The 126319-nt window shown below is 54.6% G+C and overlaps 3 protein-coding genes and 1 non-coding gene across 38 annotated transcripts; 3 read left to right on the top strand and 1 right to left on the bottom strand.

The window, feature by feature from the left end:
* The first annotated feature begins 18065 nt into the window (after positions 1-18065).
* Positions 18066-58146, top strand: HMGXB4 (HMG-box containing 4). Of its 33 annotated transcripts, none has more exons than XM_070052829.2 (13): positions 18066-18122; positions 18644-19922; positions 22705-22803; positions 23427-23575; positions 24059-24221; positions 24330-24444; positions 25006-25961; positions 45981-46062; positions 47006-47070; positions 48825-48930; positions 49392-49558; positions 55576-55698; positions 55827-58146. In XM_070052829.2, exons 7-13 carry the CDS (start codon positions 25074-25076, stop codon positions 55935-55937), a joined length of 1542 nt encoding a protein of 513 aa, XP_069908930.1. In that variant the 5' UTR covers positions 18066-18122; positions 18644-19922; positions 22705-22803; positions 23427-23575; positions 24059-24221; positions 24330-24444; positions 25006-25073; the 3' UTR covers positions 55938-58146. The 33 variants fall into 33 exon arrangements, with proteins under 33 accessions (XP_069908930.1, XP_069908924.1, XP_069908920.1 ...); XM_070052823.2 differs by having other exon boundaries at positions 24146-24221; positions 24723-25961; XM_070052819.2 differs by having other exon boundaries at positions 24146-24221.
* A 2086-nt stretch (positions 58147-60232) lies between these two features.
* TOM1 (target of myb1 membrane trafficking protein) lies at positions 60233-94688 on the top strand. 2 transcript variants are annotated; one of them, XM_017342114.4, is made up of 16 exons: positions 60233-60392; positions 73295-73379; positions 75652-75730; positions 76601-76750; positions 77022-77156; positions 77232-77378; positions 79804-79920; positions 81906-82039; positions 83411-83444; positions 83777-83870; positions 84375-84495; positions 89230-89305; positions 91489-91542; positions 92754-92813; positions 93768-93807; positions 93890-94688. In XM_017342114.4, exons 1-16 carry the CDS (start codon positions 60341-60343, stop codon positions 94042-94044), a joined length of 1533 nt encoding a protein of 510 aa, XP_017197603.3. In that variant the 5' UTR covers positions 60233-60340; the 3' UTR covers positions 94045-94688. The 2 variants fall into 2 exon arrangements, with proteins under 2 accessions (XP_017197603.3, XP_017197604.3); XM_017342115.4 differs by lacking the exon at positions 91489-91542.
* Positions 94689-112968: 18280 nt separating this feature from the next.
* Positions 112969-113071, bottom strand: LOC127491193 (U6 spliceosomal RNA). Its single transcript, XR_007919787.2, has one exon. It is a non-coding gene; the product is annotated as a U6 spliceosomal RNA (small nuclear RNA).
* Positions 113072-118495: 5424 nt separating this feature from the next.
* HMOX1 (heme oxygenase 1) lies at positions 118496-124055 on the top strand. Of its 2 annotated transcripts, XM_070051491.2 has the most exons (5): positions 118496-118571; positions 118611-118664; positions 119615-119735; positions 121692-122183; positions 123250-124055. In XM_070051491.2, the coding sequence occupies exons 2-5, from the start codon at positions 118642-118644 to the stop codon at positions 123478-123480; spliced, it is 867 nt and encodes a 288-aa protein (XP_069907592.1). In that variant the 5' UTR covers positions 118496-118571; positions 118611-118641; the 3' UTR covers positions 123481-124055. The 2 variants fall into 2 exon arrangements, with proteins under 2 accessions (XP_069907592.1, XP_069907590.1); XM_070051489.2 differs by having other exon boundaries at positions 118496-118664.
* Positions 124056-126319: the final 2264 nt, after the last annotated feature.

Consider the following 126319-nt stretch of genomic DNA (forward strand, 5'->3'; position numbering starts at 1 on the left):
TTTGAGGAGTGAACTAGCGAGTGGAATCTCTTTCTCTCTCCCTTTCTCTGTATATCTCTGTGTATGTGTTTCACTCTGCCTTTCAAAAAACAAAAGGTTGCTTTGGATTGAAGTGTGCCAACACCCTCCCTTCATCCTTCCAACATGGTGGTGGTTGGGGAAGCGCCTCTGGGAGACAAGGAGGCATCACGAGGTCATGAGAGGGGTGTCCTCAGGGTGAGAGCCCTCAGGACGAGATCAGGGCCCTTGTAGGAAGCAGAGGAGAAGCAGAGGGCCTGCTCACAGGCTCTGCTAGGCAAGGACCCAGCAGGGAGTGCAGGCAAAGGGTCATCCCAGACCCATCAAGGTTGGCAGCCTGGCCTCAGCCTCCGGCCTCCAGAATGGGAGACATCAGTACATCGGTGTGTGTCAGCTCAGCTGCCCAGTGTCAGGTATTTGGTGGGGACGGCCCCAGCAGACACCACACAGGAGCTGTGCGGGATGTTCAGACATGGGATTTTTGCTATTGGCCCCAAACTGGACATAAACCCCCAAACTGGGGGCCATGGCACTGAATACTCTCCTTCTAAAGAGAGCAGGGACACAGGCACACGGATGAGCTAAGAAAGGACAGACGCACATTTCAGGCATGGAAAGCCAAGACACTGTGGCAAAAAATGTCCTACATGAAGGATCTCTGTGGGTGAGACCCCAGCAGAGAGAAGGGGCCATTAAAGTAGGAGGTACTCTTCTCTAAAGGGAGGAGAGAACTTCCACTTTCCTTATGGCCCTGTCTAAATACTGACGGAGTTTGTGGACTGAAAAGGCTTCCATAGCCTTGGCAGCTGGTGTCAAGAGCCCCAGGTGGTCACTGACTTCATACATAAGTGTTAATTGTTAAATCAACGACAGGAGTCACTGTGCACTAACTCCCCATGCAGGACCTCTGTCCTCAAGGAGTTGTATTATGGGAGTTAACTGTAAAACTTGTTCTCAGTTTTGTGTCTGTGAGTATGTGTGCAAACTGTTAAAATCTTTACTTAGTACAGAGATGGTCTTCTCTGTACAAAGTTAATTGAAAATGAATCTCAATGGAGAATGGGACTGGGAAGGGGAGAGGGAGGAGAAGGGGTGGGAGTGGGGGTGGGAGGGTGGGCCTGGTAGGAAGAATCACTATATTCCTAAAGTTGTACTTATGACATTTGTATTCCTTAAATAAAAGGTTTTTTTAAAAAAAAGAAGAAAAGAAAGAAAGAAGAGACAGACACTCCTCCATCCCCACCCCTCACCGCTCCCCGGGCTCCTCCAGCCTGCACTGGCAACAGCCCCAGAGGAATTCCAGGGGGTTCCTTGGAGAAGGGGGAGAGGATCGCTGGGCAGCGGGGAGAAGCTGCAGCTTTTCCCTTCCTGCCGCTCAGCCCCGGCCCTCACCCAGCCCAACTGCGAGAAAACTGACACTGATGAGGGTCGTGTCTTAGTTTGGGTTCCCCCAGAAGGAGACGTGAGACAAGGATTTGAGGACAAGAGACTTCCTTGAGAAACGACCAGGAAACTCTAGGAGGGGAGTGAGAAAGGGAGAAAGAAGGGGAAAAAAAAAGGTGTGGTTGCTGAGCGAGTGGCCACTGTGGAGAAGGGGGATTCATCCCACCAGGGAGCTAGAAGCTGGCAAAGAACATGACTCTTGGTCAGGCCACTGGAGAGGCAAGGGGGCCGCGGTGTTTACGCACCAAGGCTAGCTGGTCGACCTTGACAGCTGGTGCTGCGGCCCTGATTCTCCAGCACTTCTGGCTACCACTATGGTGGACAGGGGTCTGGAGCTCCAAGCTGGCCCACAGGCTGAAGAAGGCCGTCCGTCACCAGCTGGCCACCATAGACACCTGCCAGACCACACAGAGCAAAGAGGGCAGAGGAGGGAGGGTGCCAGCCTGCAGGGATGTATGGGGCAAGCTCAGACAGGAGACGGCAAAGGAGCCAACGGTGCCATGGAAGGAAAATCGGAAGCAGTGTGCAGGAGGTGGCGGGGGGCTGCTGGGTAAGTCCTTGACTTCTGGGCTGATGAGGCCTGGAGGAGGGATGCGCAGAGGAGGATCAGGGAGAACCAGAGCCGCTCCCTGTTGGTGCTTGAGAATGAATAGCCAAGCCCTCTCGCTCTCCCTCCGTCCACCACAGGGCTGTCCCTGGCTCCTCAGCGGGAAGCACAGGGCTTCCAGCCGAAAGGTGTCAGCAGAGCCCTGGGCGTGGGAAGGCATGGTCCGCGGTCAGCACAGAAAGAGAGAAATGGAAGGAAGCACAGTGGCAGGTGGCTGGGTGCAGAGGGGAGAGGACCGAGAGGGGTCCCAGAGTACACGTCCCCCTGGAGGGAGCCCTAGGGATGAACTCTAGCGCGATGCACCCCTCCCCCGTTGAAAGTGGGGAAACTGGCCGGCGCTGTGGCTCTCTAGGCTAATCCTCCGCCTTGCGGCACCGGCACACCGGGTTCTAGTCCCGGTCGGGGCACCGGATTCTGTCCCGGTTGCCCCTCTTCCAGGCCAGCTCTCTGCTGTGGCCAGGGAGTGCAGTGGAGGATGGCCCAAGTGCTTGGGCCCTGCACCCCATGGGAGACCAGGAGAAGTACCTGGCTCCTGTCATCGGATCAGTGCGGTGCGCCGGCCGCTGTGCACCGGCCGCGGCGGCCATTGGTTGGTGAACCAACGGCAAAAGGAAGACCTTTCTCTCTGTCTCTCTCTCTCACTGTCCACTCTGCCTGTCAAAAAAAAAAAAGTGGGGAAACTGAGTTCCAAAGACAAGGGGTGTTACTGACCCCCCCTTACGTCATCCACTCGCACACTTGCTGACAGCTTACTGCGTTGTGCACAGCACAGGGCCAGAACCAAACAGAGCAGAGCCCCCACTCTCCTGCTGGAAATCAACACCACCCGGCACCATCGCTGTCCCCGGCTCCCAACCATGAGAACCAAAGCATTCACATCCGAAGGGATCAAACAAACCAGGGGAACCCAAAGCTAGTTCCAGAAGCCCTCTGGTGGAAAACAATGCAGTTATGACTGCAAGATGGCCTGCAGAAGAAACAAATCCCATGCAAATGAGAGGCCAGAAACTTCAGCCTCTAACTTCCAAGACAATTCCTTCCCTGACCACACCTACATGGAGAGCAAAAGGGACTTCTGAGCTGGTCCCACAGCACCCTCTAGTGGTCCAAGACGAAGGCGTCAACGAGTGTGGCTGGCACCTGTAACACACCCACCAGGCACCATAAGGCCAGCGGAGAGATACAGCCATCATCTTCCCAGAACATTCCTCATCAACTTATAAAATCCCGTCCCATCCAACCCCAGAGTTAGGTAATGACTGGTAAGCCTCAGAGCTCAGCGTCCAGGTGTGCACGTGGTTTGATCTGGAACAAGTCACTTGGCTCTATAAGGTTAAATAAACACCTGCTCTCCAGAGTATGGATGCAAACAATAATGAAGATGACCCGCCCAGCGGTGCTGCATACAAAGGGCACTTCGGTGGGTAAGTTATTTTGTTAAGAGAATTTGTTGACTTTGACAACTTTTGCTACTTCCGGATCAACACTTCTGCAGAAATCATCTCACCAGTGCACTCAGGCTGGACCACCCAAGGGCCATCACTCCTGCAGGCTGGGGGCGGGGCGTGTCTGTCTCACGTGTGGCTCTGCAGGCCCCCAAATAGTGACGGGGGAACACGCATCTCCGTGTTCCCCCAGCGCCTCCCTGGCTCATGGCATCCCAGGCTTCAGAACAAGTCACTGCACACATCAGTGAGTGACTACGATGGGTCCAGATGCAGATGTGAGAAGGATGGGGCTAGACGGACATTTCCTTTCTTTTTTCCTGCCAACTTAATGTTGTGACATAATTTCAGATTTCCAGTAAAGTTGTAACAATGATGCAAAGAATTTTCCCAAACCCCCAAATGCCCACATTTACATGTGACTCATTATCAGTCTCTCCTCTCTCCATACAAACACTCCTCGACTTGCGATGGGGCTACACTTCTCAAAAAAGCCATCATAACTTGAAAACTCCCTGACTCAAAAAATACATTGTAGGCACCTTAGCAACCAAACATCCTAGCCTAGCAACAGGACAAGCTGCTGGGTCTCAGCTGTTTCCTCTCTGACCACTGAGCTGCCTGGCAGGTGCGCTCACTCCACTGCCCAGCATCAGAAGAAAGGATAGGGGTGTTTCAAATACTCTCTAGCTCCCTGATTGATGCTTGTTTCGTTCTCCATGTAAGTGAGATTAGGTAGTGTCTGCTCATCATCTGGGTCTGCTCTATCTCCCTTAGCGTAATGTCCTACAGGTTCACCCATGTTGTCACAAACGTCGGCGTCGCCTTCTTTTCTGAAGGCTGACCAATGTTCCATTACATACAGACACCACGGTTGCTCTCTCCATCCATTTGTCAGGGGACACTCAACGCTCAGCTTCTTGCCGTGTCCTGGCTATCTGCACAATGCTGCAATGAACGTGGGAGAGCAGATGGCCCCGTGAGTGCTGGTTTCATTCCCTTTGGGCATGCTCCCGGCCACAGAATGGATGGATCATAGGGCAGACCTATTTTTTATTTTTTTGAGGACTCTCCAAGCCCTTTTCTATAATGACTGTACCAATTTATATTCCCATCAGCAGTGTACAGGATTCTCTTTTCTCCAACTTGCTGTCTTTTGTATTTTTTGTAAAAGCCATTGTAATAGGTGTGCGGTGACAGATCCCTGTGGAGTTGATGGCATTCCCCTTCCCCCGATGATTACCGATACTGTGACACTTCTTGAACCTTGTTAGCCATCTGTATGTTGTCTTTCGAAAAACATCTGTTCCAGTCCTTTTCTACTTTTTTTAATCAGAGTAGGTGATTTTGCTTGTTAGTTATTGCAATCAAATTGTGTGAGTTCCTTACATTCTTGGGATATTAACCCAATACTTGGGAAAGAAAAGCCAAGTTGGGGGAATCACATCTGCTGATTTCAGATTATATTACACAGCTATAGTCATGAAAACAGGGTGGTACCAGCATTGAAGAAAAGATTATACATACACCAGTGGAACCAGATAGAGAGCCCAGAAATAAACCCAAGCATAGACACTCAACCAGTCTTTGAAAAGACCACTAAGGATACGTAATGAGAAAAGGAAAGTCTCTTCTTCGGTAAACAGTGTTGGGAAAAGTGTGTATCCATAAATAACGCAATGACACTGGATCCGTCTCTGACACAAAACTCAGCTCAAAATGCAGTAAAGACCTGAATGTGAAATCTGAAACTACGAAACCCTCAGAATAAAACCTAAGAGGGAAATGTTTTAGGCATCACCCTTGGCAAGATGGTTTGGATATCATACCAAAAGCTTAGATAAATAAAGCAAAAAATAAACAAGTAGGATTCTAGCCAACTAAAAATCTCTGAACAGCAAAGGAAACAAAAGGAAAAGCAGCCTGCCAACAGGGAGATAGTTGCAAATTTTACATTGCAGAGTTTTACAAGCTCCTTATGTATTCCAAATCCTAGTCCTTCCTCAGATACATGTGGTGTGTCACTATTTTCTCTCACTGTGTAGACTGTCTTGTCATCCTCTTAACAGAACAATAATTATTAACAATAATGATCAATGATTAATATATTGTCACACATTGGCTATGTTTTGTATTCTATAAATAAAATGATTATTATAATAATTGGTAAAATTATTAATTATGATGAAGTCCAATTGATCAGGATTTTTTATGGATCATATTTTTTTGTCCAGTGTAAAAGCTCTCTGTCTAGCCCTAGAGCCTAAAGATTTTCTCCAATGTTTCATAGATTTGCATTTTACATTTAAGTGCAAGATTCATCTTGAGTTAATTTTTATATAAGATGTAAGACTTAACCGAAGATTTTGTTATTGTTTTTTGTTCTACTGCTTTGACAGCACCAAATGAGACATCATGAGTGTCTAAATCCTGCCACATGGGGAGCCCACCTTCTCTTCACTAAGCTGCTTTTCCACCTTATAAGAACCAGAAGGAAGCATGCGTGTGAGGGAAGTTCCAGGGTCTGTAGTGTATTCCACTGATGGATGTGTGTCTCCCTCTACCAAAATCACAGTCTTGATTGCTGTAGCTGTGTGAATAAGTCTTGAAATCACATAAACTAATTCCCCTACTGTACTCTCCCTTTAAAAATTATCTTACTACTCTCATTTGTTTGGCTTTCTGTATAAATCATATAATAATCTACTCTACAACTACAAGAAAATATTGCTGATACTTTCATAGGCATTGCATTAAGCCTACATATCCTTTGGGGAGAATTGATGCCTACAATATTTAATCTTTCAATTGATGAAACCATGTCTTTCCATTTATTTATATAATTTTCAGTCCTTTCGCCAGCATTTTGTAGCATTCAGCATACAATCCCTATACATGGGTTGGTAGATTGGCACCTGTGTATTGCTTCCCTTTTTTGGATGATTGTAAATGATATCCTATTTTTAATTTTTCTATCTACAAGTTTCTTGCTATTAGGTAGAAATATTTTTGATTTTTATATATTTCTATTGCATCCTCTGATACTGCTAGACTCCCTCATGAGAAGGATATGTTTTTGTAAATACCTTGGGTTTTCTAGATAAACAGGCACGTATTGCAATGGGGAATTTTATTTCTTCTTTTTTTTTTTTCTTTTTTTTTTTTTACCTGTATGACTTTCATTTCCTTTTCTTCCCTTATTGCAGTGGCTGGGTTATCCAGCGCTGTGTTTAATAAGAATTATGAGGCAGCGGCCGGCGCCGCGGCTCACTAGGCTAATCCTCCGCCTAGCGGCGCCGGCACACCGGGTTCTAGTCCCGGTTGGGGCGCCGGATTCTGTCCCGGTTGCCCCTCTTCCAGGCCAGCCCTCTGCTGTGGCCAGGGAGTGCAGTGGAGGATGGCCCAGGTGCTTGGGCCCTGCACCCCATAGGAGACCAGGAAAAGCACCTGGCTCCTGGCTCCTGCCATCGGATCAGCGCGGTGCGCCGGCCGCAGCGCGCCGGCCACGGCGGCCATTGGAGGGTGAACCAACGGCAAAGGAAGACCTTTCTCTCTGTCTCTCTCTCTCACTGTCCACTCTGCCTGTCAAAAAAAAAAAAAAAAAAAAAAAAAAAAAAAAAAAAAAACAATAAGAATTATGAGGCAGGAATCTTCGCCTCTCCTGCTATGGGGGGGGGGGGGGTGTGCATTCCATCTTTCACCAGTATGCTGGCTTCAGGTTCCTGTGCATGCTCCTTGTGAAGCTGAGAGCGGTGCCCCCTCCCTGGTCTCTCTGGGCACTGTGGTCATGAATGGGCGTTGACTTTTGCCAAATGCTTCCTCGGCATTGGCTGATGCGGTCCTGTGGGTTTTCTTCTTGAGCTTATTTCCATGGTGGGTTATGTTCTGTGATTTTCAATAGGGAAGCAAGCTTAGAGTCCTGGAATAACTGTAGTTCCCTCACATGCCACTGAATTCTCTTTGCTAATATTTTATGAAGGGTGTTTATGCCCATGCTGGTGAGAGACGTTAATCCGTAGTTTGCTCTTGTTGTTCTGATGGGGGAATCTTTCCAAATTGATATCTTATCTTTCTTAATACCTCCAACTAGAGCCTCTCCAGACACATAACAAATTAATGTGAATTTATTTTGGTGCAAAATAGCTGGAGATCCATGCATAGTTTTTTCATAGTATACATTTTCCACGAACTTTTCAAAGAACCCTCATATATGTTCCATGGGCACTTTTAAAAATTTATATTCTGCTGTTGCTGCCTGCAATGTTTGATAAATGTCAGGGGCATTAAGTTCTTCTTTGCCTTGCTTTCTACCTATGTGTCTTATCAACTGTTGACAGGGATCACGAAGTCTCCAACTACCACTTGGATTTGTTCATTTCTCCTTTCAGTTCCATTAGTTTTAGCTTTTTTTTTTTAAAGAAAGAACTCAATTTCAGTGTTGATTTTTTTTAAAAGATTTATTTATTTACTTGAAAGTCAGAGTTACACAGAGAGAGAAGGAGAGGGAGAGGGAGAGGGAGAGGGAGAGAGAGAGAGAGAGAGAGAGAGAGAGAGGTCTTCCATCCACTGGTTTACTCCCCAGTTGGCCACAACAGCCGGAGCTGTGCTGATCCGAAGCCAGGAGCCAGGAGACTTCTCTGGGTCTCTGGGTCTGGATGCAGGGGCCCAAGGACTTGGGCCATGTTCTACTGCTTTCCCAGGCCACAGTAGAGAGCTGGACTGGAAGTGGAGCAGCTGGGACTCGAACCAGCTCCCATATGGGATGCTAGCACTACAGGCGGTGGCTTTACCCACTATGCCACAGCGCCAGCCCCAAGTTCCATTAGTGTTTACTTCACATGTTTTGCAACTCTATTAACTGGTGCTTGTTCATCTAGGTTTGCTGTACATCCTGGTGGATTGCCCCCTTTGTCATTACATGATATCTCAGTCTGTGGCCGGCGACTGTATTTACTCTGACATTTACTTTGACATTAGTAGAGTCACTCCTACTTTTCTTTGATTATGTCTTGCATTATATCTTTCTATCCCTTTAATTTCGATCTGCCTAAATTAAATTTGAAGTGAGATTCTTGTAGACAGCATATAATTGGGTAATATTTTTAATATACTCTGTTCATCATACTTTTAATTGATATATTTAACCATTTACATTTAATGGAATTATTGAGATATTAGAACTTAAGTGTGCCATTTTGCTTTCTGTTTTCTGTTCACTATGTTTTTCACTCCTCTGTCTTCTTTGCCTGCCTTCTTTGAGGGCATTGAACAGTCCCTGTAATTTGTTTATGACCTATTCATAGCATTTTTAGTGCATCTCTTTCTATAGCTTTACTAGAGGTTGCTCTACATATTATGCTACATACACATGACTCATTGGTCTACTGATGTTATCATTTAACCAGTTTAGGTGAAATATGGAAAACTTACCTGTACTTACATTTAGAATTACATCACAGTGTTACAATATTTACTGGTGAAATATACCTTAGAAGACTCAGGAGAAGTCAAACCAATTTACTTAGCCACATCTTTGCTTATTATGCTCATTTCTTTCTGATGGACCAAGAACCCTGCATCTATTAAGTTCTTCAGAGAATTTCCCTTATCCTTTCTCTTAGGCTAGGTCTGTTGTAGCAAATTCTGTTTCCCTTTGTCTGAGAATGTCTTGATTTCTCCATATTTTCTGCAGGATATTGTATTAGCCAAAGCGCTCCAGGAAAACAGAAACAACAGGACATAGAGCTAGCTGTATGAGATGATGTTTATTGTGGGAAGTGACTCACGGGACTATGGAGACCCAGCTGCCCCAGCCACAAGTTGGAGACACAGCAAAGCTGGAGCTGTGATTCACCTGGAGCCTGGGGACCTGAGAGCTAGAGAGCCAATGGAGTGACTCCCAGGTCTGGACCACAGGCCCAGGAAGTGACGGTGAGGCCACTGATATTGCAGGTTCCAGAGCCTGTGAGGGCCAAGAGCTCCACCGTCGGAAGGCAGTAGAAAGTGCTGTCCCAGCTGAAGACAAAAATCTGCTCTTCCTCTGCCTTTTTGTTCCATTCAGGCCCTCAGCAAAGTGGCCAATGCCCGCCCACCTTGATAAGGACAGATCTTCCGTTGGTCCGCCGAGTCAGAGGCTAATCTCTTCAGAAAACCGTCTCCCAGCCATACCCAAATATACTGCTCTACCAGCTGCGAAGCATCCGTAACCCCAGTCAAGCTGACACATGTAAGCAACCATCACAGATACGTGCACTGGGTATGGAAATCTGGATTGACAAATTCTTGTTCTTTAAACACTTGTCAAACATTGCTCCGCTCTCTTCCAGCCTCCGTGGCTTCTGATGGGAAATGCACTCTCATTCTAATTGTTTTTCTTGTGTAGCTAAGATGTCATTTTTCCCTAACTGCTCTCAAGAGTTTTATTTGTATTTTGCTTTCAAAGCTTTGATTATGATGTGTCTTGTCATGCATTTCTTTGCGTTTACCCGCACTGGGATTTATTCTTGTTGACTCTATAGGTTTGCATCTTTTACCAGACTTGGGGATTTCAGCCATTATTGCTTCACGCACTTTTCCACCCTTTTCTTCCACTCCTTCTGGAACCTTCGTGGCACAAATGTGGGAGCTTTTCCTCTGTCTCCACAGTACCCTGAGACTGCACTCGCTTGCCTCTCAGCAGCGGAGCTCATCCACTGGGTTTTTATTTTGGTGATTGTGTTTTCCTGTTCAAAATTTCCAGTCAAGCATTTGGCCTAGAGGTTAAGGTGCCCACATCCCATATCAGAGATGGGGTTCAATTCCTGCCTCGGGTTCCCGACTCCAGCTTCCTGATTCCAACCGCGTCAGCACAGACTGGGGTTCATCTGGGGCACTGGTGGCTCAGGTGATTGGGTTGCTGCCACCCGTGCTAAACATAGATTGAGTTCCCAGCTGCAGCCCTGACACAGCCCCAGCCGTTGTGAGCATTTGAGGAGCTAACAATGGATGGGAGAGGTATGTGGCTGTGTGCACCTGCCTCCCAAATAAATAATTTTTTAAAGAATTTTTCAGGGGTTGGCCTTGTGGCATAGTGGGTTAAACCACAGCCTGCAATGCCAGCATCCCACTTGAGTACCAGTTCGAGTCCTGGCTGCTCCACTCCTTATCTAGCTCCCTGCTAATGCACCTGGGAAGGTAGCAGAAGATGGTCCAAGTCCTTGGTCCCTGGCACCCCTACAGGAGATCCGGCTAGAGTTTGAGGTTCCCAACTTCAACCTGGTCGAGCCCTGGCCATTGCAGCCTTTCAGGGAGTGAACCAGCAGATGGAAGATCTCACCCTGTCTCTTTCTCTCTCTCTCTCTCTCTCTCTCTCTCTCTCTCTCTCTCTCATTCTCCCTGTCTCTGTCTCTAACTCTGGCTTTCAAATACATAAATAAACTTTTTTTAATGAAAAATCCAATTAGTTATTTTTGTCTTTTGCTTCTTTGCTGAGACTCAATACGTTTCATTTGCTTAAAGCACGTTCATGATGGCTCACTGGAACATTTTCATGATGACTGTTTTACGACCTCTGTCAGACAATCACATCCACTCTGTCGACTCGCTGTTGGCATCTGTTGCTGGTCTTTTCTCTCCCTGATTGGGATCTTCCTGGTGCGATGAGCGACTTTTATTAAGCCTGGACTTAATTGAGACTCTGAGTCTTATTTAAGCCTTCTGCTTCCTTGCCTATTTCTGCCCCCACTCCTGCAAAGGAAGGCAGGTGCTACCTCCTACCTGCCAACCAAGGTTAGAAATCCTGGCGGCCACCACTGACACCAGAGGGGGCGTTCCTCACCACTGCTGCCTGGCCCTGTTAGGACTCCATTCTTCTCTTCCTAGGTGGGAGATGTAGGGGTGCCTCACACCACCCCCCGCAGGGTCTCTGTTCACACCAGGGTATGGAATGATCCATTACTGCTCCCCACCTGGTCTCTGTTCACACCAGGGTGTAGGGTGGCCTCTTCACTGCTGGGTGGGGTGAAGGCTTCCACTCTCTATTAGATCTGCCAGCCAAGAGGGGTATCTCCTTACCGGGGTCTCATAGCTGAGGGTGGGTAAAAGTCTAGGCTCCCCACTGACACTGTGGCTTGGTAGGGGCCATGGTTGGTTACCAGTCAAGAGGATAGAAGTTCCAACTCCCTCCTCAATCTTGTCTGATACCACCTGGGGTCTGGGAGGGGGTGCAGGGAGGGTAGAGTTGAGATACCGGGCAGGGGTGGAAGTCAGGGCTCCACACTCACTTAGGGGCACGCGCAGTGTGGGCTACACATTTCTCTGTGGTGCATGACTGGAGTCGAGCAATTATTTTCTAAAAGCCCTCTATCTTGCTAGATCATCACTTCTTTGGCCCTTTGGCTGCCAAGAGCATGTTTGTGTTGAGTTTCTCTGCCTGCCCTGTTGTTTCTTCCACCTCTCCAGCACCTGGTCTAGCACATCTCAGGAGAAAAGAAATTGCAGGGGATTTATCACCACCTTTTGCTTTGGGTCCTAAGCTCCCTGGTTGGTCCACCTTCCACTGTTTTGTTATTTAAAATACAGGACTTTTCACTTTACTCAGCAAAAGGAATAGGAAAAAGGAAGCCTCCTCCACCTGCCCAGAGCACGTGACTTCTTGAATTTCTTTTGCATCTTTTGTGGCTCTGCCTAATGTGCTGTGTGCTCCTACCTTCTTGGAGACACGGAATATGGTCAGAGTGACTGTCTTGGAAGTCCTTGTCTGCTAACTGCATCACCTGGGGCTTTTCCAGGTCTGTCTGGAGTGACTGTCTTTTCTCTTCAATCCATGTCATGCTTGTCTGTTCCTTTATATGGTGACTTTCACTGGATCCCAGATGCTACGAGTTTCACCTTCTTGGGCACCGGACATCTTGTATTCATTCGTATGGATAAGCTCGAGGTTTTGTTTTTGTTTTGTTCTTCCCTGTGACACAGACCTCAAGACAGTTTGATCCTTCAAGATTTGTTTGCAAGCTTTGTTACGTGGGCTCAGAGCTGCCTTTTCCCTAAGCTGATTCCCCTAAGAGCTCCACCAGATGTCCCTTTGGCTGGTGGAAATCCAAACCGCTCCCAAGCCTGCATGAGCTGGAGGACTGTTTTCCTAACCCTTCTGGGCGGTTCCTTCCCAGCCTTAGGCAGCCTCATTGCTCACAGGTGCCGATCAGCACTCAGTAAGGACTCAAGAGGGACTCTCTGAAGTGCTGCAGGGCTGTCTCCCCCTGGGACGCATCCTCCTCTTCCATACTCTGCCTGGGAACCCCAGTGACTGTGGTCTCCCCAGCCCCCAGCTCCACCTCCTCAACTCTGGGACATCACTGGGTTCCACCTGGGTTAGCCCTCTCCAACCGGAATCCAGAAACTCTGCAGGAGGTAAAGGCGAGAAAGCTGTAGGACAACACCTACTTTTTGACGCATCTGGAAATCACTTCCCTGCACTGCCTGTGCGCCCTGGGATGTCCAATGTATGGAAAACATTGTTTCATATGCCTTGTTTGTTTCCATTCCATTGTTTCAAGCAGCAGGAGAAATCTGCTCCCTGTTATTCCAACGTGGCTAAAAGTAGAGCCTCCTAAAGACACAGTTTTAAGTGAGAAAAACAAAGTTATTATCAAAAAATATTTATGGTTCTAATCCAATTATAACAGCTTTTTAAAATGGTACCTGTATAGTGCAATATAATACAGTACCATGCATTATTCATGGATAATAATAGTAACACACGCAGTACCTTCCCAGCGCTAGGCACTACTGTAAGTGCTTTGCTTGCTGTATTTCCTTTTTGGGGAGAGACAAAATTGGAACGCAAAGACAAATTTGTTTTCAAGCTTTGTCAGATGGGCTCAGAGATGCCTTTCTCCTAAGCTGATTTTCTCCCCACTACTAAGTGCTCAAGGTCAAGGTCACACAGCTAAACAGTGGCAAGATTGGACTTTAGCCCAGGGAGTCCAGATCCTGAGTCTACACCCTTAACCACCATGCTCCTAGGTGATTAGAACGTGGGTGGGTGGGACACACACCAATTTCAAATCCTCTGAGAAGAGAGGAAGGAAAAGAGCTATTGATGCGGGGGACGGAAACGGGGCTTCAGCTGTGTTCACCTAAAGTGTGCTCATGCCTCCCTCCTAAAAAACAGCCTGAAGCCATCACAGGAGAAGGAGGTTAACATTCATTCTGTCAGAGGAAGCCATCACAGGAGAAGGAGGTTAACATTCGTTCTGTCGGAGAGAGGAGCTTATGGACTTTCGTTCTTTAAAATATGAGTGTCTTATAACATCAAAACAGCATCCCATGGATAGAAGAGAGAGAAGAGATGAAGAATCGCAGCAAGGTATGACACCACAAGCTTCACGGTAACCTTGATGTTTGCACAGCAAAACATCAAGTGGAATTCGTGTTGCTCTGATGAGGGGTTCTCTTCAACCCCACGTCTGATCCTTCTTGGTGCCTCACTCCAGATCCAGCTCACACATGTTAATACAAGTTAGCAGGAGTGTATTTTGGAGCAAAATAAGTTGAGGTCTGGGCACAGATTTTTCATCGTAACACTTTCCATGAACTTTTGGAAGATCCTTCACCTTCATCCTTCTGTGACGTTTATTTCACTTAGCACACTGTCATCCAGGTTCCTCCATTTTCATCATAAACACCAGATTTTCCTTCTTATAAACCTAATTAGTCTCCCACTGTATGTATTATGTATATTTTCTTTATCCATTCCTCTCTCCATGTTGATTTATATCCTAAAGAATAAATAGGGGTTTTCTAGCCGCAGTCTTGGCAAAAGTGGTGGACCACAGGGGACAGGTCAGACAAGGAAACTGTGTCCCATGGCATGGACAACTGATGAGGCACCCCATGCCGAGAGAATAGAAGACGGTGTGGGTGTCAAGAGCTGGGTCTCAAGAGTTGCACAGAATCCAGGCTGGAAGGGAATATGGCACACCTGATAGGCTCACTTGCTGTTACCATACACCAGAAGGTTGTACTGGGGTCACAGGCATCAGGGAACAGCCCCATCCCCAGGGAATGCCCAACGTTCACACATCCCAGAGGCCATCACCAGCATTCTCATTCACAAAGTAACCAACCCCCCTCCATCTCAAGCTACCCAGGAGCCTTCTCATTTCTCTGCAAACTTCAAGAATACAAAGACATGCCAGAGAATAGTCTTCCATCCAGGCCCCCAGGAGGGAGTAGAACCCACTCAAGGAGCTGTGATCTCCTGGTTCCCATCATCCACCGGCTTCCAGCTGAACACTGCTCCAAAGTAGCCCTCATCAGAGAAGCCTGCCTGGGCTGCTATTTTAAAGAAAAATCCCCTCCCGTCCTTACCCAATCTGGGACTCTCGGGTCCTCCTCCACCCCCACCCCTAGCATTATCTTATCTTTCTCCACCTCTGACCATCACCTACCAGAGTATCTATTTATTTTTCTGCCCTTTAATCCAACTGGAATGTAAGCACCAGAGGGTCAAGGACTCTGGATTTTGTTCACTGTTCTACCACCAATGGCTAGAACAGGGCCTGACACTTGCTGTGTTTCCAACAAGTCTTTGTTCAATGAATGAAAGCATGTACAGTGACCCAAGACAAGCCAGCAGGTTACTGGAGTTTAAGATGAGCAAGAACTTCATAAAGTGCCATCCTCACGTAGGACAAAAGAAGAAATATTACAACAGGACTCATGAGGCATCAGGTCCACGCTGGTGGTACCTTGGGTGGTCAGGGCAGCTACTGTTTCATCCATCACCCTCGGACAGCCACCCTGGCGCTCCCTGGGTCTACTCCAGCATACTTTTGGGGGTGAGAGGGTGACCTCACTTCTCCAGTTAGCACACCTATATCTTTGTTCGTAGAGATGACTTTGTTTGGACACATGATCCAATGGCAGCAATACGAGTCAGCCTCACGACTTTTGCCAAAGCAGAAGTAAAAAGTAAGACCACTCCTGCCCACCCTCTCCACCCCACCAGGCGCACTGCTAGCAGCTAAGATGACGGTTCCTGGGGCTGGTGGAGTCATTACCTGATTCTGAGAATAAAGCCAGTAGCGGGAGATCAAGTGGCCAGCCAGAGTCCTTCCCGGGATCCATGCCTAAAGGTGCTGGACATTTCATTAATGCAAATCAACACATTCCCCTTCACTGATGAACTATTTTGCACGAGGTTTCTGTCTCTGACAACTGAAAACACCCTGACCAGCAGGTTTGAGGTATAGAACAAATAAGGAAACACGTTCCTACAGCTCTTAAACACCTCAAAGCAAAGACCAGCTTCAGGCGATGCCATCTAGAAATGCAATCTAACACCTTTTGGTGAAACCCATTGCCTGTCACCTTGGCACATAGGACAGAGGCCCAGAAGAAGGATATTAGCTATTTATTTTTACTTTTTATTTGTTTATTTATTTATCTTGGGAGGCAGAGAGACAGAGAGAGCTCCCATCCCCTGGATCACTCCCCAAATGCCCACAACAGCCCCCATCCCTAGGAGCCAGGAACTCAGTGTAGATATCCCACGTGGGTGGCAGAGCCATGCCACATCAGCTGGAAGCTGGAACTGTGAGGAGCCAGCATTGGAACCCGGCTACTCTCCCGCGGCACGTGGGCACCCCAGGTGGCGTCTTCACCACGGTGCCAAACTCCTGGGCCACTCACTTCATTTATTTATTTTTTGTTTGAATTTACATTTTGGGAATACGCTCAGCAACCCTGTCTCAGGTACCTTAACATCTCAGCATCTCGCCACTGTAGGAGCAACGATGAAACAGAATTTAACCTCTCTGCAAAGAAGGAAAGAGCAGGTGATGTGGCTAAAGGAGCCCTGAACCAGGAGTCTGGGAATCTGGCTTCGCATCGTGAGCACTCACTAGCACATCATCCTGCCTCTCTTGGTCTCCTGACTACACCGATCTCAAGCACCCACAGCAGTGTGGAACAGAAAGCCCACTAACACAGGGTCCTCTTTCTCCGCAGGGGTCCAGGCCCCCAGAAAAATACACATGTGCACAAACACACGATTCTGCATGGAGTTTAGAAGTGTAGGAGTGGGCCGGCGCCGCGGCTCACTAGGCTAATCCTCCGCCTAGCGGCGCCGGCACACCGGGTTCTAGCCCCAGTCGGGGTGCCGGATTCTGTCCCGGTTGCCCCTCTTCCAGGCCAGCTCTCTGCTGTGGCCAGGGAGTGCAGTGGAGGATGGCCCAGGTGCTTGGGCCCTGCACCCCATGGGAGACCAGGAAAAGCACCTGGCTCCTGGCTCCTGCCATCAGATCAGCGCGGTGCGCTGGCCGCAGCGCGCCGGCCGCGGCAGCCATTGGAGGGTGAACCAACGGCAAAGGAAGACCTTTCTCTCTGTCTCTCTCTCACTGTCCACTCTGCCTGTCAAAAAAAAAAAAAAGAAGAAGAAGAAGTGTAGGAGCTGATCTGTATCTCTAACCTCCCTCCTCTACAGTAACCAGGACATCATTTTCTGTTCTGTGACAGGGAGCTTACTCTCACTTGCAGTCCATTTTACTACACCGAGCTGTGCAAGCAACATCAGCCCTTCTCCATCTTGAACCAAGTTCTGCACACCATCATTTCTACCCACTGGCCCAACTTCCCCACAGCAAATTGGGGAAGTCCAGCTCTCTCCTGTATATAACTCTTCATCTCACTCAAGATCGAGTCTAACTTTTTTTTTTTAAGAATTATTTTATTTATTTGAAAGACAGGGTAACAGAGAGAGTAGAGCCAGAGAGAGGTTCTCCATTCTGCTGGGTCACTCCCCAAATGACCGCAAAGGCCAGAGCTGAGCTGATCTGAAGCCAGGAGCCAGGAGCTTCTTCCAGGTCTCCCACATGGGCGCAGGAGCCCAGGAACTTGGGCCATCTTCTACTGCTTTCCCAGTCTATAGCAGAGAGCTGGATAGGAAGTGGAGCAGCGGGACTCAACCGGCAGCGCCCATATGGGATGCCAGTGCTGCAGGCTGGGGCTTTATAGGAAGGAACGTGGGTGATTAGCAATGCAAATTGCTATTTCCACAGTGCTCTGTTACAAAGATAGGTCCACTTCACTCCAGGTATGCCAAACATGCAAATACAGATGCTAAAACTCCAAACAGGCACCAGGACTATTAATCTGCATGGATCAGGGCTTGCAAAGGGGGGTTACCGCTGCATTAAAATATCTTGAAAGAAACCGCATAGGCCTTTGGGAAAAGCACTGCATTAAGTATCAGAGCAGTATCCTGCCTCCCATTCCAACTACCTGGGCGTTGCTAGAAAAGTCACTCAACCTCTCTGAGCCTGTTTGTCCTGCACAACGCGACAGAACCGATCTCACGGGGATGCACTGAAGACCAAACGGTATAATATTCGTAATTCCAGCCCTAGCCTGGCACAGGGCAAATTCTCAGTGAAGACCAGCTTCGAGCTCTGCGAGCTCAGAGTTTCATTCGATGCGCTCGGCGCTCTGTCTCGAGCGGGATTCCCCCGGAGCCGGAGTCTGCGCTCTGGGCTCGACTGAGGCTCCCTGGCTGCTCGCGCTTTTCTCTCCTTGTCCAAGATGGCGGTGGTCGGCGGCGCTGAGGCGGGATCCGAGCGAGCCCAGTGAAGGTAGCGGCGAACGGAGCCCCCACGAGGGCGGGCCGGGCGCCCACCCCGAGGACACAGCGGCCCCGCCCTGTCGCCACCCGCCGCCCTGGGCCCGCGACACCGCCGCGGGGGCGCCCCAGGCCCGCCGAGGCCTAGCCCAAGGGCCGAGCCGGGGACTGGAGTAGCGGCCGCGGCCGCCCCCGGGAAGGGGCTGGAGCGGGCCGAAGGAGGAGGGCGGGCGGGAGCTGTTCAAACGGGGAAGGCGGGAAAGCTGCGGGGCCGGGAGGGGGCGTGCGGCCGCCCCGGGGGCTGCGGGCCGGGGCCGCCCCTCCCCCTGCGCGGGCCGTCTCCGCCCTCGGGGGCGCCGGGAGGCCGCCGGGGCCGCGGGAGCCCGCGCCGGGGCCGGCTGCGGCGCGGGAGCGGGCGGCGGGGGTCCCCGGGGCTGTCAGGTGGACGGGGCCCCGCGGCCGGGGCGGCGGGAGGGCTGGGTCCTCGGCTGGCAGGAGAGGATGCGAGGCGCTTTCTTCTTTTCCTCTTCGCAGAGCTTTGTTGAACTAGCTGTCGCTGCAAAACCTGCCGGGAGAGTCCCGTTGGTTTGCCGTGGGGCCCGCAAAAACAGTGGTCCCGGGGGCTGTTGGTCTAAATCACCGGGTATTGCGTGTGTCCCGTGCGTGCGCCCGCTACGATCGCGCCTCCGTAGGGGGAGTCTCCTCCACACAGGCCCATTTTCCCTCCACAACTACTTGTAGATTCACTGCAAAAAAAAATTTTTTTTTTTTTACTATCATGCAAAAGAAAAAGATCTGCCTCCCTCCTTTCTGTTGGCTGAGTTGGTGGCTCATAGCAGAATAAGTTAAAAAAAAAAAAAAAAAGCTGACTCGAGATCGGACCCAGAGCCTGTTGATCGGAGGAGGCTTGTCAGAATTTGCATTGCTGGTGTGTGGTCAGCGTGCGGTGACCGCCATGGGAGGATTCAGTGCCCATCCCAGGCTGCCGCCATCCCTGCAGCTTCCAGAGCTGGCAGGGGCTGTGAGTGCTGCATAGGTAGGTCCCTGGACAAGGCGGGAGCCCAGAATTCAGAGTCGACGTGTTGGGACCTTGGAGGAAACATGAAAAGCAGAAGACGTCACCTGCTCGGATCCTAGGAGTGGCAGCAGCAAAACTTCAGAAACTGGCAAGAGCTGGAAGTGGGTCTGCCTCCACCGTCTGAGGAGAGAGCCTGGGAGTAGGGGCGAGGCGCCCTCACCCTGGACAGGACCGCTTCCTGGGGTTTCACTGGCTGCCGCTGTACATGGCTTCCTTGAATCGTCTTTGTCAATGCTCATTTATACTCTGGGATGAAGATGGTTAGAGATGCCTGGGGCTCGTATCACCTCAGAACTCACCTCCAAAGCGTCTCCAGTATTTGTGGCTTGAGTTTCCGGGATAAAGAACACTACATCTGATGATTTTCCCTTTTCCCTCGTTCCCTTGGCCATGCTGAAAGCCCGTGCCTGGATGTAGCCTGTATTATCTACAAGTGGAAGAGCGCCCTGGCTGCCCTTGTTCATATCCTAAAGAAAAGTCCCAGGAGAGCGGTTTAGTCATGAGCACATTTCACCAGTGTGCATGTTTTTGGTTTTTTCTTATCATGGCTTGTGTCTTCCATAAGCAATATTAAAGAAGGAACTTATGTTGTCATTTCTTAGCACACCGAGACAAGCAAAATTGTACAATTCATCCCCTCATTGAAGTTGACAGCATGGAAATTTATAAGCTCCAAAAGTACGGAATTCAGGAGAATGGATTTTAATACCTGTTTTACATTTGCCAACATTTAATGTAATTATGACCTCTTTTCTAATGTGGAAATCAAACCTAGTATTTTTCTTTTTCATAAATTCTCGCAATCTGCTCCCTATCCCTGAACACTGATTTTTATCATGAATAATACTCGAGACCTGGAAGGAACGTGAGGGGTTCATCTGATCTTACGTAAATGTTGCCTAACTCTGCCTTTCTTTCCTCCTGTTGCATGAGACTTCCTTATCTGGTATCATCTCTCTTCTGTGAGTCAACAACCAAACCTAATCTCTGAGCTGCAACACTACCTTGATCTTAAAGAACCTGGAGATGCAGGGCCCATCAGTCTGCCAAAGCTCTGAGTGGTAGAGTCCATCACATTTGGTTTTTCAAGCTCTTGGCTACCCCAGCTCTTGGTGAATTGGACTTCTTGTCAGGCCCCATTCATTCTTCCCTACAGCTTACCTAATCCTATAATTTATAAGAAGTTCTTTGGTGGTACTAAGTTTAAACAGCAGGCCTAATTCCAATATACAGTGCCAGTTGTGTGGGCCTCTGCCTCATTTTCCAAGACGGCCGGTGATGGCACCACGAGTGCTTTCCCATATCTAATATGTCGGTGGATCTCTCATTCTGTCCTTAGAGGCACCCACTGCTGTGGTCAGATGGCTCAGCTCTGATGTATGTTACTTTAGGTTTCTCCAGAGGGACAGCCTACTTATAAATCTCAGGGCCTGCCCCTGCTCAGCTTCAGAACTGCATTTTGTTGATGACAGATTGATGTCATTGCATATTTCAGAATTTCTTTGCCATTATTTCTCAAACATTCTTCACCAGACTTTCACTTAGCATAAAAAGCATTTAATTGAAGGCCTCAAGTGTGGTAGTTCTTGGCATCATCAGCCCGTGAAAACTAATGTGATCTATTTAATAAACTCACTATTTGAGTGCCACCAAGAGGATGTGCTGTTTTCAGATAAAAGGGGCAATTCCCTGTGACCCTCCCTCTCCCCTGCCTTCACCCCTCTGGAGTCAGGGCAACTGGGGTGGGAAGGAGAGGATAATGGTTTCCACTGAAGAAAGTTTCATACATAAATGCTGACTGTGAAAAGCTGGCAGCATTATATATCTTGTCTCCTCACGTTTTCACGTGGGACCTGGCCTACTGTCCCCTTCATTTCCTGGGGAAAGGCCCGTGGTTCTGCAGTTTCCCTTTAGAGTAACCCAGTTATTTTAGTTTCTTCATTCCAACTACTCTTACCTTGAGCACATCCACTCTTTAAAAAAAAAAAAAAAAGATTTTTTATTTATTTGAAAGTCAGAGTTACACAGAGGAGAGGCAGAGAGAGAGAGAGAGGTCTTCCATCTGCTGATTCACTCCCCAGATAGCTGCAGTGGCTGGAGCTGCACCAATCCAAAGCCAGGAGCCAGGAGCTTCTGGGTCTCCTATGTGGGCACAGGAGCGCAGGGACTTGGGCCATCTTCCGCTGCTTTCCAGGCCATAGCAGAGAGCTAGATCGGAAGTGGAGCAGCCAGGTCTCGAACCAGAGCCCATATGAGATGCCAGCGCCCCAGGCCAGGGCGTTAATCCACTTCATCACAGCACCGGCCGCAAATGCATGCTTGATTTCACTTCTCAGGGAGGGGGAGAAGTGCTTTTTTATGTTTTAATGTAACTGTGACTATGAAAGTTTCCTTTGTTGATCGGATTCAGTTTTCACAGAAGTGGCATGTTTCAGTATTGCCCACAGCTCTCTGAAGGGAGTTGTAATGTGTCATTAAAGTGGCCTTCAATATTTCTAAATCCCATTATTATAATAAAGGAAAATTAAAATTTAAACAAATGACCTGGCAACTCAACTGTTAAGCCTTTGACTAACTGGAGAACACTTTAAAAATTTCCTGCAGGTTTTTCCTGCAGGGCTTGTGACATTGCTTGTCCTTAAGTATTTGAAAAGCTTCACCTTTCGGTGTGTATGGTAATGTCATCTTCCATGTCCAAATGGGCCTTTAGACTGGAATGCCAAGACAAGTTTTGAAAGTTAAGTCTGCTATTGAGAACGTCTACAGAATTGTAGCGCTTCTAATTCATGGAAAATCTTAATAGTCATGAAAATGTCATCACCAGTGAACAAATGATAATCCTCCCTAATTTCCCCTAGCCTTTAAGAAAGGCTTGTTGCTGTTGAAAGCTGCTGTATGGCCAAGTAGTGTAAGAAGTGGACCTACTTTTGCAGTGTATGAATTTGAGCAAATTCATAGAGCCTACCAAAGTGCACAGAAAAATATTTAAAAAAAAATACTGTGCTCTTATGAGCTTTAATATCCCTATCCTGCTACCATCTTTTCTGTTTAAATTGCAATACAATGGATTTTACCATTTCACCTGTCCAGTGGGTAGGGTTTTGTGGTCTTCAAGTATCTGTCTTTCTCTGCATCTTGCTTTATCTGTGCATTTTGCAGCCATGATTGAATCTTTCCCTCTGACTTAATGTCAGTTTTTACCCTGTCTTGGTGTTGTCAGTCCTGTTGGCAATTCATAAAGTCTCAGTAATTTTGGAAGTCTTTTTAATATAGGAGGTATTTCATATACTTCCCCAAATGACAGCCTTAAATCAGGAATCCAGTCTAATTAAGCCCAGCACACTTCCTGCAGTTTCGAGCCCGGTATGTTCACAGAGAGAACGAGGAGGTGACGAGACACTCCCTGATTCCTTGCCGCCCTCCCAGGCAGCCCTGGATCTCTGCACATTCCGTCTGGAAGGTTGCTTCTCCACAGTGATTGCGCATTACAGGAAGGTTTTCCTTCTTTGTTTCTCAGACCTGGTCCTGTAGACGGGAAGGCGCCTGGACACAGTGACACATTCTCAAAGGCCCTGCAGGACCGCCATGGCTTATGATGACTCCGTGAAGAAAGAAGGTATGACCCCTTAACCTGAGAAGCATTCCAAAGCGGGTGTCCTCTTCAGTCCCTGCAGCCCGTGGATCTAGAGCCTGCCGAGTGACAGTCCAGAGCACTGTTAGGACACTCGGCCTCCACGTCATCCCCAACCGGGCCCAAGGAAACGAAAACCAAGGCAGGGCTTCCAGCCGCAGAGTCTGAATCCGAGTCTCAGTTCACTGGGGCGAGCCCCTGCAGCACTCTTGGTCCTTGCCAGCTCCAGTGTGCAGGAGTCTGGGATAGGAATCACACGCTGGACTCCCGCAGCGCAGCGCAGCACAGCACATGAATCCTTACCCTGTCAGCCTTACCTCTGCAGTCTGTCCACCTGCCATGTCGTAGCTGAGAACCCAGGTCTGAGGGTGCACCGGGGCCTTTGCGTGGCATGGAAGTGTTGTATCTTCAGGTTTGGTTCTTGGGTTTGCAGCCAGGTCATCAAGAAATACTGTTTGTCCACCGGGTCTAGCCCTGCGTTCCAGGGGACTCTGTGTGACATTCTTTTCATATGAAAATAAAGGGACCATTGCATCACAAGCGTGGTAACTTGCTGGCTACTTATTTGACTCTCTGTTTCCTTTCCCACATGAACCTGTGCCTCTCAGATTGCTTCGATGGTGACCACAGCTTTGAGGACATAGGACTCGCAGCCGGCCGAAGCCAACGAGAAAAGAAACGCTCTTACAAAGACTTCTTAAGGGAAGAGGAGGAAATCGCTGCTCAGGTCAGGAATTCTTCCAAGAAGAAGTTAAAGGTAGGTGCTAAACATGGACTTAGGGGAGCTTTAAACTACTTCTTGACCATATTTCCTAATATTGGAAGAGGGAAGTGTCTTTTGAAAACTTTAGAAAAGAAAAATAAAGAGGCCGGCGCTGTGGCTCACTTGGTTAACCCTCTGCCTGTGGCGCCAGCTTCCCATGTGGGTGCCGGGTTCTAGTCCCGGTTGCTCCTCTTCCAGTCCAGCTCTCTGCTGTGGCCCAGGAAGGCAGTGGAGGATGGCCCAAGTGCTTGGGCCCCTGCACCTGCATGGGAGACCGGGAGGAGGCACCTGGCTCCTGGCTTTGGATCGGTGCAGCGCCAGCCATGGCAGCCATTTGGGGGGTGAACCATGGAAGGAAGACCTTTCTCTCTGTCTCTCTCTCTCATTGCATAACTCTACCTGTCAAATAAATTTTAAAAAAGAAAAGAAAAAGAATGTTCACGCCTATTATTATTTCCTGTATTTTTTTCCCCAAAGTCAAAGATCATTCAAGGACAAGAGTAGTTCCAAACTGTGCTTGCCTCCTCGTCTTCCCAGTGGTCAGCTCTTCCTCCTTCCTTTCAGGACAGCGAACTCTACTTCTTGGGGACGGACACGCACAAGAAGAAGAGGAAGCACTCTGATGACTACTACTATGGAGGTAAGGATGGGGAAGGGCAGCAGGTGGGATGCGCACATCACCGGTTCTTGGAGTCGGGGTAGGGGATGAGGGATCCAGATGTTGCTGACTCAGTGGCCTATTTAACAGGACAGTGGTTCTTGTTCTGAGTGCCGATAAACCAGTGTGAAGGAGGAGAGAGGTGGAGGGCTGGTATTTTGGAGGATTCAGCATAGAAGAACAGTCTTCATTTGTGATACACCAGGTACCAGGTCCCTTCTCCCCCCAATCATCCACTTATCTTGTGCCCATTGTTATCTAGCATCCCTTTTGTCATTTGTAGTCCTTGGACCCTCTGGCCTGCACCTGGGGTCACCTCTCAACCAGTGTGTATCCACTCACAAAACCACTTTTCTTAGCTATGGTATAAGCATAGCTGACAAGACTAACCTTTTACCAGAGTGGGTTTGTCCTGAACGCAGAAACAGATACTATACTCTGCCTGTAACCTAATCTAAATTGTAACTACCCTTAATCCCACAGCTGTAGTCCAACTTCTGGCTATGTTCTCATTGGTTTCTCGTGAAGACTCAGTGAAGACAAACGACTTTAGTGGCAAGAACTGTCTCCAGGGTCAGAGGCAGACTCTACCAAGCCAAGAAGCACCTGGGCCTCATCTCTGAATGTTAGGAATCAGTTAAGGGGTCTCCCGCAAATCATTCTGTTAGCCTCTTCTGCGTGTTAGCTGGCTGCTTTTGGTGAAAGAGGACGCTTGTTAGAAGTTGCTTCCTGTCATATTGACAGCACTTCTCTTGATTATTTCCAGACATTCCGTCTTTGGAATCGTCACAGAAGAAAAAGAAAAAGTCCAGCCCGCAGTCTGCCGATAGCGCCATGGACCTGCTGAAAGCTATAACTTCCCCACTGGCGGCAGGCTCCAAGCCCTCCAAAAAGTCAGGGGAGAAATCTTCCAGCTCTTCCAGTCACTCGGAGAGCAAAAAGGAACACCATAGGAAGAAATTCAGTGGGAGCAGTGGGGAGCTGTCCCTGGAAGATGGGGGCTCCCACAAACCCAAAAAGATGAAGCCCCTCTATGTGAACACAGAGACACTGACCCTTCGAGAGCCTGACGGTCTGAAGATGAAACTCATCCTCTCACCAAAGGAGAAGGGAAGCAGCTCAGTTGACGAGGAGTCTTTTCAGTACCCCTCTCAACACGCAACTGTGAAAAAACCCTCTAAGAAGTCAGCTCGGGACGAGCAAGGTGCTTTACTCCTGGGACACGAGTTACAGAGTTTTCTGAAGACGGCCCGGAAGAAGCACAAGTCCTCCTCGGACCCGCATTCATCTCCCGGCCCGGAAGGCTGTGGCTCGGATGCCTCCCAGTTCCCAGAATCCCACAGTGCTAATCTGGATCTTTCGGGGCTTGAACCTATTCTGGTAGAATCAGACTCCTCCTCTGGTGGGGAGCTAGAGGCCGGGGAGTTGGTGATAGATGATTCTTACCGGGAAGTCAAGAAGAAAAAGAAGTCCAAGAAGAGCAAAAAGAAGAAGGACAAGGAGAAGCACAGGGAGAAGCGTCACTCCAAGTCCAGGAGGAGCTCGGGACTCCCGGCTGCCGTGGTGGGCGAGGTCCCTGTGGCGCCTGGCCCTCCTCCCAGCACCCCGTACCCCGCAGCTGCTGCCACACCCCCACCACTTCCTGGCCTCCACACGGACGGGCATAGTGAGAAAAAAAAGAAAAGAGAAGAGAAGGAGAGAGAAAGGGAGAGAGGAGAAAAGGTAAAACGTTTTACAGCGTGCTGGGCGGCCAGGGTAAGGCAGGTCCTCCTGGGTGGTGAGAGGCCGAGGGGAAGCGCGGGCGTGTCGCAGGGTCGGGAGAACCTGTCGGAAGGATAAAGGGCGTGAAGCAGTGCCATGGCACAGAAGCAGGAGCAGTCCTGAGTACTCATGGGTCGTGATGGAGTTAATCTCCCATCGTGCTGTGCGTGGCTGTAGGAATGGTTCTAGAATCCATCAAAGGCATTTCAGTTTCCAGTTTTCTTTCCCGTCCAGAACTGTCTCGCCATGGCAGTTGAGAGGTGGGAAAAGGTATTCTTTTAGTTCATTTTGAAAAATAGGTGGGCAAAATTAGAATGAGCTAATGGCTTTCCACTAACTGATGTTGGCTACTTTCTAGTACTCTTTTTAATGCTAAATGTGTTCTTTCACCATTTGAGCGCTACTGTGTGCCAAGGTCAGTGTTACAGATGGTGCCAAAAGATGGAAAGATGAACAGGATGTAGGGAGATAGGAATAATAACTCAATCACCTCCTTTTGATTTCTTTCTCAAAACTCGAGAAACTTTCTAACAGTTGTTCCTTGGGCCTCATGATTGTGTTCTTTAGGTTTCCTTTAAAGCAAATTACACTTTTTGTCCCTGTTATCAGAATGACATTTTTGTAGAAATTTTTAAACTCAGAATAGCAGAAAAGAATCACAATTTTGCAACCTAAAGACAGCTATTCTCTCCCTCTGTTTATAGTTCTACAAAATGAAGTTTGAGGTAGATCTGAAAGAAAAGCTACTAAGGAGAAGAAAATCAAATGTATTAAGAACATGAGAATGGGAATTCTGTTTCCATCTGTGAGGTGCAAGTTATTTTTCCCATTACACAAGGTGTCTGAGGCAAAAATCAATGTGAACTTAAAGACCTGGACATTTAAATATTAAGAGTGTATTCACTTGTTTATTTGAACATTTCTTCATGATGGTATATGTTCTATGTAAAACTCTTTATCCTAAGACTGTCATCCTGGTCATTATATAATAATGCCATGAAGTCATCACACAGCACTGACCGTGAGAGGACAGGTGGTCAGGGAACACACGAGGAGGAAGGACGTGAGTGGAAGAGAACATGTGGAGCAGAAGGATGTCTGGGAAGTGGCGTAGAAAAGTGGCTGAACCCTGGTCCTGTGTTTCCAGGTGGCGTAGAAAAGTGGCTGAACCCTGGTCCAGTGTTTCCAGCCACCTGGTGAATGCTCTGTTTGGGTGCCTCGGGCACTTCAAACCTTTGTGTCACAAATTGAGCTCATCATCAGGGCCCCAAACCCACATCTGTTCCTCAGTCTCTTTCTCTACTCCCCCAAATTCGATACTGTATGCTCTTTTTCTCAGCATTTTATTATGGGATTTTTCAAACAAAAAGAAGGTTTGAAAAAGGAGTCTAAGTTATTATTTTATTGTTCGCTTGGTCATATTTCTATCCATCCATGAGTTCATATGACTTTTTTTTTTAAGATTTATTTATTTATTCTAAAGACAGAGTTGCAGAGACAGAGAGAGAGAGAGGAGTCTTCCATCCTCTGGTTCACACCCCAGATGGCCACAGTGGCCGGAGCTGAGCAAATCCAAAGCCAGGAGCCAGGAGATTCTTCTGGTCTCCACACGGGTGCAGGGGCCCAAGGACTTGGGCCATCTTCCACTGCTTTCCCAGGCCACAGCAGAGAGCTAGATTGGAAGAGGAGCAGCTGGGACTCGAACCAGCACCCGAATGAGATGCCAGCACTGCAGGTGGTGGCTTTATCTGCTACACCACAGCACCGGCCCCTCATATGACTTTTTTAAAAATGTGTTTCAAAATAAGTTACACTTACTTCACCCCTAAACACTTTAACTTACATGTCATTAACTGGAGTTTAATATTTGTTTTCAGGAATTATTTAAATAAAATTTACATATAGTGAAATGCATAGATACTAAGTGTATCATTTGATAAGTTAGGTTTTTTGTTTTGTTTTGTTTTGTTTTTAACTTGAGAGTCTGAGAAAGAGCTCCAAACCACTTCAGTTTCCATATGCCCACAACAGCCAGGGGTCTGAAGCCAGGAGCCAGAGATTCAAAGTAAGTTTCCCATGTTGGTGGCAAGAACCCAAGTACTCAAGTGATCACTGGTGCTTACCAGAGTCTGCACTGGCAGGAAGTTGGGTTAGGAGCTAGAAACCCAGTATACTGATGTGGGATGTGGGATGCAGGGTCTTAACCCCTAGGCTAAATGCCATTGCCCCATTTGATGAGTGCCTGTGTGACCAAACCTTTGTCGTGATACAGACATCAGGGTGGGTGTTTGGCATAGCAGAGGAGACATGGGCCCTGGATGACGAACAGTTAGTGACACAAGGCTTAGAGATAGCCAAGGCATCCAAACAAATACTCACCAGGCAGCTGGAAATACAGGACCAGGGTTCAGTTAATTGTTTGCAGTACTTCCACTGTGACATCTGCATTGTGGATTTGAGTGCCTGCTCTGCTCTGGATCCCAGCTTCCTACTGAGGTACACCTTGGGAAGCAGCAGGGGACGATTCAGGTACTCGGGCCCCTGCCACCCACTGCCACCCACGTGGGAGATTGGAATTGAATTCCTCTCCTGGCTTGTGCTTGGCCCAGCCCCAGCTATCGTGGCCGTTTGTGGCATGAACCAGTGGATGAGAGAGATCTCTCTCTATCTTTCTCTCTCTCTCAGATAAGATAAATAAATAAAAATTATATGTAAAAAAAAAGATAATGATATTACCATGATCCAGAAAGCTCTCTCATAATACTTTCCAGTCAAATCCCTCCCCTAGAACCATCCAGTATTCAATGTTTTTTCCAGCCACTGCCACTATCTTGGTCCTCATTCCTCCATAGACATAATGTCGTAAATGGCTTCCTTTCCATGTCTTCCATCATGCAATTAATCTTACGTGTTGATTCCTGAATGATTTAAGTACCACTTTGAGGGTGACAGCCCTCTTCACCACCTCCAGAGGTCCTTACTGCCTCTATGTTATTAGACAGTATGCTCTAAGGGAACTGGGTCCCTGCTGCTTAACCCAATGATCTGGCCAGTTGTAGTTAGTCAGTAAGTACTTGTTGGTTGAGTAAATATCAAGATCCGAGCCATGGCCAGGTATTCATAATTGTCTGAATTTAGCCCCAGACCTCCCCTTTCAGCTCCACCTCATATGCTTCTGCTTTGTTTGCAGACTGTGTGTAAACCAAACTTGCTCCTCTCATCATTACCACCCTTCCCTTGCTTAATCTTTGTAGTGGACCTCCCCTTCTCACACACTCTTACCTGTGCTTTATGACTGGACCAAGGGGCTGGTGCTGTGGCTTAGGTTAAACCTCATCCTGTAGTCCTGGCATCCCGGATGGGTGCCAGTTCAAGTCCCAGTTGCTCTACTTCGATGCAGCCCCCTGCTAATGCACCTGGGAAAGCAATGGAAGGTTCCCCAAGTCCCTGGGCCCATTAACCCATGTGGGAGACCCAGAAGAAGCTCCTGGCATCAACCTGGCACAGCCCTAGCTGTTGCAGTCATTTGGGGGAATAAACCAGTGGATGGGAGATCTCTGTCTCTCTCTCTCTTTTTAAATTTTTATTTATTTTTATAATTTTTTTTTTAATTTGAAAGAGTTACATAGAGAGCTTCCATCCACTGGTTCACTCCCCAAATGGCAGAGCTGGGAGCCAGAAGCTTCTTCCGGGTCTCTCATGTGGATGCAGGGGCCCAAACACTTAGGCCAACTTATGTTGCTTTCCCAGATTTATTAGCAGGGAGCTGGATCAGAAATGGAGCAGCCAGACTGAAACCGGTGCCCATATGGGATGCTGGCCTTACAGGCAGTGGTTCTATCTGCTATACCACAGCACCAGCGCCTGTAGAGAATCTTGAATGCCAAGATAAGGGACTTTGTAGTGGGCACTTTGAGTTTATGAGCAAGGTTTCAGTATAATTTAAATAATAAAAATAAGGGACTTGGTAGTGGGTACTTTGTGGTTTATAAGTAAGGCTTCAATGCAGTCCAAGTAATAATTTAAGAATAAAATGAGGGGCCGGCACTGTGGCGCAGCAGGTTAAAGCCCTGGCCTGAAGTGCCTGCATCCCATATGGGCACCGGTTATAGTCCCTGCTGCTCTACTTCTAATCCAGCTCTCTGCTATGGCCTGGGAAAGCAGTAGAAGATGGCCCAAGTCCCTGGGCCCCTGCACCCACATGGGAGACCCGGAAGAAGCTCCTGGCTCCTGGCTTCAGATTGGTGCAGCTCTGGCCGCTGTTGCCATCTGGGGAGTGAACCAGTGGGTGGAAGACCTCTCTCTCTGTCTCTACCTCTCTCTGCATCTCTATCTTAAATAAATGTTAAATAAAATAAATCTTTAAAAAAATAAAATAAAATGATAGAGGTGTACAAGGTGAATTAGAGTGAGGAGAGACTCATTTGACAAACTACTCAGGAAGTCAGTAATAGAAGCCTAAAATAAAGCTGAAGAGACCGATTCAGGAAAAACTGAAAGAAAAACAGACTTTTGGCAACTGGCTTCCACGTGGGAAGCCAAAGTGAGTATAGGGATGTCCCTTACTGTGTTGAAAGAGGGTACCTTAGGGACAGCATCATTTTTTTTTATATGATTTATTTTATTTATTTGGAAGAGTTACAGAGAGAGGGAGAGACAGAGAGAGAGGTCTTCCATTCACTGGTTCCCCAGATGGCTGCAACGGCTGGAGCTGCACCCATCTGAAACCAGGAGCCAGGAGCTTCTTCCAGGTCCCCACATGGGTGCAGGGACACAAGGACTTGGGCTATCTTCTACTGCTTTCCCAGGCCAGAGCAGCTGGGACTAGAACCGGTGCCCATATGGGATGCTGGCACTGCAGGTAGCAGCTTTACCTGCTATGCCACCATGCTGGCCCCCATACTTTTGAATTTAAGCATTTTTGGGTTTTTTGTTTGTTTGTTTGTTTGTTTTTGGCTTGTTTTGTTTTTGACAGGCAGAGTTAGACAGAGAGAGAGAGAAAGGTCTTCCTTCTGTTGGTTCACCCCCACAAATGGCCGCTACGGCCAGCGCGCTGCAGCCAGCGCACCGCGCCAATCCAAAGCCAGGAGCCAGGTGCTTCCTTCTGGTCTCCCCTGCAGGTGCAGGGCCCAAGCACTTGGGCCATCCTCCACTGCATTCCCAGGCCACAGCAGAGAGCTGGAATGGAACAGGAGCAACTGGGACAGAATCCGGCGCCCCAACCGGGACTAGAACCCGGGGTGCTGGCGCCACAGGCAGAGGACTAGCCAAGTGAGCCACGGTGCCCGCCTAATTTAAGCATATTTTATTCAGCAAATATTTTTGTTGCATATACTGTGGGGGCTTTCGTTTGGTTTTGGTTTGTTTTGAAAGGCAGAGTCAGAGAGCCCTCCATCTGCTGGCTCCCTCCCCCAGTGGCTGAAATGGCCAGGACTGGGCCAGGCCAGAGCCAAGAGCCTGGAACTTCATCTGGGTCTCCCACATGGGTGGCAGGGGCCCAAGCACTTGGACTATCTGATGCTTTCCCAGGTGCATTAGCAGGGAGCTGGATCAGAAGTGGAGTAGATGGGACTGGAACCAGTATCCCTATGGAATGTGGCTGTCGCAGGTAGCAGCTTAACCCTCTGTGTGTGCCACAGCGCCAGCCCCTATGTTATGTTTTGTACACCTGACCCTGGGAATAAACATTTCCTATGAAGCTTTAAAGAAACAACTTTCCCTCGGTTTTGTTTCAGTATTTAAAAGAACTGCCTAAAAATCAGGACAGAATCTACTTGGAGATAGCAAGGAATACTCTGGGTGTAGTGTTCCCTCCCCCAGCTGTGAGCAGAGACTGGGGAACCAACATGTAGATAGGAGCCAAGGTAGGAAATATGAGCACAACTCACAACTCAGAGAAGTAGAGGAGGTGAGAAGAACCGCTGGTTTGGGAAAAGAAGGTAAGTTAGATTTAATTCTGAAGTGTGAGCACCAGGTATTCAGCATAGCTAAGTGGTAGAGAGTACAGACTGTGGAGCCAGACCACCTAGATCCAAATCCTGCCTCTTCACTACCACAGTTATGTGATGTTGGACAAGTTGCATAATATCTCTCTGTTGAGGATGATAACAGGGTCATTGAGGATTAAGAAGGGTCAAAGTGTTTAGGGCTTCAGTGTGCCTAGGCTCTCTGAGAGCCTCATCAACTCACCAGGCACTACTAGATATTTTAGCTTTAAACTTTCAAGAGAAACAGTAGTACTTGACATTTGTCAAATATCTCATGAGCTGTTGGCTCAGTACTAATCAACGTATAATGTTGCATCCCTTTAGATGGTGCTGTGTCTTTGTTAAGTTGGGTCGCCTGATTGCTGTGATTAAAAAAGCGAGCATGGCGTGAAGACCCACATGGGCACTGCAGTGAGCCAAGGAAGTTTGGGCACTCTTGTCTTTGCACAGTGCTGAGCTCGTTAGTGAGCTTTTGGTAGTATTAACTGTCATAGTCATCATCTCCGTGGGAATTTCCAGAGAACAATTGGAACTAGGATTAAAAATTTAAAGCTAGGTGTTCCTGAGTATGGGTGTGGGAACATATAAGGAAATTGAGCCCAGAATCTTGGAGAACACTTATTTGGGCACTATTAGATAAGATGGGGCAGAGTTGTGTTGGAAGGGAAACACGGAAAGTGGCAGGCTGGCAAGCCCAGGTGTTCAAGTGCAGTGGGGAAGAATGGAGCCCTGTCACTTGACAGGGATGGGAGGAGGGGCCTGACGTGGAAGTGAGTGCAGCAGGAGTGCACTCTGGGAAATTTTGATAGACACGAAGAGGGGAAATTGGACTACCTCCTTGCCGAAAGGTAGCCTTTAGGTGTTAAGTTGTGTCTTCGGGGTGGTTTTTGGTTTCTGTGGGCTAGTTTTGGTCCTGCTTTCTAAAGAAGAGTATAGAAATCATATGTAGCATCTTGATAGTTTCCCACCCATAGCTCATCCCATTGGAGTGGAAGGTTTTTGATTCTATAGAAGAACAGGATATGGTTACATTTCAAACATACCTTTTGGTTTTATTAAATCAATGAAAACCCATTTACTGTCACTCAAAATACTACCCTGTGATGTTGCCACTTTGGTGGCATACCTCCATTATCTGTAGGTTTCCTGAATGGGCACATTTTCTCTGAGTAAGCTAACCTGGGCCAGGTAGCCCCGTGCCTGACACACTCAAGCACTGTTTGTTGATCTACTGATAAATTAAATTCTGAGATACAACTAGACTTGTGATTTTATTACAGAAGTTTTCCTTCTAGCAAAAGTGAGTGGTAAAAATCAGTAGTTACCCTCTGGTTGAATGTGTGTTTTGTGCCAGGCTCTCTCAGGCATGTTACAGACAGTATGGTCTTGATTGCTAGGAACCATTGGTCCCATTTGACAGAGGAAGAAGCTGAGAAGAAGAGGCAGAGCCAGAGTTTTAGTATGCATTCCACTAGCCACACGCTTGTTATCCTTCCACTGTGCCATGTGCCTTTCCAGACCTTCAAGACATAGCTACTCAGTGCTTTAATGTACCTTCAGCAAAGCCAACAGTAGATTCTAAGTCAAGGAAAACCAATATGGTGCTGCCTGTGTCTGAGGTTTATCCTGTGGTGAAATAGATTTTTTACTTTTTAATGTAAAAGACAGTGTCATGAAGTAGTCAGAAGCTTGACTTGAATTCAACAAACTTGGAACTTTAATCTAGTGCTCCACTTACTAGCTTTGTTCTCTTTAAGATTGCTCCCTCACTTCTCTGCTAATTTGTAGCAAGGGGTTGTTTAGATTAAATTAGGTGATACATGTAACATGTGTCTCGCAGGGAATGGCCCAGTAAATGTTAGCTGATACTAGGATTGCTGTTGCTTGTAATTTACATTCTCAGCATAAAATATACTTGAAAACATCTTTTAAAGCCTTTTTCCAGCCACTCCTTTGAGATGTTTGACTAAGCTAGGAGATTATGCTTTTATGCATGTAATACCCTACCTTTAATAGAAGCATAGCACCCACCTTTAGGGAACCAAACTCTGCAGTTATCTCACAGATTTGGGAAAAAAATTAAGAACCAGGGGCTGGTGCTATGGCATAGCGGGTAAAACCACTACCTGCAGTGTCAGCATCCTATATGGGCACCGGTTTGAGTCCTGGCTGCTCCACTTCCATCCAACTCCTTGCTAATGCACCTGGGAAAGCAGTAGAAGATGGTTCAAGTCCTTGGGTCCCTGCACCCACGTGGGAGACCCAGAAGAAACTCCTGGCTCCTGGCTTCAGATTGGCCCAGCTCCGGCCGTTGCTGCCATTTGGGAGGGGAACCAGTGGCTGGAAGACTTCTCTCTCCCTAACTCTGCCTTTCAAATAAATAAATAAAATTTTAAAGATTTATTTATTTATTTGAAAGGCAGGGTTACAGAGAGGCAGAGGCAGGAGCTTCTTCCGGTCTCCGACGCGGGTTCAGGGGCCCAAGCACTTGGGCCATCTTCCACTGCTTTCCCAGGCATAAGCAGAGAGCTAAGTCAGAAGAGGAGCAGCCAGGACAAGAACCGGTGCCCATGTGGGATGCGGCACCGCAGGCAGAGGCCTAGCCTACTGCCCCACAGCATTGGCCCCTGCTCTGCACTTCCCTGTGCTTGGCACTTGCCAGGTGCTAAGAGGATGAAGAGGAGTAACGTACAGTGTCTGCTCTCAAAGAGCGTTCAGTGTGTTGAACCGCAGGAAAGCCTGGGAATGACAGGGTTCCTGGGACAGGTATCATCTGATCCAGATCTCAAGGCCACACCAGTGTTCTCAGTGGAAGAGAGCAATAGGCCTTTCCTCAGAGGACGAGCACGCCATGTGAAGACGCGACACGAGAGAGCACCCTGAACTCAGTGTTCTGAAGTGCGCCGCAGAGGTCGCAGGTCACCATCCTGAGAGCAGGAGGAGGACCTGCTGCCAGAGCCGCCTCCTGGAAGGCAGAAGCACGCTAGACCACTGAGTGTGGCGCTTCCTTCAGGTGTCTCACACCCCCTGCATTCTCTGTGCTTTACCATGGGATAGTATCTCATTTCACAGAAGTGAAGCAGCCTGCCCAGGACACACCTGCGAGTGGCAAAGCAGGGATTTAAGCCGCTGCTTCTCTGCTGCAGGACCGTGCCCTTTCTGCCATATACAAAGTATTTAAATTACAATCAGTGATGTATCATGACAGATAGTGGATGTGTAGAGTACAGGCTAGAAAGATTCCATTCAAAATGGTTTAAAAAAGCTTTAGTATGGAAACCTTACCCATCTGGTAGCCTTTTCTTTAGCCAGTTCACATTTGAGCATCTTAATCAAAAAGAGCGTCAGGGGGCAGGCGCTGTGGTATGGCAGGTGAAGCCGCTGCCTGCAGTGCCAGCATCCCCTGTGAGCGCCGATTCAAGTCCCAGCTGCTCCACTTCTGATCCAGCTCTCTGCTGTGGCCTGGAAAAGCAGTGGAGGATGGCCCAAGTGCTTGGGTCTCTGCACCCTCATGGGAAGACCCAGAGGAGGCTCCTGGCTCCTGGCTTCAGATGGATGCAGCTCTGGCCATTGTGGCCAGTTAGGGAGTGAACCAGCAGATGGAAGACCTCTCTCTCTCTGCCTCTCCTTCTCTCTCTCTGTAACTCTTTCAAAATAAATAAATAAATCCTAAAAAAAAAAAAAGCATCAGGTAGTCTAATGCTTAGGTCTCAGCCCCAAAGGCAGCCTGCCTGTGCCCTGCTGGCCCTGCACTGCCTGAGTTTACTATTGTGGGTCTTGCTTTCCTCTGGCTACCTCGGCAGCAATGATGGAACTTACCTCCTAGGATAGTTACAAGATTATGGCTCTTAGAACAATGTTTCCTACGTGATGTTAACATCATGTATCATAGGGGTGCAATTATTAGCAATTTATATTGGGAAAATTGAAAGGACTGGGTTTCTGTCATTAGCCCAAGAAAACCAAATTTTATTTTCAAGATTCATAAATGTATTGGTCCTTAACCCCTGAATGTTTTATCCTTTTAAACAGGATCTTGAACCAGAGTTAGGAAGAGGGATTTTCATGAGATTGCCAGAGTTTTGTTACCCAAACAGCTGAATAGGACTGCTTTATAAAGAACATTAAGAAGGAACATTGAAAACATCTTGATTTTGTGACATAGCTCATGAAGCATTTAAGAGGAGATTCTGGCTGTAAAGTTACATCCTGAGTCACATTTATTAAGTGGAATGATTGAGGGCGGTGATTTGCTACTAACACGTATCCGAGTTTTCAGAATATTAATGCTTGATTAAGTTAAAGCAGACTCTGTGTATTCCAGGTGTGATTCCCTGGCTGTCCTGTGTGTTTTCTTGCTTAGAAAGTATACGGTGGAATAACTGGAATTATTGGAAATGATTGAAATTATTGGAAATCTCCACTCTTTGTATATATCTCTACTAATTTAGAAAAACGATGTGTACCCTGGAAAATTTTTAACCCTTAGGTTTAAAATCTGAACTTTAGGTCCACAGACCACAGGCTGACGTTGTATCTTCCACAGTGGTTAGAGTCTAAGGTCAGCACATAAAGTGAAGATAGTTTCCCCAGAAAATGTCCTAGAAGGGCTCCTGTTGCAGGCTGACACGGTCTCTGTCCAGCAGGATGTCCCTCCAGGGCTACATTTTCTTTCTCTTCACGCCAAATGAGGGAAATCATTGACATGTAATCAGGAACCATACTTTTCTTAAAGAATTGTAACTGCAGATGTCAGAATCACACTGAGTGAGTTGTCCACATGGAGAGAGACACACAGAAACTATTTGGGGAAAGCAAATTTAGATATCATGTCACATTACCCCAAGGTGTGGGTCCTTAGAGTGGGATAAATGGCAGGTGGAATCACCCAGAATAATCCAAATATAAAATACACTTTAACTGTGTGTGTGTGTGTGTGTGTGTGTGTGTGTAATGCTGCTCCATTGTATCTTGGGCACAATAAAGGATCTGTAAAGAAGTATCTTGAGACATCCTAGGATGTAGAGCTGCTACTAAGTTAATAAAGGAGAATTAGCACCCCGCACTCTCTTCTACAGCAGCTCTAACAGATCTTGCTTTACCAAAAGAATGTTAAAACTGCTCAAAGGACCTTTACCATTTAAATGAAAAATTTTAGCGTGAGTGCTTGCTGGTATTTTCTTTGATATGGAAAGTTTCAGTCAGGGCCAGCATTGTGGTGTAAAAGGTTAAGCTGCCACCTGCCTTGCCGGTATCCTATATGGGTGCGGGCTGCTGCACCTCCATTGCAGCTCCCTGCTAATGCACCTGGGAAAATGGCCCAAGTCCTTGGGTCTCTGTACCCACATGGGACCCAGATGAAGCCCCTGATTCCTGGCTTCAGCTTGGCCCAGCCCCAGCTGTTGCAGCCATTTAGGGAGTGAACCAGTGGATGGAGGATCTCAGTCTCTCTTTCAGTACCTGCTTCTCTCTCTGTCTTTCAAATAAGATAAATGTAAAAGAAAAGCAAAAGTTTTATTCTACCCTTTGCCATAATTTCTATTTTTTTTATTTATTTATTTATTTATTTTTTGACAGGCAGAGTGGACAGTGAGAGAGAGAAACAGAGAGATAGGTCTTCCTTTGCCGTTGGTTCACCCTCCAATGGCCGCCGCGGCCGGCATGCTGCAACCGGCGCACCGCACCGATCCGATGGCAGGAGCCAGGTACTTATCCTGGTCTCCCATGGGGTGCAGGGCCCAAGTACTTGGGCCATCCTCCACTGCACTCCCGGGCCACAGCAGAGAGCTGGCCTGGAAGAGGGGCAACTGGGACAGAATCCGGTGCCCCGACCGGGACTAGAACCTGGTGTGCCGGCACCGCAAGGCAGAGATAATTTCTATTTTTAAAAAAATTTAGTATTGGCTTTTGGGGTGCCACAACTTCTGTTTTAAGAAGTACAGAGTAGAAAAGAGCTCATTAGTTTTTCATTGTGGAGTAACAAATTGTCACAAACTTAGTTGTTTAAAACAGCATCCATTTATTATTTCACAGTTCTGTAAGGCTCACCCAGGTTCTCTGCTCAGGGTCTACTTTAATGTGGTTTCTCTTACATCTGAAATTTTTGGGAGAGAAACTTTAAGGCTTTATTTTTAGAGCAGTTTTAGATACACAGCAAACTTCAGAGAAAAATACAGACATTTCCCATATCCCCTCCCCCCGCCATCCCATGCACGGGTGGCCTGTCCCACTATCAGTATCCACCACCAGAGTGTAGGCTGTTACAGCTGATGAACCTGCACTGACACATCACATCTTCAAAGTCCACAGTTCACTCCAGGGCTCGGTCCTGGTGTTGAGCATTCTGTGGGTTTAGACAAGGTTTACTGATCTGTGTCTCCTGTTAGAGTGTCACTTCCCTTAGCAACCACTGGTCTTTCTTCTTCTGCCACAGTTTCACCTTTTCCAGAATCCTGTGTGGTGGAATCATGTCACACATAGCCTTTCAGATTGGCTCTCACGAACAATGTGTACTTCAGTTTCCTCCATGTCTTTTCATGACCTGATACCTCTGTTTTCCTTTAGCGCTAAATACTATTTTATTACTGGATGTACCACACTTTGTCCATTCAGTGACTGCAGGACATCTGGGTTGCGTTCGTTCTGGCAGTTGTGAGTAAAGCTGCCGTAAACATCCTTGTGTGGGTTTTTGTGTGGGCACAAGTTTCAGCTTCTTTGAGTAGATACCAGGGTGCACAACTGACACCTTACATGGTAAGAGTTGGTTTGGTTTTACAAGAAATCACCATGGGGCCGGCGCTGTGGCGCACTAGGTTAATCCTCCACCTGTGGCGCCAGCATCCCACATGGGCACCGGGTTCTGGTCCCGGTTGCTCCTCTTCCAGGCCAGCTCTCTGCTGTGGCCCAGGAGTGCAGTGGAGGATGGCCCAAGTGCTTGGGCCCTGCACCTGCATGGGAGACCAGGAGAAGCACCTGGCTCCTGGCTTCGGATCAGCGCAGCACGCCAGCCGCAGCAGCCATTTGTGGGGTGAACCAATGGAAGGAAGACCTTTCTCTCTGTCTCTCTCTCACTATCTAACTCTACCTGTCAAATAAATAAATAAAAATCTTTAAAAAAGAAAAAAGAAACCACCAAGTGGCTGTGCCGTTCTGCATTCCCACTAGCAGCAACAGAGTCCCTGTTGCTGCATGTCCTCGCCAGCATTTGGTGGTGTCAGTGTTCTGGATTTTGGCCATTCTGATAGGTGTACACTGGTATCTTAATGTTGTTTTGATTCGCATTTCTCTGATGACATACAATGATGTGGAATGTCTTTTCTTGTTTGTTTATCATCTGTATGTCCACGATCAGCTGTCTTTCAAGGTCTTTGGTCCAGCTTTTCATTGGGTTGTTTCTTTTCTTACCGTTATTCTAAGCTCTTTGAATATTTTGGATAACAATGCTTTATCACATATATCTATAGAAAATATTTTCTCCTAGTCTGTGTATTGTCTCTTTACCCATCTAACAGTGTCTTTCACAGAGAAGAAGTTTTAATTTTTGTTTTGATTGTTTGTTTTTTGAATTTGGGAGGGAGTTGAGAATTGATGCCATTGGTTGTCTTTCTTTTTTATTTATTGGAAAGGCAAAATTTCAGGGGGTTGGGGAGAGACACAGAGAGGGAGAGAATTTTCAATTCTCTAGTTCACTTTACAAATGGCTACAACAGCCAGGGCCAGGCCAGGTGAAGCCAGGAGTCAGGAGCTCCATCTGGGTCTCCCATGTGGGTGGCAGGGGCCCAAGCACTTTCCACTCCTTTTCCCAGACACATTAGCAGGAAAGCTGGATAGAAAGTGGAGCTGCTAGGACTCAAACCATTGCTCTTGACCTACAGGGTTCACAGGCAGTGGCTTAACCTGCTGCGCCACAGTTCTGGTCCCAGAAGTTTTTAACTTTTTTTTTCCTAAAGATTTATTTATTTATTTATTTGAAAGGCAGAGTTACAGAGAGGCAGAGGCAGAAGTAGAAAGAGGTCTTCCATCCGATGGTTCACTCCCCAGATGGCCGCAATGGCCGAAGCTGTGCTGATCCGGAGCCAGGAGCTTCTTCCAGGTCTCCCACGTGGGTGGAGGGGCCCAAGCACTTGGGCCATCTTCTACTGCTTTCCCAGGCCATAGCAGAGAGCTGGATAGGAAGTGGAGCAGCTGGGACTTGAACCGGTGCCCACATGGGATGCTGGCACTGCAGGCGGTGGCTTTACCAGCTCAGTGCCAGCCCAGGGAAGTTTTCAACTTTCATAAAGTCTAGTTTATCATTTTTTCCTGTGATGGATCGTGCCTAAGGTGTCATCCAAAAAATGATCATTGGACTGGGTGTTGGACCTAACAGTGAAGATGCTCACTAGGATGCCTGCATCCCATATCAGGGTGCCTGGATTCAAGTCCTGGCTCTGCTCCTGACTCCAGCCTCCTACTAATGTGCACCCTGGGAAGCAGCAGTGATGGCTCAAGCAATTGGGTCCCTGCCACCCACATGGGAATTCAATTCCCAAGTCCCGGCTTCAGGCTTCAGCCCATCCCAACCCAGCTGTTACAGGCATTTAGAGAGTAAACCAATGAACGGGAGCCTTCTGTGTCTCTCTATCTCAATCTCTTGAGCTCTCTGATCATTAAAAAAAAAAAAAAAAAAAGTAATTACCAAACCCTAGGTCATCTAGCTTTTTCTCCTGAGTTATCTTCTGGGAGTTTTAATAACTTTGTGTTCTGTTTAGGTTTCTGATTCATTTTGGATCAGTTTTTGTGCTGGGTGTAAGGTCTGTGACTAGATTTTTTTTTCCGCATGTGGATGTCTAGTTGTTTTAGTGTCATTCGTTGAAAAGACTGTGTTGCTTTTGCTCCTTTGTCAGAGGTAGTTGACTGTTTATGTGAGTGTGTTTTTAGGCTCTCTATCCTGTTCCATTTTTTCTTTTGCTAATACCACACTCTCTTGGTTACTGTAGCTTTGTAGTAAGTGCAGAAGTAGGGTAGTGCCAGTCCTCCACCTTGTTACCTCTTCAGTACCATGTTGGTTCTTCTGGGTCTTTTGCCTGTCCAAATATACTTTAGAATAGATTTATTGGTATCTAAAAAATAACTTTTACTGAACTTCTTGTCTCTTTTTAAAAAAGATTTATTTATTTGAATGGCTGAATGACAGAGGGGGAAACAGAAAAGGATCTTCCATCCACTGGTTCACTCCCCAAATGGCTGCAGTGGGTGGGACCAGTCCAGGCTGAAGGCAAGAGCCTGGAACTCCATCTGGGTTTCCCACATGGGTGGCTAGAACCCAAGTGATTGGGCCATCATCTGCTGCTTTCCCAGCTGCGTTAGCTGGGAGGTGGATCAAAACTGGCCATCTGAGGGGATGCTGACAGCAGCTCACCTGCTATAGCACAGTGCCAGCCCTGCTTCTTGTCTCACCTTTTGATTAATTCAACATCTGCAAAGTCCCCTTTGCCATCTAATACAATCCTGGGACTGATAACTCATCATGGTCACCAGGCTTGCCCACAGTTAAGGGGAGAGCAACTCAAAGGACGTGTTCCCAGGGACCAGAAATCTTGGCGGCCGTCTTGAACTTTGCCGACCACTAAAATAACATCATTTGTACTGCCAGACACAATTTGATTAATTTCTACCCTCCTGTTAAGTGGTCTTACCCCAGTCTAACTTGGAGTGAAACTAAGCTTCCCAGAAGTGTGGCAGTTGTAATTAGTATGATCAGGGTTCTAACCCAGCTCTGTTGCTCTCCAAAGGCCAGGCGCTTCCATTCTGCCACATTGTTTCCGACAGGTAGGCCACTTCTCTGCCTTCCAATCTTTACTTTTCTCTAGCAGCTGTCTTGGCTGCAGGCTGGCATCCCCTGCCCAGCACTCCTGCAGCAGCTTCCTGGGTGGTCTTCCACTAGACTGCTCTCTGCAGCCCTAAAGAGCAGTTCTCCCTGTGTAACTTCCCACTGAGAATGCTGTTCCTTCCACAGTCTGGCTCTAAAGTTATACGGGGCCTATGTTTATGGGTCCTGCCTGCTTCTCTAACATCATCTCTTACCTCTCTTCTTCTTCATCCCCTGTGCCTCTAATACCCTTCACCTCTCTCCATCTGCCTGCTCCTCCCCACCTTTCAGGTGGAGATTCGTCGTCACTTCCTCCCTGATAGGGTGAGGCACTCCTGTTATCTGTTGCCGTGGCACCCAGTACTTTCCCTGTAATAGCAGTGCATTTTATCATGATGTATTGATCTGCCATATCTGTGAGATCACAGGTCTGACTCAGCTGTGTTCCCACTGTCTGCCGTAGTGGACAGTCAGTGGATACTTGTTAACAGACGAATGCCAGAGCACTTTATTTAGTAAGGGGCTTTTTTTTTTTTTTCTGTTACCCTTGAAATCTTTCCTTCTTTTTAGTCTCTACTGTTCCTTCTTGGCCACTGAAATATTTTTAGTATAAAATGTTAGAAAAGCTATCTGCTTCTCGTGTGTTTTATCCAGTATCAAATAATCAGTATATGGGTTAGTTGGGACAAAATGGTGGCCCTTTAAACTTTGAATTTATGTGTTTTCTACTATTTTATGTTCTCCCAAAAAAATAAGATCTTCATAGTTACTTATAATACCACCACCCAGTAAAGTTACTCAGCTAATGCTGGTTTATTTCCTATACATTTGAATAAAGTCCTTTGTAAGAGTTATAAGGGGCCCCTTTCTTCATTGTGTGAGTTTGGAACTGCTATATTGGCCAAGAAGTATTAATAATTTTATACACGTCATTTTAATTTTATGTTTTCAGCTGTAGACAGCTTTGTGGAATAGGGACCATTAACCTTTGACTATATTGTGTTTGCGAAAACATTGTTAAAATGCCTTCCTTGCAAGTTTTATGATGTGGCTAGATGAACTGTGAAAGCTGTCAAGCACATATTCTTTCTAATGCTGTCGATCGATTCTGCAGTTGGGAAAAACTGGACGATGTATAGACTTCCACACGTTTTTCTTTCTTTCTTTCCTTCTTTCCTTCTTTCCTTCTTTCTTTCTTTCTTTCTTTCTTTCCTTCTTTCCTTCTTTCTTTCTTTCTTTCTTTCTTTCTTTCTTTCTTTCTTTCTTTCTTTTTTTTTAGACAGGCAGAGTGGATAGTGAGAGAGAGAGAGAGAGAGAGAGAGAGAGAAAGGTCTTCCTTTTGCCGTTGGTTCGCCCTCCAATGGCCGCCGCGGCTGGCGTGCTGCGGCCGGCGCACCGCGCAGATCCGATGGCAGGAGCCAGGAGCCAGGTGCTTTTCCTGGTCTCCCATGGGGTGCAGGGCCCAAGCACTTGGGCCATCCTCCACTGCACTCCCTGGCCACAGCAGAGGGCTGGCCTGGAAGAGGGGCAACCGGGACAGAATCCGGCACCCTGACCGGGACTAGAACCCGGTGTGCCGGCGCCGCTAGGCGGAGGATTAGCCTAGTGAGCCGCAGCGCCGGCCCTCACACGTTATTCTTTCATTGTGTACTCTAGTAAATGCCAGGCATATAGATAAGCCATTTTAAAAAGACTAATATTAAATTTTGAAGGTATATTTTTAATAAGCATGCCACAGTTTTTCAAATAAGTGCCATCTCGTTCAAAACATTTACCTTGGAAGCTGTACAGGAATGTTTCCATTCCTCAAAATGATTTTAGAATTCCATTTGGAGTAAAAGAGCCATCACTGAATTCTTTCATTGTCACCAGTCCCTGGAAGGTAGCTGACAGAAACAACGGTCAGAACTAGGCAGAGAAACAAAGTGCACAATAAGCTTCTTTAAAACAAGGTGCAACTCTGAAGGTAGGTGGCAGGACTGTGTTCCTTGGTGTGGTTTTGTTCAAAAAATCTGACTCAAGGCAAGCAAAAGTTCCTGGGAGTGGTTAAAGTCCCGTGGATTCCTATCATTGTAACAAAACCCGAGCGGAGATGGGAACTAACTGGTCATCACTGCTTACAGATGAGCGTGTGAGGAAAGTGGCACTGACAACATCTCTGATTAAAGAGCAGTAACCTTTTCTGAAGATTAAGTAATAGCTTTATCTGTAAGGACATTTTGTCTCTTTGGCTCTTAATGCCTTGCTCTGGGAGTCAAGACTTTGTGGAAGTCAGGGTTGTAGTCATTGTGGTATTGCAAGTCGCTTAGTGGTGGGACTCTTGACAACTCCCTATTTCTCTTAGTTTATTTTTTCTCATCCTCAAAATGAGAAATTTGGGCAGATAATGTCTAATGCCCCCTTCTAGGTAGCAAAACTTAACTTTTTTCCCTCGATCTATGGATAGTTACAAATTAGAATGTATGGTAATATAATCTTTTATCAGATAGATGGATGGTAATATAATCTTTTATCAGATAGATAGATGGTAATATAATCTTTTATAAGATAGGTAGATAGATCCTAATATAATCTTTTATCAGATAGATATCTTTTATCAGATAAATAGTAATATCTTTTATCAGCTAGATAGTTATCTTTTATCAGATAGATAGATCAATTGATTGATCGATCCCCTTTTGGACTGGCTTTTAAGTAGATTTGATTTTGTTTCTCAAAAATCGAGCATTGCTTTTGGCATTGTCATAATACAGTGAAAAGCATGGCCTCAAGTAATATAAACCTGTTTGTTGAAGTGAAAGTAGTTCATCTGACATTGATTGTCTAAGAATTGTCTTCAGTTATTCATTTACTTCTCAGCTTTAACCAGAAGAATGCGAATAGTAAAGTAATGATAATCTACAAGTGATAATAAAAATAGAAACAGGGAAATTATAAAACTAGAAATGAAAATTCCAGAAACAAAAGGACATGGATTTGGTTCTTGGGTGTCTGGCTCTAAATTTTTAAAAAAAAATATTTATTTATTTGAAAGGCAGAGGTACAGAGATGGAAAGGCAGAGAGAGAGATTGTCCCTCCATTGGTTCATTCCCCAAATGGCCACAACGGCCAGGACTGGGCCAGGCCGAAACCAAGAGCCTGAAGCTTTATCCGGCTCTCCCATGTGAGTGCAGGGGCCCAAGCACTTGGACCATCTTCTGCTGCTCTCCCAGGCACGTTAGCAGGGAGCTGGACCAGAAGTGGAGTAGCTGGGACCCCAACCAATACCCATATCGATTTTGGCACTGCAGACAGCAGCTTAACCCATTGTACCACAGCGCCAGTCCCGGGCCCTAAATTTTAAAAGGAAATTAAGTTATTCTGGTTTTCAAAGATGAACAAAATAGACACTTCAGAATATGTGGATTCTCTTAGCACTTAGTTCTTTTTAAATATATATATAATATATATAAATATATATATTATAAATATATATATAAATATATATTATATATATATATGTTGTTTATCTGTTTGAAAGAGAAAGATCTTTCATCTGGGTCTCCCTCATGAATGCAGGGGCCCAGACACTTGGGCCATCTTCTGCTGCTTTTCCCAGGCCATTAGGGAGCTGGATCAGAAGTGGAGCAGCCAGGATATGAACCGGCACCCATATAGGATGCCAACATCACAGGTGGTGGCTTTACTTGCTACACCACAATGTAATGCTGGCCCTGTGAATGAGTGGATAGAAGAGCTCGCTCGCTCTCGCTCTCCCCCTCCCTCCTTCCTTCCCTCCCTCCCTCCTTCTCTCTCTGTAACTCTGACTTCCAAATAAATAAATAAAAATCTTTTAAAAGTGAATAAATTTATAATGTGGGGTTGCCTATAGAAGAATGAATAGCTGCTGTAACCTGAGAATTTTAAAAATAATTTAGCACATGACTTTTACTTGATAAAAGTGAAAGTAGGATTCATTTCTGAGTTATAAGTAGCATGAAGGAAAAATTACCCTCTTTAGAAAAGATGGTTAGTAGTTTGGAACTCTTTCCTGGATGAAAAAAAGTTTAGGTATGCTTTCTGTTTTGTCACCATGGATTGAGGATTACTAAGCTTGGGTTCTAATCATGTCTTGCCCTGTTCTGTCTCCTCTGTGGCACTAGCCAAAAAAGAAGAACATGTCGGCCTACCAGGTGTTCTGTAAAGAGTATCGTGTAACCATTGTGGCTGACCACCCAGGTATAGGTAAGAACGTTTCTGATCTTCAGTTTTCTACTCTGCGTTCATCTTTCTGAAGCAGTGCAGTTGCAGTCAGCAGGCGATTTTTTCCCACAGTGTTGTAGAACAAATCTCCTTTCTTTGCTCAGTTCTGCGAATCCTTTTGGATTTTCCCTTAGCTCACCATTCATGACAGAGATGAGCTGTCCGTACATGCTAAGTGAGAAACTGTAACATTCAGTGTTACAGAGCACGGTGCATTTATAAATGCACATCAATATACATTCCCAAGAACCTATAGCTGACTGTTACAGCTGCCCTTGGGTGTGCAGGTACAGTGAGATGTCTTGTATCTTATTATTTGTCTCTGTCTCCCTTTAGAAGTTAGATGAGAAAAACATTACACCAAAGACCCTGGACAAGTCACTTAACCTCTACAGCTCTCATTTGCCCAGTGTGTGAAGCAGCTGCTCTACCCACTGCACAAGGTTGCCATGGGGCACACATACGAATGTGCTTTGTAAAGTGTAAAATCGGGACTTGAATGGCAAGGGAGTGCTCCACATGGCTTCTGAGGGGCTGTCACAAGGTTCTTTGATTCTGGTTGCTCAGAAAGTTAGTAAAAACCTAGTGTCCTTTGTCAAATTCTTTATAGAATATTGTCATTAACCTAAGTTGGCAGACTTTATGTTGTGGAATCAAATAAAAAGAAAGATGCTTAAGGAAGAATCCCCTAGAGACCACAGATGGGAGGCTTGGAGCCCACCTCGTGACCACCAAAACATTCCCTTTGCAATAGAGAAAAATCAGACAAGAAGTGAGGGAGTTGGCTTTCATTTTCTGAAAGAAGCTTGTGATGTGTAAATCTGTTCTTCAAAACCCTTTTGCTAATTGTTGCTCCCATGAATCTTCTGTTTTGTTGATAGTAGTTAACCCTTTCTGTGTCGGGCTTTTTATTCTTTCATGCCAGATTTTGGGGAACTTAGTAAAAAACTGGCTGAGGTGTGGAAGCAACTGCCAGAAAAGGACAAACTGGTAAGTGCACTCTACACACAACTGTGTTCCCATTGTTTTTTGCCTTCCAACATGTTCAATTTCCCATAGACCATGCAGCCAGACGATGCTAAAAACAGTGAAAAAAATTACAAATCACTGGAAAGTGGTTTAGCAGAGGGCATTAACACCACTGCTGTCTGTCTACTCTCAGCGAGGATTTGGCTATAGGTAGGCCGTCTGTGCTAACTTTGTCTCATCTTTTTTCCAAAAAAGTGACTTTTGAGCCAAAATATGCCCTGACTTGGGCGATGATTAAAGTGTTAAAGAGTCTGGGATCACAGTCCCTGCAGACATGGACTCTTCGGCCCTGGTCTGAGAACCAGGGAACACGTGTGGATGCGCTCACTGGCCAGGTCGTGTGCCCACTGCCAAGAAGCTGAGACGGCAGTGGCAGATCCTCACAGCCGGGGCCTGTGGGGAGCAATCCGGACTAGACTAAGTTACTCGAATTAGGACTTATTCTATGCATCTGCTCTCCCACAACATGGCGTTGGGAGAGAAGTAAACAGCTTCCGCACAGCTGCCTCCAGTTCAACTAATAAACTGTAGGACTTGCTCCTGATTGGAGAGCAGCGTACTCGGCGTGTGGGCAGCCGAGTTGGGATTGGCGGAGGAGGACTATAGAGGAGGAGAGAGACGGCATGCACCAGGAACATCTATGGGGAACATCTAGCTGAAGGAACACCCGTGCAGCCCCCGAGAAAGCCGGCCGGCGGTGTGCCGCTCCCCTGCGGAAGTGGGGAATGTGGCCAGGGGGAACTGCCCTTCCACGGAGGTGGAAGGGATAGTAGCCAACCCGGGAAGAACCAGCAGCAAACCCGGGGAGGGCCGAGCAGACAGAAAGAACAGCGCAGGGTCCTGTGTTGCTCCTCCACGAAGAGGGGGAGCGACAGGGGCCCTCACAGTCGCTTCGCAGTTGGGTGGTAGGAGGTAGTGTCAGAGTTGCTGTCTTGCCTTAAGACGCAGTTCATGGCCGGCGCCGCAGCTCAATAGGCTAATCCTCCACCCTGCAGCGCTGGCACACTGGGTTCTAGTCCCGGTCAGGGTACCGGTTCTAGTCCCAGCTGCTCCTCTTCCCGGCCAGCTCTCTGCTGTGGCCCAGGAAGGCAGTGGAGGATGGCCCAAGTGCTTGGGCCCTGCACCTGCATGGGAGACCAGGAGGCAGCACCTGGCTCCTGGCTTCAGATCAGCATGTTGCGCCGGCCGCAGCGCGCTGGCAGCGTCGGCCATTGGAGGGTGAACCAACGGCAAAGGAAGACCTTTCTCTCTGTCTCTCTCTCTCACTGTCCACTCTGCCTGTCAAAAAAAAAAAAAAAATGCAGTTCATCTAATAGAAACAACCGTGTCTCACCCAGAACGTTGATCAATGGTTTCTGTTTTCTGTGTCATCGCTGTCCTGCCACTGGCGTTGCCAATCAGGAGGTCAGAGGAAAGAAGGCAACACAGGGACAGTCTACTGGGCCAGATAGCGGCTAGATGACTTCACATTTCAGTGATCTGAAAGTCAGAACTGAGACTTGGCCATCAGCCCTGAGGAATGTTCCTCGTCCCCTGCTCAGAAATTAATACAGTCAACTGTCTGAAGCTGACCCAGGGACCCGCGGCTTAGCAGTTAGCATGGACCCCTCTCTGCCCTCTCCGCGGTCCCCTCTCCTCGTCACTGTGTCCTCCCACGACTGCCTTCCTTTTGCTCCTTTGTCCTCCTTGCCTATTGAGCACTAATGTGGTTACAGATTTGGAAGCAGAAAGCTCAGTATCTGCAGCACAAGCAGAACAAAGCGGAAGCTACAACTGTGAAGAGGAAAGCGTCCGGCTCCGAAGGGTCCGTGAAAGTGAAAGGTGACGACCACACTGCCCTGCTGCTCTGAGTTCTTTCTGTGGGGCGCTGTGCGGTTTGCTTCCTTGGTAGGAAACTGGGAAAGCAGCTGCCCTTAGCAGCAGACCTTGGTACCCAGGTATTATTACCAAAGTTACAGTCTGCAAAGAATGATGTTCAGATTGAGAATGTGAAGCAGGGGTCAGCACACTTCTTATAAAAGTTCAGAGAGTAAATATTACAGGCCTTGTGTGCCATTTGCTTTCTTTGTCATATATTCTTCTTTGTTTTCTCTACAACCATTTAAAAATGTAGAACTATTCTTAGCTAGCAGGCCCCACAAAAAGAGGTCATGGGCTAGATTTACCCCCAGGCTGTCGTTTGCTAATGCCTGGTATAGTTCATGAAAGGGAAAAGCACAAAGAACATCTCTGTGGTGCTCAAGACTGTGGGCACGTTTCTCAACCTCCCCCTCTGTTCTCAGCTGCTTCTTCAGGAGCACTGTCGCCCCAGAAGTCCCCGCCCACCGCCATGCTGCTACCAGCCTCGCCAGCCAAAGCCCCTGAGACCCAGCCCATTGACGTCGCTGCTCACCTGCAGCTCCTGGGCGAGTCCCTCAGCCTCATTGGCCACCGCCTGCAGGAGACAGAGGTGGGTACAGCAGTGAGCGCCGTGGCTGCTTGCCTGTGTAATGGGATCCATTCACTCATTTCACACCCTTACATTGAGCAGCTGTGTTGTGCTAAGTGTTGCCAGGACCGAGGCTACAGTGGGAAAGACAGCATGGCACTAGAAACATCTTGAGATTTGGGTTCGACTTCCGGGCTCTCAGACTTTACACTACACCATCCTGTTGAAACCGTGCCACAAAAAGAAAGTAGAATGCCCTGTAGCTAATTTTTTAAATTTATTTTAAAGGTTTATTTTTTTTATTTGAAAGGCAGAGTTACAAAGAGAGATCTTCCATCCGCTGGTTCACTCTCCAGATGGCCACCACGGCCAGAGCTGCACCAATCCGAAGCCAGGAGCCAGGAGCTTCTTCTGGGTCTCCCACATGGGTGTAGGAGTCCATGTACCGGCCATGCTCTGCCACTTTCCAAGGTGCATTAGCAAGGAGCTGGATTGGAGTGGAGCAGACGGAGCTCAAACTGGCGCACACATGGGATGCCAGCATCCCAGGAGGCGGCCCTCCCTTTTTTTTTTTTTTAAATGCAATGTCAGGGGCCCATACTGTGGCATAGCTGGTAAAGCTGCTGCCTGCAGTGCCAGGCGGCAAATTTTAGTTCTAATAAGACATTTCAGCAAAGAAATCAGTCTAAGCTACTGAAGCCATTTTTAGGCTAAGAAATCAGTGTGGGAATATAAAACTAATCACTTGCTTCTCTTTGGAAGTTGAATTACTCACGAAATGCAATTTAAAAGGCCACAAAAGAGGAACATGTGTCTAAGTACTTTGGCTAGTTTCTGAAAACCCAGCAGGTGTCAGAAGAACTTGTGTATTTTTTTATGGGCCCAGATAACTAAATGAATAAAGATAGTTTCAGAATGAAGTATTCGGTGATGCTTAGTTATTTTTCACGTTTAATCATTCCTACCTTTCCTAAAAGTGAAAAGCAAAAATGGTTTATTTTAAACTCTTTCATATTCCAGATTTTCAGAGATATTTCTGTTTGCTTTTGCAGATATGTGTTAGGTGCCTGGGCATTATTCTAAAAACATGGGGAATAGAAACCTGAGTAGCACAGACAGTATTCTTGTCATGAGGAACAGCGTAATTGAAACAATAGAATATGTACATAATTAACAAACTGGAACAAGCCAGGTTCTGCGAGCAGTTGTTAAGAAAGAGTCGCACACATGTAGTCCAGTAGTCCCTCATTAGCTCTGGGATTACCTTCCAAGACTTCCAGTGGATCCCAGAAACCACAGATAGTGTGCAACACCATATACCAGCTCAGGGTAAAGGATCATGTCCCAGGCAGGACAGAAAGAGCATCAATTGTTTACTTCCGGAATTTTCCATGTAATACTTTTGGACTGAGGTTGATTGTGGGTAACTGAACCTATAGAAAGGGAACCCATGGAGAGAGAGAGAGAGCTTTGCAGCTTCTCCAGTCTGCTTACCGTAACACTCTCACTGAGATAGAATTTGCGTAAGTTCCCCCTTGAAAATGCAGGATTGGTGGGTTTTAGTATACTCACAGCACTGTGGACCCACCGCTACTGTCTCAATTCCCAAACACTCTCATCGCCCCTAAAGAAACCTCTTATACTTTAGTAGTCATTGCCTGTTACCCTCTAGTCCATGGCTTCCAAGAAGGCAGTCATTGCATAGGGCTTCACAGTATTGCAATTCCCATGTACCATTTACTTACTATTACTTACTTACAGTTTTCTTTAAATAGCTCTATGCCTTTACAGTGATATCACATGGGTGATATTCCAACTCTTTTCTAATGCACATCCTAATAGGTATATAACTATCAGAATCATTCATGTTCACCTATAAGCCACACCTTAAGGAACATGGATCTATACAGCCCACTCATTTAATGAAAGTAAGTGAGGAAAACAAATTTGCACAGCTGTTGAGTGGCGGCTTCTCATCTTGCCACCCTTCCCAAGTGTAGCAGTTGGCATGATACTGGAGGACACTGAGTTGGGGAGTCAGGAGAGGCCTGGTGAGAGGGAGGTGGCATTCACACCGCACCCTAGAGGGATCCTAGAACTGCGTCCTGGGAAATGTTGGAGAGGGACGCCCCACGCCAAGAAAGCAGCGTGCATTTGGTTCTCAGCCGCGCTGTTTCCTGCAGAGAAAGATGACAGGAAGCCCAGGAGTGCTCTAGACTCTCACCCAACTTACCCACACCTCGGAGCTGTTTGAGACATTGGGAAGGCCTGTGTCCCATGTCAGAGCACCGGGATTTGATGCCCGGCTCTGCTCCTGCTCCAGCTTCCTGCCCTGTGCACCCTGGGAGGCAGTGGTGATGGCTCAGTGGCTGAGTCTCTGCCACCCATCTAAGAGCCCTGCATTGAGTTTCTGGCTCCAAATTTCAGCCTGGCCTGTCCCTGTCTGTTTTGGGCATTTGGGGAGGGAACCAACAGATAGGGTTGCTCACGCTTCCTCTCCCTTCCTCTCTCTCTCTGTCACTCTGCCTCTCAAGTATCTTATTTTAAAAATGAACCATAGGTTTCATCATTTTAGCAGTAAAACTCGAACATGGAATGCACACAGTAGAAAATGAAGATAAGAACCCAAGTTACAGAGATTCTTCATGGACATTTTGCAGTGTTAATATTTTGCCATTCAAACACCATAAGGATTTTTTGGTTGGGGAGGGATGTAATCAGAGCTGTCCTTTGGTTTTCTCTAAGAATGTCTTCTATCTATCTATCTATCTATCTATATATATATAAAGATTTATTTATTTATTTGAAAGAGTTGCATAGAGAGAGGAGAGGCAGAAAGAGAGAGGTCTTCCATCCGATGGTTCACTCCCCAATTGCCACAATGACCGGAGCTGCACCAATCCAAAGCCAGGAGCCAGGAGCTTCTTCCAGGTCTCCCAGGCAGGTGCAGGGGCCCAAGGACTTGGGCCATCTTCTACTGCTTTCCCAGGCCACAGCAGAGAGCTGGATCAGAAGAGGAGTAGCTGGGACTAGAACCAGCGCCCATATGGGATGCCGACACTTCAGGCCATGGCATTAACCCAGTGTGCCACAGCGCCGGCCCCAAGAATGTCTTCTATTTAAATTGGGCTAAGGCCAATGCTGTGGCGTAGTGGGTTAAGCCTCTGCCTGTGGCACCTGCATCCCATATGGGTGCTGGTTTGAGTCCTGGCTGCTGGCCTGGGAAAGCAGTAGAAGGTGGCCCAAGTGCTTGGGCCCTTGCACCCATGTGGGAGACCCAGAAGAAGCTCCTGGCTCCTGGCTTCAGACCGGCCCAGCTCTACAGCCATTTGGGGAGCGAACAGTGGATGGAAGACCTTTCTCTCTGTCTCTCCTCTCTGCCTGTGTCTCGACCTCTCATATAAATAAGTAAAATCTTTAGTAAAATAAAATAGATAAATTGGGAGTGGAAAGAGTCTAGAACTGGCGAGAGATTATAACAATAATCTGCTGTAGACCTGACAGATTTTTTTTAATTCACAAATGCTTGTTGAAAGCTTACTCAGTTTCACCTGAGTAAATTCAAGTTTCCCCAGGGCCTCCCCTGGTGACAGTATGCAGAACATCATTACCAAGAGGATGCAAGGAGGCGTCAGATATGCACCTGCCCTTAGGGAACTTAGAATCTACCACAGAGCCAGACAGAAAATGTTAGCTGCAGTGGACTATAAGGAAAAAGTAATAGAATATATTACTAATAGCTACTGGATACGTACAGTGCGTTTTATGGGTTATTTCATGTAATTTACATGCAGCTCTCTGAGACAGAATTTTTTCCCCCAATTTTACAAAAGTAAAAACTAAAGACTAAGGGCCAGCTCCGTGACGTAGTAGGTAAAGCCTCCACCTGCAGCACCAGCATCCCATATGTGTGCTGGTTCGAGTCCCGGCTGCTCCACTTTTAATCCTACTCCCTGCTGATAGCCTGGGAAAGCTGTGGAAGACGGCCCAAGTGCTTGGACCCCTGTGCCCATGTGGCAGACCTGGGAGAGGATCTTGGCTCCTGGTTTCGGATCAGTCCAGCTCCGGCCATTGCAGGCATCTGGGGAGTGAACCAGTGGATGGAAGACCTCTCTCGCTCTCACTCTCACTCTACCTCTCTCTGTAACTCTGTCTTTCAAATAAATAAAATAAATCTTTAAAAAAAAAAAAAAAGCTAGCGACTCAGAGAAGTTGTCACTTGCTCTAAAGTTCAGCCCCTGGGTGTTGAAACAGAGACTTGAATTTGCAGTGTGGCCTCCAGGTCCGTGTTCTTAGCCACGTGCTGAAGACAGTGGAAAGGAGGGAAGACAGTGGGAAGGAGGATGGGGGCGAAGGAGCCGAGGCTGGCCAAGGCTGGCCAAGGCTTTGAGACCGGGCAGCCGTGTTAATGTGGAGACGCAGATTCGGAGGAGCAGAGGTTCAGAGGGGAAGGTTCTTCCTCTTGGTGGCGTGTTGAGACCTGGAGAAGACACCCAGCAGGCAGCCAGAACTGCGGCATTAAGAGACGAAGTTGTTAGTACAGGCGTCACCACGACACCATCCAGACACGATTATCTCAGCCCTACCCATGCTACAGATGCTACTAGTGCTGTTTCACAGGTGCAGCCGAATCAGCAGCTTTCCCAGGCGCAGAAACTAAGTGACGCCAGGAGCTGGGCCTGGACAGGCTCTCCAGGCGTGATTTTTTTTTTTTTTTTTTGAAGATTTATCTATTTGAAAATCAGAGTTACGGAGAAGGGAGGCAGAGAGAGAGAGATCTTCCATCCACTGGCTCACCCCCTAAATGGCCACAACAGCCAGGGCTGGGCCAGGCCAAAGCCAAGAGCTAGGAGCTTCATCCAGGTCTCCCATGTGAGTACAGAGGCCAAAGCACTTGGGCTATCTTCTGCTATTTTCCCAGGCACATAAGCAGGGAGCTGGATCAGAAGTAGAGCAGCCGGGACTCGAACCGGTGCCCATACTGGATGCTGGCATCGCAGGTGGTGGCTTTATGCTGCGCTGCAGTGCCAGTCCCAGAGCTCATTCTTTTAAGGACTCTGCTGTGCTGCCTCCTAGGGTGACTCCTTGCAGTGCCTGTAGTTAAAGCGGGTTGTGCAAGCGCTGGGCAGGGCTATGTGCAGAATGCAGATTTCTTTCTCTCATCTCTTTTAATCACAAATGTACAGACAATTTGAACTACATAGGAGGTTAAATTTTTTAAATGAACCCAGTTCTCTTCTTTTTGGGAGTAAAAACCTCAGCCCAGCAAAATGGTGTCTTCAGCTGTCAAAAACCACATAGTGGGAAAGTCCTTGTGTGTTTATACTAATGTGAATGCGAGGGCTGGCGCTGTGGTGTAGCAGGTGGGGCTGCTGCCTGCAGGCTGGCATCCCATGGGCGCCGGTTTAGGTCCCGGCTGCTCTGCTTCCAACCCAGCTCTCTGCTGTGGCCTGCGGCAGCAGTGGAAGATGGCCAAGTGCTTGGGCTCCTGTACCCATGTGGGAAAGCTGGAGGAGGCTCCTGGCTTTGTATCAGCCCGGCTCCAGCCGTTGGCGGCCATTTCAGAAGTGAACTAGCGGATGGAAGACCTCTATCTCTCTGCTGCCTCTGCCTCTCTGTAACTCTGCCTTTCAAATCAAAAAAAAAAAAAAATCTGGATGCGAAGGGTTGTGGAATTCTCAGAGCCGTTACACTTGAGCTCTGCCTGTCTCAGGTGTTCGTCACGGGTGAACGTTTGCACGTGGGACCTCGCAGCAGCCCCCTTCAGTAGGAATGGCACAGGCATTTTTCACTGTTGTGTTAAGGAAGGAGCAGTTAGTGACTTCCTCAAAGACAGGTAGGAAGCAAGATAGATTGGAACACAAAGGAGTGTATCATCTAAGTTTCCTTTTTGAACAGTGTAGAGTAGTCTAAGTAGAGACCCTCCGTTTGTGCTGGAACTTTCCGGATTAGAACTGCGCAGGAGTCACAGAACCAGGTAAGGCGGTCGACCAGAACAGAGCGAGCATTGGGTTCGAGTCAGCCTCCTCTCCTTCCAGGGCATGGTGGCTGTGTCTGGTAGCTTGTCAGTGCTTCTGGATTCCATCATCTGCGCGCTGGGCCCCTTGGCGTGTCTGACCACACAACTGCCTGAACTGAATGGCTGTCCCAAACAGGTCTTGGTGAGTTTTCCCTGTTTTCCTTGGATTTGAAGGGCAGACTCCTTGGCACAGGGTGCCTCCTTCCTCCGTCAGCCCCAGGGACCCGTGTCGATCCTGTTTTATTAAATGCATGCTGTTTCCCAAAGCAGTGCTTTGAAGAGAAGCAGTCTCGCCCTGGGGTCCTGCAACTCCTGCAGCTCCTGTTTGCTCTTCTACCAGAGACAGTGCAGGGATTTTCTGCTGTTTGTTACTGGGATTAATGAGAGAAGTCAGCAGAAAAGCTCCTAGCATAACAGACAACAGGATGCCATCTTCATTCGCATCTGTTTTCTCTAACTCCACCTCTTCCTTCTCATCTCCTTCCCCTGAACAAAGTACCGTGTCTCAGGAAACCAAGACCAACTGAACCGTTTTTCCTTGTTTTGCAGTCAAACACACTAGACAACATTGCTTACATCATGCCTGGACTGTGACAGCAAAGCATCCTGGGACAGAAACCTTGTCCTATCCCCTTGCTGGTTTGTGTATATATAACTGTTCCAGACCCCTCCGCTGGCCTCTGGGTGTAGGTTTTAAATTTTTATATATCTATACACACATATATATATAATGTACAATATATACATAGGACTGTAACTATGTTGCTTTTAATAATTTGATGAAATGACAAAGGTTTAGCCAAGAGGAAACTTTGGCTTGAATGTGGGCTTGGGATTCTTTTTTCTCCTATGGTGGACAAATCTGCCTTAAAAATCAGTGTAACCTGGGGGCTGGGGGCTTGTCTGGGTGCCAAGTGCATCTCTTTACGGACAGCTAAAATTTTCTTTCCAAGCTCAGCTACACCTCCAGACTCATCACTGACCATTTGCCTTACCTGTCTTACAGTTAGAAATGTGATAGAAAAGATTATGGGAGGAGGCCAATTGACTGAAAGTACAAAACCTTTCAACCTGAAGTGACCTAGGTGGGAGGTGACAAAACCATTCCCATTGTAGTTCTTAAGATGGCTTGGGTGAACTGAGTAGGGGTTCATTCCAGTTCCTACAATACAGGCGTCCATGTCTCCAATCTTATTGTAATCATTGGTACCATTGGTGGCCTCAGCAGAGGCCGCAGAGTGAATTTGAGCCCTGGCAGCAAAAACTACCTTAGAAAGGACAAAGCTGCTGGTGCCACCAGTTGAGCCTGCGCGTGCTCTGAGCTGACCCAGAGTGTCTGGTGTGCACAGCTGAGAGCTGGTGTGTCTCGTTGGCAGCAGTAGGTTGGCCACAAAGTCCTTGCAAGGTCTGCTCTGCCCAGTAGTTGTGGAAGGTAAACCTTGCCCGGCGTGATTCCTGGGCCCCTCTTACTCGTCCCGCTCTTGGGCAGATGCGGTCTGTTCTGCATTCCACATGGAAGTGAACTGCAAAAAAGTCTTCTCATGTGGGTTTATTTATATACGTGTGTGAATGTGTGTTTTAATTATGTGTATTTAACTCTTTAAAATCTCTTAGACCTTAATTTATCCTGTAAATTTCTGTGTTGTATATATAATTTAATAACAAAGCCTCCACCAGCAACAGCATGTGGAAGACACAAATTTATCTTTTCTCCCTTTCTTCCTCCCCCGATCTGTTCCAAAACTCCCAAGTCGTCTACATTTTAAGGTATTGTACCTCAAAAAGGAATCATTATGTGGGGATTCTGATTCTTTATGAAGAACTTCATGGCCTCCAATAATGTCAGGAAAGTGGAACAAAAAGGCCTGTGACCGTGCCCAGCTGCCCTGCCCTCCAAGACCAGGCTGGGGCTTCCTAGTGGCTGAGAGAGAGCTGAGCACTGCCTCCGAGACCCAGCGGGAGGTCACCGTGCTTCCCTCTGGCCTGGAGGGAGTTCCGCGGCGTCCAGGTGAACCTGCGGTGCGGTGCAGCCAGCCTGCCGCCTCCTCCCCACAGTGGTTCGCCAGGCTGTGCTTCTTGAGAGTGTTCTGTCTGCTGAATTCCTCTCTCGCCCACAGCACATTGTGAATCAATGCGGGAGGCAGAAAGAGAGACAGGGATGTTTAAGAACCAAAATCAAGGACAGAGTCAGCTGGAGCGCAGGTGTCAGGGCCGCAGTACCGGGTCAGGTTCCTGTTTGACACAAGGTGATGGGGCAAGGAGTGGGGCTGGAAGAAACCAGTCCTGCCGCTGTCCTTTGTGTGCGTTGATGAAATCCTGGGGAGGACCTGCTTTTTGTTTGTTTTCCTTTGAAACCCAGCCCTATTGTATTTGTATTTAAAATTTGTACACATTTGTATAATAATCTGTACCTTGTGGTATTTGGTACTACTAGAGGAAAATCTTTGGATTCAGACCTTCTTGCAGTTTTTATATCATTGTTTTATTTTGTTTTTTTAAATAAATTCTAGTGGTTTGATCCAAATCCCATTACGGTTGTATAAAGAAATAAGATTTTGTACTTATATTATTAAAAACCACATTTTTAATATTTGTAGTCCAGTCTCGACTATCTTTCCTAATCATGTTAATCATGTCTGCTACAAAGTTATAAAACCAGTTTTCACATTTCATGCTACTGTAATTTTCTTAAATAAATAAACCTAGAGCAGAGGTCAAGTTCCCAATCTCAGCCATTTTCCTAACACCTAACTCTGTTTTATATTGATTTTTTTAAAAATATGTATTTGCTTATTTGAAAGGCAGAGTTACAGAGAGAGAGGGAGAGACACAGAGATCTTCCATCTGCTGGTTCATTCCGCAGCTGGCCACAACAGCCAGGGCTGGGCCAGACCGAGGCCAGGGACCGGGAGCTTCCCGGGCCCAAGGACTTGGGCCATCTTCCTCTGCTTTCCCAGGTGCATCCAGGGAGCTGGGTCGGCAGTGGAGCAGCGGGGACTCCAGCCAGTGCCCACGGGGATGCTGGTGTTGCAGGCGGCAGCTCAGCCTGTTAGACCAACGCACCAGCCTCTCTGTATGGGTTTTCTGTTGTAGAAACTTTCATTATCTTTTGCAAACTGCAAATCCAGTGAATTTAGTATTTAATTCTATCAGCAAGTGAGACTGTACGTTGTGGTGTTAGCCTGAATAAAGATGACACTTGGGGCCGGCGCTGTGGCACAGCGGGTAAAGCCAACACCTGCAACACCAGCGTCCCATCTGGGCACCGGTTCAAGACGCGGTTGCTGTAATTCCAATCCAGCTCCCTGCTAATACACTCGGAAATCAACAGAGGATGGCCCAAGTGCTTGGCCCCCTGCACCTACGTGGAAGACTTGGAAGAAGCTCCTGGGTTTGGATCTGCCCAGCTCCAGCTGTTGTGGCCATTTGGAGAGAGAGCTGTGTGTCTGTCTCTCTGTAATTCTGCCTTTCAAATAAATAAACCAGTCCTCCCCCAAAATAAAACAAAGATGTGAGTGCTGTGTAAGGGTGGCACCTGAACGCTGTGGTCCATTCCACGCTATGCAGTACTGCCCTGGCTCAGTTAGCGATGCCGGACAAGCCATGTGAGCGGCCTGACAGGCTTCCGGAGTGCCCTCTGTAAAAGTGTCCGTGTCACTGCCCTGGCTCCAGGCCGCCAGCCAGCCAGCCTGACGTGCACGTTTCATCATATGGACCTGGGTTAGATGGAGATTTGACCGGTTTTCCAAGTTCAGATTTAAGCATCGCATCAGGATCAGTGGCCCAAGCGCCCAGGACAGCGTCGGGAATCCACAGACGGCGTCTGTAAGGTGCAGGTGGCGTCTCGCACGTGGTACACAGCCAGGGACACGAAAAGATACTGGATCACAAGGCTAGGCAAGGCCTTCGAGATTCCTAACTTGGAGGCCACCCTGTGCTACAGGGACCCCAGTAATAATGAGGTTACAAGCAAAACTGAACCCACTGCCTTTTTTTCTTCAGAAAGTCTTGTGGCTTTCATCAAATTCCCAGAGGAGCCTGTGACCTAAAAAAAAAAAAAAAAAAGTGCCAAGTCCTTGATCTAATTCCAGGACCCAGAGGAAATGCAGCTGGCTGTTTGGATCTCACAGATGAACGGCAGAGCTGGGTACCACGCGCCCTGCCCGCGACTGCATCTGTGAGCTCGCAGCCGTGCTGGGCGGTAGCCAGCCGACGCCCTGGACTCTCAGTCTCCAGGGGACACACACCCCTGCCCCTGGACTCCTCCTGGAGGTCCGCGGATTGGGGCTACAAGAGCAGGGACGCCTCGACATCAAACGGGAAGTCAGGGCAGGGAGGCAACAGGCACGCAGGGTGCGTGTGCGGTCGCCGCAAGGTCCCAGGGTCCACGGGCTAAGACGCCAGGAGCGACACTGAGCGCCTGACCTATGTAACCACACCCAGGTCCTGTCCCCGACGTGCAGACCTGCCGGCCACGCCCCCAAACCTTAATTGACAGCCGGGGGCGTGGCCTAAAGGCCCGGGCTTCCAAGCCCCGCCCCCGGCCCGCCGGAGAGCGAGGCGCCAGGCGGATCGGAGTCAGAGGCCACGAGGTCAGCGCCCTCCGCCGCGGGGCGTCGGCCTCTCGCGAGTCGGGGCGGGGCCTGAAGCCGAGCGCCGGCTCCCTTGGCCCCGCCCCCACGGCCCCGCCCCGCGGGCGGTCCGGCGCGTCACGTGACAGATTGGCGGCGCTGGCGGTTGCTGTCAGCTGATTCCGCGGGTTGGTAGCAGCGGCTGCCGCGGCGATGGACTTTCTCCTGGGGAACCCGTTCAGCTCTCCGGTGGGACAGCGCATCGGTGAGCTCATGGAGCCCCGCACGGCCCCGCCCCAGCGCGCCGCACCCGGCCTCGGTCCCCCGGGAGCCTTCAGGTCTCCAGTCACCGACTCCCGGAGGCTGGCGTGTCGCTCCCCCGAGCCGGCCCCGCCTACTCTCCCGCCCACCTCTGATTGACGGGAACGTGGGCCTTTAGGAGTCCTCGGCTTGTGATGGATGCTTACGGCAGCCAATAGATGACTAGGGAGGGCGGGTCCTGGCGGAGGTTCAGCCAATGTGCGGCTGCCGGGGTCCCGGGTCGAGGGAGAAAGTTTTCGGGGTTAAAGGGACTGCGTGGTGGTGCAGTGGTTGGGTCGCCGTCGATCTTCCCCGCGTTTCCCACCGCGTCTTCCTCGGCCAGGGTCCCCGCCGCCAGGCTTCTGGACCCGGACACCTGAGAAGGGCTAGACGTCCCTGCTCCCAGGACCGCGTAGACCCGGGCTTTGGCGTCTGGGGGCGACCTGCGGGAGGCGGTACCGGGCGCCCCACTCCCCCCGGGGCCCCGAGCGCTTGCAGGCCGGGGTCGTAGACCCAGCTCTCAGCGGTGTGTGCCGCGGCTCCTCTCACCGGCCAGCACCAGCTGGACCCGAGAGCCGAAGCGACCTCGGAAGCCACGCGTCGCGGCCAGGGCTTTGGGGCCGCCGAGCCCGGACTCCCGCTGCTTTACAGCCCTGGTGACCGGAGCCTTATCTATCGCGCTGTGACGCAGCGGCCGGCCCGAGGTCGCCTCGCCGGTAACGAGGGCACTGAGGCCTGTGTCCGTGGGCTCCAAGTTGAGATTCGCGAACCAGCACCCAGAACACGGCCTGGCGCAAGGCCTGCGCTGTATGACAGCAAGCCCCGCCAGGTGGGGGGCGCCGGGCAGCCGGCAGGGGCCGACCCCGGGGCTTGTCCGAGGAAGCCTCCAAGCGCTGTGAGAGGCTCTGCTGGTCCTTTTGATGGCTTTCAGCCTTCAGGCCGGAGTGGGGAAATTGGATCTTTTAGATAAGACATTGTTTTCCGTGCTCACTGTCTTGGAAGCCGGCTCCTGTCTCCTCCGCCCAGGCTGGAATGGCCATCGCAGCCCTTTGTGGCTCTCTAGTGGTTTGGTTTTGTTTATTTGTTTGTTTCTCTCCAAAGCAAGGGTTCTGGCAGTGTGGGGTGCACACGGGCCTGGGTGGGGGGCGTGGTCTCAGAGGCCCAGCGCCTGGCTTCCCGCAGCTCAGAGGGCCAGTACGCACGCCCCACCCCACCGTGAGTCATTGTTTTGGAGCTGAAAAGCTCAAGCAGCTCCGGTCTCACTCCTGGGCCCCTACCGGGGAGTGTCTGACCTGGGAGGGCACGGGTGGAACCCACCCCAGGGTCCCCAGGGTCTGCATTCGGGAGGCCACATCTTGGAAAACTCAGTTCTAGCCCAGCTCAGCTCCCTCCCTTCCCATGAGAGTAGCCCCCCCCCCCATGATAGCAGAGCTGAGACCCCCCACGAGCCGCTAGAATTTCACCCAAAACTGCAGAGGCTCTCCAGCCCAGTGAAATGGACACACACCACCGAGGTCACGCCCTCTGTGTTCTATGTGCCTCTTTTAGAAAGAGACGGGGTGCTGCTCATCAGCTGTGAGGATGGATGACCTGGTAGGATCTACTTGTGTTTCTGGAAGCCAGGCTCATCCTGCAAAGTGCAGGGCATCGACACCTCCTCCCTGAAGCCCTCCCGGATCCTGTCAGACCCGCCGTTGCTTTCTTGCTCTCCCAAGCGCCCAGCTCCCTGGGCCACTGGCTTCCTCCCCTGGAGAATGTTGTAGGCTGGTCCCCACAGAGTGCCTGGCACAGTGCTGTTGGCAGTAAACGTTCGCTCTTGCTGTCATCAGCCTCGTCACTTTTGTTTCCACCATCAGCACCCTGAGCCACTGCCGTGCCTGTGTGTCTCCCCGTGCCCACCGAACGGCACTTCCAGAGAGCGGGAGCTGCGCCGTGGGTATGGACGCTCAGTCCCTAGCGTGGGGCCTGGCGGGGGAGGAAGCTGGCGTTTCTGAGCCAGGGCCGGGCCCCCGACGCTGTGCTGACACCCGGGGTGTTGTCCGCAGGTTTTACTGTTTTCCCCGTTGCCCCGGAAGTCAGCCTGAGGCAGAGAGCACTGGGCACCCGGGGTCTCTCCACTGTTCAGGGTCTTCCCTTGGCGCCCTCAGCACGCTGCCCCGGGTGCCCAGTGCTCCTGTGGGGTGGGCAGCCCCCCACCCCTCCAAGATCACGGCTGGGGGCCACGCCCTCTGTGCCCCTGCTGTGGCCACAGCCCTGCTCTGCAGGAGTTCAGACCTTCGCCGGGTCTTCTCCAGGGCTGTGTTTAACGGACAGATGTCAGAAGTCAGCCATGTCTGGCGCTTTGAGTCCGAGCCCCAGCGGATGGGTGAACGTGAGCTGCAGACCACAGGGACAGCCCGTGTGGGCTGCCCGGCAGATGGAGGGTGGGGATGGTGGCTGGCTGTGCCCGGACAAGAGCTCAGCACCTCTTGACTGAACGCTGAGATGGAAGAGGCGGGGAGGAGAGGCAGGGACAGCCGTCCTCGGATCACGGGGGCCCAGCCAGGGGAGCCACAGAAAGGACTCCTGGGAGACCACCTCGGGCCCTGGGGGGCCGGCGTGGGAGCCATGGGCTGGAAGCTGACGTGGACCCTCACGCATGGTCGTGGCAGGGTCACCAGGCTGCTCCTGGGTCACACTGCCTCTCCCCCCATCTCCTATCCAAGACAGGGGGCGCCCCAGTCCCCCTGGGTGGGGAAGAAGGCCGCGATGGCCGGGAGGGATCCGACAGCAGGGAGGAGAGAGGTGACTGCACCAGGCTCCGGGAGCGCAGATGTGGCGGGAGGAAGAGCCGGGGCGGCTGAGGAAGACGCCGCCTGAGTAGTGAGCTCCCTGACAGCAGTGGGAAGGCAGCGGCCGGAGGGGGAGGCCATGAAGGGGACCCCCGCACTGGCCCGGATCAGACTCCTCGCACCCAGCTCTGCCCTGGTAGCGCAGAGCCGGGCGGATGGGTGTGGCTCTGCGCCCCCAGAGCTGCACTTAGGCGGGCCCTGAGATTTGAATTTCGCGTGATTTCCACATTTGACTTTTGTCCCAAGCCTCTGACAGCGTGAAGACCATCCCCAGGCCGCAGACCTCCAGAAACAGGCTGAATCGGGCACGTGGGCTCGTCGGGTGGGCGCTGCGGGGTCAGAGCGGGGCGGAGGCGGGGCGGAGGCCGTGTGCCTCAGAGAGGGGCCCAGGGCCCTGGGGAGCGAGTGCAGGAGCCAGATGGGTGCCCAGGTGTCCATCTCGAGGGTGAGGGGGTTGTGTGGACAGAGGGCTTCGCGTCGGCCGTGTGCCCAGCAGGAAGGCCCGGGGCCAGCGCGAGGAGGACCACGGGGTCCTCACCCACTTGGGCCCCAGGAGCAGGCAGCTCAACCTCTGGTCTCCAGGCGCCTCACCTGACAGAGGCTAATAGCAGCGCCCCCTCTGGTGGGTTGCGGGGCTGCTGCGGTGTGGGCGCCTGGCCCAGGGCCCGCCATGGGGGGGAAGGTGTCCTCTCGGGGCCACTGCATGAGCGGGTAGCGGCCGAGCTAAGGTGCCAGGCCAGGGCACTGAGTGCCGGGCAGCCTCTGTGTGAGTCTGTGTCCCTGGCGAGGGAGCAGTCACAGGTCAGGTTTCAGGCCGGGGGGAGCCCGGTGTCACTTGGGGATTAGGGCCTTTGGATCAGGATCCTGAATAGGTTTTGTTCCTTCAATGAGCTCAAAGAAATAAGAGTCAAGTCCCGGAATTCCAGTCTCTTGGTTTTAGGAAAAAAAAAAAATACAAAACCCCTCTGTTGTCTTCTCACTGGCTTGGGGCAGGAGTCAGGACAAGTTAACTCTTTCTGTCCTTGCCAGGGAGGTCCGATGGGGCGGGTGCTCTCGGAAGGCCTCCGTGGTGTGGGCGCCCGCCCCGCCCCCCTCCTGCCACCTTCGCCGCTGTCCCGTGGTGTTTGTATCCAGCCGGCTCACCTGCTGTAAGCTGGCCCACCGTGTATAACGCGAGCTGAGGAATCACGGCTTCCGTGGGCTGCTTCGGGCTTTGCTCCGGCTGCGCGTGAAGATACAGACGGAACTCTGCCTGTGAGTCAGTCCCCTAGCAGCTCCTGGTGGCCCATTTGGATCTCTTGGATGCAAGCAGCTTGGAACTTAGCCTGGGCGCGGGTTCAGGTGCCGGCTGCATCCCTCCTTGCTGGGTACCCCCCCTCTGGGGTCGGGGTGAAAGCCCTGAGGAGGGGCCTGGGCTCTGCTCCCATGGAGAGAGGAAGGGAAGGGCCAGCGGAGGGAGGAAGCAGCCAGACTGCGTGGCCTAGAGTCACGGAGAATTTAGACAGAGGCGCTCGCAGTTTGATTCGGGCTTGTTTGTGCGAGTGCAGGGTAAACCCTGCGGCGGTTAGCTGAGTGGCCGCTGGACTGGGCCGCAGTCCCCAAGTATTTGGTCAAGCAGCGTGCTGAATGTCTCTGATTTAAATCAGTCGACTCCAGCAAAGCAGTGTGGGTGGGCCTCACCCAAGCAGTTGAAGACCTGACTAGAAAAAGACCAGCCTCCCAAGAAGTCGCTGTCCTTGAACGGCTGGAGCCGTAGCCAGCCTGCCCTATGGGCTTTGTACTTGCCAGGCCTCTACAGTCTCCTGAGCCAATCCTTAAAATAAACCTCCATCGCATGCTCGCTCGCTCTCGCTCTCGCTCTTTTCTTTTGGTCCTGTTTCTCTGGGGAACTCTGACTGAGAGAAGTCCCTCTCCCTCGCCGCTGCTAGCTTGTCAGTAATATCTTTCATACTCACAAGTGGGAGGACATCGTGGTAGGGGCAGGCATTTGGCACAGTGGCTAAGTTGCTGCTTGGGACACCTGCGTCCCCTATCAGAGCGCCTGGCTTCCAATCCCGGCTCCCCCGACTCCAGCTTTCTGCTAATGCACCCTGGGAGGCGGCTGGGAGACCCGGGTGTTTTCCAGGCTTCTGGCTTTGGGCCAGCCCAGCCCCAGCTGTTGGAGCATTTGCGGGGTGAACTGGTAGATGGAAGAGCTCTCGCTCGCTCGCTCGCTCGCTCTCTCTCTCTCTCTCTCTCTGCCTTTCACATAAATACAAATTATTTGAAAAATGCCATCTACACCTCTGACTTCAGAGCCCTGCTGCCTCTCACTGGGCGGGGCGGGGCGGGGCGGGGCAGCCCTCCCGCACCCCACTCACGGGGTCTTCAGCGAGGGGCCAGAGTTTCCTCCATCACTTTCAAGTCGTGGGTTGCAGAAGTAATGCCCTCCCTAAGGTATTTTAGGGCTGCGCTTGTGGCCTGTGGTTAAAAATGACAGGGGAGAGCAGCCAGGGCTTTAAGGAAGGGCGGCTCCGCTGCTTGGGAAGCTGCTGGCACTTCCCATGCCAGGGCTGGGAAGAGTTGTGCACTCGGCAAACAGGCGTCAAGACAAGCCGCTGGCTGCCGCTTCCGGTGTAGAGCCTAACGATTGTTCCAAGTTTCTAGCTATTTATTTTGAGACTCAAAGAAAGAGACAGAAACTGACAGGTTGAGAGAGAGTTCCTGTCTGCTGGTTCCCTCTCCCGTACTCAGACTGGCCAGGGCAGGGCTGGGCTGAAGCAGAAGCCAGGAGGCTGGGAGCCCTACCCAGGTCTCTCGCGTAGGCGGCAGGCGCCTCCCCGGGTGCAGCTGGCAAGGAGCTAGTCCGAGGAGGGAAGCCGGGACCGGAACCCAGGCCCTGCCATGTGGTCGTGCCTATCTTAGCTGACATCTTAACCACTGGAATTTCTGAGCAGGCCTTTCATGGTTGATATTTTTGTGGAGGATGACGTTAGTTCTGTCCCGGGTGGCTACCACGTGCTTGAAGACACGCGCTCTTGTCTCCTCACACAGCCCTGGCCCGCGAGAGCGCAATGGTCCCCATTCTGTAGAGGAGGAACTGGAGCACAGAGAGGCCAAGGAGCTTGCCCAGCGTCACACAGCTGCGGGGTACTTGGGGCAGGGGCAGGCCTCGAGCTGGGTGCATAGCCGAGTGTTCGTATCCCACACTCCTAACTCACCCCCCGCTGCCCATCAGAATTGAAGGGATCTTCACTGTCTGTCCAGAGTGAGCTTGTGGGGGGTGGCTTTTTCCATAGTCCTGCCTCCCGCCCCCATGGATATCAGCTTCGTCCTGATGCTCTGCCCGTGTCCCTGTGAGCAGGAGCTGCCCTGCACACCTCCTCCTGGGTCTCCGGGGCCAGGAGCAACTCCCAGGGCCTGGTGGGGACTGGAGGAGCCAGTGGCGAGGGCCTCTCCTAGTGGCAAGCTGTCGGAGGGGGCTCCCTGCAGCGGAACAGAGCAGAAGCCTGTGCAAACTCCCGTGTATCCAGAGAGACGCAGCGTGCGTGAGGGCAGCTATGCACAGTGAGGGGCGTCCCACGCTGCATCTCCAGGTGGCTCAGCTGGCCTGTGGCCCCAGGGGAGGTCCGAGCAGCCGAGGCCCTCGTGGACAGGTCGAAGGTGCTGAGGTCGCTGGGCGGGGACAGGGAGGCAGATCCCGGAGGGACACGGCGCTCTGTAAAAATGTCCCGGGACTGTCCGCTGGGAGAAAGAAAGCTGTCCGTGTGGCAGCTCCGACCGGATCGCGAGTGGCAGGGGTGACAGTGGGTCACGGAAACCCAAGTGTTACAAAGCTTGACTGTGCTGGTGACGGTGGCCTCGTCCCCCATTCAGTCATTCCACAAACAGGTAGTACAGGTTTATCACGGGCCAGCTCCGCTCTGCTGGAGAGAACTGGGTAGCTCCTGGGCCATAACTTCTACCCGTGAGGAGCTCACAGCCTGATGGGAGAGAGAGAGAGGCGTGGAAACAAAGGAATCGGGAGAGTTATGCGCAGAGCTTATACTGTGGTCCACACAGAGTGCTCTGGGGCCCTGAGCAGAAGGAGCAGCCGTGGGACCGAGGACAGGCTCCAGGAGCACACCTGACCTTGGAGCGAGGCCTGGGGGCAGGCATTCAGGTGGGAGGAGGACAGCTGGACAGCTGTTGGGTCTGGCCTTTGTCATCCTGAGCCCAGCAGCCCCTCGGGGAAGCCGGGGCAGCTGGTGCTCTGGGCACACAGTGGAGAGGTCATCGGGGCTGCCTTTGGCTGCAGAAAACAAAACCCCACCAGCAGTGGCTGGAGCTGCTGCCACGTGCGCTGTAGTCACTAGAAGTCTGGGGCCAGGGTGCTGTGGTGCAGCGGGTAAAGCCGCCACCTGCAACACCAGCACCCCACATGGGCGCCAGTCCAAGTCCTGGCTGCGCCACTTCTCAACTAGCTCCTGCTAATGCGCCTGGAAACACAGTGGAAGATGGCACCCACACGGGACACCCAGATAGAGTTCCTGGCTCACGGCTTTGGCCTGGCCCAGCCCCATCCATTGCAGCCACGGAGGGGCGTGAACCAGCAGATGGAAGACCTCCCCCCCCCCGCCGCCCCCGCAGTCTGGAGGCTCAGCTGTTGTCCCACGAAACTCTGATGACTCCCTCCGCTCTTCCCCGCCCTAGGCAGGTGGAGTCACCCTTGGGGGGAGGGGGTGCAGAGCAGAGTGGAGCGCCCAGGTTTAGGGGCGCCCAGGCTGGCTTTGCATCCCAGGCCTGGGGTGAGTCACTGACCTCTGGGTGGGGGGGTAGTGACGCCACAGGAGGCGCACCCCGCTTTGCACGCGGGCCAACCCTGTGCTGTGCGTGCCAGCTGTGTTGTCATGGTGCGGGGTGACGCTAGCCAAGGGGAGGGACCACGCAGGTCCTGAGCTCAACCCAGCCAGCTGGGCCAGGACTGCCTCAGCCCGGTCTCTTTTGTCTCGGTTCTTTCACCTCTAGTGGCAGCCGGGGCCTCCCACTGTCCAGGGCAGCTCCTGCGGGCTGGGTCGAGCCTGTTGGAGAGGCTCATCATGCTGTGATGGTCGAGAATCTGACCTCTACTCTGCAGCCTGCAAACTGTGGCCCCGGGCAAGTGACCGACTTCTCTGTGCCCCTCGACTTTTCCCACCTCTGTCCCCTGGGCTGTGTTGAGGGGGCCCTGAGAGTGAGAAGTGTTTCAGGCCCGGTGCACACGGAGTGTCGGGCAGCACGTGTGTGAACCGGGACCTGGCTGAATGAAGGCTGGCTTTCCAGGCTGAGCCCAGAGCCATGAAGAACGAGGCCCCTGGGGCTAGCGCTGTGAGGGTTAGGCTGCCACCTGCAGCGCCGGCATCCCATACGGGCACTGGTTCAAGTCCCGGCTGCTCCACTTCTGACCCGCTCCCCGCCAATGTGCCTGGGAAAGCAGCAGAAGATGGCCCAAGTGCTTGGACCGCTGCAGCCATGTGGGAGACCTGGATGAAGCTCCTGGCTCCTGGCTTTGGCCTGGCTCGGCCCTGGCTGTTGCAGCCATTTGAGGAGTGAACCAGCAGATGGAAGACTCTCTCTGTCTCTGTCTATCTCTCTGTCTCTCCCCTCTGTCACTCTGCCTTTCAAATAAATAAAAATAAATCTTCAAAAAATGGAAAAGCTCGGGTTCTGTACCCTTGGGCAGTGGGGCTCCTGGGTAATGTTTTTACAGAACAGAGCAGTTCTTGGTTTATCCCAGGGTCGCTGAGAACCGTGCTGACATGGGGATGTGTGGGGAGGAGGGAGAAGCCAGCATGGCAGCGGGGGGTCTGTGTGGCCTGCACCCGTGGAACTGCCCATGGCTGCCCCGAGCACCCACAGAAATGGCCACCTGCAGAGCTGCAGTGGGAGCAGGGCTGCCCCCGGACCATGAGGGCGGCTGTCTGGCATGGGGTCCAAAGCCAGGCCCGAGAAGAGGCAGGCTGGGACCAGGGCCTGACTGGCAGGAGCATGGTGAGGGGTGACAGTCCTTGGTGAGCACTCCTCTCTAGGCCCCAGTCGCCATGGTCTCCCGCGTGGGTGCAGGGCCCCAAGGACTTGGGCCATCTTCTACTGCTTTCCCAGGCCACAGCAGAGAGCTGCTGGATCGGAAGTGGAGCAGCCAGGACTCGAACCGGCGCCCATATGGGATGCTGGCACTGCAGACTGCGGCTTTACCTGCTAAGCCACAGCGCCAGCCCCCCTTTTCAACTCTTGACACTGTCTCCCAAGGGAAGAGGGGTAACCCTCATATTGGGGAGTACCAGGGGGCATCAGGGGATCTGTGGGGGACACAGCAGCCCCAGGTGTCCGGAAGGGACACCTCTGGGTCCGCGCAGCGCGAGCAGGCATCAGCTGCCTTCCCAGCCTCGCCGCCGTGTGGCCTTCTCAAGCTCTGCCTCCTTTCTTCATTGGTTGGGTGAGGCAATGCTGTGAATCTCCTCCCTTCTAGAACAGCCAGCGTTGCTTGGGAGCTGAATGGTGGCGGGGGGGGGGGGGGGGGCACGTAGGCCAGGCGGAGGATGAGGGAGTCTCAGGTTGGGGGCATGGGAGGGACCTGGTCCCTTTCGCGTTCCAGAGCATCCTGTCAGGGCCAGCGCAGGGCTCGGGGGCAGTGAAGTCAGAGGCAGCGTGGAGGACAAGGCAGTGGTGGGCAGAGGCTGCTGGGGGCTGCGGCAGTGGCAGAGGGGACATCAAGAATGGCTCTCGTGGGGCCGGCATTCTGGTATATTGAGTTAAGCTGCCACCTGCAACACCAGCATCCCATATGAGCATGAGTTCGAATCCCAGCTGCTCCACTTCCGATCCAGCTTCCTGCTGGTGCACCTGAGAAAGTAGTGGAAGATGGCCAGAGTCCTTGGGCCCCTGCACTCACGTGGGAGACCCAGAAGAAGCTCCTGGCTCCTGCCTGGCCCAGCCCCAGCCTTTGCAGCCATTTGGGGAGTGAAGCAGCAGATGAAAGGTATCTGTTTCCCAAATACCTCTCTCTCCCTCCCTCTCTCTCTCTCTCTCTCTCTCTCTCTCTCTCTTTCACTCTGCCTTTCAAATAGATAAATCAGAGAGAGAAGCCATGGCTACAATGGGAGAGCTTCAGGCACTGGCTTTGCATTTCACAAGGCGGCATTTACTGTAGGCTGAGTCGGGGTGTCCACGCCCTTCTGTCCGTGTGACAGGGTTGGCTGGCTGTGGCCTCTGAAGCAGGAGCAGGTTCTGCACGTCTGTGTGCTCAGCCCCACCCCCACCTCCTCTCAGAGGACTGCTCGCCCAGCTGGCCCTGGTTCACCCCGTCCGTCCAGGTGACTCAGCCTGTGGCTGCTCAAGACACAGAGAAGCCACACTCAGTAAACATCATTGAGGGGAAGGAGAGTGTGTCTTTGAACGCTTCCTTTTTTTTTTTTTTTAATTTATTTATTTTTGACAGGCAGAGTTAGAGAGAGAGAGAGAGACAGAGAGAAAGGTCTTCCCTCCGTTGGTTCACCCCCGAAATGGCCGCTACGGCCGGCACGCTGCACTGATCCGAAGCCAGGAGCCAGGTGCTTCTCCTGGTCTCCCATGGGGTGCAGGGCCCAAGCACTTGGGCCATCCTCCACTGCACTCCCGGGCCACAGCAGAGAGCTGGCCTGGAAGAGGAGCAACCGGGACAGAATCCGGCGCCCCGACCGGGACTAGAACCTGGGGTGCCGGCGCCACAGGCAGAGGATTAGCCAAGTGAGCCGCGGCGCTGGCCGAACCCTTCACTTTTTAAAATGATTCACCTGAAAGGCAGAGTTACAGAGAGAGAGAAAGAGATCCTCTGTCTGCTGGTTCACTCCCCAAATGTATGCAAAGGCCGGGACTGGGCCAGGCAGAGGCCAGGAGCCAGGAGCTCCATCCGGATCTCCCACGTGGGAGGCAGGGCCCCACTTGGGCCGTCTTCTGCTGCCTTCCCAGGTGCGTTAACAGGAAGCTGCATCGGAAGCGGGGCAGCGGACTCAACCAGCACTCCTATGGGATGCGGTGTCTCAGACAATGGCTTAACCCGCAGGGCCACATGCTGGCCCCTGTCTTTGAGCCTTTGTTCCTCTTGTCCCCCAGGCCGTAATCCAGGGAGACTGACCAGCCCGTCTGCCTCAGCCACCCTGGCATCCCTGTGGCTTCCAGGACCTGAGGGCAGAACTGGGGTCAGGCCAGTTCGTGGCCAGCGGCTCGGGTGCCACAGTTTTAGAGCTGGCTATGCGGGCTCAGCCTGGCCCCATATTCCCTCAGGATGGGCTCGCCTGCCCAGGCACACGGAGACTGCCCTCCTCTGTCCTCCAGCAGCCCAGGTTGAGGACCTGCTTTATCCTCTGGGGACCCTAGGGCGGCATGGTCTTGTCCACCGCTGCATCCCGTGCCTGGAGCAGGCCTGTGGTGAGTGAGGGTGCAGGAAAGGCATGGTGCTTCTCTTAAAGAACGTTGGTGAAGGCGTCGGCTTCTGTCTGCTCCCTGGCCCATCACAGGCTGATGCCCTGGGCGCCTCTCACACCGGAGCTCACGAAAGGCGGCCAGCCCAGTGCTCGTCCCCCAGCGGCTCCCCAGCAGATGGCCACGCGCACGGCTTATGTATTTGACAGGCAGAGTGACAGAGAAAGAGAGAGCGAGAGATGAGAGAGGTCTTCCATCCACTGGTTCACTCCCCAAATGGCTGGGCCAGTCTGAAGCCAGGAGCCAGGAGCTTCTTCTGGGTCTCCCACGTGGGTGCAGGGGCCCAAGCACTTGGGCCATCCTCCACTGCTTTCCCAGGCACATCAGCAGGGAGCTGGATTGTAAGTGGAGCAGCCAGGATTTGAACTGACGTCCAGACGGGATGCTGATGCTGCAGGGAGCTGCTTTACCTGCTGTGACATAGCCGTGACCCCCTGGCTGGGAACTCTGACCCTAAAGAGTCGCCGGGACATGAGTATTGTGCAGCTGGTGGGAGACATTTTCCTCAGCCGCTCTCAGGGCCAGCTGGAGTCCTGGAGCTGGGGTTGGGGGGCACTCACGCCCACGTCTGCACTCATCAGCTGAGGGTGGGGATGGGCGTGGTGGGCAGAGGGCAGCGCCCCCATGACTGAAGGTGGCAGCAGGAAGGGCTGGGAGTGTCCCGGAGGCCACAGCAGGAGGTGACACATAGTAGGGAGTGCCGGACACGTAGTAGGCCCACAGCAGCAGCCCTGTGGCTGTATAAGGCGCACAGAATCCTTTGGTGTGGCCGTGCCAAGGCAGCCACAGGCAATACTGGAAATAGGGTATGTCTGTTGCAGGCTGACTTTTAAGTTGATCGTTGTGCGTGGCCCGCGGGTGGTGTTACAGATGTCCTCGTGGCCCGTGGCAGCATAAAGGCTCCCACCCCACTCCACCCCCCATAGAGAATGGTTTGCGTGTCTCCTGTGACTTGCATCTACAAAGAAAGAATTGCCACCCCGTGTTATGCAAACTGTGGGCTGCTGTCTCTTGGTGGGGTGGGGGCATTCAATTCCCTGGAGAAGCTCGGCCTCAACCCCAATCCGTGGATGGAAACCGACTCAAATGGCCTGGGGAAGGGCGGGTTGCCTGCTGGGGATGGAGCCTTTGCCTCTGGGTAGTGACTGTCCCTAGAACACAGCAGAGGACGCTGGTACAGCAGGTGCCCTGGCGAGTGGGGGAAGGGCAGGGCAGAGGTTGGTTTACCCTCTGCTGTGCAACTCAGAAACACTGAAGTCAAAGGGATCACCTGACACACAGCGAGGAGCAGCCACCACGTTGTCGGCTGGGTCCTGTCCCCACTCACCCACTTCCGGGGAGGATGAGCCTCCACTTTCTTGGCTCTGGAAGGACAGGGTCACCCCCAGCCTCCCATGGCTGCTTCGGGAATCAGGAATCAGGGAGCAAATGGGAGAGTGTGTGTGAGAGGCACATCGTAGGAACACAGGGGTGTCCACTGCCTGCCCTCCCCTCCCCCCTCCACGCCTCGCTACTCCACTGTGGAGTTGACTCACCCAGGCCCAGACAGCCCTTTGTGACTGTGGTTTCTTGTCCTCAGAGAAAGCTACCGATGGCTCCCTGCAGAGCGAGGACTGGGCCCTCAACATGGAGATATGTGACATCATCAACGAGACCGAGGAAGGGTAAGGCACTCAAAGGCGGGGTAAAGGCGGGGTGGGGCCCAGACGGGGTTGGCGTAGACTCACCCTGGGCCCCTTGCCACAGAGCCCCTGCCCCACCCCTCACTGCTCTGACCATGACCACAGGCCAACCTCTCCGTGGCCCTAGATGCCGGCAAGGGCTACAGAGTTCCTCTGGGCCCCAGGTCCCCGAGCCCTACCTGGCAGGAATGAGCATTTCAGACATTCTGCAACCACGATTCGGGTCCAGAGGTGTGAAGTTCAAGGTCATGGCAGGTGTGCAGTGTGCCCCTGGGTGGCGCCACCGTGTGCAGCCCCTCTAAGCAGCAGCCTGTGTGCAGCCGCTCCCTCAGACAAGCAGAGGCAGAGACTCTGGCCCTGGGAGGTGGCGCCGGGTGTGCTTCTGCACTCTGGGCAGGAACCACATCAGGGACTCCCTCCTGCTGTCTGTGGGCAAGAACGGACTCCATCTCCCTACGGTTTGAAACCAGGGGGCCGCAGGAGGCATGAACGTGAAGCAGGATGGAAAGGCCGGTCGTGCGGGCGTCTCTGGTGCGGGTCAGGACGTTGTCCAGCTCAGAGCCGGGGAGTCAAGGCTTGTAACGCGGAGGGAGGTCTGGGGGCGTGGCTTCAGATCTCTGACCCCGTGTCACTGACCTGTTGTGACCGTGGACAAGTCACTTCGCCTCTCTGAAGCTCTGTGAGGCCCTTCCACCTGCAGCCCAGGTCCCTGGTGGGAGCTGAAAGGGGATGTGTGGTGGTCATCGTCTCAGCACAGCTGGGGGCGGGGGGCGGCACTGCCAGAGCAAGTGCTGCTGGTAAGTGAGGGTCAACGATCGGCAAGGACCTGTTCCCACGCCATACCTCACTGGGATAACCCACTTCCCCGCCCCACCCGTCCCTCTCAGGCAGGTGGGGGCACAGGCAGAAGAGGGCCAAGGCTGGTAGGCGCCTTCCAGCGCTTTCCTCAGCCGCTCTCGGGGCCGGCCCTGGAGCTGGGGTTGGGGGCACTCACACCCATGTCTGCACTCATCAGCTGAGGGTGGGGATGGGCGTGGTGGGCAGAGGGCAGCGCCCCCACAATGAAGGTGGCAGCAGGAAGGAGGCCACAGCAGGAGGTGACACATAGTAGGGAGTGCCGGACACGTGGCAGGCCCACAGCAGCAGCCCCCGGGCCAGGCCTGGCTCCGCGGGGAGTGTGGCCCTTTCCTCCAGGGCCCTCTGCAAGAAGTGGGAATGCATCCCCATAGAACACCAAGACGCCCCCAGGCCGGCGGTCAGGCCAAGAGCAGAAAGCTACTCCAGAGTGCACTGGGCTAGAAACTTCTCTCATGCTCTGGGCCCGGCTGCCGCCCGCCTGGAGCAGCATCCCCTGCCCTGCCCTGGCTCTCTGGCAGCCCTGACCAGGCGCATGGCTCTGACCCCGCTGCGGGATCCACTCCTGCCTGGGGCCGGGCCGGCCTCCAGACACCCCTGACTTAGCCGGTGGCAGCAGAAGCAGGACGGCCCCCTCGGCCACTCATCTGCCCGGGGACGTGCAGCCCGTGCTCCTGCCACAGGCGGGCGCCACAGGGGAGGTGTCCAAGGGGGCTGCCCGCCCGGAGGCTCCACATACACGGCCGTGCCCACCGCCGTACACCCCAGGGATGCTGGGAACCTGGGGCAGCGCCGCGGAGGGTGGGTTTCAGCTGGGCCCCAGGCTGTGGGCGTGGGCGTGAGAAGCCTTTGTGGTGAGGGTGAGGGTGTGAGCAAAGGCCGTTAGGCAGGCGAGCGTCCCTGGTCATACCTGTGCAGGGTGGGGGTAGAGGTGGCGGTGGAGTTATGGAAGGGACAGAGAGCAGGTGGCCTCTCACTGCCCTTACATGAATCCACCTTCCCTCCCCTCCCCCCACGCAGTCCAAGGCACTAAGCTCCTCCCGCCCCAGGGCCTCCGCCCCTGCTCTTGCCCTCCCCCACTGTTCCATCACCTCACATGGGATCCGCCACTGCAGAGGTCTCCCCCAGCCCCTCCTCCCCCAGCCCCTGGGTCTCCCCAGAACACGAGATCCCTGGAAGTGGCGTGCTTGGTGCTGTTCGTGTCCCCATACCTAGTGTGCTGCCCTGAACATGGGGGAGCTTAAGCCAAGTGGAGGCCAGGCAGGTGGGCGGACAGAGCACGGGAGGACAGGCCAGCGGGGCCAGCGCAGCCCGGCAGGGCCTCCCGCGCTCAGGCTAGCAGCCCTGCGCTGGGCTGGGAGGCTCCGCCCCAAGCCATCCGTCCTTCCGTCCTTCCCAGCCCCAAGGATGCCTTCCGAGCAGTGAAGAAGAGAATCGTGGGCAATAAGAACTTCCACGAGGTGATGCTGGCTCTCACGGTGAGTGCCCCATCCGTCTGTCCATCTGTCCGTTCATCCTGAGCCAGGACCTCAGGCCTGGGGGTCTCCTGCCCACCTGGGGCTGGGAAGGAAATGTCCACAGGCAAAGCTGTCTCCTGTGAGCAGTGCAGGTGCACGCGGATGGCGGGAGAGTTCTGCGGCGGGGGCACTGAGGCCACTGGGGCACATGCCCATGACGTAACAGTCTGGTACACCAGGCTTCCTGGGACACAAAGCCAGGCAGGCCACCCTGGGTGCTGCTCGGCTCCTGGACACCATGGAAGTGAACATGAAACAAATGCCAGTGGCTGAGAACAGCCTTGCCCACAGCCCCGAAGCAGTCCAGGGTGCCGAGCTAGCCGGGCGTGCCCGGCAGCCTGGCTTCAGGATGGGCCTGGCGGGGCGGGGCGAGGGGAGCGCTCTGTCCCCGTGGCTCTGCCTGCAGGGAACAGCCCCAGCAGCTCCTGCCGGGAAGTGGGGGCAGAGATTGGAGAAGGACTTTAGCCTGCTTGTCCTCAGGCCTCAGTGTCGCCAGGTGACAGACAGCTCAGGTGCCCTTTGATTTCCTCCTGGAGAGCCACCGTGTCTTGACCGTGTTCAGCTGGGAGGGGCATCAGGATGCTGCTGACACCAGTGCATTCCAGGCAGCAGCCCCCTCCACCCCGCCCCTCCGCAGCCACACCCAGAAAGGAAGCCCCCACGTCCCAGCGTTGTCCCCAGTTCTGCACGTTGTAGGACCTCGTTATAGGAAGTCCCACCTCCTCCGCTCGGCCTTCCTGTGGCACGGGGTAGGAGCTGGGAGAGTGCAGGGCCTGGGCCCCCCGCCCCGCCACGGTCTGGGGCGCTCAGTGGCACCCTGCGACCCTCCAGGTCCTGGAAACCTGCGTCAAGAACTGCGGGCACCGCTTCCACGTGCTGGTGGCCAGCCAGGACTTCGTGGAGGGCGTGCTGGTGCGCACCATCCTGCCCAAGAACAACCCCCCCACCATCGTGCACGACAAGGTGCTCAACCTCATCCAAGTGAGTGCCAGCGCGAGGGGGCGGGGCGGGGAGGCAGCCAGGGAGGGAGGCGCCCCTGCCACGTGTCTGCCCCAGGCTGTCGTTCTCACCTTTGGGCAGCCCAGCCGTTAGCCGATGTGCGTGGGGAGAGGCCTTGCTGTGGAGTGGGCTGGGCAAAGGTGGGACCAGCGTGTCCGGGAGGAAAGTTCTCGTGCCAGGTGCCAGGGCAGGCAGGCTGGCAGGGGAGAAAGCGAGCAGTGGTTACTGGCCGTGTCCCCTTGTCCCCTCTCAGTCCTGGGCTGACGCGTTCCGCAGCTCGCCCGATTTGACAGGTGTTGTCACCGTGTACGAGGACCTGCGCAGGAAGGGCCTGGAGTTTCCCATGACCGACCTGGACATGCTGTCGCCCATCCACACGCCGCAGAGGGTGAGCAGCCAGCCCGCGGGGCTCTGACCCTGACCTTGCCCGGAGGCCTCGCTGACGCTGCTTCTCACCCTCTAGACCGTGTTCAACTCCGAGTCGCCATCAGGACAGAGTTCTGCCAGCTCTGATGCCGGTCAGCGAGGGGACTCGAGCCAGCACATGGCCACTCTGCACACCCTGGCTGAACTCCCCGGCGACTCACCCATAGTGCCCACCCCCGAGCAGGTGAGCACACTGGGCTGAGGCAGGTACCAGCGAGGGCCCCCGGCAGCATGCACCTGTCTACTCCATCCTCACTGCAGCCCATCTCAGAGACCGGGCTCGGGGGGTCAGTGCACTTGCCCAGGGCACGCAGCTCACCAGAGACAGCCGGGGTTCAAGCTCAACTCCCACGACTCCGGGCAGGCCCTGTCCCGCACCACAGCTGTGCCCGGGGGTAGCCCCACTGCAGCCAGAGCAGTTCCACTGCGTCTGTGTGGCTGCTTCTGTGCTCAGCGAGGCTTTCCCTTAACCTGGGGTCTGGCTGAATCAGCCAACACCTGCGTACGAAATCAACACGCCACGTTGCCCCGAGATGCTGCCCACAGATCCCCAACAGGAAGGTTGAGGCTTAGGGGGCAGGTTTTCCCAGGGCTCTGCAATGAGCTTCGAAAGGTTACCCACCCCTGAGCGGGCCACACACGGGCACGGGTGGGCTGTGCCCCGGTGTCTTCCTCCTGAGCTGAGCGTGTCGAAGCTGCACCTCCTGTGACCCGTGTGGCTGCTGGGCTGTGGGTGGAGGCTGTGCTGTGGGTGCCCACTTCTGAGGTGGGCCTACTGCTCAGGTGCTGGACGTGCTGGCGACAAGGACACAGACAGGAGGGAAGTTTCTTTCTTTTTTTTTTTAAGATTGATTTATTTGAAAGGCAGAGTTACAGAGAGGTGGGGCGGGGGAGGTCTTCCATCTGCTGGTTCACTCCACCGATGGCCGTAACGGCCAGAGCTGTGCCGACATGAAGCCAGGAGCCAGGAGCTTCTTCCAGGTCTCTCACGTGGGTGCAGGGGCCCAAGGACTTGGGCCATCTTCTACGGCTTTTCCAGGCCATAGCAGAGAGCTGGATCTGAAGTAGGGCAGCTGGGACTCGAACCAGCACCCATGTGGGATGCCAGCGCTGCAGGTGGCAGCTTTACCAGCTACGACTCCCATGGAGTGCAGAAACTTAGACTTCTTCACAGCCTGCCTGTGTTTGAAGAGAGACTTGTGGTAGTTACAAAGTCACACACACACACACACACACACACACCCGCAGAGTTACAGATGACTAGAAAATGTTACTAACTGGACAGAAGAATTGCAGGCGCATAAAGAAAAATTGCATCATCTAATCTGGTCACAATCTTAACCAGTTTGCCTCAGATCCAGCGTCTGTGTGGATTAGGACTCTGTTTGCTCCTAGCCCTAGGTTCTTGTCAATCGAGTAGTCTTTGTTTCATTTCACAGTTCCCTGGGGTCCCCTGGGACGTGGCAGGACGGTGGGGCACACAGTGACGTCACTCCCAGGCACCTGTGTTAATTCAGTCCCCTCTGAGCTGGACGGGCAGTGTTGGTGACCGGTAGTTTCCCACTCACTCACTAAGTAGGCCAAGTGCATCCGGCGCTTTGCCGGTTTAGAAGCTGTTGGGGTGCCGCCGTGGGTGTTCCGCCTGTCCCTACACTCCCACCGCTCCGTCTCTGAAAGCCGGGCTGGTGGGGTAAGGTATTGGGATAACGCCGGGCTGGTGGGGTAAGGTATTGGGATAACGCCGGGCTGGTGGGGTAAGGTATTGGGATAACGCCATCTACCTGGCAAAGGTTCCACTGCCAGTCCACGGACGTGCTGACCGCTCTTGCTCATGTGTAGCGCTAACTGCTGCACACTTAACTGGGTGAGCCGTATAAGGTGGCTCCAGTTCCTGTGCCACGCACACTCTGGAATCGCCTTGGCCATCCAGCTGAGAGCATGCCAGCACTTCCCAAAACGCAGGAGGGCTCTTCAGCAGGTTCATGGGAAATGCTTGTTATGGAAAGAAAAAAACAAAACAAAACCTCCCCTCTGCCAGAAGTCAGAGCCCTTGGAACCCTTTGGTCATTGAAAGCCCGCTAACGTTCCTTGGAGCAAGTGTTTAGTCCGAGCTTCCGGCTCAAGGTGGGCTGCAGGGCTAAGAACCATCCTGGGATGAGCCTGAGACACAAGAACAGCCTCCCAGGCCTCCCAGGAGGAGAGGGAGGGTGAGACTCCAGCCCCACACCCCGCCCCATCCTCCAGAGGGAGCAGGCCAGGGCTGTCATAGCGAGGGGCGGGGCCGCGGCCTCCCTGCTCCTCTTGGGAGGAGCCGCCCTGCAGGGCCTCGTTAGCCGCGTCAGGCCCAGGAGGCCTCCGTGCCCCTCTCCACTTGCTTCCTTACAGCCGTTCCCTGCGCCAGGCTCCCTGGTGTGGAGATGGTAACGGTGGGTAGTGCCTCTGTGAGGGGGTTGGAGGTGGGTGGGGAGCCGAGCCCACCACGCACCTCTGAGGGCAGAGCTGCCCAGAGAGAGTGCCAGCCCCTGGGCTGAGGGCGCCAGGCCGTGTGGCTGTGAGCGACAGGGACTGCAGACCCAGCCGCCCTCAGCACGGCCCGCGCTGCGTTCCAGATCGGGAAGCTGCGCAGCGAGCTGGAGATGGTGAGCGGGAACGTGAGGGTGATGTCGGAGATGCTGACGGAGCTGGTGCCCACCCAGGCAGAGCCCGCAGACCTGGAGCTGCTGCAGGTGAGCGGAGGCCTCTCCCCAGCACGCGCACGCGCACGCGCACGCCGGGGCCCAGCTGCCGGCTTCCCAGCCCCCACGGCGATGTTCATGGGCAGTTCTGAGCCCCTTGGTCGTGACGGGAGACCGGGGCCTGGAATCCAGATCTTGGCTGTCCCGCTTTCTGGTCTGGACAACGCAGCCCCTCTTGCCTCAGTTTCCTCAACTGTAAGATTGCGCTGCCAGCCCTCGTGGTGGGAGTGAAGAAAGGCTTTGCATGCGGAACGCCCGGCCCCGAGCCTGGCGCGGGGTGAGCTCCCGGGAGATGGTCCTGCGAGAAGGCTGGGAGGGGAGGGCTCACCTCGCAGAAGCGGGGCCGGCAGGCGTCAGGGCAGGGCCGGCTTTGAGATGGACACGTGGCCGGCTTTGGGCAGCCGAGCCGGGCAGGGAGTGTTGGTTCCTGCTCCTGTGTGTGTCACACGATGGTCCGAGGGCCCCCTCCCCACTGTGGGGATGGCAGAGGTGTAGGGGTGGAAGGTGGAGGAAGGGTGGTTACTGGAGCAGAAGGGGTCACCCGGCGGGGGGGGGGGACCAGTGCATCGAGAAATCAGGGCACCCCCAAAGCCCAGGAGCCCCCAACAAGGGGCCAGAGAGCTGAGCCTGCTCACCACATCTCCTGGGCAGGATGGTCTCTGTGTGTCGCTGGCTTGCTCTGGGGTCCTGGGGTCCTGACATTGTGGGAGGCTGGGGACAGGAGGGGGTCGTGGGGTGCAGTGAGGCAGTCCCCGAAAGCTGAGTGAGGACTTCAGGGAAGAATGGCGCGATTGCAGCGAGCCCCGGGCCACGGCCGTCAGGGATGCACGATTTCGGGGACTGAGAAGGCAGAGTTGACAGGCGACAACTGCCAGTCCCCACCAGGTTGGGGAGTGCTGTGGCTGGGACGTGGCAGAGCTGGGATTCCCACCCGGAGCCCTGGCTCCAAGGGCTGTCCTGCACTTGAAAGGGGCCGGCAAGGAAGTGCAAACAACCACAAGTGGTCAGGGAGGAAGGAAGGGGAGGCCCTGCCCTGCCCCGCCCTGTGCAGAAGGCAGGCCTCCCTGAGGATGCTGGGTAACGGAGCTGCAGGAACCACAGTGAGCAGTCCTGCTGACAGGTAACCAGGGGAAAGACACTCAGTCCAGAAAATCGGAATCCCCTGGCTCTCAATAAATGTCCTTTTTTTTTTTTTTAAAGTCATCAGCGACATGGTGACTAATGTGTGTGGGATCGTGGGACAGAAATGGACATGGAAGAGGAACTGGTGGCACGCAGATACGGTCTGCAGCTTGGTCAGCAGAACTGTGCCGGGGGGCCAGGAACTCCGTCTGTGTCTCTCACGTGGGTGGCAGGACCCTAGTCACTTAAGCCATGACCGCCGCCTCCCAGGGTCTGCAATAGCAGGAAGCTGGAGGCAGGAATCCATTGCAGGCCCTCTTACCCGACTCAGGACGCAGGCACCTCACCCACAAGCCCAAATGCCCCCATCATGGTTTTGACAAATGCCAGCCTGGGTGAAGGGTGTACGGGAACTCTCTGTACCATCTCTGAGTCGAAAATTATCCCACAGGACAAATGTCATCAAAAAAGGAAACAGTAGTAAGGCACAGCTTTGAAGCTGGGGTTTGTGGGCAGTAGTTGGTTTTCTGTGCTTTGGATCCAAAACACCGCAGGGCAGCAGAAAAGCTGCAGACGGCTCAGCCAGCCCACCTCGGAGTCTCAGCATCTTCAGCTTGCGAAGACAGGGGCAGGGGCACAACCCTGAGGTCTGTACACAGCCAGCAGCGCCGTTTAACGAGTATTCGATTTTAGTGTAGACCCCTTGGACGGGAAATTCCAGTTCATGCCTGCCAAACCCCAGAAGCTGTGCCAATGGGACCTCGAAGTCCAGCTTGGGAGCCTCTCCCTCCGCCTGGAGCCTGGGCTGCCACAAGTGCGCATGGCCGTGGTCGGCTCACTTCCCTCCTCCGCAGGAGCTGAACCGCACATGCCGGGCCATGCAGCAGCGGGTCCTGGAGCTCATCCCCCGGATCTCCAACGAGCAGCTGACGGAGGAGCTGCTGATCGTCAACGACAACCTCAACAACGTGTTCCTGCGCCACGAACGGTAGCCCCGCCCCGGCCCCGCCCCACCCCCAGCCTGGGTCTCCTTTGCAGAGTCCGCCCTGGGACAGCAGCAGGTGGTGGCCTAGAGCGGGGCCCCGCAGCCAGGCCGGCCGTGCTGTTCTTGCAGGCACCGCACCTCCTGGCCGTGGGCCCCCAGGAAAGTCACCTGACTGCTTCGTGACCGCCAGCCGCCAGAGCCCCACAGGGATCAGTGAGGAGCACAGTGGGTAGTGGTCGGAACCCAGTCGGAGGCGGTTAGAGCCGTGATGCCTCGGCACAAGCAGGCAGCACAGGCCCCCGGCCGCTCAGTGGTCCCGGGTGCAGACACACCTGCCCCATGTCCCCAGGGAGCCGTTATCAGTGAGTGGGTCACCTCCAAACACTTGTCCACCGGGTGTCTTCCTGTCCCCAAGACCCTCGCCAGCTGGCTGGGCTGTGTTGTGCTCACCTGTTGGGAGAGGGAAGGTGGCCCCTCCGGGGCACTCCCAGAAGCATCACGTCCAACAGGGAGAGCTGCCTCCCCGGAGCCCTCGGCTGCTGGGCCTGTAAACAGCGCGCCCAAGGCCGCTGAGGGTCCAGGAAACAATGCTGTCTGCTGCGTGATGCCGCTCGTCTCTGGCATCTTCATCCCTCAGCAGACGCCACTGCGCGGTTCTAAGTCCCAGTGTGGGGCCCCTGCTCGGCTCACCTGCCCGGCCGCTCCTGCTCCTTGGCTCAGCAGAAGGAAAGGGCCCCCTCCCTGCCCTGCCAGGGTGTGGCTGTGTCTGGGGCAGCTGGTCCCCCAACACCCACAGCCATCAGCCGCACCCGTGCAGTGCTTCCCATGGGCTCTGTCTTCACTTGCTCCTCATCACAGCTGGGAGGCGGCTGACGGGACACTAACGTCACAAGTGATGTGACACACCCATGCACAGAGCCGCACCTTGAGCAAACCCAGATTCTCAGCCCAGCTCCCCAGCCCCCTGGCCCTTAAGTGGCTCCACACAGTAGGGTCTTCTGTGCAGCACTCAGGGAGCCACACACTCACACTCACTCACACACACGCACAGATGGGCACACACCGCTGTACCGTGTGCCAAGCACTCCTATTTTCTGTTCTGCTGTATTGCCATTGGCGTCACACTCACCGTGATTAGGGCTGTAGAACAATCTAAACTGGGACACTTTGCAAGTACCAGAGGGACACTGTGCGTAAGTCCTGGGAACAGCGGGCGCCGGCTGGATCTGTCCAGAGTAGAGCCGGATGTTGCATCACCCTGACCGTGACCCCCAACCCTGATGCTGAGACCCTCAATTGGGGAGCTGTGCCGGGGCCGTCCTGGGGGACCCGTTTCCGTCTGTCCCGCTGACTCGGGTCTTTCCTGTCTCGTAGATTTGAGCGGTTCCGAACAGGCCAGACTGCCAAGGTAAAGGCCCTTTTCCGTGCCTGGGTGATGGCAGGTGAGCAGGAGCAGGAGGGCGCTCCCCGCCTCCCTCCCCGGCATCCTCCGCAGGCTGGGGCTGCCTGAGGAAGCAGAGGGGCTGTTCTCACGGGCGCGCCACTGCCCCTTGTGGGCCAGTAAGGCTGCGCCACCAGCTCACAGCCAAGGGTCTTTCCAACCTCCCTGGGGCCCAGCTGAGCTGGAAGTGGGGGAGGGAAACCTCCTGCCCCCAGCCACAGCCACGGGGGACTAAGCCGTGGGGAAGAAAGCCCGCGGGAGGGAGAGGGGGAGGATGACGGGGCGCCTCCCTCCCCCAGGCCCCCAGCGAGGCTGAGCCAGCCGCAGACCTGATCGACATGGGCCCCGAGCCTGCAGCCACCAGCAGCCTGTCATCGCAGCTGGCGGGAATGAGTGAGTGCGGTGTGCAGGGCGCCTGCCGAGGTGGGATGGTGGGGCTGTGGGCGCCCTGCTGCTCCCCACCTGCAGCGGAACATCTGTTAGCGTGCTCCTGACAGATGTAAGCGATACTCGCCCCTGTTGCCCAGGTTGGCTTCAGGTACTGCCTGCCGGCCTCGTGCTGAGCCCTGGGGGTCCTTAGGACCCCATCTTGAGTGGGCTGCCACACTAACAGCATGCCTTTTGAGAAGTCCCTCCCTCTAGCGACAGTGGGCGGCCTTGTCCCTGTTCCCTACTCACAAGAGCCCAGGAGGGAGTGACTGTGTCTCCCCCTTAGAGATGCGTGAGGGAGAGGAAGAGGAGGGTGGCCTGGGCCCCTGGCCAGCAGACGTCCTGCCCCCTCCGTGCCCTCTCTGGCCTGCCTCCTGGCCTGTGTGCTCCTGCAGCACCAGGCCCGGGCTTGGCAGGAGGATACAGGAACAGCGGACAGATCCTTCACGCGGCCTTTCTGCCCCACAGACCTGGGCTCCAGCAGTGTGCGGGCGGGCCTGCAGTCTCTGGAGGCCTCGGGCCGGCTGGAGGACGAGTTTGACATGTTTGCACTGACCCGGGGCAGCTCGCTGGCTGACCAACGGAAAGAGTGAGTGGCGCGTCCCGTCCTGTCCCCTGTAGAAGTGGGTGGCTCGCGGTCAGGGGAGAGCCTCTCCTGGGGTCCCTGAGCCTGGGTGGATGGTGGATGTCCTCCTAGGGGGAGGACAAGCACGCAGCCCCCTGAGTCAGTTCAGTGTGGCCAAGAACCTGGGATAGGCAGGGAAGGGAGACCCGCATGTGGCGAGCCCACTCAGTGCCAGAACCTTCGAGAATCTGGTCAGAAGGGGACTGAGACACAGAGCCTGGGTTACTTGTCGCAGTCAGGCAGCTAATGTTGATAGCACCAGCTTGGGAGCCCAGGGCTGTGTGATTCTTAACTGCCTCCAACCCTGCCCCCGCCCCTGCACTGTCCACCACAGACAAGCCCACAGAACAGGGTCCTGGTAAACCCTCAGCGACTCCCAAGACCTGGTATTCTGTTGTCCTGTGATACCCTCAGTTTCCTGAGAAGCCCCCCTCGGGAGTGAGCACTCGGCATCAGAGCCAGGCTCTGCCCTTCCCCGTGGACAGAGGTGCTCAGTGGCCGAGGCCTTGGCCCGTGTGTCCATCAGGGTCCGGCCTCTTGCCTCAACCTCCCAGGGAGTGGCTCCACTTGAGCTTGCTGGGGAAATGGTTTGCCTTATGTTTTTTGCTTTTATTTTTTATATTTTTGAGATTTATTTATTTATTTGAGAGGCAGAGTTACAGAGAAAGGGAGAGACAGAGGTCTTCCATCCGCTGGTTCACTCCCCAAATGGCTGCAATGGCTGGAGCTGGGCTGATCCGAAGCCAGGAGCCAGGAGCCAGGAGCTTCTTCTGGATCTCCCACATAGATGCAGGGGACAAGATCTTGGGCCATCTTCCACCGCTTTCCCAGGCCATAGCAGAGAGCTGGATCGGAAGTGGAGTAGCTGGGACTCCATCCACTGTGTCCATATGGGATGCCGGTGCCATAGGAAGAGGCTTAACCTACTATACCACAGCACCAGTCCCTTTAATTTTATTTTTAAAGATTGATTGGAAGGGCTGGTGCTGTGGCTTAACAGGTAAGGTAAAGCACCTCCTGTAGTGCTGGCATTCCATATGGGCCCTGGCCTCTCTACTTCCGATCCAGCTCTCTGCTGTGACCTGGGAAAGCAGTAGAAGATGGCCCAAGTGCTTGGGCTCCTGCACCCACGTGGGAGACCTGGAAGAAGCTCCCGGCTCCTGGCTTTGGCCTGGTTTCGGATTGACCCAGCTCTGGCCATTGCAGCCACTTTGGGAGTGAACCAGTTATGGAAGACCTCTCTCTCTGCCTCTGCCTTTCTGTAACTCTGCCTTTCAAATAAAAAAAAAAATTTTTAGGCCGGCGCCGCGGCTCACTAGGCTAATCCTCCGCCTTGCGGCGCCGGCACACCGGGTTCTAGTCCCGGTCGGGGCGCCGGATTCTGTCCCGGTTGCCCCTCTTCCACGCCAGCCCTCTGCTGTGGCCAGGGAGTGTAGTGGAGGATGGCCCAGGTGCTTGGGCCCTGCACCCCATGGGAGACCAGGAAAAGCACCTGGATCCTGGCTCCTGCCATCGGATCAGCGCGGTGCGCCGGCCGCAGCGCGCTGTCCGCGGCGGCCATTGGAGGGTGAACCAACGGCAAAAGGAAGACCTTTCTCTCTGTCTCTCTCTCTCACTGTCCACTCTGCCTGTCAAAAAAAAAAATAATAAAAAATAAAAAATAAAAAAAAAATTTTTAAAAAGATTGATTTGAAAGAGTGACAAAGAGAAAAGGAGAGACAGACAGTTCTTCAAATCTTCCATCTGCTGGTTCACTGCCCAGATGACCTCAACAGCCAGCTCTGGACCCAGCTGAAGCCAAGAGCCATCCTGGTTTCTCACACGGCTGGCAGGGACCCAAGAACTTGGGCCATCTTCGGCCACTTTCCCAGCTGCGTTAGCAGGGAGCTAGGTCCAAAGTGCAGCAGCCAGAATGCAAATCAGCACCCACATGGGATCCAAACCGTGGGATCCAAACTTGAATCCAGCATCCCAAACTGTGGCTTAGCCCACCGTGCCACAACACCCACCCTAGGCTCCGTGTTTTACAGCCCTTTGCTTATGCCCCCCAAGGCTGAGCTGTGCGCAGCCAGGGTTCTTACAGCCAAAGAAAGCTCTGGCTTAGGGATCCTCCCCACTGAGCCCACTTGGCTCTTCGTGGTCATTCGGTGTCTTTGGGAAGTCACCTGTTGATGGCCTCTGTGATCCACAAGTGCAGGTCAAAGCTGGCGAGTTGCCGCCGGCCTGGCTCTGTGAGGTGTCTCTGCCATACTGTGGATCGTCACAAGCCTGGGCTGGAAGCCGATCTGCCCTTGGTCTGTTCTCCAAGCCCAGGTGCTCTGGGACCCGCAGCAGCCCGGGGAGGCCATGGAGTTAGGGACGCCGCAGAGGCCGCTGTGTGGATGGAAGCTAATGAGCCTGGTGGGACATGCCACCAGGAGCGCGCCCTGTGCACAACCCCAGCGGGAAGCAGCACCAGCCGCCCTGGGGAGCGCCGGGACCTAGCCTGGCTCGCCAGCCTGGCTGAGCTTTGCTGTCTCACCATCCCTCCTCGGGGGAGCAGGCCTGGGGAAGGGGGCCAACTCGCCTGGAGCCTGTCTCCCAGGGCCTGCAGTCTCCTGGGGAATGCGGCGTGTGCACGGACCACTGCTGTGCGGTGCTGGGCACCGGGCAGCACACAGAGGAGGGCACACAGCTCTGCAGAGGGCACTCAGGACTGGGCAAGGCAGGGCTGGTAAAGATGCCACTGCAGCACCAGAAGCCACACATGTGGCGGGTGGGAGACACGGGCCGTGGCTCCCCGCAGGCGTGGGTGGACAGAGCAGAGAGGCCGCCAAGAGGGAGGCAGGGCTGGCCAAGCCAAGGCAGGTGGATTTTAGCCTGGCCAGCATTATGTAGAAAGGCTCGTGTTACCAAACTGCGCTTGGCTGGGCACAAAGCGCCATCCCTCACACCGTTCTGAGGCCGGGGGCTCTGGCAGGCCTGCCCCTAGGGACGAGTCCAGGAGGTGCAGGTGAGTGCCTTAGCGACAGCTGCCTCTTCCTTTGTCCTGCTGGCCGGGCCACCCTTCTGCTCCTGGACCTTCCAGCTTGGGCCACTGGCTGGCCCTCTCGCGTCTGCCAGGGATCACCCCTGCCCTCCCCTCGGCTGGCCTGACTCCCAGCATCCCTCCGGCCTGCAGCCAGCTGTGCTGCCAAGGCTCACAAGGAAGCCAGTTCCTCTCAGCCCCCGTTTCTGCTCCAGCTCTGACCACAGCCAGCCTCTGCCCAGGCCCTCCCACTGAGCTGCCAGCCAGGGCAGCAGGGCCACCAGATGAGCCCCATCCTCGCCGTGGTGGGGGCCTCAGCCAGGCCTCCCGAGCGGCGAGCCTGCCCTTCCTCACCGCTGCCCAGCTGGGCCTGGGACCGCACGCTGCCTCCCTGGAGGCCCTTAGACAGGGTCGCACACACCTGCCCAGCAGCCTCCCGGCACCTTCTGAGGAGTGGCCACCTCCAGGAGAGAAAGCTGGGCCCTGCCCCGCTGCAGCCATGGGCCCCGGGGACGGATGGAGAGACCTGGGGGCTGGGGCGGGTGAGGAGAGCACGGCAGAGGTGCAGAGCGACTGGAAGAACCATCAGTCTCTGCCCTTCACGCGGGGCCTGGCCTGTCCACACTGGGACAGCCCCGTGGCGGCCTCCCTGCAGCCACTTCTGCACGCCTGACAGGAACCACAGGAATGGACTGGCAAAGGCTCACCCTCTGCCCCCTGACTGCCTCCCTGTGGAGGGAGCAGACCACTGCGCTCCTGGGATGGGAGTGGCTGCCTGGGAACCAGGGGTCGCGTTCAAGCACACTGGCCTTGCAGGGGTTAAGTGTGATGTCTCCCAGGTCCTGGGGTTCAGCAGAGGCAGGGAAACCCTTGCCCCTTGGGACCAAGATCCTGCGCTCACGGCTTCCCCACAAGGCCGGACTGACCTGGTGCCGAGACCTGGCCTTCCTCTGCCAGCTGCTGGGAGCAGACAGCAGGACCCTTCCCACTGTCAGGGCTGTCCCCTTGCCCCCCTTCCCTCGGCTGCCTGCCGGCACCTGCTGCTCCCCACCCAGCCCCTCGCCTGCCCAGCACGCCTGGCAGACTGCGCACCCCAGGGGACACCTAGAAGAACCATCAGCAAGTCACCCTCCACTGGAGGAAAGATGGCCAGGGCCTAGGCGGGGGCGGGGTCACGTCACTCATCTTGCCACGAGCCGGGGCGAGGCGGCCCCACCCAGCTTGCACACTGCTTTGCAGCAGCAGGGTGGAATCCATCTAGAAGCACAGTTTATGAAATTATAGAGCTGGGAACTGCTCGAGAAGCGGGCTGCAGGTAACCCTCCCGGAGCCGGGGTCTGTGAGCTGTGTCCCAGTCCCCTGCGTCTGGGCAGATCAGGCCAGAGCCGGGGTGAGCTTGGTCTTGGTCCCGAACTCGCCAGATATTGCAGGTGCCTGTCACGCGGGTCACGTGTCTGAGCCTAATCCCGAGAGGTAGCAGCTGAGACGTTTTCTTCATTCTCAGGGCTGGAGAGCAGGGGCCCCAACCTGTCCCTTCCAGGGGGCTGAGCACCCCGCCCAGACACGACCCGAGCCCATTCGGAGTCTGAGCCCAGCTTGTCCCACCCCTACCCGCCCTGTCCCACCAGCTGCTGCCAGGCCTGGTCCAAGTGCAGCACTGTCTGATCACCGTGGCCGCCTCTGTGTTTCAGGGTAAAATATGAAGCCCCCCAAGCAGCGGATGGCCTGGCGGGAGCCCTGGACGCCCGGCAGCAGAGCACGGCAGCGGTAAGCACAGGTTCCCCCTGCCACTCGGCACCTTCCACAGGCAGGCGAGGGAAGGCTCACCCACCGCTGCGTGCCACACAGGCTCTGAACACCCGTGGCCTTTTCCGTGTATAGCCTCAGAGGGGGCCTTGGTGCCAGTGGGTTGTTCCCAGCTTCCAGCGAAGGAAACAGAGAGGTTAAGACGTTTGCCCAAGAGCACACAGCAAGGATTCAGACCCGAGTCTGCATCAGGTGGCTGGAGACCAAGGCTTTGGCTCCACATCCCAGCTCCGCTCTGACAGCTGTGTGGCCTCAGGCAAATCGATCATGTTCTGGGCCTCCACATTTTCAGTATACGGAGACGGAGGCTTACGACGGTGCCTTGCATCACTGATGCCAGAATGCATGTGAGGATGTATTTAAGGGATCTTTTATCTCGAAGGGAGCGTGGGCAGCAGGGAACCGCAGGTGGCAGGCCCCACACTGAGCCCACTCGGAGGCTTCCCCTCCCCCAGCCTTGGCAAGAACTCCAAGTGCGACGTGGGTGCCTTGGGTGTGGGTGTGGGTCTGGGTGCCTCTGGGCAGTGTGAGGAGTTCCGTCCCAGCCAGTGAGCAGACGGGGAGGTGGCTGGAGACAGCAGGCAGTGAGGTTGGGGGCAGGGAGGGCAGGAAGCAGGCAGCAGAGCAGGGTGCTGTGGCAGCCCAGGGCAGCGCTGGGCGGTGGGAGGTGGAGCCCAGGGGCTTGGTAGGGAACCCCCAGCAGCTGGGAGCGCAGCGGACTTCCTGCCGGAGAGATGGATGTCCCTGGACAGCCTTGTGCACGGGCGGGACGCGGACTTGACCGCATTGTAAAGGGTCCGGGACAGACGGTGCGGTGCAAGGCTGCCGGGGCATCCAGGCCGCCGCAGGGTAGGGGGCGCTCCCTCTCCGCCACTCATCTCCCAGCTCCTCAGGGTCGTCCCCGAGTGAGAGCAGAGCAAGGCACAGACGCCGTGGGCCCTCCCGGGAGCCGCATGGCTGCCACCAGGCACATGGAGCCCACGCACCATGCCTTAGACACACGTTAGGTCCCCTGTCCCCTGACACATCACACAGACCCCCCAGGGCATGTCGGGGTGCCCCTTACAAAGGAGGAAGCCGAGCTCCAGAGAGAGGGACCGTGCCCCGGGCCCGACACGGGAAAGCCACACAGCACTGGGTCTCCCCGGCGCTGCTGGCCTTGGATCCCGACGCCTAGGCTTGGGAGAGGCCTGGCTTGGGCTCTCGTAGGCACTCATCCGCCTGGCTCTGAGGCCGGTGCTGACAGCACGGACAGCAGGCTCCCTGACGAGCACCACGGAGTGGGGCGGAGTGGAGCGGAGTGGAGCTCAGGGTGCCCTCCTCACCTGCCTTTCCCCAGCTTCCAGCCCCCAAGGACCCAGAAGATTCCGGGCTCTGGGGAGCCTGCAGTAAGCACCTCCGTCATGGCGGCTGAGGCTGACCCCACAGCCCAGAGAGCAGAGCCGGGGCACCCCGGGCTCCTGGCTCCCACGGAAGGACACGTGTGCCTGCACACGCACAGACAGGTGCACACACACACAGACACGCACAGACAGGTGCACACACACAGACACGCACAGACAGGTGCACACACACGCAGACACGCACAGCTCACTTGTGCAAAAGCAGGAACTGATGAGCGAATGGTCACTCACTCCTACCGGACGTTGAGGCAACTTCCGCCCGCCCAGGGTCTGACTTCTTAGAACCGCGAGAGCAGACAGGTGCCTGCCTCCAGGTGCTTCTGTCAGGCTGGTAGTAAGGCCTCCACCCCGGAAGCCAGGACTCAGTCTCCCTCCACCTCCGATCCGCTTTGGGGCCCAGCATGTGGGAGGGGTGGGGTCAGAACCTGGGTGCCCGTCGGAAGCCTTCGGGAGCCCCCAGCCTGCCCTCTGGGTGTTTGTGGGAAGGCCTGAGAAGTCTTGTGTAAGTTGCTCTCAGCTTTGCCTTGACCCATGCAAGGCCCTGGCGGCCCAGAGCTATGAGATTCATCCCACAGTGAGGCCCCCTCTGCCGATTCCCCTGTCCCTTTGCACCTGCTGTCCCATCCGCCATCCGGTACAGCCCTGCACACACACAGGCCTCAGAGCCTGCGGGAGGAGGCTGCCGGCCTGCCGGGCCCAGGCCTGCCCCTCCTGCTCGGTCAGCCTGGCTCTGTCCCCCAGGAGGGAGGCAGCGGTGAGAAGAGCTTCCGTGACTGGATGGTGAGACAAGGCATGGTGAGCAGGAGCCAGGCCCGGCCCCCAGGAAGCTGGACTGCTGCTGGCAGGGCTCCGGCCTCGGCGCAGAAGCAGGGCCTCGGTGGTGCTGTCTGAGGGCGTGGGGCCGAGGAGGGCCTGCCGGGCCCCACGGCTCAGGCCATCGCCAGGCGGGTCACCCCGCACTGGCCTGGTCCCGCTCCTGCATGCTGGCTTCCGAAGCCCTGCAGTGTGCGTGTCCCACCGCCCTCGGGCAGGGCCAAGGTGGCCCTTCTGCAGGGGACTGGGAGAGGGCGCAGGCGCGGTGCTGCTGAAGGGTTGGCGCCTGCCTGTGCTCTGGGCGCGGTGCTGCCGGCGGGGTCCTCGGGGGCTGGGTGACGGAACTTGGCGACCAGAGCGGCTTGGTGGGAGAAGGACTCTCGCTTGCCCTCCTGGCACTGAGGTCTCTGCAGCCCTCCTCTGTGCTGTGCCCAGCCCTGCATCTGTCCTCCTGTTGTCCCCCTCTCCATGGTAGGGACCCGTGGTCTCCTCCGGGGGAGAGGGGAGCTAGTGCAAGGAGGTGAAGCCCGTGCCGGGAGTCATGGTGCGCCAAGGGGCGGGGCCAGACGGGACTCTCCCACCCTGAGCCCTGCCCATGACCTCCATCTGGGGTCTGGCACCGCAGAAGCGGGGCGAGAAGGCCCTGGCCCAGCCCCGGAGTGGGTGCCTCCTGGTCGAGCCCAGGTCTTCGTGGCCCTCAGCGAAACGTCCCGATGCTTGGGCTGCCCCTCAGACTCCACCAGCCTGGCCAGGCCTCACTTCCTGTCTGCCTTGGGGCTCTTCTCCACTCCCTTCTGCTGCAAACCCCGGCTCTGCGCAGGTGCCAGGACACGGAAGCTGGTGGCAGTGGCCTGGGCCGTGGCCGTGGCCGTGGCCATGGCCCGGCCCAGCTCTGGTGGCTGGAGAAGGCGGCTCTCGTGCCCCTGGGCTGTTGTTCCCGGGCACCTGCGCCTGGGGTGGCCCCATCCTGGGCCTTTGCACAGCCGGAACCCCGCCTGCACCACCGTGTGCTGGAACTGGGGCTCCACTGTCCTCGTGGGGAGGGGCAACCTTGGGCCCCTGCCCCAGAGCAGGGCGAGGTGGCGGCTTGGGGCAGGGCTGGTGACTGGCAAGGGCCATCCAGCAAGGGGACACTGGCCGGCGGGGCCGTGTCGCCTGCCACACTGTCCTCCCCCGTCACCCCTTCCCTGCAGGTTCCCGTCGCCCAGGCCTGCCTCATGGAGGACATCGAGCAGTGGCTGTCTACCGACGTGGTGAGTGGGGCCCTTGCCCGCCCGCAGGGCCCAGGGAGGAGCCATAGTGGCCAGTGGGGGTCTCGGGGCAGGAGGCTGCCCACCCCATGTCACATGTCACAGACCGCCTGGGGCAGTGGTCACCCTTCTCTAAAGGGACGTGCCCAGAGCGGGAGAGGCGGTGCCAGGACGTGGGGCCCTGGGCACCAGCATTCTCCAACCCCAGGGAGCAGAAGAGGCAGCGTCAGGCTCAGCTCCTCCATGCACCCAGCACCCCCCGGCACCGAGCACCCAGCACCCAGCACTTGCTGGCCAAAGCCACGACCCAGCCCCTTCCCAGCTCCCAGCTACGGCAGGAAGTCCCCAGGTGTCAGACCGCCCGGGAAGGAAATTAATGCCCCCCCCAGGACACACTGGGCACTGCGCCCTGTGCTTGGCCTCTGGGTATATTAGCTCACTTAAAAATTGTTTATTTATTTTCACTTTATTTGAAAAGCAGAGAGACCGATCTTATTCCCCAAATGCCCACATAGCCTGAGCCAGGCCAGGCCAAAGCCAGGAGCCGTGAACTCCATGTGGGTCTCCCACAGGGGTGGCAGGGACCCAGGCACTTGAGCCGTCACCTGCTGCTTCCCAAAGTGCACATTAGCAGGGAGCTGGGTTGGAAACGGAGCCAGAACGCAACACCAGGCCCTCTGGGCCGCGGCCCCGCACTCTTGCCCTGTCCCAGTCCGGGTGGAAGCCTCCAGCTCTGTGTCCAGTCCCCGTGGTGCCACAGAAGAAGCCACGGCTCTGAGAAGGCAGACGGCACCCAAGCCCTGCAGCTCGGGGGTTGAGGGCCGGGTGCTGTGCGGGCCGGGGACAGAGCCAGAGCGGGACACCAGCAAAGTGGCTCAGGGGAGCCTGAGCTGTCAGCTCCGCCCCGTCGCGGGGGCCAGGCCACTAACCTCTGCCTCCTCTCCTCCTGCTTCCCAGGGGAACGACGCGGAAGATCCCAAGGGCGTCACCAGTGAAGGTAGAAGCGCCCAGCCCACCCCCGCCCCCGCCCTCTCCCCCAGCCTGGCCTCCAAGCCCACCCCTCCCTCTCCTTCCTCTAGAGTTTGACAAGTTCCTGGAAGAACGGGCCAAAGCGGCCGACCGGCTGCCCAGCCTCCCCAGCCCCGCAGGCGAGGGGCCCCGGGGTGCCCCTGCTGGCGCGGCCCCCCGGAAGAAGACGCAGGAAAAGGATGACGACATGCTGTTTGCCTTATGAGCGTGGGGTCTGGCACCCTGTGCCCGGCCCCGGCGGGCCTTGCTCCCTCCTTTGGTGTCCAGCTGCTTGGGGTCCCTGAGACGGGGCCGGCCCGGCTGCGGCTGCGCCGTGCTGCCTGGCGCCCGGGGAGGCAGCGGCGTGGATCTGGTCAGCTCTGCAGTGGGATCCTGGCCGGCTCTGCCTCCTCCCCTACCCCGCTGGGCCCTGCTGCCTTCGCTGAGAACTGGGAGACCCCAGGACAGACAGACTGGCTGCGTGTTGGCACCGTGGGACTCTGCCCTGGGCCCGTCCCCACTGAGCCCTTGAGAGCCCACACTGCCAGTTAAGGCTGCCACAGCCTCGAGTCCCTGGCCCCTCCGTGGGGCCCCCAGGCTTTAGCGAGCTGTGGGGGGCCGATGTGGTGACCCCTCGCTGTGCTGCTCTATCCAGGTACGAAGCTCAGAGGCTCAGGGTGGGGCAAGTCCCCAACAGCCCAGGCTGCAAGGTGAGGCCTGGGGGCTGCCTGGGCTCTGTGGCCCCACCCCACCCCCACTGCCTCTCCCGGCCTGGCCCGGCCCTTGGCCTTCCTCCGTCCTCCTGTTGGTGGCGCCTCTCGTGCTGGGAGAGGTGCCTTTTGTACCCCCGATTAAAGGTAGACAACCACCTGCCAGTAGCCTGGTCCAGTGGGGGCGGGGCAGGAGCCCACTGAGAGGCCGGCATCTGCGGATGTGCCCGGGGTGGTGGCACTGAGTTGAGTGTCTGCCGCCCTGCAGCCGTGGCACGTGGCCCACAGGGAGGGGAGGTGCCCGGCCACCCCAGCTGGGGCGCAGGTGCCCAGCTGCGCAGCGGCCCTGGGAAGTCAGGTCTCTGTTGTCTTCAGAAGAGGGGCGGGCGCGTTGCCCCACGTTTCAGATGCCCAGGTCGGATGCCGTGGCACAGCGCAAGGCGCCGCACCCCGGGGCAGGGGCAGGGGCAGGGGCAGGCGTCGGCCCTCGCCCTGCTCCCCGGCAGCTCCAGAGCCCCGGGTCCCGCAGTGTCAGCACCCCAGGCTCCCCAGAAGTCACTGCTCACAGCCTCTGGGTCCCGCCTTCAGTGGTGGGAGGGGTGGGGCTGCCAGGGCTTCCCTGCAAGGTGACCCGGGGAGGAGAGGTCTGGACGGGGGTGCTCAGGGCCTGGGCTCCTGGGAGGGGTGGGATCGGTGGGCTGCCCTGGCTCCATCGTAGTGAGTTAGGTATGTAGCTGGCCCCGCCCTCCGTGGGCGAGGAGAACAGGGGAGGGGGTGGGGAGCGGCAGCACCAGGGGACCCTAGGCTGTTCCCTCCCCTGCAGGAGAGCAGTGGGCAGTGCTGCTTTCAGGACAGCTCACGGCCAAGGCCACGCTCCGGAGCTGGCAGGGGAGACGTGCCAGTCTAACGCTGGGTACAGGAGAGTGGGCCCCACCCGCTCCTCGTTCCTCGCCTCTGCCTCCCCTGCCCGGGCCACGCCCCACACAGCTGGGCAGCCCCTGCGGGATGGGATCGGGATCCCACAGGGCCCAGAGCTGAGGCCTCCTCCCCACTGGCAGCAGGAAGCCCAGGGAACTTTCCATAGGTGGCGCCAGGCTGGGCACTGCTGACAGCTAAAACTGTTGTTTATTGCCTCCTGCATGCGGTATCCCCTGGGCGCCAGCTCCACCCAGGTGTGGTCCTGGGGGGCGGGGGGGTTACTGTTAGGTCTGGAGTTGCTCAGGGTTCTGGCCTTTCTACCGCCAGAAAGGAGAGATGGAAAAAGGAGCCAGAGACCCCGACTTCCACAGAGACAGGTTGCTTTATTGGAAGCCGAGACACTGCGCGCCCGGCATGGTTAGAACTCTGGTTTTTATCCGGTTAACGAGGGAATTTGCCACCATGGGGAGGGGGTAGAAGGCCGCTGATGGAAGAGTAGGGGGCTCTTTGAAGCCTCAGGGAGCTTTCCTCTTACCTGTTAGCTGCCCGGTGCAGTTAATGGGGAGGGGGAGGGGGGACAAGTCCTTCAGGGACTACAGGTGAGTGTGGGAGGTGTGTGCCATGGGGGTCATGTGACGTGAACTTGGCATTGTGTCCCCTTGGAGCTGAAGGAAGGGGCCCCTGGGTGCAGACTGGTGCCGGGGAGGTTAGGGGGGCCACCAGCAAGACCTCTAGGCTTCCACCGGCTGGGGCCCCTCCTCCGAGAAGGCAGCAGGGACTGGGCGCTGGGCGAGGGCAGCACCAGCAGGAAGCCTTAGGGCCGCCAGGCTGGGTTTCCTGGCAACAGCTCTGAGGCCACTGGCCCCAGCAGATCCCTTTCCAGAGACAGGAAGTCGGGCCCCAGGGAAACGAGGCCCAGCCCTGGCACGACAGGGCAGGATAAAGGAGGCAGCCCAAGGGACAGGCGTTGGGGAGCGGCTGGGTGGGCGCCCCTGCCCAGAGCTGCCCGGAGCCCTCCTGGTTCCCTGAGTTGCCAGGTCCCACCCTGGGCCTGGACGCCGCCCCTCCAGCTCCTGCCCTGGGGCCAGCGGCCAGCTCTCTGACTAGAGCAACCCCTCTAGCTGCCGTGAAACAGCCAATCCTGGCATGGCCATTTCTGAGCTGTGTGGCCCTGGGCAAGTTACTCAACCTCTCTGTGCCTCCATGTCCTCACTTGAAAAGTGAGCTCATGACAGTGGCTCCTTCAGGGGCTGACAGAGCCAACAAGAGGCCTGGCAGCCGCCAGGTAGGAAATGCTCCACGCGTGTCACTGTGGCTGAGGACGTGCCACCTCCATTCCGTGACGGTGCCTGCTGACACAACTCGGAGCACAGCCCCTCCAGTTCCTGGCGAGGCCAGAGGGCTGCCCGTCTCAGCCTGTGTCGCTCCCCCTCTTCGTGGAGGAACGACACTAAGCCCTGCCTAGGCTTCATATCCGAGTCACGGCACCATTATGTCGCTCCCCCTCTTCGTGGAGGAACGACACAGGACCCTGCGCTGTTCTTTCGTCTGCTCGGCCCTCCCCGGGTTTGCTGCTGGTTCTTCCCGGGTTGGCTACTATCCCTTCCACCTCCGTGGAAGGGCAGTTCCCCCTGGCCACATTCCCCACTTCCGCAGGGGAGTGGCACACCGCCAGCCGGCTTGTCTCGGGGGCTGCACAGGTGTTCCCCTTAGATGTTCCCCGGTGCATGCCGTCTCTCTCCTCCTTTATAGTCCTCCTCCGCCAATCCTAACTCGGCTGCCCACACGCCGAGTACGCTGCTCTCCTCCAATCAGGAGCAAGTCCTACAGTTTATTAGTTGAACTGGAGGCAGCTGTGCGGAAGCTGTTTACTTCTCTCCCAGCGCCATATTGTGGGAGAGCAGATGCATAGAATAAATCTTAATTCCAGTAACTTAGTCCAGTCCGGATTGCTCCCCACAGCCTGGGCTGCCTTGCTCCTAGGGGCAATGTGAATGAAGCAGGATCTGTCCACTGGTCCTACATGGGCTCTGCCGACTCACGGGGGCACCTCAGGAAGCCCCTGCCCTCTCCCAGGTGGCCTGTTCAGCTCAGACTCCCAGGCTCTGGCCAAAGCCTTGGGCCAAGTCCCCTGGCAACCACTAGGTGGCAGCAGCGCCGCATGTAGCAGTGCCTGCAAGGGGCAGGGTCCAGGACTGCGGCCCCCTGCCCCACCAGCCTCCATCTGCCGTGCACACACGTGTGCACACACTGACCGTTGGCGCTGGGACTTCAGATCCGCTCACAGGCTTGGGGCGGGTTCCGTGGGATGAGCTGGGGACCCAGCAACACGGGCTCGAGGGAGCACCCAGGAGCCGGGGCCCCTCTGTCCTCGGAGGCGCGGAGCGCTCGTTAGCACTGGAGCTGCCGGCTCTCAGCGGACCATGGCGCTCGGCCCCACGTGTGTTGCCGTGTCTGGCTGCACGAGGAGAAGCCCGTGAGCTCGCACGATGGCTGCGTCGTGCTGCGTGTGTCCTCTTCTCCGTGAGAAACGGGATGTTTCTGTTGTCCTTCATTTGACTACGTCCTGCTCAGTCCCCCCCAGCACCACTGCCCAGTGGCCCCCCCACCCCTGGGTGCACAGAGCCCCTGCTTGGACACCCACTGCTTACCCAGCTCCAACTCCAAGCCCCTGCAGCCCCCCTCCCGCGCCGCCACCTGCAGGCAGCACCTGTCTCACTTGGCTTTGGGATAGAAATGGAAGAAGAGGTTTGATCAGGGTGATGGCGCAGCCCCATTGTCCCCACAGCCATGGACAGGGACCCGCAGACTACCCTCTCAGCTCTGCGTCACAAATCCCTGCTCTGTGCATGAGCCGGCAGGGCCGCCATGGCAAGCTGCCATGGGTCCGAGGCTTAAACAACAGAAGTTCATTCCCCACAGATCCGGAGGCTCCAAGTCCAAGATCAAGGGGTCCGCACGATCCCTCACCCTAGCCCCTGTCCTTGGCTCGATGCTGGCCCCCTCCCTGCACACCTACATCCTAATCTCTTCGTACTAGGAGGTCGCTCAGATTGGATGGGGGCCGCCCCAAGGCCTCGCTTTACCTCGGTCACCTCTGGGGCGGGCTCTTGGTGCGTGTATTACATAGCCACTGGGGACGCGCATCCCATAGCACGGTGCCCGACTCCAGTCCCGGCTCCTCCACTCCCCATCGGCTCCCTGCTAATGCCACCCTGGGAGGCAGCAGGTGGTGGATCCAGTGCTCGGGCCCCTGCCACCCACATAAGAGACCCAGATGGAGCTCCTGGTCCCTGGCTTCAGGCTGGCCCAGCCCTGGCTGTGCGGGCAAATGGAGAGTGAATCAATAGATGGAAGATTCTCCCCCTCTCCCTCCCCCCACAGTTTCTCTTTCTGCCTTTCAAATAAAACTTTTTTAAAAGATGCTATTTCAAACACACATTCTGAAAATTTGTTTATTTGAAAGGCAGAGATACAGAGAGAAGGGATTCCGCATCTGCTGGTTCACTCCCCAAAAAAGCCGCAACAGCCGGGGCCAGGCCAGAGCCAGGAGCCAGGAGCTTCTTCCCGGTCTCCCACATCGGGGTACAGGGACCCATGCACTTGGGCCATCTTCTACTGTTTCCCAGGCGCGTTAGAAGGCAGCTGTATCAGAAGGGAGCAGCCGAGACTTGAACCAGCTGTGACACAGCACCTGCCGGAGGGTTTCAATTTCAACATAAAAGTCAGGACTCAGCTCAGCCCTGACAAACTCCTGGCTCCCTCCAGGCCCACTGTGCTTCTCCCAGACACACGCACCACTGGGGGGCGCTGTGGCTCACAGAGGGCAGCCGCGGGCCTGCCGCACTTTGGAAGCCAGGCAGGACCAGGGTCCTCCTGTAGTTAAACAATTAGTTCTTTATTTTTCAGTATTGTTTTATTGATTTGCAAGAGTTACAGAGAAGGAGAGATCTCCCATCCTCTGGTTTACTCCCCAAATGGTCACAATGGCTTGGGCTGATCCAGGCTAGAGTCAGGAGCCAGGAACTCCATGCACGTCTCCCCCCCAGGTAGCTGGGGCCCCAGTACTGGGCCATCTTCCGCTGCTTTCCCGGGCGCATTAGCAGGGAGCTGGATCAGAAGCAGAGCAGCCAGGACTCAAACCAGTGCTTGGATGTGGGATGCCAGCCTTGCAAATGACAGCTTAACCCGCTGTGTGCCGGCCCCAGCCCAATGCGTCTGCGAGCAGACTGGGGGTGAGCGGGTAAGAGTCACTGCCCAGCCTGGGGCAGGCCAGCCTGGAGGAGGCAACCTCATCAGGTGGGCCCTCCCCTCGCCTCGGCCAGTGGGCGGGAACCTCCCCAAGGATCTCTTTCCATGGTGACTTCAGAAGGGTTTTGCTTGTTTTTTTGCGCTGAGTAGTTGATATTTTTGCCTCGTGGGCATCAGTAAGCAGACCCGTGTCCAGCAGACATGTGCCAGTGGCCCACGCAGCCTCGCCGCACAGCCTCCACTCGTCCAGCCCCACTGGGCCCCCACCCCACGCCAGCCTCCACGAGCTGGGGGCTCCACCAGGGCTCCCGCTGCCCTGGGCCTTCTCACTCACCACTGGGGACCCCCTGGCTCCTGCACAGGCTTTGCTCTCTGGCCTGGGTGCCCCCGCCCTGCAAGGGTGGCCATAACGGCACTTGCTTAGCGCCCCTCTGTGTTGCCCTCCCTGGTGCTTGGCGACCTTGGCCTGGGGACCCCAGCTCCCGCTGGGAAGCCCTCCCCCACCCCACGTTACCCAGCAAGTAAGAGCTCCCCCTGTTGTCCCCTGCGGGCACTCTGAGCTTCCCCAAATGACACAGAGTGAGAACCACAGGTGCCTTCTAACCCCTCCTGCACCTGTCACGTGTCCATCTCCCCCATCCACTCACCGGTGGCCCAACTGCTGTGCCAACTCACAGGCCAGTACCCCGTCCCTCCCTCCCTCACCCAGAGCCTGCAGGGACGCCACCCGCACGCGGAGGACGGCCAGGACCCACCAGCAACACCCAGAGACAGCACACAGCCAGGGGCACAGCGGCTCCTGCCTCCCCACCACAGCCAGCCAGACAGCAAAGGGAGCTGAGGGCAGGGCGGGCAGGGCGGGAGCTGGCCACACACCTGCCCTCTCCAGGGACCTCCCAGCAAGTCCCGGAAATAGGAGGGGAGGGAGGAAGAGGCGACCCTAAACTTGCTGTGGTGCAGCAGGTTAAAGTCCTGGCCTGGAGTGCCGGCATCCCATATGGGTGCCAGTTCGAGTCCCAGCTACTCCTTTTCCTGTCCAGCTCTCTGCTGGCCTGGGAAAGCAGTGGAGGATGGCCCAAGTGCTTGGGCCCCTGCACCCGCATGGGAGACCCAGAAGAAGCTCCTGGCTCCTGGTTTTGGATTGGTGCAGCTCCAGCTGTTGCGGCCATCTGGGGAGTGAACCAGCAGATGGAAGACCTCTCTCTCTGTCTCTACCTCTCTCTGTAACTCTGTCTTTCAAATAAATAAAAATAAATCTAAATAAAATAAGCTTGCCAACCGGACTTCCTCCTCCTTGCAAGAAAGGAGAAAGTCAGCAGAACTGCCTGAGATGCCGCAGGGGATGCAAATGTGGGGCTTGGTGTGGTCGGGGCAGGGGCTGGAGAAAAGGAAACTGTCCAGGTCAAGGTCAGGAACTGTGGGGCTGGGGCAGGGTGCACCGCTCTGCACCGAGGAGGGAGGTTAAGCTGCTGCATCCCGGGTGAGCGCCAGCCCTGGCTGCTCCACTTCCCATCCAGCTCCCTGCTGGTGCGCCTGGGAGGGCAGTGGAGGGCAGCCCAGGTGCCTGTGCCCCTGCCACCCACGCAGGAGACCCGGATGGAGCTCCTGGCTCCTGGTTTCAGTCTGACCCAGCCCTGGCGATTGAGACCATTTAGGGAGTAAACCAGGAGATGGAAGATTCTCTCTCTCTCTCAACTCCGACGTTCAAATAAATAAATAAATCTTAAAGAAGAAGGGGGAGGTGGTGAGAGCAGACGGGGGCGGGGGGAGGCCCTTGCAAGGGAGGGGGGAGAATCGGCAACCCAGGGAAGCACTGGTCAGAACAGGGTTTGTGCAAATGGGGAAGGGGTGAGGTTTCGTGCCTGAGTCAGCACAGAACCGAGTAGAAACCTCAGGAAGCAGCCCTGCAGCCGGGCACAGGAAGTGGTAACAATGTCACTGCTCCAGGGCGCTGCTTCGTCAGGACTCCGGCTTTTTTTTTTTTTTTTTAAGATTTTTATTTATTTATTTGACAGGCAGAGTTAGACAGTGAGAGAGAGACAGAGAGAAAGGTCTTCTTCCATTGGTTCACCTCCAAAATGGCTGCCACGGCCGGCGCTGCTCCGATCCAAAGCCAGGAGCCAGGTGCTTCCTCCTGGTCTCCCATGCGGGTGCAGGGCCCAAGCACTTGGGCCATCCTCCACTGCCTTCCAGGGCCACAGCAGAGAGCTGGACTGGAAGAGGAGCAACCGGGACTAGAACTGACATCCATATGGGATGCCAGCACCGTAGGCGGAACATTAACCTAGTATGCCACGGTGCCGGCCCCAACCCTGGCTTTTTTTTTTTTTTTAAGTGAAATGCGATTTATGCATTTTCAAAGACTGATTGATTGATTTGAAAGAGTTAGAGAGAGAGAGAGAGATCTTCCATCCGCTGGGTCACTCTCCAAATGGCCTCCAAGCTTGGGGCTGGGCCAGGCTGAAGCCAGGAGCCTGGAGGTCCATCCAGGTCTCCCACGTGGGTGCAGGGGCCCAAGCGCTGGGGCCGTCTTCTGCTGCTTTCCCAGGCACATTGGCAGGGAGCTGGATTGGAACAGATAACCAGGACTGGAACCGGTGCCCATACGGGATGTGGGTGCTGTGCCACAGCACCTGCCCACTGTGGACTCTTAACGGACCTGACGTTAGGGGAGCAGAGCACTGACCTGCCGCCCCACAATGTCCTCCTCACGTGTAGCAGGATAAATTTCAAGGGACAAACCTGACGGTGTTTTACAATCTCTGTACCCCCAAACCCTAACACACCCCTCCAACTCCTCTTTTGCACCCCTGACCTGGCCTCATGGCTTCTGCTCCCTCCTTCCAGGTTCTCTGAGCTCCAGACCCACAGGCTGCCTTCCACACCTCACAGCTTCCACACCCTGACCACAGGGCCTTTGCATGTGCTCACCTAAACATGCCCCTCCCCCGAGCTACCCCACTCACCTCCTCAGACAAGCCACTCCCAGCCTCCTGACAGGTCATTCATCCGTCACAGCCTCCCCCCTCCCCAGGGCTGCACCAGCAGAGGCCCAGAATAACCACCAGGTGCTATCATCACAGCCTCCGCCCCATCATCCACACCTTAGACCATCCAGACCTGTGACTCATCCCCCATCGCATTTCCGCCTGGCTCCAAGACATGTGAGCACTCTCAGCCAGTGGGCGGGGCCAGCTGTGCACCCGGGAGTCTGCTCCCTCCCCCAGGCCACAAGCAGGAGCAGGTCTGGATCCCCCACTGGTCTAATGGGGAGGGGCCAGGTAAGGGGTAACGGAGCCTCCTCTGTGTTGGCCGGCTGGTTTTCAAAGCAGCAGACTGCAGGTCAAATCACGTGTCTGCTCAGGCAGCCGCGGGGCCCGCCGCTGTCGCCTCTGCCTGCAGCAGAAACCTGGTGAGGACTGGCCACCCCGCAGGCCATGCCTGCCTTCACTTGAGCACACACACACATGCACACACACACGCATGCACAGACAGGCACACGGACACAGAGACACAGACACACACACAGACACACACAGAGACACGCACAGAGACACACACAGACACGTGCACATGCACACACACACACACACACACACACCTAGGCTGAGGCACTCACTGCTCCCGCGGGAGCCCCCTGGCCCCAGCCCTGGCCTGGAGACCAAGCCGGGAAGGGGCGCAGAGCGTCAGTTCAGGACGATGGGCGGGTTCTGAGACGCACGGGGCCAGCGTGGCAGATTGTGTGCGATTTTGCCACGAGTCAATAAACAATAAATAAAACGCCATCTCTGGCCTTCACGATTCTCAAGCCGTGTGGCTTTAATCAGGTTGCTTCGAATTTTTTACTTGAAAGGCAGAGGGACAGAGAGAGAGGGAGAGAGATCTTCCATCGGCTGGTTCACTCCCCACACGGCCACACGGCCAGGACTGAGAGCTGAAGGCTGGACCAGGAACGCCAGCTGGGTCTCCCCCGTGGGTGGCAGGGCCTAGCGCTTGGGCCAACCCCAGGCAAGCTACTTTTTTAGAAGTCTCTGATTGGTGGATAAGGCGAACTCCCGGGCCACCGCCCGCTTGACCCAGACCAGAAATGCAGGTTTAGCATTTGCAGCTGCAGATCCTGCCTCCGGTCCCAGTAGGGGCTGTGGTCACCGGTACCCTCCCCGCCCCCACCCTGAGGAAGGATGCAGCCCTCGACCACCCAGACACAGGAACAGGAAGTCAGTTAGTTAGTTAGTTAGTTAGTCACCTCAGACCCACAGGGCTCCAGGCCCATGGATCCCAGTCGCTGACCTCCTGAAGGCTGTGTTCGTGGCGCAGCAGGTACAGCTGCCCCTGCGATGCCGGCCTCCCATGTCACAGTGCCAGTTCCGGTCTCTGCTGCTCCGCTTCTGACCCAGCGCCCTGCAAATGCACCAGGAAGGCAGGAGGTTGTTACCCACCACGGAGGGGAGGGAGCTTGCAGGAGCGAGTTCTGAGGGTTCCTCTCCTCCACTTAGTATAGAGATGAAAGTCCAGGACACTGTTTACAAAGAGGCAGAAACTTCTTTTTTTATTTGACAGATAGAGTTAGACAGTGAGATAGAGAGACAGAGAGAAAGGTCTTCCTTCCGTGTGTTCACCCCGCAAATGGCCGCCATAGCCGGCACTGCGCTGATCCGAAGCCAGGAGCCAGGTGCTTCCTCCTGGTCTCCCATGGGGTGCAGGGCCCAAGGACCTGGGCCATCCTCCACTGCCCTCCTGGGCCACAGCAGAGAGCTGGACTGGAAGAGGAGCAACTGGGACTAGAACCCAGCACCTATATGGGATGCCGGCGCCGCAGGTGGAGGATTAACTAAGTGAGCTAAGGTGCCGGCCCAAGAGGAAGAGACTTTTGTTAGAGCGGAACCTTTTATTTGTTTGTCAAGCGATGGAGAAAGTGTCTGGCCCGAGAGGAGAGCAGGCGGGGAGCCCGAGCGAGACACTGGCTTTGAGGAAGGGTCCCGGGTTTCTAAGGCATTACTGCCTTTTTGCATTGGGTCGTTCTGCGGGGGTGCCCACAGGACAGGGGTTTTACATACATATGTTGATTGGCTTGGCGCTCATGGAGATAGCGGGGGTCTCCTGGAGACTGTCTCCTAAGGGCTCAGCATCTCTGTCTCTCCCTCTCTCTTTCTCTCTGTCAGTCTTCCCAATAAATAATAAATAAGTAAAATAACCTCCAGTGGAACACCCAGGATGTGCCAGTGACAACAGCGCGGGTGACACACATCCCTGGCTCTCCAATAACCCGAACGTCTGGGAGGTGGGGCCTGTGACATCCTGGGAATGTGGGGTGCCGCGGGGCAGCTGGGCGGGTGCCACGGAGACAAGGAGAAGTCACAGCTCGGGAACCTCACCCCAGGCAACCCCAGTCCGGCAAACAATCAGAGCGGGCCGAGCGCGGGAGGTGACGGGCACCCGCTGACCCTGCTGCCTCGGGCTGGCAGTGTATCAGTCTCCTATAACTCAGTCTATTGACAATGCTTGTTTGTTTGTTTGTTTGTTTTTTATTTATTTATTTATTTATTTATTTATTTATTTATTTATTTATTTTGACAGGCAGAGTGGACAGTGAGAGAGAGAGACAGAGAGAAAGGTCTTCCTTTGCCGTTGGTTCACCCTCCAATGGCCGCCGCGGTCGGCGCGCTGTGGCTGGCACACCGCGCTGATCCGATGGCAGGAGCCAGGATCCAGGTGCTTTTCCTGGTCTCCCATGGGGTGCAGGGCCCAAGCACCTGGGCCATCCTCCACTGCACTCCCTGGCCACAGCAGAGAGCTGGCCTGGAAGAGGGGCAACCGGGACAGAATCCGGCGCCCCGACCGGGACTAGAACCCGGTGTGCCGGCGCCGCTAGGCGGAGGATTAGCCTAGTGAGCCGCGGCGCCGGCCTGTTTGTTTGTTTTTAAGATTTATTTATTTATCTGAAAGGCAGACTTACAAAGAGAGAGAGAGATCTTACATCTGCTGGTTTATTCCCCAAATGGCCACAACAGCCAGGCTGGGCCAGGCTGAAGCCAGGAGCCCAGAACTCCATCTGGGTCTCCCACGTGGATGCAGGGGCCCAAAGCCTTGGGTCTTCCTCTGCTGCTTTCCCAGGGGCATTAGCAGGGAGCTGGATTGGAAGTGGAGCAGCCGGGGGCTTGAACCAGGGCCTATATTGGAAACAGGTGTTGCAGGCGGTGGCTTAAGTCACTGTGACACAACCCCGGTTGCTATTGACAATGTTTTAAGAAGGAGAAACCTGTCATTTCTCATTAAAAATAATACTAAAGGGCTGGACTTCAGCCCCACCGATAAGACAGACATCGGGGTCCTACTCTAGCTTCCTGCTGGTGCAGACCCCGTGAGGGAGCAGGTGGGGCTCTGGGGGCCAAGTTCACATGCCAGACCTGGATGGAGTTCCCGGCTCTCGCTTCAGCTCGGAAAGTGGACCAGTGGAGGGGCGTGCTCTGCTTCTCTCTCTCAAAATTAAATGGAGAGGAGGAGGAGGGAGAAGCAGAAGGAGGAGAATGGAGGTGACCGGCAACACAGAGGCAGCAGGCGTGCACCCCAGCTCTTGCCTGTGGGCCACCTGGCCACACTCCCCCCACAGCCTCGGTTGCTCACCCTGCCTGTGTTTGCCCAGGGGCCCGAGAGCTCAGGAATTCTCACCTGATCCCACATCCCTGCGTTAGATGCAGCCCAGAGAGGGCAAGTGACTTTCCCACGGTCACACAGCTCATGAGTAACTGATCCGGGACCAAGAAGATCTGAAATGTCGGGGGGGGGGGGCCACCCAACCCCCACTCAAGCCCCCAGACAACCTCCAGCGTAGCTGTACTGATGAGCGGTAAGGTGGACTCACCTGTGTAGGGAGGTGAGTGGAGGCTGCTGGAAAACCAGAGGGGACCCCAGGGGGCCAGACGGTTCTGGCGTCATCCCCCTGGAGGCCTCCCTCCTCGCCGGGACCCCGGGCACCTGACCTGCGAGGTGATCCCTGCCCCCACCCCGGGGGGTTACTCCTGAGTCTGACTCTCCCCCTCCCCGGCAGCACGAGAGCTGAGGTCCCCGGGGCGCACTCAGCAAGCAGCAGCCGGGCTGTTTCGCAGCCCGGGGTGTGACCCAGAAAGGCACCTGGTGCGGCTGAGGCCAGGAGCCAGCAGGAGGCCGAGGGGAGGCAGCGATGCATGGCCGGGACAGTCAGCCGGGCAGGCAGGTGACGCCCTCCACTCAGGACCTCGGACCTTGGACCCCTGCAGAGTCCCTTGCTAAGAGCCAGCTGGGGGAGCCCCTGAGCAGCGAAGGCCTCCCAGCACCTGCCAGGCGACACAGTGGGTCCTCGGGCCTCCCTCCCTAGTGTCTGTGTCCCCGTCTCCCTGTACAGGGACCCTGGGATGGGACCAGGGCCCTCCTTGATGGCTTCCCTTTAATGGTGTCAACCCTTCAAAGGCCCCACGACAGCCCCACCATAGCCCGAGAGACTGCAGTGTAGGGTTCCAAGGTGTGCATTATGAGCCCACCACAGAACCTAAGGCGACCTGGGACTTTCTCCCAGCCCCAAACTCCGAAGGGCACCGAGACGCCTCTTCCCCACACAGCTCTAGGGCTGGGCTCCCCGGGGACAGCGGTGCAGGCACCTGCAGGGAGATGGGGAGGGTGGGGGCGGGGCAAGGAGGGAAGTCTCTTCCTCACCCTTCTGTCCACTCCCACCCAGAGCCCTGCGGGCTGCTCAGGGCAGAGTCCAGCTGACTGACCGTGCCCACTCCTGCTGGACTCAGCCCAGCAGGGCCTCTTCCTGGCGCCCCAGATCCTGCCCCTACCTTCCCTGGCAGGAGGGCCCTGGGTCCGCAGCCGTCACTGCCAGCCCATCAGCTCCGGTTCCTGCAGAACACGGAGGAGGTCCTTCCCACCCCCGCTGTCACTCAAACACACCAAAGCTCCCCACGCCCATCGGTTATAAAACTCGCATTTAATGTAGAAAATGTGGGCAATGATCAAAGCTTATAAAAGCAATAAAAAGTAATAATGTATGTTTACCTGTAATTACACAGTCATGTTCCTCTTGGATTTCTAGCTAAACCCCTCATCAACAATGCGGCATCGTGGTGCGCAGGTGTAGCTGCCTCTTACGACACCCACATTGCATATCCGAGTGCCAGCTGGAGTGCCGGCCACTCTGCTTCTGACCCAGTTTCCTGTTGCAGTACCTGGGAAGGCAGCAGAGGATGGCACAGGGGCTTGGACCCATGAGTCCTTGGGCCTCTGCACCTAGCAGGAGACCAAGATGGAGTTCTCGGCTCCTGGATTCATCCTGGCCCAGCCCTGGCTCTTTGTGGGCCGTTTGGGGAGTGAACCAGCTGCTGGAAGGACTTTGTGTCTCTGTCTCTCCCTCTCTCTCTGTTGTTCCGCCTTTCAAATCAGTAACAAACAAATAACTAGTTGTTTTAAATGTAGCAAGGGGAGGGCATTTGACACAGGGGTTAGGGCCCTGCTCCAGACACCCGCTACCAGTATCAGAGCATCTAAGTTTGAGTGTCAGGGCTCTGCTTCTGATCCGGCTTCCTGCTCATGCGCACCCTGGGAGGCAGCAGGCGATGGCTCAAGGACTGGGGTCCCTGCCACCCACAAGGGAGACCTGGATGCAGTTCTGGGCTGCTGGCTTCAGCCTGGCCCTGCCCCAACCATTGCAGACATGTAGGGGATGAGCCAGCAGACGGAGTGCTCTCTCTCTCTCTCTGCCTTTCAAATATACACTTTTTTTTTTTTTGACAGGCAGAGTGGACAGTGAGAGAGAGAGAGAGAGACAGAGAGAAAGGTCCTCATTTTCTGTTGGTCCACCCTCCAAATGGCAGCTACAGCCAGCGCACCGCGCCGATCCGATGGCAGGAGCCAGGTGCCTCTCCTGGTCTCCCATGCGGGCGCAGGGCCCAAGCACTTGGGCCATCCTCCACTGCACTCCCGGGCCACATCAGAGAGCTGGCCTGGAAGAGGAGCAATTGGGACAGAATCCGGGGTGCCAGCACTGTAGGCGGAGGATTAGCCTAGTGAGCCGCGGCGCCGGCCTCCAAATAAATACTTTTTAACAAATTTCCAGGGGGCCGGTGCTGTGGTGTAGCTGGTAAAGGCACCGCCTACAGTGCCAGCATCTTCTATGGGTGCCAGTTTGAGTCCCGGCTGCTCCACTTCCAATCCATCTCTCAGCTATGGCCTAAGAAAGCAGTAGAACATGGCCCAAGTCCTTGGGCCCCTGCACTCATGTGGGAGACCCGGAAGAAGCTCCTGGCTCCTGGCTTTGGATCAGCGCAGCTCCAGCCGTTGAGGCCAGTTGGGGAGTGAACCAGCGGATGGAAGACTCTCTCTCTGCCTCTGCCTCTCTGTAACTCTGCCTTTCAAATAAATAAATGAATAATCTTTGAGCATTTTTTCAGGACAACACTTTGTCTGACAATGTACAGCCTAGTGCCTACCTCCCAATCCTTGAATCACGTGGGAACATCCTATCCTTTGATTATCAAACGCAAGGGCTGAAGCCCCCGGGCCACCTGCCCAGCCACTTCTTGTTGGGGGAGGTCACAGTCCCAGAGGCCACTCCGGGCTCCATCTCCTGCTCCTATAAGCTTCTCCATCTCTTCTCTGGGAGGTCTTTGCTTCCCCTTCTGCTTCCAGACCTCGGGGCGGAAATGAAGCAAGCAAAGCGTTTTCCGAAGTCAGAAGGACCGTCCTCTGACACCGTGTTAGCCCGTCTCGTGCCGCTGCGATGGAATACGCGAGGCCGGCCATTTTCCATCAACAGAAACGCATGGGCTCGCGTTCCGGGAGGCAGGGAAGCCGCAGATTGTGGAGCCAGCCTCCCGCAGGGCTCAGCTTGCTGCGACACCCATGGCATGGGCAGAAGCAGCATCAGGTGCCCCACACTCCAAACCCTCTCCTCGTAGCTCCAGTTCCCTCCCGGAGAGTCTCACGTCTTGGCCCGGATGCTGGGTCAGATCGCAATTTGTAAGTTCCTGCTTCCTTGCAGGAGGGGCCTGATGGCTGGCTTCCAAGCCCCTCAGATCAGAACTCGCCCGGCCAGTACTTCCACATACCAGGCTTCTCCAAGCTAATCTTTAACTGTGCCCCACGCCAGAGAAAGCAGATTTGAGTCACTTCTTGCTCCTGCACATGTGGTGGTGGTGGGGTCCACCAGGTTTGCTAACAAGTGGACAAGAGAGGGTGAGAGAGAGATACAGAGAGAAGACAGAACTCTTCCCTTGATCCCAAAGCCAGTCTTGCGATGACAGCAGGGACCCACGCACCAGCACATTGGGGATCAAATTCCCAACACATGAACCGGAGGAACACGACCAGACCATAGCCCCTGCCCAGCAGGTGAAAGCCACAGAGGTCATTTCTGTTGATGTTACTTTAAATACTTGTCCAGACCTTCTCCTGATAGGGGAGGGGTGCCACTGTTGTGGCACAGTGGCTTAAGCTGTTGCTTTTGACACCAGCATCCCATATCAGAGGGCTGCTTCGAGCCCCGACTACCCTGCTTCTGATCCAGCTCCCTGTCAAGGGGCCAGGGAAGGCAGCAGAAGATGGCCCCAGTGCTTGGGCCCCTGCCAGCAACACGGGAGACCTGGATGAAGCCCCTGGCTCCTTGCTTTGGCCTGGCTCAGCTCCAGCTATTTCAGCCATTTGGGCAGTAATAGATCTCTCTCTCTCTCTCTCTCTCTCTCTCACATTTGGGCAGTAGTAGATTTGTGTGTGTGTGTGTGTGTGTGTGTGTGTGTGTGACTCAGCCTTTCAAATAACTGAGTAGGTTTTTTTTTTTTAATAATGCAGAGATGAGGATGACTGCAGATCCAGCGAATCCCTCGAGTGGAAGCGGAACTCATCTTTGTCCTCAGTTTTAAGGAGGGGAAACTCGGGCCCCAAAGAGACAAGGAAGCGTTTCTTGCATTGAGCCCAAAGAGAGCTTCCAGCCACTCCACAGTGCCAACCACCTTCCCAGGCAGCCGCAGGAGATCCCGGCCGCGGTGGAGGCGGAGTTATTGCCAAGGTCCCGCAGGTTCTCACTCTGGGTTCACAGAGAGCAGCGTGCGCAGCATGAACCGCATGACGTGGGGCCAGGGCACGAGGGGCACGCTGTCCCCTCAAATGGAGAGCCTGGGGCAGCAACCCCAGGCCGCCGGGCTCTACGTGCTGACCCCTTGCTGAGTAATTCTTTCCTGAGCCGCCTTTCCTGCTGAGTCACGGTCCCCGTGGCTTTTTTGCTGAGTCAAGGTCCCGAGGTCTGTTTTCGCTGAGTCACGGTTCCAGCTGCTTCTGGTTTAATCCCTTGAGGCAAAGTGCAGGCTTGGGGGGGGGGGAGGCGGAGACCAAGACATTGGGCGGGGCCGTGGGGAGCTGCCAGGGACAGCACGTCCCCTCCCTGCTTCCCTGTTGTAGCTAGCGTCTTGGTCGCCATGGCCCGGGACACTGCAGGCGCTGTGCTGGGAACTTCCTCACGTTACCCCTCAGAGCCCGCTGGGGAGCTCCTCACCCAGAGAGACCAATGCGGGATAGCGGGCCTGGGCTTCCCGAGGCTGAGACCACGGAGGCAGAACAGTGCACCACAGCCTCCTGGCTTGCAGTTCCTGGAGCACCGGGGTGGGGGGGTGTCCAGTGCAGGAACTCAGAACACACCCCCAACATACGCCCTGAGCCTTGAGGATTATTTTGAGCTAAATGCATTTTAAAAATGCAAGAAGGTGACTCCGACTCTTCCTTTTTTCTTTTCTTTTTTTTTTTTTTTTTTTTTGACAGGCAGAGTGGACAGTGAGAGAGAGAGACAGAGAGAAAGGTCTTCCTTTTGCTGTTGGTTCACCCTCCAATGGCCGCCGCGGCAGGCGCGCTGTGGCCGGCACACCGCACTGATCCGATGGCAGGAGCCAGGTACTTCTCCTGGTCTCCCATGGGGTGCAGGGCCCAAGCACCTGGGCCATCCTCCACTGCACTCCCTGGCCACAGCAGAGAGCTGGCCTGGAAGAGGGGCAACCGGGACAGAATCCGGCGCCCCGACCAGGACTAGAACCTGGTGTGCCGGCGCCGCAAGGCAGAGGATTAGCCTAGTGAGCCGCGCTGGCCTCTTCCTTTTTTCTTCCAAAAAATTGAAGGTAAAACTGCCTGTCGCAGAAGAAAAGGGACAAAGGACATTCGTACGGAAGGTGGGCGCGGAGGCCTAGAGGAGTCTCCATGAGCACACATGGGTCAGCCTAACCCACCCCTCCACCCAGTTAACCACCCCGGCCCACGCCCCTGGCCTTGGCACCACGTCAGGGTTTACTGCTCTTTGTCCATCTCGTGTGGGTGACTCTGCCTGCACCTGTGGGTGTCCATTTCCTTGTGAGGAATAAATTTGCATCATTTTTCCCTGCTAATTTGTTTTATGTCAGTTTAATTCTTAGGTCCAACAGAAAACCCTAGGAGGGCACAGGTAGCATTTTACCTTCTCTGCCAAGTAATATGTTTGCACGAAAGTAAACTTTTCTGGTTTTTATAATTATACGGCCGTTTCAAGAGACAGTCTTTAGGTTTGGTATCTGCTAAAGAATTTGGGGCCAGTGCAGCAGGCCACTTGTGATGTTGGCATCCCCTGTGAGCACCGGCTGGAGTCCTGGCTGGGCTACTTTCTTTCCTTTTTTTTTTTAAGATTTTTTTATTTATTTGAAAGTCAGAGTTACACAGAGAGAGGAGAGGCAGAGAGAGAGAGAGAGAGAGAGAGAGAGAGAGGTCGTCCATCTGCTGGTTCACTCCCCAATTGGTCGCAACGGCTGGAGCTGCGCTGAACTAAAACCAGGAGCCTGGAGCTTCTTCCGGGTCTCCCATGGGGTGCAGGGCCCAAGGACTTGGGCCATCCTCCACTGCTTTCCCAGGCCATAGCAGAGAGCTGGATCAGAAGTGGAGCAGTCGGGACTAGAACCAGCACCCAAATGGGATGCCAGTGCCTCAGGCCAGGGCGTTAACCCACTGTGCCACAGCGCTGGCCCCTGGGATACTTTCCATCCAGCTCCCTGCTAATGCCCCGGGAAAGCAGCCGAAGAGACTCAAGAGCTTGGGCCCCTGCACCCACGTGGGAGCCCCAGATGGAGTTCCAGGCTCCTGGCTTCGGCCCGGCCCAGACTTGGCTGTTGTTGGGGAGTAAACCAGCAGACAGAAGATCTCTCTCTCTCTCTCATTCCCTATCTCTGTAACTCTGCTTTTCAAATTAAAAAAAATCTTTAAAGAATTATATTATTTATTCAAAATACAGTAAAAATATGGAATGCTTTAGAATTTACATGTCATCGTTGCACAGGGGCCTTGCTAATCTCTGTATTGTCCCAACTTTAGCAAATATGCTACCGAAGCAAGCACTAAACTTTTCTTTACAAAAGGCATGTGTTTTACAATTTATAACCAAGCAGGGGAGGGAGAAATATATATATATATATACACACACACACACACACACTACACACACACACACACATATATATATATAAGTATTTTAGTGCATTTTGAAATCCATGCAGTTTTCTCTAATACATATTTTCTATGAACTTTTTGAAGACAGAGAGAGAACAAATATGATAAAGTGTTAGCAAGTGAGGGTGGCGCTGTGGCATAGCAGGTTAAGCCTCTGCCTGTGGCGCCAGCAGCCCATATGGGTGTTGGCTCAAGTCCTGGCTTCTCCACTTCCGATCCAGCTCCCTGCTAATGGCCTGAGAAAACAGCAGAAAATGGCCCAAATATTTGGGCCCCCGCCGCCTACATAGGAGACCCAGAAGAAGCTCCTGGCTCCTGGCTTTAGGCAGGCCCAGCCCCAGCTGTTGTAGTCACTTGGGAAGTGAACCAATAGATAGAAGATTCTCTCTCTCTCTTTCTGCCTTTCAAATAAATAAATCTTTTAAAACCAAACAAAATGAAAAAACCATGATTAAGAGCAAGGTTTGTCAGATGTTAGTGACCTCCACCCTAGTGCAGAACTCTCTAGAAACTTCTAGATGGGGAAAAAAAAGAATCTGGCTGAATTACGAAAGGGGAACTGGATACCTCTGTGAGCAACACAACAGCGAATGCTTCTGGCGCACTTCCTCTGTGCCAGGCCCTGGCCTGCACTTCCCACAGAGGTTGCACTGAGTTTGTCCTGACCACGTGCCCCTGAGGTGAAGCTGGCTTTAACCCTCATTCTGTCGAACGAGGAAGCAGAAACTTAGGGGTTCAGGTGTGCACAGGTGATGTCATTGACCCTGTACTTGATTGCACCCCTTCTTAGAGCTCATTGTTTTAGCCAGTCTACAAGGAGTACCTTGAGCAGATTGAACCGGGTGCTGGGGTTGTGGCCAGGCTCCGTACTCGTGAGACTGTCCCAGCTGTCTTTGCTGGCTCGCCTCTAGGACCTTGGTCGCTGGACATGTGCTCATGGAGGTCAGATGATGCTTGAAAAAGACACCACTCCCGGAGCAGGCATTGGGGTGCGCTGGGTTACGCCACCACTTGGGACACCCACATCCTGCTTCAGGATGCCAGTGCAAGTCCCAGCTACTCCACAGCAGTGATTGCTGGTCCAAGTACTTGGGCCCCTGCCATCCACATGGGAGGCACAGATGGAGCTCCTGGGTCCTGGCTTCACCCTAGACCAGCCCCGGTGGTTGTGGCCATTTGGTGAGTGAGACAGTGGACAGGAGATATACGCTCCTGCCTTTAAATAAATAAATAAATCTTTTTAAAAAAAGGACATATGTTCCACCAGGACCTGTCCCCTTCCTTTTTTTTTTTTTTTTTTAATTTGAGAGGGAGAGACAGAGATCTACCATTTGCTGGTTCACTCCTCAAATGCCCACAGCAGCCAGGGCAGGGTAGGAAGAAGCCAGGAGCTCACTCCGGGCCTCCCAAGGTGGGTGGCAGGGACCCGAGCACTGGAGCCATCACCTGTCGCCTCCCAGGCTGTGCGTGAGCAGGGAGCTGGGACCAGGAGAAGAGCGGGGGCTGGAGTCCCGGGTTTAAAGACATCCCAAGGAGCGTTCTCACCACTGCACAAACTCGGCCCGCTGCTTCTGCCGTTTGCTGGGAAAACAGCTCTCCCGGGAGGGGGCTGCCTCTGCGGATCCCCCTAAGGAACCTCGCTTGCTAACCCATGGGAGGCTTTGTCTTGTCTGGGGCGAACACGTGTCTCCTCATCCGTCGGCTGGGTTTCAGCCTTACTCAGGAGGTCCATGCCCACCAGAAGGGTTCAGCTTTTTGCAGTCCAGCCTGTGTGTTTCTGTTCTGCTTGTTTGTTTTTATTTTTTACCCTTTGGGCTCGGCTGCCTGGCTGAGAAAGGCTGCAGATCACTCCTGGACCCCCCAGCTCGGTGTCTGTGTGGGGTACAGGTGCAGACAGGACACCGCTGTGACCTTGCATACCTGGTGTGGCCCGGGCTGGAGGGTACTCAGACAGGGTCTCCCCTATTCCTCCAACCTCCCATCCAGCTTGGGGCACCCTGTGAGGTCCCGCGATGGCCACAGCTGGGATTCGCCTTTGTTTTTCACTGTTAGAGGCTTGGAGACGGCAGTCTGGACCCCTCCCTACCACCCAAACCACTTCTGTTTCCCGGTGGCACCCTTGGAATGCTGAGTCGTGATTTCCACATCCCCGCTGCTGTGGTGAGCAGCTGCATTTCTGCTGTGTCATGGTTGGGAGGGGGGACTCGAGACAGAGACTCAGCGGATTCTGCTGAGTCACGCTCTGCTTCCCCAGCCTCGGGCAGCTTTCACAGTCAGCAGGAGGGAGCCAAAGTCTGGAAAAGGGCAGCGGCTTCTTGTGGATCAAGTCTTTGCACACTGCTTGCCAAGCCCTGTCCCAAACATCTCGACAGTGACACGTCCCACACGGAGCTGCTGGCTTCTCCCAAGAGCTCCTAGGTGCTGTCACCGCTGGCTCCAGTTGCCTGGCCCAAGAGCTGGGAAGTTACTCTTGGGTCGTTTTCTCTCTTACTGTTCTCGCTCCTATTCCTGTGGAAGCCCTGATGGCTTCTCCTTTGAAACGTGTGGACACGTCCGGAGCACGCACACATTCCAGGGCGGGGACATCTTGGCGGGGGGCGGGGGGGGGTCTGCTCCTCTCTGGGCCACTCTCCCTGCTTCGCAGACGGGTGTCCTGTCAAGGTCGGCTCCTGCCCCCGTGGTCTTGAGCTTGTACCTCCAGCATGAAGGCAGAGCTGGCTCCATCCGGCCGCCCAAGCATTGGTTCTGGAAGGAAGACTGGGAAGAGGGTGGTGGGTTGTCGGACGGAGCACAGCTGTAAGTGGTGGGTGCCAGACGTCACCAGCGATGCACCTGGCGCGGCAGGAGGAGCCAGTGAAGGGATGCGTGGCAGTGGAAGGTCACCTGCGTTCTCTGGCCGGCGGCCCCGTCCTGCCCCTCGTAGCACCTTCCAGCCTCTGTTCTCTGCTCCTGCATCGTAGACCCCCAGCCTGCCCACCACAAGGACCTTGGTGGAGCCATAAGACCCGTGGGGAGAACCCCGCATCTTTAGCCTGTTCACACCTGCAAAGTCCTCTCATCTGACGCTGCTCGGAGGTTCTGGGGAGGAGGGTGTGGACACCTTGGAGGAGCCACTACTCAGGCGACCACAGGAGGAGAACGAACGGCCCCTGGATCACGCAGCTGCTCGAGAGAGGGGAAGGGGCATCCCGGATGCTGAGTCAGCACGGGGGGGAAGCGCCACAGACAGCTCTGGCACAGGAGTCCCGGCCTGGCCCCTTCCACCCAGGGCTCTCGCTGTGTGTCGTCTGTGCCAGCTGCAGCCGGGGCTCCCTGGATGGGCAGTAGGAACCCTGGGTGACCAAAGGCTCTGTCTGCAGCAGGGACACAGCCTGGACCATTCCCTCCGTCCCTTGGGGCTCCAGCCCTCGCCCCACGGTGTTAAATGAGAAGAGGTCGGATCACACGGGCTTTCCCTTTCAGGGTCCCCGAATCCACAGATGCTGGAGCTGCAGGGGTCCCACACTCTTCTTCCCTAAACTCCTGGAGCCTTTATGAGAGAGGTGGGGGGAGGGGAAGGCCAGCAGTGAGGGGTTTGGCTTCCAAGGCTCTGCTGTCCCTGGCCGTGTGGCATGGGAAAAGGACTTCACCTCTCTGGCCTCAGCGCTTACGTGGACAAAACGGAGACACAAATGATGACGGCCCACACGTCGCAGGGCTGTTGTCCGGGTTCCAGGAGTTGTGCACCCATCGGCTCTGCACATAGTAAGTGCTCAGTGAACGCTGGCTGGGACGCGTTTGTAATGGCAGCTCGGTCCCAGCCCTTCCTGGCAGCCTCACGATTCTCCCCAGTTCAAACTCACGGTAACCTCTCTGCCCCAGTATCCTCGTTTCTCTTTCTTTTTTAAGATTTGAAGGCAGAGTTACAGAGTGAATGGGAGAGACAGATGGCTGCAACATCGGGGGCCGGGCCAAGCCAAAGCCAGGAGCCTGGAACTCCACCCGGATCTCCCACGCGGGTGCAGGGGCCCATGTCCTTGGGCCATCTTCCATGCTTTCCCAGGCGCAGTGGCAGGGAGCTGATTCGGAAGCGCAGCAGCTGGGACTCAAACTGGTGCCCACAGGGAATGCCAGTGTAGCAGGCAGCGGCTTTACCCGCTACGCCACCATGCCGGCCCCAGCGTCCTCACTTGTAACAACACCAGTCTTAGGGAGATACTGCGAAGGTTAAACACATGCATGCGTGCCCGTGTTTAGAACGGCGTCTGGTGCACAGTAAGTGCTCAGTGAACAGGAGCGGTCATTCCAGTTGTCATTGTTCAGAGACACAGAGGTGGTTGCAGAGACTCCTGGGTGTGCACGGACTCCTGGCCACTGTCGGGGCAGCCAGGCTTCGGCTGCCGTACGTCTGTGCCCCCTTACCTTCAGAGATGGGGGCTTGCTGCTTCCAATTCCAGACAATGGGCTTGTCAGGAGAGAGGGGGGCATCTTTAAAAAAAACAAATCAGTCAAGGGCAGGTGTTGTGGCGCAGTGGGTTAAACCACTGCTTGCAACGCCCACATCCATGTCTGAATGCCTAGTTCATCCTGGCTGCCCTGTTTCCCATCCAGCTTCCTGCTATTGTACATCCTGGGGGGGCTGCAGGTGAGGGATCAGGGTCTTGGGTCCCTGCCAGACCTGGATGGAGTTCCAAGCTCTTGGTTTTAGCCCAGCCCAGCCTTGGCTGTCATACGAATTTGAGGAGTGAACCACTCTGCTTTCAAATACACATTTTTTAAAATTCAGTGAGAATTGTGGCATTTAGAACCCACCCAAGTGTGACCCTGTATCACTATAATCGCCCTGGGCCTCCATTTCCCTCTCTGTAAAATGGGCACAATTGCTCCCACAGGACAGGGGAGTGGAAGGAGGCACCACAGCCTCTGGGACTGCGCAGGTGCTCCAGCAACAGGTCCTGCGTGCACCTTCCGGGGGGAGGGCCCTGGGGGCCAAGGCATTGCAGGGTCTGAGGTCTGGCTGCCCCCTTGTTGCCTTTCGGCTTCTGGCTCCGTAGAAAACGTCGAGATCCCTGAGATGCGCCAAGTCCCACCACCGAGCCCCGAGCTGCCCCGAGCTCCACAACTTTTTTTCCTGTATTTTTTTTTTTCCTGTTGTTGTTCTTGGATTTTTGGTAGTCGTCCTGTGGCCGCGCTGTTTCCCGGGGGTCATATGACCGCTCCCCGGCGGGCCCCCGCGGTGTCGCAACCGCGGGCCAGAAAGGGGGCATCAGCTGTGCGCCCGCGCCACGTGACCCGCCGCCCGGCCTATAAAGCCCAGGCGCGGTCCGGCTCGGCACAGCAGTCGGCCGCCGGCTCCAAGCAGCGCAGCGCAGCGCAGCGCAACCAACCGCGAGCGAGCGAGCCAGCCAGCCAGCCGGAGGGAGCGAGCGAGAGAGCCAGCCAGCCGGAGGGAGCGAGCGAGCGAGCCGACCAGCGCAGCGATGGAGCGCACGCACCCCGACAGGCAAGCACTTTGGGGAGTCCTCGCCGGGGCCGGAGCCGGGACGGCCGACGCGCGCTTCCCGCCCCGCCCAGCTCCCGCCGCGGCCCCTCGGTGGGTAGCGGCGGGGCGGCCTCAGCGCCCGGGCGGGACGGCCTGGAGCGTGGGTTCCCAACCTAGCTGCGCCGGCGGGGTGGCTGGAGGGAGAAGAGGTGACTCTCGCGCCTGGCCGGCACCCCGGAGCGCGGGGTGGGGAGGGTGAGTGGGACCGGATGGGAGGGGCCCTAAGGTGTCCAACCTCTGAGGGTGCCAACTTTTTTTTGATTTTTGATTTTTTTGGTATCCAACTTTGGAGGTGTGCTTGGAGGTGCTGTGCTGACTCGAGGCTCAGGGCGGGGGGCATCTAAGCTAGAAGTCTCCTGGGCTGTGGAGGCCCGGGTACCCCGTTAGGACCAACCAGCAGGTGTCAGGGCTGGGATTTGAACCTTGGCCTGTCCACCTCCAGGCTGGCCCAACCCCTTCCCCCTGAGACTTGTGGGCACATCTGTAGGGGTAGGAAGTGCTGTTCCTGGAACGGGAGGGACGAAGGGGGAAATGAAAATCTAAGGGGGTGGGGGAGACTGACATGGACATGTGGCAAGAAATACACCAGGGAAGGGACTTTTTCTTTGAGGAAAGCAGAACACCGTCCGTGTTTTGGGGGGCAAGCACTTTGGGGATGAGTTTCCTGTTGCAGGGATCCCTGAGGTTAGCGCTTGAGACTTAGCGCAATGAGGGAGCCCAGTGCCGGATGGAAAGCCGGCGTGAGCCGTTCCCCACTGGTGTTCCCACCGCCCACACCGCCGGCCCTGGACCTGGTCCCTGCCCTGGGCACTGTGGAAGTCCCAGGTGGCTGCAAGCCTGCCCACAGGTGGCTGGCACCTGGAGAAGCCCCGCCCACATCCTCTGGCTCACTCCCTCCCCTGCCTCTGCAGCTTGCCCCAGGATTTGTCTGAGGCCCTGAAGGAGGCCACCAAGGAGGTGCACACCCAGGCGGAGAACGCCGAGTTCATGAAGAACTTTCAGAAGGGCCAGGTGACTGCCGAGGGTTTTAAGGTACGTGGCCGGAGGCGGCGGGTGTGGACGTGCCGTGTGTGTGTGTGTGTGTGTGTGTGTGTACCGGGGCTGGGATGATGAGGCGAGGTGACTAACCACGGGGCGCACGGCGAGCTGGCAGTGCATCAGCATACAGCCCTGGTCTGTGCTGGGCATTTTGTACCCTTGGTCTCCAGCGTCTGCCTCCAGGCTGGGCAGACGAGGAAGGAAGGCTCAGAACGGGCAGGTGACCTGACAGCGGTCCCGCAGCCGGTACCTCGGGGGAAAGGCCTAGACGGGTCTGGCGCCAGAGCACATGCCCCGGGCCCGATTCAGATTTGCCTCTGAAGGCAGGAAATAGTATAGGCTCGGGCCGTCTGAGGGCCGTCTCCTGACAGAGGCCTGGGGGCGCCTCATCGCCTCCCCAGACCCCGCTCTGGCCGCATCTGTGCGCTGGGATTTCAACAGCAGGGTGGCCGCTCTTTCCTGCCACTGTTGGGAAATTCCTGCAGATAGAGGAATGTTGGGCGTTCACAGCGGCAGGAGAGGCTTGAGCAGAGGGTGGGGGTGCGGCGCTGTGTCCCCGCTCCTGCACCTGTCCCGTTCCCAGTCAGGCCCCTCCTCCAGCTGGGCTTCCAACCTGAGAGGTGCTACAGCGAGGGGAGGTGCATTTGCTCACTTTTGAATTTATAAAAAAGATGTTTTATGTGTGAGAGAGAGAGAGAATCTTCCATCTGCTGGTTCAGTCCCCAGATGGCTGGGCAGGCGGAAGCCAGGAGCTCCATCTGGTGTCCCACCTGGGTGGCAGGAACCCAGATACTAGGGCCCTTACTCGCTGCCTCCTAGGCACGTTAACAGGAAGCTGAAGTAGCTGGGACTTGAACCAGGAACTCCTAGATGGGATGTGTGTCTCCCAAGCAGCGGCTTAGCCTGCCGTGCCACGGAACCACAGCGGGGCCCTTGGGGCATTCCTCGTCTTCCTTCCCCTCCCTCAAAAAGATGACGTCCCCCCAGTTGCTGTAATGTGGCTGGGGCAGTGGGGGGTGGGGTGGGGAGGTGACCACTGGAATGTCGCTCTCCTGCCACCATGGACGTCGGATCTTGCCTCCGGGTCAGAGTCCAAAGTGGGCCCCGAGATCCAGAGAGAGCCCAGTGCTTGCTCACAGCGGAGGTGGCTCAGCACAGGGAGACCTCCCACCGTAGGCGAGGAGCTAAGACCAGAGAGGGCCAGCGGCTCACTCACAGTCACACAGCCGAGGGCCAGGGATGCCGCGCCGAGAGCCAGGTCTGTGTGACCGGAAAGCTGCCTGTCCAGGAATGTTTACAGGTCAGAAAGAACTCAGAAACCTTGACCCGCACATTTTAACGTCATCCTCCTTCAACTTCCAGCTAGAGAATTAATGAGTAACGGGAGTGAGTTCCGTGAGCCCTGGGGCGGGGGGGCGGGGGGCCATCACCCCAGGCCGGCCTGCAGAGGTGGTGGGGTTTACAGAGGGCCTCCTGGAAGAGAATTTGCACCCTGTAGATGGCCACGCAGAGGTCAGAGACCAGAGGCGCCTGGCCCGTCTTCTGTAAGCACCTCTCTCGGGCGGGCCTCTGCCCCAGGCCGGGCTGACTCTAGTGCGTTTCCTAATTCCCTAGCAGCTGTGCCGCCTCCATTTCTCAGGTCCTCTCCCCCCACCCCTCTGTTTCTCAGGTCCTCTCCCCCTGCCCCTCCATTTCTCAGGTCCTCTCCCCCCGCCCCGCCCCGTTTCCTTTTCTGCAGCGTGGTGACGGCGACCGTTCTGTTGGGTTTTTATAAGGATTAGACTGGGCTGCATGTTCACCCATGGGGTGGCAAGGTTTCAGGCTGTGCACGATGTGTGTGTGTGTGTGTGTGTATACGTGCATGATGGCTGCTATGCGGAGGGGACTGGAGGGGCCGCCAGCAGCGTGTCCTGCCCGGCCGGCAGCCTGACCTGCTCGCTCCGGTTGCAGCTGGTGATGGCCTCCCTGTACCACATCTACGTGGCCCTGGAGGAGGAGATTGAGCACAACAAGGAGAACCCGGTCTACGCCCCGCTCTACTTCCCGGAGGAGCTGCACCGCAAGGCTGCCCTGGAGCTGGACATGGCCTTCTGGTACGGGCCCCGCTGGCAGGAGACCATCCCCTACACGCCGGCCACGCGGCGCTACGTGCAGCGCCTCCAGCAGGTGGGGCGCGCAGAGCCCGAGCTGCTGGTGGCCCACGCCTACACCCGCTACCTGGGCGACTTGTCTGGCGGCCAGGTCCTCAAGAAGATCGCCCAGAAGGCCCTGGACCTGCCCAGCTCCGGCGAGGGCGTGGCCTTCTTCACCTTCCCCCACATCGCCAGCGCCACCAAGTTCAAGCAGCTCTACCGCTCGCGCATGAACTCCCTGGAGATGACCCCCAGCGTCAGGCAGAGGGTGGTGGAAGAGGCTAAGGCCGCCTTCCTGCTCAATATTCAGGTGAGGCCCTGGCAGCCCAGGGCGGCCACTGCCACCCCAGCGGGGAGGGCCCTGGGGGTCGTGGCTGAGTGCAGGGGGGTGGGAGCCAGGATTCCAGTTCTGCCCCTTCCTAGTCGGGTGATGGTGGGCAACTCCTGAGCTTCCCTGTACCTCAGTTTTGCTACCTGTAGATTGGGGCAGTAATAGTGCCTTCATCCTAATAGCAAAGGTGAAGTGAGTTTATTATACCAGTCAGGCCCCTACAGCAGTTCCTGGCATGGGGTGGGCCCTCCAGTCCTGTGGCGAGGGGGCACGAGAATCCCTGTGGCTGCACCCTGTGACCGCACGTAAGGTGTGTGCGCCTGTGTGGAGCCGGCTGGAATGGCAAGGGGTGCAGGTGCGGGACATGGCCTCAGCCCAGTCAGCAGGACAGGGTCATCTTTCCACAGGTGCCTCCGGTCCAGTGGGGAGGAGCTTCTGTGTTTACATTTTCTAATTATTTCTATTATTATACTTTCTGTATTATTTATTTTCATTTTATTTGAAAGGCAGAGAGAGAGTGAGTGAGAGAGAGCGAGAGAGCTTCCATCCACTAGCTCATTCCCCAGATGCCCACAATAATTGAGACTGGGCCAGGCGGAAGCCAGGAGCCAGGGACGTGGGCTTCTGGCTCACGCCCTGCTGGTTCCGTCTTCCCAGCCTTCGGGGCAGAGGACAGGGTCCCTCACCGTCAGAGAGCAGAGCCCCTCCTCCCAGCCTCCTCCAGACCCGTGCCCTGCAGAGAGGCGTGGGCTCAGAGGAGCAGGGCGTTATGTCACCGTGTGGGGCGCTCGCATTCCCTGTGGCTGTGCCCTGCCGGGAATGGGGTCAGGCCCTGGGTGGACAGGTGTTACCATGAGGAGGCATGGAGGTGGACGGAACATTTGGGAGGAGCAGGCGGGGCCCCCCTGTACCTGGGACATCTCTTAAGCTGTTTGAAAGGTACAGGAATGTTCGCTTTGTGATTTCCAACGAAACCTAACAATCCCGCCTCCCACCGGGGCTAGCAGCATCTCACCGAGCCGGCTTGTCGCCTCTTGTCTTTCAGCTCTTTGAGGAGTTGCAGGAGCTGCTGGTCCAGGACGCCAAGGGCCAGAGCCCCTCGCAGGCACCAGGGCTACGCCAGCGGACCGGCAGCAGGACCCAAGACTCCACCCCCGTGGAGCCCCCCAGAGGGAAGTCCCAGCTCAGCAGCCTCTCCCAGCCTCCGCTCCTTCGATGGGTCCTGACACTCAGCTTCCTGGTGGCAACGGTCGCCATGGGGCTTTACGCCATGTGAATGCCAGCGTGCCGGCCCCCGGGGCCAGGAACTCAGCTTCCTTATCAGAGGACAATCTCTTGGCCGGCTTCCCTATCTTGGGCACCGGAGGCTTCCAGGGCCCCCAGCCCTCCCCCGCCATGACCCACGTCTCTGGAAAGGAGGAAGGAGTCAGTGGCGTCTTCCCCTGCCCGGAGAACATTCAGCCAGTGGGGTGAGGGCCGCCCTGCCCGCCACAGCCCCTGTCCCTGCAGCAGAGCCCAGAAGATGCAGGAGCCCCGGCGGCCGTCCTCAGCGTCCCAGCGCCTGGAGTTTGTGGCTTCCTTGTTGATGCCACCGTGACCGTGTGCCCCTTGGGTCATGGCCACTTTTGTATCAATGTGAAGATGTTATGTCTCGTGTTCGCTCTTATTTCTGTTGGAGCCTCTTTTTGTTCCCGGCTCACCCCGAGTGGTGATATTTTGTTGTGTTCTGTTTTTTTGTTTTTTTGTTTTTTTTAATATCAGGGTGGGGCTGGGGAGGGCGGTGTTAAACAGCACCGTGGCCTTGGTCTCTAACTTCTGTGTGAAATAATAAACGGCATTGTATGATAGTAACCTGAGTGTTTTTCAGGGGCTCCGTTGGCCCTTTGGTGACTGGCCTTTTCCTTGCTTGTTTTGTGATTGCCTGGGGGGTTGTGGGGCTGGCGAGGGCTGGCTCAGGATGTGGGCTCCATTTGAGATGGCAGGAGGTGAGCTGTAGGGGGTGGGTGGGCTGCAGATGGCCTTGAACCCTGCTGGGTGCAAGCCTCACCTTTGCTGAGGGTGGCGCTGCCTGTTGGTTTGCAGCGAGCAGCTTTTGGGGTGAAATGCGTGGATTCTGGACAAGAACTCTCAGGGCCTGCAGTGAGACCCCGGTTCAGATCCCCGCTGCTCTACTTTGAGGTGGGTCAGTTAACCTCTGCCGGGCTCGGTTTATCACCTGTGACAGGGATAGCCACAGCCACCGCGCCTCAATGGGAGTCCCCTGGGAGACCCACATGGTGTGGTGTGGCGGTCACTTCACCTGTGTCATCTCTGTGTCACTGCTCGCGGCTCACCTGGGAGGGGTCGCTGCTCCCCGGGGAGGGGAGGGGGGGGAAGGATTTCAGCCAGGTCCTTCCAGCTGCAAACCCAAGCCCTTTCCACTGGCCCACTACACTGAAACACTCCCTTTCCTGAGGGCGTCCTGGGCAGAGCGGGGAGCCAGGCATGTCCTTAGCAGTTCCTGAGGGCTGTCGCCAAATCTGGAATCTTGGAGGAGTCATTTCCAGCCTCAGTTTATTCCATGGTAATACCTCCCCCAGTTGGTGGGAGGATCTGGCAGTGTCTACCCAGGCTGTGTGAGGTAATGATGGACTCACCCGGAGAAGCCTCACCCTGGCACCCAGGGCTCCGCGCTGGGGGTCCTGATCCTGCAGACCTGGGCTGGGCGCCTGTGGGATTGCAGTTTGTGAGGAGCGCCCTGGGCAAGGCCAGTGTGCGAGCAGGTCCCAGAGCCACTCAGCCATAGCGCTCCCGCCCCGGGCCCAGTTTCCTCTGTCGTGAATGAGGCAAAGGGACTCATGGTGGAGGCAAAGAAGAGGAGGGGGAGGAGGGGAGAAACCGTCCTGAATCACTCCACGAGCAGCTGAGTAACGCGTTCTCTCGGTTGTCAAAGACAAAGCCCGATGCAGAAGTCCTTAAGTAGAGACTTTTAATATTTATTTGAAAGACAGATTGGCGGAGGGAGAGGGAGAGATCTTCCAACTGCTCATTCACTCTGCCATCTGTTGGTTCACTCCCAGTGGCCTCAGTGGCCGAGGCTGGGCCAGGATGGAGCCAGGAGCCAGAACTCCAACAGAAGCTCCCATGTGGGTGGCCCAAGCACTTGGGCCATCCTCCACTGCCCACAGCAGAGAGCTGGACTGGAAGAGGGGCAACTGGGACTAGAACCCGGCACCCATATGGGGTGCCAGCACCACAGGCAGAGGATTAGCCAAGTGAGCCGCGGCGCCAGCCCCAGTATGGGTGGATTTGAACCAATGATAACTATCGAACAGGAACTGAACTCAACTTCAGTTTGCACAAAGGAAGACGAGCCCTTCCCAGGGAAAGTAACAGGCAGCCGTCTAGTCCGGCCCTGGGACTGGTTGGAACGCCTACGTCCCACGTGAGAGTGCCCGGGTTCAAGGCCCATCTCCGGTTCCTGACGCCAGCTTCCTGCTACCGCACACCCCAGGAGCCAGGTGGTGAGTGTCTGCCACCTGCGTGCGAACCCTAGACTGAGTTCCTAGCTCCTGATCCGGGGCCAGTGTGAGCATTCGAGAGCAGACCCCCACAGGGGCTCTTCCTGTTGGCAAATAAGGACATAAACATTAAAAAAAAAAAAATTGAAAGCTGGGAGCAGGGGCCCAGTCAACAGGTGCTGGCTGAACAGCCCAAGAATCAGCCTGGCGCTTCCTCAGGCAGGCCCTGGATGGGCCCTTCAGGGATGTGGCCAGGATGAGGTGCTGAGCGAGGGTGCCCTCAGGCCTGACAGAACACCCCTCCCCCACCCAGACCGAGGCCTCCTGGGGAAAGTGGGGAAAGGGAACCCAGAGGGCTGGAGCGGGGTCGGGGTCAAGGCCTTGGTCACCCACTGCCCCTGGACAAGGACAGGCGCCTCACCCAGGGCTCTGGGCCCAGGGGGGGCGGGGCCAGGAAGTGTTTCTGAGAAAAGCCAGTTGCAGACCCTTTTTCCGCACTGCAGAAATACACGCCCCTAACACATGTAATTGGCTGAACGCGTTTTCACACTGGGGCGGCCCTGGACCGGAGGGGAAGGGGCTTCACTCAGCCCCTCCCAGCTTTGACAGTCTCCC

Source organism: Oryctolagus cuniculus, chromosome 11 (genome assembly GCF_051225735.1).
Source record: "Oryctolagus cuniculus isolate XC-2025 breed Fujian yellow rabbit chromosome 11, ASM5122573v1, whole genome shotgun sequence".
Classification (NCBI taxonomy): Eukaryota; Metazoa; Chordata; class Mammalia; order Lagomorpha; family Leporidae; genus Oryctolagus; species Oryctolagus cuniculus.

Coding starts and splice junctions, on each gene's coding strand:
- HMGXB4 (XM_070052815.2), top strand. CDS start 22,773: ATGGCTTATGATGACTCCGTGAAGAAAGAAG. Junction 25,962..45,980: donor AAAGGGAGAGAGGAGAAAAG/GTAAAACGTTTT, acceptor CTGTGGCACTAG/CCAAAAAAGAAGAACATGTC. Junction 48,931..49,391: donor AGGGTCCGTGAAAGTGAAAG/GTGACGACCACA, acceptor CTCTGTTCTCAG/CTGCTTCTTCAGGAGCACTG.
- TOM1 (XM_017342114.4), top strand. CDS start 60,341: ATGGACTTTCTCCTGGGGAACCCGTTCAGCTCTCCGGTGGGACAGCGC. Junction 77,157..77,231: donor CCATCCACACGCCGCAGAGG/GTGAGCAGCCAG, acceptor CTCACCCTCTAG/ACCGTGTTCAACTCCGAGTC. Junction 92,814..93,767: donor AGTGGCTGTCTACCGACGTG/GTGAGTGGGGCC, acceptor CCTGCTTCCCAG/GGGAACGACGCGGAAGATCC.
- HMOX1 (XM_070051489.2), top strand. CDS start 118,642: ATGGAGCGCACGCACCCCGACAG. Junction 119,736..121,691: donor TGACTGCCGAGGGTTTTAAG/GTACGTGGCCGG, acceptor CTCCGGTTGCAG/CTGGTGATGGCCTCCCTGTA. Junction 122,184..123,249: donor CCTTCCTGCTCAATATTCAG/GTGAGGCCCTGG, acceptor CTTGTCTTTCAG/CTCTTTGAGGAGTTGCAGGA.